Source organism: Patiria miniata, unplaced genomic scaffold, assembly GCF_015706575.1.
Source record: "Patiria miniata isolate m_02_andy unplaced genomic scaffold, ASM1570657v1 HiC_scaffold_24, whole genome shotgun sequence".
Classification (NCBI taxonomy): Eukaryota; Metazoa; Echinodermata; class Asteroidea; order Valvatida; family Asterinidae; genus Patiria; species Patiria miniata.
This window is the reverse complement of record NW_024037063.1, coordinates 1,032,060-1,147,753: the sequence shown is the minus strand read 5'-3', so window position 1 is coordinate 1,147,753 and position 115,694 is coordinate 1,032,060. Positions and strand designations below refer to the sequence as shown.

The window sequence follows — 115,694 nt, the reverse complement described above, 5'->3', positions numbered from 1 at the left end:
TTATTTCAATCATAATTTCGAAGAAAAGTCGATGGAAATGGCACGTTAAAATCATCGCGAACGTAGTGTTAATCTCTTTCACCAGTCGTTATTGGAGTGTTTCAACGGTAGAAACACAGGGCATAACACTTTTTTTCATTGTAAAATTTTGTTTGAATCGAAAATAAAGCAGGTGTTGGTGTCCGGAAATTGGGCATGAAGTGTATTGTACATGCATGTAAATGTGTGTAATGGCAGCGCGGCCCAGATATTTTGGACACATATTTTTCGGCCTATTTACCGATTTTTTTGCCATATACCAGTTTCATCTCTGAAAACTTTCAAACGGTGGTTGTGTTTAAAATTCCATAACTTGAAAAGTACATGAGTGTTTTAATGATTCCTGTACTAAAAGAAAGCTTACGAATTGGGCTTTAATATCCTAGATTTTGAAAGTGCTACATGCAGAACTTCACTCAAACAATAGTCCCGACATTTGGGTGTCGGGTTTTTTTGTACTCGCCCTGTATAGGCCACCAGTACAAATGCCAACTCACAGAAATCTTGGGTAATCGGGCAAAGTCAATTAAGTAAGGTGTCCAAAGCCTCAAGCAGTTGTTGAGAAAAGTGTACAGTTTGTATTTCTTGTTTTTATTCCTTATTCTGTTTCTTTTAACATTTGTATTTGTGTTTTTTAGGAGGCATAAGTCTGCCTGTGTTCAACATTGACATTCTTGTTCTTTTTTTAAGCCAAAAAGTGTTTTTGAAGTAGTCTATTTGCCTAAGAAACTTTCTTTTTGAAGTTGATGGACATTGGTCAAGTCTGAGTTACCATGGCAACCTTAATTTGGCCAGGGATTTTTTTAACGGGAGACAGTACAACCCGTTGTGTACGCAGTGCCAAATCAGACAAGATATTGTGGGCATTTTGACGGCACAGTGACGTAGGCTCACTGTATCAGTAACTTCAACCCTAAACCCACCGAAATCCAACAAAACCCAGCATTGACCCGTGTCTGTTGGATTTTGCAGGGAGACTAGAGAGAATTTGCTGGTGTGTTCAAACACTTTGTTACAGAGTCGTTACAATTGCCTACCAGGGTATTTCTGAGAAAATTTAAGAATACAATTTGTCCAAAATAGATCAGCAGCATTTTGTTGCAAAATTTCTTGCAAATTTGTCAAAAAAAATAATTCTGTAAGTTATATTGGATAGCCATCTGCAAAAATACTGAATCTAACTGATTTTTATTTATTTTAACTTACTGCAGTTGGTCACATAGGCAAGATATTCCCATACGGTAGATGTTCCATGACACTTCAGAAATCCATGGATTTTTCATTCCGTTTTTTTTATTTGGATTCAGTCAAGTTTCTGATCCACTTCTGTTATTTTACAAAAAAAGGACCAATTATAAGTCTGCAGGGGAGAAATATAAACCTGTATTTTATTTTCAATTGACTATGCAAGAAAGCATTCGAAATAAAATTGGTTTTCATGGTTCGTAAAAGGCTGGTTTTGACTGGAACCCTTCCCCTATCTTGGACACCAACTCATGTAATTAACAGAAAATGTCAAAGACGATTATTTAGTATTTTTGACATGATTGTTTAAACTCCACCTCAATAGTTGTATTCCCAAGTGAAGATAACTAGGAGAGTGACTTGTCACGTGCGAGGGTTCAACCAGTAAAAGGGATCAGATTCCATAAGAGTCAATATTTCATGCAACACCAGAAAGAACTATTTAAAATCAGTCATTGTTTTATCAACCGTTGAAAACCACACACATGATGGGCTCTCGACCAATAGGAATGGGTAAACTGTCTTAGGTATTTATGAGTGTGCGATAAACATTAGGCGATCCATTATGGCAACAATTGAAGTGTGTTGGAGGGTCAGTTAAAGCGGGGGGAAAATGCTGCCAAATTTGTCTACTTTCAGAGAAGGGGAAGGGAAAATTGGTAAACAAAATTGAAAAACATTGTTTCTTTTAAGCATCTAGCCCCTAAAACTTGCATGTGTATTCATAATGAATGTTACTTTTTTTCTATGTATTATTTGTATACAATGTATAAAAGTTCTTTATCAGTATTTTTCACATTTTGTGCGTTATAATTAAAATAAAAAGAAGAAAGAATAAGTTTATAAAAATGAGCCCAAACGCCTCGTGTGTTTGTTTAGTTTTTAGTGTCTTCGACCCTCATTCCTTTTTCTGAATCATTCCCATCGTAAACCGATGTAAAGTTGGTTACTTATTCCTCGTTGGACATTCAACGTTGAATAAGTAACAGTTACTTATTTGACAATCGCGTTGTATACATATGGGCACGGCCTACAGTGAAAAGTGACCATTCAAAGTGACCTTTGAGTGACGAACTCCCGGAAATTACCCATAATAACCTTCATGGAAATCTATCATCATTCCCCACAATTAAACTTAAGCCCTGCCCTGCTTGTACGAACTCACAACTTAAGGGGGGAAAATCTCACAGTTTGTGTTTTTATTTATTTATAGTAACAGGTTAATTATTTTCAAATCTTTATTAAATACGAAGCACTTCAAAACCTCAAAACTATTTTGTTTCATTCGGATGACATGATGATGCCTTCAAACTTTAGAACCAGGTTTCTATCCCGATGGAAATGTTCCCCGTCTTCCATATGTGTTGTTAACACAGCAAAAAATAAAATATGGAAGCACCAGGCTATCTCGGACATAATATTCCTTTGAAAATCGGCTAAGTCAGTAAGTGTCTGGATTTTAACCGATGTTGTTCCAACTTTGAAACTGAAACGTTTCAAGTTTTTAGAAGTGGTTCCTATTCTTTTACAGTCGCTATAAAGTTTAAAGATTGATTCTAGTGAAATGAGGGGAGGACAATTGTTCACTGCTGTGATGTGTGATAGATATGACGTTTTTAACACCCGAGCCGAAGGGCGCACTAGCGCTATGCGCCCCGAGGGCGTTCAAAAACGTCATCCCACATAAAATGCAGAGCAGACGAGCAGTCAACAATTGTTTCTTTTTAATACCGTGCCAATAACTCAAAAAATAAAGGGTTGTAACTTACTCTGTGAGAAATCAATTAAATCACTGCGATAGTAACTTTTCACAACTGGGTTTTGAAACAGCAAGGTTTTCCTGCCGGACATGAGAGTGAGACTGCATGAGCGTTTGATGTTGCAGTTTTGCGCAAAGTTACCCGGTAGTTAGCGCTGCGGCAATGAACGTACGCGCACAATGAACGTACGCGCACAATCAAAGGAGTGAGCATGCTGAGCATGCTGAGCATGCTGAGTGTGTGACATGCGCGCCTTTTTTTTATATAAACCAGACACGTGGCCGTTCTAGACCAATGAAATGACATTTATCCAAGCACACGATATAACAAACTGTGTTGACTTGTCCAAGGATGGAATTAGCACATAGGGACTCAAAATTGGAAAGGCAAACATTTTATTTACAATTTACAACTTCAAAAATTGCGTGAAGGAGATCAACTTGAATCTCAGGGTAGCTAGATATGGGAAAGGAAACAGTTGTTTGCTTCTAAAACCTCTGGTCACTGCTTGGGCAGGAACCAGCCTTACTAGCAAAATGAAGTGTTTATACACCTACTAATATGTGTTTAAGACTCCTGATTTGTTGTCCAGAATATGATTTCTACAATACCCAAGCTGACTCTGGCAATTTCAAACTATTAACACATAGTTATTTAAATACGTAGGCAATATAATATCAATACCAGAAAGCTTTTAAGGCAAATATAATTTAGTAACTTGAAAAAGTGAATGAACACACAGGATTACAAGACGATCAATTTTGTTTAAAATGTCTCCAGATTGTTTGGAACCACACTGCTCTTTGCAGATGAAAATTCAAGAAGTATAAAATCGGAACAATAAACAGCTATGTAGTACCAGCTTGAAAGTGAAACACTTTATGGATTATCTATAAAAAATTATTGATTTACCGTAACAAACTGATTGAGCATATATGGCAAAACAGTTACTGTAAAAGAAAAGGTAAGGGCTACAAGATATAATGGACCGATCCAGTAAGCACCGCCCCATGATATTCTGACCAATCACAGCTGTGATTTATGTCCGACATGCGTGCACAAAAGTCCGACATGCGTGCACGCGCGTATGATGCGCGCGGCAGAAAAATGCAGTGTGGCATTGGAGAGGAGCACGTGTTACTTTGCCAAGTGCGCAGTGGGAGGAGCTAACTGGATCGGTCCATTGTTTCATCATGAAATATGTCAACAACATGCAGCATTTTTACAGCTCTAATGCCTGTATATTTCCATTATTCATTTGTTTTTATCACATTAGTACTCAACACATTAAACCCTATTTTACAAAACTGTACAGTTTAAACTTATAAAAAAAAACCAATAATTAAACGTTACACTAATTTTGTGCCTCTTCACAATATTTCTAAATAGTTTCTTTAAAAATTGTCATGCTCTTTATGTTGTGCTTGTTTACTGATTGCAACAAACAATAATTTTCTGTAGTTTTAATGTGAACACATCAATGAACATATCAAAAACCATTCCCTCTTCTTTCTAAAAACTCAATTGGTTCAAAGCGGGATGGTGAGGCTTGGTGAAAAAATGAGGAAACTCCAAACCACACAAGACTTTGTACAGTGTTTTTCAATTTGTAATGGCATTCCTGTGAAATAAAAAACGAAGAAATCAGCGGATCCGAGGAAAAGTTGCATACCCGTTATTTATACTCTCATTAAAGCATCACAAATAAGAGGAAATTAACATCTACAAACCCCTTTCCAAATGAACCCCCCCCCCCAATCCTGCCCCACAACATCCCCGCCCTATCCTACCCCAGAACATCCTCACCCTTCCCAGCCCATGCATGCCTCACCGGACATCTCAGTTTACCGATATTGTCAGAATCTATAGCATTTAAACCAAAACACACTCGTCCAAAAACTTTTTTGTTTTGGGAGGAACACACAAAGACACAAATAGTACCACAACAACAGACCAACAGACTGACGAAACAAAATGTATACATCCACATTTTTGTATAAATTATCCACAGTTTTATTTGAAAAAAAAAGAGATTAAATCACTCCTGATAATAAAGTTTTCATAGTTTTGATTCATAATACGATATTACAGTCTACACTTCCTCATTCTCGGATAAATTTTCCCATAACTTTTGTATACAAACAAGTTATTGCAATGACCCATTACCAAATTATTTCTGAGATTTTTACCCATGCAACAAAAGAATTTGACAGAGCAATACATATATTAGAATATACAGGGTGTATAAAAAAAAAAGGAAATCCAAATGAAAATATAAATTAAAAGAAATCTAATCAATATTTTCAAATAAAATGAAGATCATGTGAAACGCCAATGTGTCCTCTTTCCAATGATACCTTGATTGTGTGTCTGAGGCCACGGATGACTGAGCATTCATTGTTATTTTGTGAAGGGTCAAAACCTGCACTGGGCCAAGTTTGTGCAAAAGGGTAACTGCTATTCTGGGCATGTTGAACAGCTTAATTCAAAAAAAGAAGACGTCAGTTTCTTTAGAACAATTTCTTCAATTTTGACACAGTGATTTAACCACTCTCATTGTTGAAGTTAACCCCTCATCATGGCCCAATGCTTTCAACGTGGCTACCACCTTTTTCCACATAAATCTAGCTCTGCACGAAGTCTAGTCCATTTCAACCTTTGCATAACAAACCAGTCAGCAATCTTCGCCAGGTAATAACTTGGCCCAGGACAGGTTTTTGACCCTGACAGAAAAACAATGAATGCTCAGTCATCCGTGGCCACAGACACACAATCAAAGTATGATTGGAAAGGGGACACATTGGCATTTCTCATGATATGTTAACTTGTTTAAAACTGTTTATTAGAATTTTTATAATTAACATTTACATCTGGGTTTCCATTTTTCTATACACCCTGTAGACTGGATAAATTAGAAAAACTTACAAATTAACAAATTAATTTCTTGGGGGAACACATCACTACAATCCATTTGATGGCTTTAGATTCATGCAGATTCGAAAGAAAAATGCAAGGCAGGGTTGGTACAAGATCTAACAAAATTCACACAAAAAGACACATCCTAAAGTTAGTTTAAATATTTAAACAAAAAAAGTGCCAAGTCATACATGCTGCATACTAGGATGAAAGAATTCATTGTATAAATAATCATAACCTATTAATAGTTAAGAATTTGTGCATTGTCTTTTACTAAATTTCAAGAAAAAAACTCTGAGAACTTTAATTTTACTCAAGATGCACCAAGATGTTTAATATTGTTAACTATTTACATATTTTTCTGTCAATCAATTTTGTGCAAGTTTTCTATTGCAATCAGTTCTATTTTTAAATCCTTTTTAAGATAGTAACAACACCCTGGAACCTAAACATCAAAATCTTACAATTCGATAGATTCTTTACTAAAACAAAATGTCCAGTTTCGTCACCAGAACATTTCTTTGGCGGTTGACTGGCATTAATTTAGTAACTTGTTACCAACTGCCATAACTTGCATGTATGCACTCAAGTAGAAAATCCTCCATGCTAAATTATTATTCTTTTTTCTCTCTCTAATGTACTGTTTTCTACCAAATGGGAAGGAATTTCCCTATTATATGTTCGGCTTTATAATGTCACCAAATTCTGACACTGCACAGCCACGGCAGCATCCATGCACATGGGTATTGATGTCGCCATTTTTAAGACGTACATTTTGTACATGTTCACACAGTCGTGAATTTCTATACACCCGAGGACAATGCTTTGTGTTTCCCTTTGTCCCTAAAATGTAACACTCTCCCATAGACTAAGCACATGACCATACGACTGAGGACCGTTTTCAACAAAAGACCCAACGTTCGAGGACTGAAAGGATCTTTTGTTCTCCCTTTTTTAGTGTCTGTCCTCTATCGTAAAGTTTTAATCCAAAGCGTGGATTTTTAATAGTATCAGAAAATACAAAAGGATTAAGGGATGTTATACATAAGTATACAATTCTATAATTTTAAAACAGAGAGCAAAATGTAGTACATGTATGTATATACAAGAAAATTTCTTAGGATGCATTTTATTTGGTATTTTTTGCGTAATGTAAAAGGATTAAGGGATGTTATACATAAGTATACAATTCTATAATTTTGAAACAGAGAGCAAAATGTAGTTAATTTCTTAGGATGCATTTTAAAGGATGCATTTTATTTGGTATTTTTTTTTCGTAATGTTGATTAATGGGGAAGGGGTAAGGATTGAAACTGTTTAGAAAATAAAGTGAATACTGCTAGCAGGTAGGCCTATGTAAGCCCCAACAATCACTAAACCTGATGTGAACCCCAAAATATGTCAAATATACACAGGCCGCAATTATTAAGTACAGCGCCAGCCATATTCATGTCTTGAGCTTGTCCTATTTTTTGCAGCATTTTTATTATTTGGCGTGGCTTGCAATTACACACCACCTCTGGAAGTGGCTGATGCCATTTCCCATAGAAGTGAGTATAATTTCCAGCCGTCGCCAAGTTAATAGTCCGAGTATCATCCATTGTTCAACGGACCCGCACGCTCCGCAACAATGTCTAACATATGTGTGCATGCAAATTTTATGGGACCCCTACGCCAGCCAATCCGAGTCGACTTTAGAAATCGTGACGTGATTGCGAGCAGAAATTCGGCCTCAGCCGTTGAGTGGTCAAAATTGACCAATCAACAGCTTGAGGTCAAGTGGCAGTGTTGTTTTGAATAATCTGCACGCATGTCATAGACGCTTGCTGAACTGGTAACCACATGCACATGCTTATATATGCATTAATCATACAGCATACCAACATGCCATGCAAACTGCTATTGGAGTAGATGTCATTGGCTTCGTGCATTGACTGCATGCCAACCAGTTCTCCCGTGCAACAATTAACGTAGCATTCCCTGCAGTATTTTCAAATTTCATCTTGGAAAAAGATTCCTCTTATAATTGCTATTTTTCTAGCAATGCAAAAGTTATTCACTTTGAGACATCGACCGAATTTTTTTTTTTGAATTATTGGCTGCCAGACAATAAATCTGTCCTCGTGGGATAGGCTGGTACCCGCCCCACAATTAGGTAATAATAATAATATAATAATAATTTGGGCGGCTAATCATCCTTACTTGCAGCTGGTATGCTGAATTGCGAAGGACGCGGCTACAACATGGTCGGGCCGCCGGCACGTAAAGGCGCCTATGGCTGCCGGCCACATCGACCCATAAATGACCACGGAGCACAGCCTGAGATCGAAAGTGTTTTTCCGGAGGGAGGAAAACCGGAGGGCCCGGAGAAAAACCCTCGTGGCACAGGAGAGAACCAACGCACAACTCTACTCACATGCGATCCGTGGCCAGGATTCGAACCGTGGTCACCTTGGTGAGAGGTGAACGCTTTACCACAAGCCACCCATGCCACCCATGGTAATGTACGGACAGGGAGCGAGTCTGCTGCAAAACAGATCTGTTTGTGCCCCAAACACAATTAAAAACAAGAGGGTTGCAGACACCCCCCCCCAAAAAAAATAAGGAGGGCTTTTGGTTAGAACAAAACACACAAGATGGAACTTTGTTACTAGAAAAAAATGCAACTTGTTGAAGAGCACGGTAGGGGGAACGTAACTTTAAGGACTGCATTTTGAACAGCATGCATGTACCATGCACACAATCCTTTGTCGTTTACTGTTATCATATTCAACACAACCGGTTGTGGTCACAAAATACTGGCAGATATGTGCTCCTAAAACTGTTGGCTGGCACATGGCCAAATGCCGGTGGGTCATTCTATGAATTTAGGGTCCAAAAAGTGACATTTTTCCTGTCCCTGTTACCTTGGACCTTTGTACTTTGCCATTCAAGTATCATTAAGAATGACTTTAAACAATTGTTTGTTAGTTGGGTGCTCAGTTAGCTATTCATAATCACTCTAGAATGACTGCATTAAGGAGTGCATCAGAATTACAAAAACATAGATAACAGATGTAACAGCGACAGGAAAAAATTGGACCCCAATTTTATAGAACCACCCCTATACAGCATATTTTATAATGTACCCGCATAGGTAGAATCTAACGTCCCCATTTCTTACTTAAGCTGCTGCAGTGAGCTTTCTTTCTCTTGGGCCAAAGACAATGTGAAGGGACAGATGAGCTATTCTTCTTCTTCTTTGGAAGCCTGAGCAGGGGGCGGGGTGATGGGGAGGTGAAGGGTCAAGGGGTCACGTAGCCGTCGTAGATCCTGCTCCAGCTGAAAGAGAGATAAAATCAGTAAAGAAAATGAAAGCAATTTGTTAAAGAAACTGTGAAGTGAAATGTATAGTCTGAGATTGATATGAAATGTATAGTCTGAAGTTGATTTGACGTCAGTTCATAAAATCCAGGACTAGGACTGAAAAAGTTTAACACATATGGAACAAGGCAAGGACTGTGTGGCAAGGCCAGCGGGGATTATAACTTTCTCATTCATCACATGGAAAAATCATCATGGTTACTAACGACAACCTAAGGCTACCTAAGGCTAAAAAAGGCTATTGAGGTGCATTATTAACCTCAAGTCCGTAATTTTACATCAACCGTAACCTTTCAGGGTATTTTCAACGAAAACATTGCTCAGAGCAACAACACGCAACAACAGGCAACGCAACAGTTGTTAGAGTTAGAAGCCTGCCCAATGCAACAAGATCCAACTGGTATTAATTTTCAGGACGAAACTGCCTTAGAGACCTTGGTTGTCAAATGCATTGAAACACCGATTACGTTGTTTACTGAGAGTAGCTTGCATTGTCTCAGAATCTGCCGTTCATGCATGAGTGTTGATGGCCCAATGCAGTAAGGGTTAGAGGTAAGCACTGCCTTGAAAATTGGTCATACAATGGGCTTGTCATACAATGGCGGAAGGAGGAGGTTGGAGTAGGGTTGCGAGGGGGTTGACAACTAAACAAACTGGAGGTGAGCGCAGTGTTTGAGCACGCTCCTTTGGTACGTCACGTTAGGATGAACGGCTCACCTGCGCAATTTGATCGCGGAGGTCGTTGTACTTCTCGATGTCCATTTTCTTCTTCTTGGCGTTCTTGTGGAAATTGACGAGGTACTGCCTGTCCCTGGCATCAAGATTGGTGTAATCCTGTTCACAGCCAGACAGAAATGACAGAAAATGGGGAGAAAATTAATAAGAGTTTATTCAGTTTCACCGCATTCACTGTGACTGACATGTAAGCTGGTTTTATTGTACAGCAGCAGGTTTCTAAAATGTCTAGACATGAAATAAAAAAGGGGAATATCTGTGAACACCAAACACTGTGATTTGATCAATGCATACATTGCAAGCAGCTGTTGGTTATTGTCATATCATTATTTATCTATTCATACTGCGACATTCAACATCTCTATTCATTATACCTATTGATTGGAATGAATGGTCTATCAGACACAGCTGTTAATGTTACGTTAAGAATTGTTCGGTGCTTCAAAGGGGCGGATTGCCATAAATACAACAGGGGCAGAGAACTTTGAACTGATTTGGGGAGTTGGGAAATTACATGATTCCACTTATCTATTAAAGATTGTGTATAGGTTTCAAACTTAAATTTCACCTCTTTATGAGACACTCTGTCTACATGCCCAGCTGTGGAGATTGTTGTAGGACGTTCTTGTTGTTAGAAAAATTGCAACCTAGCTATGGGCAATTTTCAATGTCCAAATATTTGCTTTGCATAAACCTGATGTGCGGTCCCAACAACTCTCAGGGAAAACTAATGTGTGCACATGTAAAATGTTCTGTTTGCAAATACATAAATTCTACTGCATCTCGTCTATGTAAAAGTGCTTACCTGTCTTGTCAGTACAAAGTAGCCGTACAGTACGATCAGCCCGCCGTACGTCACAAAGTACGTGATGGGTTCCACGATATCCCACGAGTACTCCCACCAGGTCAGCCGCGCCAGCAGCCCGAACTGCAGTCCCATGTAGCCCAGACCACCCCACACCCACCAGTTAGCATTGCGGGCGGCTTTCTGATCCAGATCCAGTCTTAACTGTATGGACACAATGGTGAAGAATGGGTCAGGAAACAGTCCAGTGGGGCCAATTTCACGGCGCTGTTAAGCACAAAAATTTGCTTAGCACAAAAACATTCTGGCTTATGAAAACAGGTTACCAGCCAAAACTCCACGTGATGTATATTGCTCGTGATTAGTATCCAGCTGTTGCTTGCTTAGCATTAAAATCACATGGAGTTTTGGCTGGTAATCTGCTTTTATAAGCCAGACTTTTTTTGTGCTAAGCAAATTATTGTGCTTAGCAGCGCCGTGAAATTGGCCCCAGATCAGATTAACAGATCTACATACACCGACAATGGCATACAGTCTTTATGCACGAGTCGGCCATATTATATTGAAAGCGAGGTAAAATCGTCATTTTTGGAACTTACGATTATAGAAATGAAAGCAATGAAATAAGGTTAATTATAAATTAATACCAGTTTGCTCTGATGAATAAATTTAAATTTGTGATTAAACATACCGTAATGTTTTCAGCTACATAACAAAAAAATTGAAAGTGAGGCTTGGAACGCATACGGTAAATAGTCTGGCACCATCCCATTTAACAGTTTACAATTTATCAAATGTATTCAGGGAAAACGACCAAAATGGATTCCTAATGAATAAGGTCTATTAATCCAAACTTTAGGCCTGAATTTGCCTTGCCTATTAATTACTCCCTGTACCATCCCAAACTATCCAGAGATGGCCGGGCGGTTAAAAACACTGGACTCATGCTCTGGTGTTTCAGAGGCAACAGTGACGTGGGATCAAGCCCAGGCCCGGACACTTGTGCCCTTGAGCAAGGCACTTAACCATTATTGCTTCGTCCTTCGGATGGGACGTAAAGCTGTACATGTAGGTCCCGTGTGTTGTATAAATGCACGTAACAGAACCCAGCAAACACTTATCGCTGAGAGAAGGGGTTCGCCCTGGTGTTTCTGGCAGTTATCCTCATACATACACCATGAGGCTGTACGCGATAGCCACACCAGGCATTTATAAAGAAGCTAACAGATAACAAAATTTCAGTACTCTGTAGTTTCATGGATTTATCAAGGAATACAATATGTAGTGCAGACACTAATGGACTGAACTGGACTGAAACCACTGGACTGAAACCACTGGACTGAATAGGACCCAAGTGCATAATTATGCTTTTCGTTCTCTCCCTTCATTCACATAATTCACATTTTTACACAAAGGTCTTTTGTGGACGAGATACATGTTATTAAACCCTAACCCCCTAGGGTGTGTGAAAAAATTATATGAAATTGGACGGTGGAGGACTGTTAGGGTTAAATGGTGCTGAAGGCAACTTGTTCCATAGTGGGCAAATGACATTTAGAATGGCAAGTACGTGACTGGTTTAGGAATCGGTGTGTATTGTTTGTTCTACGGGTTGTACAGGCCAGGGTCACAATTATCTACTAAAATTTCTCTTTCAGGATTTGTGAACAGCAACTAACATGCACGTCACCTAAATGACTGCCTCACCTAAATGACTGCCATTATTTGTGATGTGATCAAGCTAAATGAGTCATTTGTCGACCCTGGTCAATTTGGCGTTTTTTTTTTTTACAGTTTTGAAAAGAGCACAATCTCAGCATTACTGATGTGAAAACCGCATGCTGATACCATCTTTAGTTCAAAAATTATGGAAGTCGGAACACCAAGAGATGTGATGAAGTGATGTGATGAAGTGGCCCTATTTTGGCCTGAATCTCCAAATGAAAGTTCCCGACAAACGACTCATTTAGCTTGATCGCATCACATTTGTTGTGCAAATTGTGAACTTAATGAACCTACATGTACATGTACTGACATGAAACTGATTTTTAAAATGGTGCAAACATCCGGCAATGTACGCATATTACTGAAAATGTTGAGCAGCTGCGTTAAGTTTTGTAACTGCGTAATTGCTTAAAGTTTTGGTAAAGTTAGCTGCAGGTTGTACTGACCTTTTCCAGTGGCTCAATCTCCACTTTGAGGTTCTCCAGTTGTCCCCTGAGATCTTTCTCCTTCTCCAGCTGGTGTTGCTCCACGTGTAGTGTTGAGTACAGCTGGTAGATCATGGACTTCACGTCCGCCATGGTTCTCGCATCCTCGCTGACAAGTTTCTCTGATTCAGAAAAAAAAGGAAGAAAACAGCTTACTATCTCGGCCCAAAATTTGTAACTCTGCTTAAAACAAGCAAACAATCGTTGTTTACTTTAATTGAATAATTTTGCACTAATGGAGATCGTGGTTGCTATTTATTTTGTTAAACATTAAAGAAAAATTGTAAAATTGTAAAATTATGAAACATCTTAAAACCTTCTGGTTCATGTTGCACAATTTAGGTTGATCAGGGGAAATTGTCTGGAGCGAGGTTAGATTTCTAATTCATTAAATCTTGATTTTATTCATGGTGCATTTCCTCACATATTTCATCTAATCAACTCAAAAATTGGGACAGTCTTGACATGGACAAGCAAGCCTGCAAGAATATTTCCTCATAACAGGATGATCCCAATCCACATTAGCTATGTTGGTAATCACTATTTTCCAAGCCCACTGGGGTGCGAGGAGCAAGAGACTGCAAATCGCAGCCCAGACGTACTGAGCCGTTTATAAATGTCGCGTGTCCCATATAACTTATAAGCCTTCCGGATATTTTCTATTTTCTTTCTCATATAGTCCCTGAGCTGCGCCCGTCACCTCCACAGACATCCCATTTGTCACGGTTGCTCTACTCCCAAATCCAATATTCGGCTCGATTGAATTCATTACTGTTTAGGCTTGGGAAATATATGCAATAAACCTTCTAAAGTGTACAAATTTATGAAACAGTACTGTGCGGCCAAATATTTAGACATACATGGGCAATTCCAGCGTTATGTAATGTCCGTGACACAGCTTTTAAGAGCTCAGTGATTAAAGGGAAAATACAACATTTGCAAACATCAAAAAATAAAACTACCAAATCATTTTGAAATACCTTGCTGGACTGTTAGTGAATGACAGTGTAAAGCATCCTGTAAAATCATGGCACCTGGTATACTATAGGCCCCTACTGTCATTTTCAAGAAAAGTGGTATTTTTGTATCAATTTCCAACGCTGATCAGCCGATCAGCGTTGGAAAAAACTGGCTTTTTAGTCTGGCCCCAGTTGACCATCGCACTTGTTTGCAATCGATTACACACCTATGAACGGGTACAAGCCAGCTAGACTGGTTCCCTGACCTTACAACTCCCCAAAGTATGTAAACTGCTTTGTTTCTTCTTATATGGAGTCAGGGAACCAGACTACAGGAAAATGATTGTTTTTCTTGGTTTTTATAGCATTTTCGAACCCAAAACCTAATAAAAGTCAGTGTAACTATATTTGCTGTATATTTCCAACCCCCCAATTCCATCCATTTCTGAAAATTTCAGCAAAAGCAAATGATGTACAGTATATTCCCTTTAAAGTAAACCTGAAAATGTTTAAAAAAACATTATTTTCCTCCCATATCACGCTTGAGTACCTCATTACCGTGGAAATGCCCATTTCTCAAATCTTATACATCCATCATCTGGTAATGGTCCAGGAGATTACACACTAGGAGATCTGGATCATTTTTCTGAGTCACTAATTTGAATGATATCATGGTTAATTGGCTCTATCATGGACATTACACTACCTTTCATAATGCTGGACTTGCCCACATCCAAAACGTACTAATGTAATAAAACTGTTATTATCATTCTGATATTGTTGCAGATTTTTTGTTTTCTCTTTCTAATGCTTTACCTATGGAAACAATTACTTTACATGTAATTAGCCAGACTTAGGCCAAAAAAAAAAAGTCTGTCTCTGGTCAGCGCGCGCGTCGATTTCAATCATGCGTGTCGATTTTTTTTTTCCAAAATGTTCTGCGGTAGCTCCAACAGCGCCCTCTATTTCCGCACCTCTTCAATTTTTTTTACCAAAGAGCACCAAGGAATGGGAAATTGCACCAAGGCAAATGATCGAAAGCACCAAGGCAAATTATGGAGGACACCAATGTACATGAGGACACTCAAAAAGCAAAATAGTACCCCACCTTGTCTGTACAATCCAAGCTTGAAGAAAAAGAAAAAAAAGCAAAAAAAAAAAAAAAAAACGCGTGGCGGCGTCAATTCCGGAACTTTGGTCTGACCAGAGACCGAACATTTTTTTTTTTGGCCTTACATGTGTAAAACAATTTGTATAAAACATTAAAACAACATAAGTGTAGGGAACCATTTTCAGCCAAATGTACCGGGTACCGGTATGGATCGGTTCATGGTTACAAACAAGTTAATCATATATGGACATGTAGGACAATGTCTCAGACTGCAAAGCCATGAGCCTTGAAATGTGCTTGAATTTTGAATATTTTATAAGTTCCCATTTATAATCTACATATTTGTTGTCACAGTCAGTATGTGAGACAGCTAAATTATGCACGATGTAGGCTATACAAGACAGCACGAGGCAAAAAGCAAATGATATTAATGTATGTCTACATCCATACATGATACATTTAGATACATCACACACATGTACCGGTATGCAATGCACGTAGTACCGGAGTTCGAATAAAAATGCTCTCTCATCAGAACTTCATTTGTAGTGACAGCCTTGGCCTCATTAAATGCTGCACTATGTACCAGTACATGTACACAGTCAAGAAAATCTCCCTGAGGCAAAAGAGCTTATCTGAGTTTGGCTATTGGGCTAGTGGGCTTGTTTATGGATAATACAGCAAGTTTCACAATGTAGTTTTTGGATTTGAGTGACGTGAGTGATCACTGATAAAAAAAAAGGCTGAAAACAGCTGAAAATGGTGTAAAAATGCTAAATTTTGGAGATCTCCTATACTTTTGTACACAGCAAGTGAGGGAAAAAGCTGAAAAAAAGCTGAAATCCAAAACCAAAAAAGCTGAAATCAGCTTTAAAGCTAGAGTCCATCATTTGCAGCCATCCAAAAAGTAACTGGCGTAATTATTGCTGAAAAAACAACCTTGGTTGAAAGATAGTAAGGGAACTAAACTCCCTGTGAAATTATTCTTTCTGGGAAGCTGTCATTTTGAATTTAAATTAGTAGTTCGTTTTGTTATTCGGCGAAGCGCGCAAGCATTGGCACGACGCACACCCGGTTGCTATAACTCGTCGGATCAGTGCGCGACATCGCGTAGCTGCATTCGGCTCAGCGAGAATGTGTCTCGGACGCTGAATTCAGGTGCAATTCAAAACATGATTCAGCAACTTTTGATTTGAAATTGAGATCCTAGAATGCTGTTTTTCTCAGAATATACAGCTGTAGCTGAGCTGAAACTTTATCAGGTTAGTTGTTCAGTACCCTTCTTTAGATTTTGAGCACTTTTGTTGCTTCAAACGAACAAAATGCACAAATTACAAATGATGCACTATAACTTTAAAGCAAAGTTTGCCACTTGTACACATCCAGCATGGTACTGTACATGTACCATAGCAATGCTGCTGGAGGGGAGACTACACTGTAAACATACCTGGCTAGACACAAGCAATAAGGATAATTACTTAGTGTTGTTAAGGCTTGGTGTTCTTGTACCTAAGGATATTTGAAATCCGATATTGAATTGACTGACAATGATATTGAGTTCGTCTTTGGGGAAAGAAATTCAAGACAAGACGAGTTTGAACTGGAAAGAAAAACATTAATTTGATTAAATTTGGTACAAATATAGAGTCAGTGCCCATATCAACTTCTGCAAAATTAAAATGAATTATAAACAACCCCATAAAAAAATGTATCTGATTAAGAATGTACACGTAGCATGATTTTTTTTGTAATATGAAAGAACCGTACAAGGGAAAACACATTATAGGGTAATGTACCGGTAGTTTACTGTACATACATTTACTTTATAGTAATATCGTAGTTATAGTTTTAAAGATTATTTAGATATATTGTGTCACTGCCAATCTTTAAACCTGCCATTTCATTAATTAGTCATTAATTTATTAGTAATTCATTAAGAAAATAATTTGAATACTTGATTTGTCTACTAACGTTACGCTGGTACACATACATGTACATCATGTGGAGTTGTGTTCTTACATGTACCACTACCAGTACATGCATGTAATTTTTTTACTTACAATGTACATTGAACATGCACATATGCAATTAATAACAAAATGTAAATTGCAGTTAAAAAACCCACTAGTTTCTAAAGGCACAGCATACATGAATTTTGGTTTACATTTTTTTTTACTTTGTGCATACATGTATACTGGTACAATAGACTAGCTGCATCCATAAGCAACTTGCAATCCGTTCAGTTGAATCATGGCTATGTATCATAAACAATTGATGAGTGGATCATTTATGCATGACTTGGATTCTTTTTTTTTTTTTTATCCATCGTGTATTGCCATGGTTACATCAAGAAGACATGCAATAATTTATGATTAAAACTGGAGCATGCACTTAGAAATGCCCCCTCAATATAAGTAGTATATTACGATATTGCCACGGGTGACTAAGCAACTGACCCAGAAATTTTCTAGTTGATGCTTTTAACGGCACAGTTCCTTAAGTGATGGCACAATTTTCTCACCTTAAAAGGCAAGAGTCTATGCAACTTCTCTGGTAACCATATGTAACATCACGGAGTCCACATTGACAACGCACTCATGTGTCTTTTCCGCAAGTAACACTAAACCCCAATCACGGTACAGGTGAATTTCAAATTAGCATTGATACTGTACCAAGGCCTCAGTGCCGTCTTATGAGGTGACAATTAAAGGAAGATGTCCCTGATGACCTTTAAAGAGGTATGCATTTTGCAATACGCGTACGGCAAAGCGTACTGGAAGCTTGGCGTTCCCTTTCATGTACACGCAAGGGAATTTAAGTAGGTTTTTCGTAGAATTGATGTACGCGAATATTTTTTTAAATGTTGAGAACAAAAGTCTGTTTAAATTCAGATAATCTTCTCACCAGTCTACTGATTATAAATGATAAATGTGACTTCTTTTTTAATCTTTACCATTTTTGCATGCATGAGAAGTCAAAGGGTTTTTACACATTACATGTACATGTACCTCCCTTTTTTCATGTTATGAGGAATGCCAAAATCACAAGTTGCCATACAAGTTGGACTCTGTTGGATCCAGCAGCAAACAGAAAAATAAGCACGGTTGGATTCTGTTGGATTGAGCACGCCAGTCATCTTATATGTTCAGGTACCCAACAACTTGACAAGTTGGGTTGTGTTGGACATGTTGGATTGAGCAGGAAACTCATATGAATAACCGTCAGACTCTGTTGGAGTTAGCAGGGTAGTCCAGGGGAACTACCGGTACCAGTACTAGGTGGTTAGGGTTTTAATCTTGCTGTTGAGAACTTCAGCTTGTTTGCTCAATTTAAAGTTGTCTACAAATTGTGAAAATTTAAAACCTATATGGCCTATATGGCCCATCAGGCCGGCGTTTATCTCCGGTTTCCTTGGCATGAAACGACTGAGAATATTTCTATTCCCCTTGGACAGGATGCCAGTCCATCGTAGGTTACTCCCCAGCTAATGCTGGTACCCATTTATACTCCTGGGTGGAGAGAGGCAAGTGGGGATTAAGTGCCTTGCCCAAGGACACAACGTATGGCCGGCAGCTGGATTCGAACCCCTGACCCTCTGATCATGAGTCACGAACCCTTACCGCTAGGCCACACTTCCCACTGAAAGTTTAAGCAGCTATATTTCTTTCCTGAATATATTGTTTTGGTGTACTCAAGAAACAACCAAAAGGTAGCAATATTATTTCCTATAATTGTTAAGTACACATGCATTGGACACCATAAATAAACTGGTTTGTCCTATCTTCTGCCATGAAACAAAAAAAATAATCATCGAGTGATGAAAACATTGCTGACAAAAAAATCAATTTCACTTCGAGGTGATTTCCTCATGCGAGGAGACAGACAGCCGCATTATTGACATTATGGCACCTGAAATAAGGAAATTGATTGCAGGAAAAGCACCGCGGCTATAATGAACGTGTTTGCACTGAAAGGAAGGCAGTCCCCGGCCCACTTTATGATGTGCCTCTTCGTAGCTGACAGCAATGCAAACAGTGTTGAATGTCAGCATTCTCAATGAGATGAGTGTAAATTATTCAAATTAAAGTGAATTTGTTGTAGAGGGTGGTGCGAAAAGAAGGAAAGCCACTCTTGACAGCAATTTTCACCTACTTGTTGAGCATGCATTATTTTAAAAAATCAATTTAATGGTATTACAATATAAGTGACAAGAAAATAATTGTAAAATACATGTATGCATATTTGTCTCTGAGATATGGTAGTTTAGAGATATGTCTGGCCTTTAATTTGTGCCAGAAAGAGTCCATTTTCAGGCCGCAGATTTGTGAAGAAAAAAATGCAATGACGGCCTCGCAGGCTTGAAGAGAAGAGAGAAAAAAAATAACTTGAAAACTATCCGACCGTCAGCCCGAGGCAAGCTCATGTGCGGGGGAAAAAGACTGGGAACAATGAACTGCGCGCAGTCATTGAGATATGGTGCAAAAAGAAGGAACCCCACTTTTGACAGCAATTTTCACCTACTTGTTGAGCATGCATTATTTCAAAAAAATCAATTTAATGGTATTACAATATAAGTGACGAAAAAATGATTGCAAAATACATGTTTGCATATTTGTCTCTGAGATATGGTAGTTTAAAAATTTCATGAGCCAAACCTGTTTGTCCACGGATGGCTTTATTCCATCCGCTTAACTGAGCTCAGGAGCTTGATTTGAAGACAAAATAAACACTACACTAGACTTACACGTGGACAACAGTGATTTTGGTGACTTGTATTCAAATAGCATACTAAAACTATTCTTGCGATTTTTTTAATATTTGTTTATTACATAACTTCTTTTTGCACCACCCTGTACAAAAAAAAGTGTACATGCACAATGCATACAACTGACTGCTTGGTATGTACAATGTTCATTGTACATACACCGGTGTACATATCAAATGCAAATTTTGCAAATGCAAATGCAAAATCACAAATCAAGAATTTCCATGTTTATTGACAAAAGCAGGGCATCAAATGTCAACGTGAAGCCTGCCACATTGAATTTAACACAAGCAATACTTTTGTTTAATAATTTTCATAATTTTTGAACAATTCTTACCTAGTTCGGGTGGGTCGACCCTGAATGCATCGTCGTTGATTTTTAACGTGAAGGGATTCCTCATGAGAACGTCGATGCTCGTCGACTTGGCGATTTTCACACCATCTGCGCAGGAAAAAAATTAAAATCGGTCAAATTCTTAATAAACTTGGACAGTTGGGTTTTTTTTTTTTTTTTTATATATTTTATTTAATTTTACTCATATGACTATTTAAAAAATTATCATTCACATTAAAAAAAATTAAGCCATTGTAAATGTTACTTGAGAACAAAAACAAAAGAGTATCGTGCCTTTAATTATTTAATAATGACATTTTTATTCTGATTTCAATCTTAATCCTTTTTAATCTTGTAATCTGATGAAAAACATGTAAACCCAACCCAAACCCAACTGTGCGTTTTTCCACTCTGTGCAAAATACACATATTTGATTATGGAATGTATTTGAGTTGCTACAGCCATCTTGTTTCACACTTTGTCAATCATGCGCAAACACGCATGTCAGCATTAATTGCAGGGAGATGCAATTTCAAGGGGATCACGTCCCGTCACGTTACAAGCGTATGCTGGTGCAGTGTACATGAAGTGTTAACAAGTGTTGCAAATGCACTTTTTTAAATGCCACCACTGGGACAAAAAAAAAAATTAAAAACCTGTCTGATGGGCACGATTGACCACAAATTTGCTGTCTTGCTGTTCATCAAAAACAAAACAAAATTTTTACATGTACATGTACAGCGGCATTTTTCTCTTAAGATGTGGGTATCACGACATTTTACTCGCAGTTTTTACCCAACCTATTTTTCAAAAATGCATACATGTACATTTGTACATACGTGTACATGTACATGTGTAAACCGTAAGTGTACATTTTTACCTACATGTATTTGTGTGAATAGCGAAAATGAAGAAATTTTACAATTTCAAAAATGTTGGTTAATAGTCAATTTTACATAGATTTCTTCAGTGCGTAAGTCAGAAAATTTAGTTGTCCTAAAAAAAACAGAGATATTTCATTAGTATTAAATCCCAATGCTCTGATACCATTGTGACATTTTCCAAATTAAGACATGAAAAATTTTGCCATGTTCTTTTTAAATTGCTGCTTAGACTAATATATTTGTACATGAGCTCTGCACAAAGTCATCTACACTGCATGTCATTGTATTTAACCAGAATATATGGATTTCAGGTTTAAACAATGCACGTTGTATTAAAGAGGTTGTGGAATGCTTGAAGACATTTCCGTCATTTTTCGGGTTTATGTAGCCTAAGGTGTGATGAAATAAAAACGACTATTTTGTCTGTCATGAAATGAGTACAAAAGGTACTTTTGAGAGCTGTTTTTCAGGTCCTGTTTCGATCCGAACGTGCAATATGTGTAAAAGTCGTCGTTGGGGGCAGCAAACAAAACATAGTAAATCGTGACGTAATAAACAGGACTCCCGATGCAGCGTAGTATAAACGAGTCCTGTTTATTACGCCATGATTTTTCTCATTTTACGAAGAACCCGACGACTGTTGATTTCAATTATGCGCTCGCCGACCAACAAATTACTCGATGAATTTCAGTTTTATAAACATATAAACGCACATTACAAACGAATGGGACTTTGTCAATATATGGGTCTACTCTACAATAAAAAAATATAAAAAACAAAACGACTTTCAGCATTCCACAACCTCTTTAAGTTTAACATGCACATGTTCTGTAAGTAATGCTGCAGTGGATTTCTTCCATTTTTTTCCCTTCAGGTTATCCATGCAAACAGTACTTGGCCTTCCCAAGCTCGTAAACTTTATGACCTTAACATGTATGTATTTTCCGCTTTGACAGAAGGCTGCACTGCAGTATGTGTCGTGATCAACCAGCACAATGAATTGTACACATATGGTTTTGATCTAGGCAGTTTTATATACATGTACAGGTAGTTGGATTGATTGCCAAGTCAATAAATGGGAAGAAAAAAAAGTAATTATAAAATGAAGATATAACTCAAATAAAATTCAACATTTCACTTTTTGTACTGCAAGTATACAGGTACATGCACATGTATAGTGTAACGGTAACTGCAATATTTGGTCCTGTTTGGGTCACACACATTTCTCAGCATGCAATCTGACATCAAGAATACCGATATTTGTTTGACCAAATGCACTGTAAGTGTAAGCCTATGGCTACATTTCATGAACACATTAATACAACACTTAGCAAAAGCATTTGGCATAAAAATGTGTTAACCCTAACTCCCTAGGGGGTATGCAAAATCATATTGAAATTGGAGGATTGAGGACTGTTAGGGATGTACATGTACATTACACATGTAAAAGACTTGTTACATTTTTATCAATATTTATAAAATACAGTAAACATAATGGGTGCTGCGGCTCCCATAAGAAAGTGCACATATCAAAAACAAAGTGTGACGTCATTATGTCTCAATGCCTAGTGGATCTTTTCCTGAATATTTTGTTGTAAAAAACAATTTCAACAGCCACCTCGGTTGTAGATTCCGGCCCTCTCTACCCCTCCGTCTTCTCGCTTGAGATGGTTGAGGAAGTCTCCCACCGTTTCCGTGACCGGCTTCAAGGTGAACTGACAGTGTTCTCTCATGGACGGTAGAGGAACCAGCAGGACCGGCAGGCCATTGCGATACTCACAAATGACCTCTGTAAAACAATGGGGAAAATAAACGACAACCGTCAGTGATTTTTGGTTTATGTTGAAGTTGAATAAAGAAATTGACCGGAGTTGGGCTTGAACCTGCGACTTCTGAGCTATCCAGCCCTATGTTGGCGGTTCCCTAATTTGTCAACTTCTTTGACAAAAAAAATTCTTCTTTGACAAAAAACTTTGCCCAAAGTCATGATGCTGGCAAAGTTGTAGACCTAGCTAGGAAATTCCACAAGGCGAAGCCGAGTGGAATGGAACATTCCATCTGTCACCAAATGAAATGATTCTTCTATTCCAGGAATGTAAAACATTTATTGTTTGTTTTACACAACACTGGAATAAATCCTCATCTAGCTGGTTGGTCAGAGCCACCGATAGTGTGATCCTGCAATGGAAATTCACCATGGAAAATAACTTCTATTTTTGCGGTGCGGCCAGACTGTGCACTGGGACAAATTATTCAATGACACATGATCAACGACAAATCAATCACACGACAGGGATTTGTTCAGACGTTTAAAAATAATATGTATAAACCAAAAAGGGAAACGAACTTCAATTTATATGTACAACGTACATGTATGGATGAATAAATACATTGAGTGGTGCTGGAATCGAACCTGTGACATCTTGACCATTGTAACGATGCTGTAGTGCTGTACCAACACAGTGGCACTGCACTTCAATAGTGTTTCAGATGTTGCATTTTCAAATCCTGTTCAAGTCCATTTCTGTGTTCAACCTAAAAACATTTATTAAAATTGATCGCTTATGTAATAATAATAATACCGGAGTCTTATATAGCGCACATATCTACCAACAATTACACAAATGTAGGTACTCAAGGCGCTGGAAATTATGTCTATTATTAAAGACAGGTACATGAAGTTTATGAGAAATATGAGACCCATTATGTAGCACCTTATAAGATTTACAAGGTGCTGCGGCACATATTGCAGCCACTGCCAGAAATACGGGGGTAAACCCCTTCTCTTAGCGGCAAATGTTAACATGCATTACACAACACACGGGACCTACGGCTTTACAAATGTATGTCCCATTCGAAGGAAGAATCAATAATGGTAAAGTGCCTTGCTCAAGAGCACAAGCACCATATTCCCACGGTCAGGATTTGAACCCATGTACCACGGCACATGAGTCGAACACCGTAACCATTGGACCACAACACCCCACATAATGACTTTGTCGACATCTGTCATGTTATAAAGCAATTAAATGGGATAATTTTCATGAATGAGCTACTGGGTTTCCAGATGATCCAATACTCATCAATTTAAATGTACATGTAACGTGTATTTTCCAAAGTAGTTGATAACAAGTGGAAAATAAACTGATATGAAACCTGAAACCTAAACCTATTCAATTTCCCTTTGTGCGATATTTGATAATTCTGATATATGAATTCTCTTTGATGAGTGATCTGGGATTGCAGTTTTTTCCAGGTGTGAAACTGCCAGCGTTGTGACAATTGGCATGACCCCTTTCATTGAAAAAAAAAAACCAATCTCGGTAAATAATAGCCAGGAATATTACAAATTTGTTTCAATTTTTTCTTTGAATTACAGACAGTGCATGCACTGAGGCATGGGGACAAACATTGCATGTGAACAATTCATGCGTATATTTATTATTATGAATTCTCTGTATATTTCATTACTTTTCTTATTTCTGCCAAATTACAAGTTTGCATTTCATTTTCATTCTGTTTAATGTAGTTCTCTAGCCCTTGCCCGTGGAAAAAAAATTCAACAAACACAAGTTGCATGAGTTTGTGCAGTGCCCTTAAAGTCTCCGGCAACACGTTTCACTTAAGCGTCAATATAAATTGTGTCTTCGGGCAAACCCTTGATGGTCTCCATGGCAACAAAGTGCAACACAATAGATGCTTTGCTTGAAGGGGACAGTAACTGACACAGGGCATTGATTGCCTGTCTTCAATGTGGCACGTTCTGTTACCACATATTGGTGGAAGCAATTACACGTTAATGATATTGCCAGTCAATTAACCAATTGTACACACGTGCACAGCAGGATCACCGGCTGTTGAGCGTCGGTGATACTCCTTTGTAATGAATTTGTTATTCTCCATCAAAACTAAAGACTGAACAATGGCTGCAATGAGGTATGAATGACTTATGAAACAGCATGGGTTTTCACAGTTTTTTAAAGGGAATTTACATGTATGTGTGCTTAGCCGGTTTTAAATGCTGCGTTTAAAGCTATAGTCCATCATTTGTAATTAGTGCATTTTGTTCATTTGAAGCAACAAAAGTGTTGAAAATCTAATGAAGGATACTGAACAACTTACTTAATGAAGTTTCAGCTCAGCTTCAGCTTCATATTCCGAAAAAAACAGCATTCTAGGATCTCAATTTTAAATCAAAAGTTGCTAAATCATGTTTTGAATTGTTTTGAATTGCAGCTTTACGCGATGTTGCACACTGATCCAACGAATTATAGCAACCGCGCGTGCATGTGCGTCATTCCAATGCTTGTGCGCGCTGCTCCGAATAACAAAACAAACAACTAATTTAAATTTTCCTACGGTGCTTCTTAAGAAGCACCGTTGGAAATGCCTTCTTTCGTTGATTTCTTCAAAATGAGAGCTTGCCAGAAAGGATAATTTCACAGGGAGTTTAGTCCCCTTACTATCTTTCAACCAGTATGTTTTTCAACAATATTGGGCAAAACCAATATAATTTTCCATCGCCCTGACGCCAGAAGAAACAAATTATAATTCTGTCTTATAAAAAATATGTTGTAAATGTACGTGTCCTAGTTTGTTCAAAGACAAGTTACAAAATACATTTATGCACACAATGAATGGCAAGGGAATTATCTTAGATGTGACAAAATAGGAAAACACCTAAATTGAGATAGAAAGCTCAGTCAGTGTGTAGTCACTTCTAAGGATGGGGAACAGTGCCCCACAACAATTCGTCCGGTGCACCACAAATTGACGTACATGTATCATCTATTCTTGAGGTCGGACATTTGGAAACCTTCATTACACTTCCACGTAGCAACAGTGCGAAGGGGAAAAAACACAAAAGGGGAAGTGAACGTACGTTGCAGTGAAGAACGCTTAGAACGGCGACATTTTAGATTGAATGTGTTTTTAGGCCAATATTGTCGAAAGCTGAAACATCAAAGATGGTTAAAAATTGCTGTGTATTCCACTGATAACTCATTTCAGATGAAACAGGTGTCAAAAATACTTCAAAAATATGATGACAGAAGCCTGAAAATCAATTAAATGAGTTTGAGAATTTATATGAATAAGGCGATCAACACATGATACGTTACATACATGTGGCTTTGTTTTTCTTCATTTGTTCTTGATGTCATGCCAAACTCGAGAATAAACTTTGTGCACACGATACATTTCTTTGTTGTGCGACAGGTAAATTTTACATGTATATCCTCTGATTAACAACTGCTCAAAGAATCATCGTTCTTACCAGATTCACCAGGGGTGGTACAATAAGCAGCTGCACAGTGCTTCAGGCTACCCGGAAGGAAATACTGCAGATCCTGAAAATCAAAATACAGAAATAAAATTCTTGTCATCCAATCTTCACCTGAGGCCTGAGGGTCTGTTAAATTATTAAAGGTACAGTCCATCATGCATTTTGTTCACTTGAAGCAACAAACGTACTCAAAATCTACAGAAGGGTGCTGGACAACTAACCTGATGAACTTTCAGCTCAGCTTCAGCTGTGTATTCCAAGAAAAAAAATATTTCTAGGATCTCAATTACAAATCAAAGTTGCTGAACCATGTTTTGAATTGGGCCTGAGTTCAGCGTCCGAGACACCTTCTCACTCAGCTGATTGCAGCTACACAAAGTCGCAAACTGATCCGATGAATTATAGCAACCGCGCCCGCGTGTGCGTCGTGTCAATGCTTGAGCGCTTTGCCGAATAAAAAAAAGAACTACTAACGGAAATTCCAATGATGCGTCTTCTTTTGTTGATTTCTTCAAAATGACAGCATGCCAGAAAGAATAATTTCACAGGGAGTTTAGTCCCCTTACTATCTTTCAACCAAGTATGTTTTTCAACAATACTTACGCCAGTTGCTTTTTGGATAGCTGCAAATGATGGACTGTGGCTTTAATACAGTGTATAGTTTTTAAAGTAATTTAAATGAGGATTTTTCCTTCCCGATGAAGTGCTACAAATATGTACTCGCAATGGAAGTGTGTGCCCAGTGGTTTTTGAGAGCCCAAGGAGAGACATCACAGGCTTGCTTTGGGTGGGACTCAAACCCTTGTCACCAGAATTTTTACCTGAGTAAGCGTGATTTCTTTCTTGCGAGCCATCGATAGGGCTGTCCGGAATATACCGAATACTCGAATATTTGATCATCATCTGAATATTCGATTAGCTTTTTGGCAATTTGAATATTCGAAAACAAAAAACTACACACATAGTACATGTATGTGATGCTATTTTACCGTAAAGTTGTGGCGATTTATTGTCTGGTGCCATTTTTTTTGTAGATGGTTACTTTTTCTAACAGTGGTTCATTGTTAGTGTTACATCCTTTTTGAAAGTTAAAGCAAATTTACTCAAAATTAAAAAAAAAACACTCATGCCCCCCTTATCGATGGCCACATGCAATTGTAACTTTCGCGCTCTTTGTACAACTTTCTACCAACATAGCATGCTTTTGCAGCTGGCAGTTTTAAATATCCGAATATTCGGTCAAACGCAGTTTCCAAATCAAATACTAAATTATTCAAAAATGGACATCCTAGTGTATCCTCGGTGCATAACAGTGTTTATAAATAAATCTGCGAATTGCCAGAAAAGCCATCTCAGCGACGCCAATTCCATTTTGTTAAACTAAAAAAGGCTTACTTTTAAGGTAGTGTATATTTTGCCGGAGGTAATGACGGCAAACTAACGATTACTAAAGGTTTGCCGGCGGCAATCCATATCAACAGAGGGCGCTGTACTCTTTAAAATAGGGCTGAATTATAAGGTGTATTAAATTCCCACCAAAAGTTATGTAGCACGTTTGGTGTAGTGGTTAAGCAAAGGCTCTAGTAAGTGGGATGACTCGCGTTCGATTCCGACCGCACCACATTTTTAAGATTTTTTTTCTCATGCCCAAATAAATAAGAATATTCTTTTAAAAGGGAAATAAAGTCCGAAATTATAAAATGGTCTGAATCCCATCTTGTGAATACGAGGTAACAACGATAATTTTGGCATGGAGCCAGACTAAAACTTGTCACCGGAAAATGTTTAAGTTGACAAAAAAAACAGTAACTGCGCATGTTCAGTGCATATCCGGCAAACTAACGTTTACTAAAGGTTTGCCGTCTCCGTCAAAATATACACTGCCTACTTTTAATTGTTTTAAATCAAATCCTACTTTTGAACTTGAAGTAGGCCTCGATTTAATTTTTCTTTCCGATCAGCTGATTCATGGCGGTGGAGTTTTTGTTTTTAAGGGAACTATAGTAACTATTATATTTTAGTATTAATATTTTAAGCCAAAAGGTTCAAAATGTCCAAATCTTTGGATTGATAATTTCATGTAGGCCCTAGGCATATTTGTTCACATTTATCAAGAATTATTACATTATAATGTATTTTATATGTATTTCAGATAATACAAATTCACTGTTCAGCAACTAACCTAGTGCCAGCAGGGTTTTGCACACGCCCCCTTCTGGCCCATTCACCGCCCCGCCCACCCCAAAGGCCAACCCATCCCTATGTGTTTTGTGCACTATGCACGAAATACATCACCCACACAAACATGTATTTTATTTAGATCATAGACAAGATCAGTTTTTCATGAAACCGCTAAACTAATCTTTATGAAAGAAAGATACTGCTCACCCTCTTTTCGGACTTTCTGACTGCAGACAAAGCAAACAAAACATTCTGTTTGCAGCGCTCCAAACGGAACAGACTTCGGAACGCCATTTTCACACTTGGTTTTTTGGAGTTAGTTTTAGTCGAGTCGGGTACTTCTCCGGTAGTACACGTAGATGAACGTGAAACGACTCCAATAACCAGACAGCAAAACCCTGCCCATTTTTAGACTGGCGCCATTCCTGTGTACGGGCCATTTTTCAAGGTGTTAATTGGTGACTTTTGTGATAAACTTCCAGGTACCCGTCACTACTTCTCGGAGCAGAAAAGAACCAGTCATGAAAACTGCGTAAAGTTGAGGTAAAATTTCACTATTTATCAACGTTAATCGCTGGAGGTGAAATACAGAAAAAGATTCTGAATCTTTGGTTATTGATTTTTTGATGAGTAGCATATTGTTGGGCACTTGCGATGCTTGCAGTTCCATTTTTTTTAATGCTTGCTTCCTGATTTACAACAATGCTGCCTGCTGGTCCGGCACAGCCACAGTGTCTGTCATAGTGTCATTTCATCAAGGTCGCTGTAGGCCCTACTGTCTGTTCTAGCTCTACAACAATGCTCAATAGGGTCTACTATTATGATACATGTCACAGTACTTCTATTGTACAGTATATTTTTTATAATGTAGAATTTGTTGAACGTAAACATACTCGCGATGTGCTTGATCGACCAAGTATTTTTTATTATGACGTAGGTCCCTATATTTTGTACTTTTGTGTGTTCAGATCATGATGTGAATTTGTGATAAAATTGAAAAAAAAAAATAAAAATTATATTGGCCTACATCCTGAAAATTCTACCACAAATTTCGCGTTCTCAAAACTCAAGGATTTTTTAAACGGTACATTAAATAAGCGCCGAGATCTGTCATGATCGATGTTTCCTAATTTAAGGATTTTTTTAAACACCCTTTTGGAATCGGGAATTCCTTAGGCCTTACCATATAAACTAAACGTGTTTTTTTTTTACCCCTTAATCCTCACCCCTGTTAAATGGAATGTCATTTTTTCCTCGAAGATCTATGTAGGTCAGACAACTACATTTTGATGAGAAATGTTCCACTCTGTGGCAAGGCGGGCACTTTACGTCATCGTTCAGCAGCAGTGGAGAAGTTTCACTAGCATTCAGCAGCATGTCACCCAGAATCCATCTCATGTCAGACGAATCCTGACCCTACTTGGGGGCGGAGCTGGCCTACTCACAGCTGCGATTACATGGGAAAGGTCAGCTCGACATATGCAAGACATACCTATTGCATTTGCTGACTTTTCTTGACTCCATTATGATTTAAAGACATTAATCAACAGTGGCTAACAAAATGGACCCCCCCCCCCAAAAAAAAAAACCCAGAAATTACAGATTTTATCCAAATCTAGTAACAGTAACACTCTTCCAATATTTTGCCGAAATTTGGGAAACAGTGTCCAAATTTTTGTCTTGTTGTAAATAATGACATTGTTAAAGTGGTTGGCAAATTGTTGTTAGTAGGTGAATTCTGACCCAATCAGTAAACAAAGTAAACGCAAAACCCCAGGGATACAACTAAGCAAACCATAAAATATTGTTTCATCCATACCTCTTTCAAAGTTTTTGTCATTGAAATTCTCGTTTCTTCAGTAAAAGTGGATAATCAATTTAGATTGCGTTTATCTGTTATCTGAAGGTCTCGCCAGTCACTCGCAAAAGAAGTCCAGCAAACAGAGGCGACCGATGCTGCCAAGGAGACGGAAGAACACGGTGCAGAAGATGGAGACGGAGAAGAGAAGAAGAGGAAAGGGCCTGGCTTCAGAGACAGAAAGGTGACAAGAAAAGTCTCTTTGTACTTCTAAAGCTCAAAAATCTAAAAAAATTAGCCTATAGCTCTGTGTATGCCCACCTGTGCACATTCCCAGCAGTAAATTCCTACCAGGATAGAGACAAGATGCTTAGCAGCATTGCGAGATAATCCCTTGTGATTTGCAGTAGGTTGCTGTAGTTGATTTGAGACCTACGCTTAGTGAATCCCAAATGTCTACCAGTAACAGGCATGAGATTTTTCAGACTTTTGTCTGAAATCAGACCCTACAAACCTGAGAGGAAGACATTATCAGGCATGAGAATCTTCCTGTTTAAACAGGAATTCCTGGTTTTTTTTGTTGCCAAAATTTCTGCTTTTTTATTGTTTTGAGCCTGTTTAGGGGCTTGTTGCCAGATTTCGCATCTTTTTTTCCTTTTTTTTGCACAAATTCCTGTTTTTTCATTGAAATTTATTCTCATGCCTTCATTATCAATATGGACAGAAACGCATCTTTCAGACCTATCTCCCGATATTCAGAGTGTTTTTTTTTAAATGACAATCTCACAGTAATGAGTTCAATTGGGTTGCAATTCTTGGTTTTTCCAATGTTCTGTTAGGATACGTAACCTTGTGGTGGTATTCAGTATGCACTTTGCTGATAAGATGAGGTAAATCAACAACGATTGCAGAGTATTAATCAATTATAAATTGTGTATTGTTTATCATTAAATAAGTTTATGGTGTCTGTTCTGTTGTTTGAAAACAGATCATCGAGTACGAGAATCGCATCCGCGCCTACTCCACACCCGACAAGATATTCCGTTACTTTGCAACCATGAAGGTTTTCACGGAAGATGGGATGTCGGATATATTCATGACAGCTGAGGACTTCATTCGCACCATCACGCCAGACCAGAAACAACCAGAGGGTAGGTCATCAATTCTAACCCTTCAAGGTCCTTTAAAATCCTGCCGGAGGTTTTTAGAGAATTTTTAAAGGATTTAGGAGGGTATATGAAAAGGATTCTACTATTACTGTTCATAATAATAAATAAATAATAATATTAATATGGGGGGCTAATCATCCTTACCTTTTTTTTTTTTTTTTTTTTTAATTCTTTCCGGTAATGAAACCAAGGATTCCTCAAAAGTACCCTAAGCACTGTAGCTTGAAAGCCTGAAGAAACCTGTAGATAAGACAATGAGAAGAAACAGTTTTAGAGGTGGGAGGAAAATCCCAGAGGAATATTCTGAGGAAAACCCACGGAATCAGGTAGGGACTGAAAACCCAATCCACATATTGGCCCAGGCGGGATTCGAACCCGGGTCACAGCGGTGGAAGGCGAGGAAAGAACCGCTATGCCAACCTGACTCCCCTTTCAGCTGAGAAGCTGAATTGCGAAGGATGCAGCTGCAACATGGTCGAGCCGAAAGCATGTCAAGGCGCCTTTGACAGCCACCATACAACTCATGTATGACCAGAGAGCGCAGCCAGAGATCAAAAGTGTTTGATTTTTGCAGAGGGAGGAAAACCAGAGAGCCTGCAGAAAAACCCTCGTGGCACAGGGGAAACCAACGCAAAACTCTACACACGCATGGTCCGAGCCGGGAATCGAACCCGGGCCACAGTGGAGAGAGGCAAGTGCTTTACGCACTAGTCATGGGACTTGAGAACAAAATATGTCCTATTGGGTTTACTGCACGGTGGAGGATTTTTGAGGATTTTGGAAGACTCTGATCAAAAACACCTAGGGAGTTAGAGTTGATGAAATCTGAGTCCTCTGGCACAGTTAGTAGTCACTCACCTTCCAGGGGCAAAAAAAAATAAGCAAACGGTTTACTTTTTCTCATATTAATTTTTGATGTTTAATTCTTATTCTCCTACAGGTCTGGGTTTGGATCAGTTCAAAAAGGTAGAAGCCAAGGTATGTAAAGTATAGCAAATAATTTTCATTTCTACTTTCATCAAGGTGTTTGCATCAAAGAGCAAGATTCATAAAATCTTAATAAAATATCTCAAAAAGTTATGTGGTGCTTTTGTTATAAGGCAAAGCTTTGGACTTCACTGCATTTAATTGATTATTTTAAAATTAATTTTGACTTTTTTTCTCACAATGTACGCTTTTTCAAACAATTAATTGATATTCAATTTGAATTTTCTTCCTCTAGAAATTGAACTTGAAGATGAAGAGTCTACATGATGGGGATCATGACAGCATCTTTGGCATGTTGGGAGACAATGGCCTCATCTCCTTTGCTGACTACATGTTCCTTATCACAGTCTTGTCAAGTGAGTCCGTCAGTAATGATTAAAAAAAACAATGAAAAATAAGAAGCATTGTTCAAGCTAATAAGAACACAAATGGATTAAAATGATATTCCGAGGGAATTCAGAACTGGCTTAACCACCAGTACTTTTCATGAGGCTTGTCTCAATTTTAAGTAAACAAAAAAGAAGACCATTTTGTTACCTTTTCGGCTCGCAGGTTAATGCAGAGTATCGTACACACTCAGATAAACGGGATGTCCCTAATTTGTATTCATAGCAAGCTGGTTGATATTCATTGATGGTTTATACCTATTCATCATCAGATTATGAATATTCATATTTTCTATACTTCCTTAGCTCCTGAGAGACATTTTGAGATAGCTTTCCGCCTGTTTGACATCAATGGAGACGGGGAGGTGTCCTATGATGAATTCCAACAGGTATATAGAGCCATTTTGTTAAAAGAATAAATGGATTTTCTTGCCCAAAATGCAAATACGAAGAACCTTTTCCTATTTTTGCCATCGATCATCATCAGTTTTCAAGCCTATCTTGAAGATAATCAAAGTATGGGCTCCGTGCGCCAACAAAGAGGGCGCTCTTTTACCTAGCAACGACGTCCCATGGGCGGGACACATACATTTCGCTGGTTGATGGCGCGCACCGTTCCTTGTGTGTGACGCACGTACACCAGGGGATTTGTACTATGTACACGCAGTGGCCGCGCTTCGCGGCAAAATATTACAGTCAGGAAAGATGGCGTCGTTCGGTCACCCCCAACTGTACTTTCTTTGCCGATGAGGGGGTACTTGTGAACGGAGCAGATACTCATTGAAACCTTGAGTCATGTACCCACTGGTTCTTAAGGAACTGTTTTTCTACTGAAGGGAGATGTCATAAACCTTTTGTAATTAACCAAACCAACTTCCCAGCCCAAGTTGTTCAGTGTATGATAGTGGTTTACCTAAGTTGGTTTTTGCCGGACCTGAAGGGCCTGCCTATTGCTCTCTGTCTGACTGACTGACTCCCCGACTCCCCGAGACACTTACTGACTTACAGTAAAACTAACTTTGTCTTAAACTGAGACTTTTAGGCCAGTCTGGTCTTGTGGAAACATTTTATTTGAATTAAGGCAATGAATGGTGATCACTTAACATCATCATAATTGTTTACAGTTCTAGAGCATTACTGATTCCAAACTATTCTTGTAAATTTCAAATTAAGATGGCTCAAATGTTAGTGCCAAGTATTTTTGCCAACACAGGTTACAGATGTAATCAGAGCTCAGACAGCGACTGGCAAGAGACACCGAGATCGCAAGACGACCGGCAACACACTGGACAAGCCCTTCAATAGCTCCCTGGACACCGTCTTCTTCGGCCCAAACCTAGACAAGAAGCTGACCTTTGAAACGTTTCGTAAATTCCACAAACAGCTCAATCAGGAGATCTTGAAAATGGAAGTGAGTCTTTGTAAGCTTCTCAAATATCTTAACTTAAGGAATTTTGATATCATTAAGGCATTAAATCCGGTTCAAAGCCCTTATCAAGCCATCATTTGTTTCATCCATAATTTCCCAGTTTGAGAGGTATAAGCCAGTGGACGGCCGTATCTCAGAAGTCAACCTGGCCAACTTTCTGTTGGTCTACGCTAACCAGATCCCCAAGCCAAGAAGGTCTCGCATGAGAAAGAGAGTCAAGAAGAAATTCGCTGACGACGACTCAGAAGTCAAGGTAAATTTTCATCTTCTTGCCTTGAGAAGGCCCTGTAGTCAAAAACCTGAACCCTATTACTTTGGGGCATTTTTTTCCGCGATTGTTCTTGAATCCTCCAACATTATCTACTGCGCCTGAAAACTTGGGGATGTCTTAGTCTGTGTTCTTTTAACTGTGTTCATTAAAGCAAAGTTCTACTGTCACAGAATTGATTACTATCAGATAATGTGAAGTTGATAAACAATGACATCGGACTGTATTTACTCCACAGGGCATCACATTCAAAGAGTTCATGGACCTCCAGTTATTTCTAAATCACATTAGGGATGTGGACACAGCGCTCTCTTTCTACCACGTAGCTGGTGCCGCTATCGATCCAGGTAAATCACATCTTGCGCCATGCGTATGATAAAATTATTAACTGCGATTTTGTCTTTCGATTTAAAAAGATAACAAGAAAAAATCACAAATGTCAAATCTACATTTGGCTTGTCGGCTCATGTAACAAATTCTAAGTTGAATTGAAAATTATAACTTTCATTTCAAAAAGTCTGAGTGAAATTCAAATAGCTCAATAAATTTATTTACAAAATTCAGTTGTCATTGACACAAAGCACCAACGAATCTGCGTGATATAACCATCTGAATTGCAAATGGGAGAGAAAACAAAATGCATAGAAGTAGATCACCTGAAGCACGACTTCTGATTTATTAATTTTTTTTGCAGAAACTTTGAGACATGTCGGTAACATGGTGGCCAAGGTGAAACTTAGTGACAGGGTTTTGGACGTTGTGTTCACCCTCTTTGATGAAAACGGTACGTAAAGGCCAGTTCATACTTCATGCGAATGCGATGCAAATTTGACGTCACGAAGCATTCGCTGCAAAATTTGGCGGAGTTGAAATGTGTTAAACTTTTGCAAATTTGCAGCGCGAAAACTTGCCCTGACATCAGAAATTCGCATTCACGTTCGCATTTGCTCTGAGTGTGATTCGGCTTAGTTGCTGTGAAAATGTTTGTTTTTTGCAAGAAGCAAGAGGCCAGAGGCTAACTTAAGAAGGAGCTCAACACACAAATTGACTAAGCTAAAAGCAAGGAAAAAAGTTTGCTGAGAAAAGGCAGTTTTCAGCAAAAAGTTATGTTGTTGAACACTGTTGTGATGGTCAGATTTCTGCTTAATTTGCATTTCCATTATTTTCCCGCTAAGCATCTCTAGGGAGTTTTTCCCAGGCCCAATTTTGAGGTGCTGCTTAACAGTAAGCAGAAAAGTTGTGCTAACTATTGCAGAAAATTGTGCTAACCTTAAGCACTATTTCATGGCATGGATGTGCTAACAATTGCGCTCGAGATTTCTATTGTTACGTCACTAATTTAAGCAACTTTTCCCCCTGAGATAAGCATGCCTTTTGTGTGCTTACAGCTCATGGTCTCCATGAAATAGACAGAGGCTCTGTCAGCAGAAAATCTTGAGCTTAGCAGCGCTGTGAAATTGGGCTCAGACGGTTTCATATGCATTCTGTGCGTAAATGAACCACACATTGAGAACACCTTTTATAATGAGGTTTTTTTTTTTTTCAATTTTCTTTTTTGTGTTTTTCTTCTGCACCTGCGGTACATTCTATAACATTTGTGGTTTTAAATTTTTTTTTTGGCTTGTCCAGATGATGGCAAACTGAGCAACAAAGAGTTCGTAGGCGTGGTCAAGAATCGCGTCCAGAGAGGACTGGACAAACCCAAGGAGCTGGGCTTGTCTCACATCCTGGAAGCGATGTGGAAGTGTGCCAAGAAGACGCAGGTCTTTCCTGATACCAAGAGCTAGTCTAGATCAAGTCTACAATGTCAAGCTAATTAGCATTGTACAAAATGTAAAAACAGTTTATCACCATACATTGGTTGTGCTTAATAAGCTATGCACGTTTGGGTTATGGGAATTTCATGACTCTTTGTCACCGTACTTTTTGGTTGTAAATCCCCCAATAGGGTACATGTGGAAGTGTGCCAAGAAGACGCAGGTCTTTCCCGATACCAAGAGCTAGTCTAGATCAAGTCTACAGTATCAAACTAATTAGCATTGTACAAAATGTAAAAACAGGTTACTGCGATACGTTGTTTGTGCTTAGTAAGCTATGCACATTTGGGTCATGGGAATTTCATGACTCTTTGTCACCGTACTTTTTGGTTGTAAATCCCCAATAGGGTACACAGGTTTTTTAGGTAATTACACTTATCATCAAACAAACTTGAATCCTCATTCTCTGTATCGCACTCCGCATATCGCGCTATTCAAAGATGCAAGGGCCATTCCAGCTGCATGCGTGGATAAGGCCACAAAAAAATAGTTGGTCTCTGGTCAGACCAAAGTTCCGGAATTGATGCGGCGATGCGTGTTTTTTTTTTTTTCAAGCTTGAATCTTACAGACGAGGTTGGTACTGTTCGGCTTTTTTGTATCCTCATATACCTTGGTGTCCTCCATCATGCATTTGCCTTGGTGCCCTCCATCAAATTTTGGAGTTGAGCTGCCCACGAAAATTTGAGGCGGTGCGGCAATAGAGGGCGCTGTTGTAGCTTCCGCAGACAATTAAAAAAAATAAATAATGAGCACATGATCCAAAAAGACACGCGCGCGACCCAGAGACCGGCTATATTGGGGGGGGGGGGCCTAACCGCTAAAAGTATCGTGTAAAGCGTACTTATTGCAACTTCTTTGTGCGTCAAGTTGCTTGAAGATAAATTCATTATCCCACTTGCACTCGTGGAACACGGAAAATGTGCGTTTTTTTGTTAAATTTCTCAATGAATAGTTACTTTTGTCCGATTTGGAAGGTTTTTTGATAGTTGTGGCTTTTGTTATGAAATAAATATTTGTACGATCAGTTTAATTTATTCATTTCTTGGAGATAGTGTATATCTTTAACTGTGACGTCTTGTTATTCACTATGCTGGACATTGCTAACGTTTAATGATGGAAAAATTAACTCTATATACATATTCAAATAACTCGGCCTCCCCTCCCCTTTTCATCTTTCAGAAGGATTGTTTTTGTTGCTTATTTTGCACTAAGAAAAGAATAATTAAAATGTATATAAGCCGCTTCATAACTTCATTCTGAGCTTGAATATGAAGCTAAACCCTCCTGCTATTTAGCAGTCATGGACAGTCAAAATTCACTTCCACTTTCCCTGCTATACTTTTAATAAAGGCCAGTCACCAGCAGTCAGATCATAATGTCAAGCAAGCACTGTGACTAGTCAAACTGGGTCAACAGACAAAGCAGGCAAGTTGTGGTCACAGCTGTTTTATCACTCTCCTGGAGTCAAAGCACGGCTGTATCAAGTTACTTAATCAGTCCCAGAAAGTCAATCCTGCTTTTATGTGGGCTGGGAATTCTTAAGGGTTGAACAGTCACTTGATTAATTTTGACTGCAAGGAGAATTTGGCACAGAATGTATGTTTGCATAGGAGGGTTAATTTACTCTAACAAAAGGTTATAGGCTTCCTATTAGAAGTATGCCAAATAGCATACTAGCATGCCCAGCTCCTTGGGCTTGTTGAATCAAGTTGAAACAATTTTGAACTAGTTGTTCCTGCTTATACATTATAGAACTAATTAATCCTAAAAACTATGTTTTAAGGACCATCTCTAGGCACATTAATTTATAATACAATCAATGTGTATGTAGAACTACGTTATGAGAATTAATCAATTACTGAAAAGGTTTGTGATGTTTATGTATGATGTAATATATTATGTATCCCTTTATTTAAATTTCAATGAATATAAAGCTTATTAATTTTCTTTGGATATAGAAAAACAAATTAAGAGAATATTGTAAATAATAACATTGATATCTGTTTGTTTTTCGTAAATTTGTTTGTGTTTTGAGGGTGTTATATTTTTATTTATATGAATGGCTTCCGTCTAGCTTGAACCATCTTTTTCCATTCAAGGGCCTAGTGGTTAGATTCGTCGTCCACGCATCGCGCGGGGCACGGGTTCGAATCCCGTCGGTGTCATTTTGGTTTTGATCACACTCGTTCAGTCATTATATAAGATGTTTAATTTCCCGTCGTAAATTACCAACAGTACCTTAGCTTAACGGGTAAGCACTGCTGCTGGTACTGTCCGCGAGTTCCAGGTTGGCGCCTTCGTACAGGTTCAGGGCATTTGGTCCACTCGGAGGATCAAGGTTTAGGGGCCGCCCTGTTCCTCCCTTAGCTCTTTGCTTTTACATGGTGCCTGGCCCTCCGGGGTTATATGGATGGATAGGGAAGGAAGTGTGTATTGGTCGGGGACGCCGAGACCCCGGAAGAGAACTAAGGGATCGGCTGGGGCATTGTTATGGCTCAGACCGATCCCTGAAAGCTTGGCTAGCACATAACTTTTTGATTTTTTTTTTTATTCTCTATCTTTTATACTTTGGTTTAGTTTGATATTTACATCTGCTCGGCAGATGTACGGTAGTTTTGAATACGAAGCAGAGGTCTATGTCATGAACGAATGAATCATAATTGACTATAATTAAAGCGAAGTTTCGTTCGATTCATATGACTACCATTATTAATGGCGCAATTTCCAATTGGACGTAAAAACGCCAAATTATACCGGGGAAAAATAAAGATGTACATTGTAATATAAACATTATTTACATCTTTCAAATAACGTTTCTTTAATTGTGAACATTCCCAACAAATATAGTAATTCGCAAAATAGGGGAAAACGCAAGATATCAAAGTCCATCACTCTTAAAATTGGAAATTCAAAATGAAAAACAAAGTCAAGTGGAATACAAAAATGTACATTAAGGGTTGAATTGGAAAAAAAATCCATTGCATGGGGCTTTTGCTGACTTGCTTTTTTACAGTCAGTAACATGCAGGAGCAGATCCTGAGCAAGTTTTTTTTTTTTTTTTTTTTTTTGGGGGGGGGGGAGGGTTGAATCCCTCCCTGCTCTGACACAAAAAAGTAAACCTATTCTACAGCGGTTATTAACACTAGGCCTATATCACAGAATATGCATATACCCACTAACAAAGCTGCCGATGCCTGTGTTTTTGTGCAAAGTGGATATTATTACCAGTAAATAGTTTAAGCGTGTCAGAAGGGGGGGGGTGTTTCGCATTTTTTTTCACGGAATTCTGTGAATTTGTTTATGGACAAAACTGGGCATGGGCATCGCGAGGGGGGCAAGGAGGGGGCGCTTGCCCACCCCCCCCCCCCCCGAAAAAGAAAAAGAAATGAGAAAAAGGGGAAAAGAGGCGCAAAGTCATAGTTGTCACGTAAATTTAATGAGTTTTTTTTTGGGGGGGGGGGGTTGCAAAATGTCCCTGTCACCCTCTTTAACTGATAAATCGAGAATTTGTTGAGAAATACAAAACTTTTTGGAGAAAATGTTTGCCCCCTCTAGAAAAAGTCCTAGCGACGCCCATGGAGGGCCCTCCCCCAGAACCGCGCCTGCACCTCTTCGACCGTTTTGCGCAACACATGATCGAGTAGTGTGCAATGACATTGGGGATGACCCTGCATTTCTTCAGAAGCTTTCGGCAGCAGCACGTGCCTTCCCCTGCCGTCTCCTGCAAGGCTAACCCCTTGCAATTTTTGTCAATTTTCGTCAAAAAATGAAATTGCTCCAAACTTCCTGGAAAGACTCCTAAGGTCCCCTGGAACACATTCCATTGCGATTTAGGGACATATATATCATTAAAAAGAAATTCAAATTTTAGCCAATTTTTATATAAAAATGTGAGGCTTACCCCTTGCAATGTTTGTCAATTTTGGTGAAAAAATGAAAATGATCCAAACTTCCTGGAAAGACTCCTAAGGGACCCTCGAACACATTCCCAATCGATTTAGGGACAGATATTATCATTAAAAAGAATTTAATTTTTTAGCCCAATTATATGAAAAATGTAAGGCTGACGCCTTGCAATTTTTGTCAATTTTTGTCAAAAAATTGAAATTGCTCCAAACTTCATGGAAGGACTCCTAAGGGACCCTGGAACGCATTCCGACTCTGTTTAGGGACATATATATTATTAAAAAGAAATTCATATTTTGGCTAATTTTTATGAAACTTTTTCAGCAAAATATCCAGATACATGTACATACATCACGCTTAAACCTGCAATTTTTTTTTTTTTATTTTTTTTTTACCAATAAAACTTCAAACAGGAACAGAAAACAAGTATTACCCATAATTAATTCCAAAAATAGGTAATCTCAAGCAAAATCAAAATTCCAACCCCCTATAACAACAAAAACCTTAATTTGGAAGAGGATCGTTTAGAGCGCCCTCTTACGGTAGTGGAGGGTTGCCACTTGAGGGCGCCTTGTGTGTGCGTCGTCTGCAATAACAATGAAATCTGAGAAGAGCACAGGATGTTTCCTTTACAACTTGTGCAGATGTCACCTCGCTTGATGATGTGTCTTATTTTCCCGTGTAATCTAGCAACATCAAAAATAATTTGTGATTGCTATTTACATGGTAAGAAAGGTTAGGCCTACTTTTGTATTTAAACACTTTTTTTAACTAAGGCCACACTTGGAACATGTACCAGAGAATGTAGACTTTTGTTAAGTTTTTATTTTCAAATTCAGACTTTGTTTGTAGTTTATTTATGCTTTAGAAACACACTCACCCTCTCTTTAAAGCGATAAAAAATAAATCCCCCTTTTTCAGACGTCTATTTTTCGTGTAAATTCGTGTTGGAAGTTAGGTATGCTACACGTGCAAAATGAACCTGCAAATTACACGAAATATAGACGTAGGGCCTACATAAATAACCTTCTCTTGACATTACTTCACAGATCGTGCTGTAGTCTCCACTTAGGCCGAATTAAAAAAAAAACATGTTTCTCGTCCAGGCTTTTGAAAAAAAAGGAGGAAGCGGGGCTTTTCATTTTTTATTTGTTTCAAGATGACCGCCATTTAAAAATTTCCTGCAACCGTTGGTGTTTCCACTGTTCAAAGACACTTTTAAAATGAAAGATAAGTTGGACAAGAGAACTGAACATATTTACAGTGTCATTTAGACTTGTTTTGGTCTACAATTTAGTTTCTGATGAATTGGTGGACTTTTTCGGTGTTTTTTTAATGCATTTTCAATTTCAAAAATAAAAAATAATAAAAAAATCCTGGCGGCCTCCAAAAAGGAAGCGGGCGGAGACGAGAAACATGTTTTTTTTTACTTCGCCTTATTGGGATAATACAGCTTCACTGGTGTAATTTGTATGTACCTCTGGTCGGTGAACTTTCACACACTACATTGATCAGAAGAAAGGCAGTTACTCCAGGAACTACCATGAACTTGACTGCTCTTCAGTCCTCTGAAGGACGCCCTCGCTCGCACTGTCCTTCACGTACCTCCAAGGAGATGCTACTGAGTCATCGCATGATGAATGCATTGGGTAGGAATATGAGACTTACCATAGAGCATTTGTAGAGTGTATGGCCACTGTACATGTTGCCTCACATCCTCTACAAATTAAGGCTGAGGAATTTGACATGTAATGATAGGATCATCCTATCTACTGTGTAGTTAAATTGATGAACTTGTAAAGTGGCTTTGTGTTATTACTATTAGATGTAATTTCCTTTCTCGTCCTACCAAGGGACCCAACTGGAAAACAAGTCGAAAGACTTTCATGGGCTATCCCGGCCACTGCCAAATAATAAATCAACAAATAAATATATTGTGATTAAACTGGAAGACAAATGATGACATAATTTTAAAAGAGTGATAGCTTTGAAACCAAATTGGAAAAAAATGTTGCAACCTGACGTGATGGCTTTGAAGCCAAATTGGAAAAAAATGTTGCAACCTGACGCCACTTCAGCGGTTGTGTACAAAGTCTATGGAGAGTCAAGACAATTTTCAAAGTATTTTCAAACAAAATTGGAAATGTTTCTCAGTCCCAGATTCATGTCTTGTCATCATTTTTGCAATGACTGACCTTCATTGAGATGATATATGAAGAATAAAGTGGCGTCAGATTGCAACATTATTTCCTCAAATTAACATAGCTGTCAGCATATAATTAACAAACCTAAAGATTATAAAAAGCTAATTGCTTTATGTTCTTTCAAGCCATGACCAGTTTTAGCTCCATGCATGATGCAACTCATTCCTGCATAGCTCCTCATATATATCAAAAATACGTTGGACGAGATTGACCTGCGCTATCACTCGATCACGCAGACATCAACTTGCGCGATTGGTCAATCCTGTAGGAAGTCTCAGACTTTACTTCCCTGACTTCGACCGATGGCGGCATGATTGACTGATACTAGTGCAGCGCGATCAACTGATCAAGTAGATTCCCCGATCGCGTTGCTCTGTTGGTTGGTTCTGTTTGAATCAAGGAGGTGATAAGAGAACGTCCAAGATTGGCAGTTGCATGTAGCTTGGAAGGCGCATAATTGGATCATTGGATGGCACCATCAGATCAAGAACCAAATTTTGGGGGAGGGGCAAAAAGCAGGGAATGTTTCAAAAAGGGGACACAATTTTCCCTACTAAAGTTGACTTTTGACACTAATGAAATGGGAATGAAAACGACATCAACTTAAAAAAATAATAAATGGTCTTGATTACTTATAGAATAAGGAATTGAATTTTGAAGGGGCATGACCCTTGCTAACCCCCACCTCACCCTAACTCCCCTTCCATGATCTGCCAGTCATGGTACGTGTCCCTTTAATCAGTCTGCATAAAATACTAACCATGGTCTACATATCTCTAACGCCAACATGCCTGTAGCTCATTAATAAACTGAGGTATTGGTCATAACGTGTCATATCCTCCCACTAGATGGTACTGATAGGCCGACCGACTATGTAGTCCCTGATCAGTCACTCGCAGTGCACGCACACGCATGCATGCGGTTACGCTGTCAACTGTAACCTCCCCCCCCCCCCCTGCTTAAACCCACAATCGTATCGATCGCAAACCACAAGCAGCTGAAACCTTTAAAAGTTTACAGGACCAATCAGAACGGATCATTGTTGAATCGCTTTCGTCTGAGGTTTTTTAACTTCAAAAGGATTACGTTGACTTAGTTGCTGGTGACTTTTTGTACAAATCTATGGCCTTTGAAAGATTGCACCAACTTTAAATCATCCGTGTCTACGTGTGTCTTCGTTTTTTTTCTCTAGAGTTTTGCGGAAGAGCTGTTCTTTGGTCAAATCTTGCATCGATTCGCCGTCATGCAGACTGCCCTTTTGAGGACACTACCCATTCCAGAGTCCCGCTGGATCCATCCGGTTATGGCATCATCGTTGGAAGACTTTTTGCCAGTGAGAAACTAAAGCCATGCGCGCCCAACTGGTGAGTATACCTGCGGCAGACCGTTTTGCCTTTGGGAAGTTGTTTTTGGAAACTTTGCACTGTGTGGTTGTTGAAGTGCTTGCTAACTATGGTACTGACCACGGACCACATAAGTGTGATCATTACCTGAGGGTCTGTGGTTTTTGTAGAGACCCACTAGCAGTTACACGCAAACCGTCACTAGAGTGATGCATTCTAACCCATTTTTTTTTTTATAAAAAGGAGTTTTTTCATTCATATTTTGGCAATTAACAAACACTCAACAGAGTCAGAATAAGAAGTTGTTGAATTTAAAGAATGGGAGGTTTGCGGTAACACCATGTGATGAATGGTATCTCTTAATGAGTTGTGTGGTTCTGAGAAGAACCAGTTGGTTTAACTCGACGTTTCGAACAGTATGCTCTGCTCGTCATCAGACTGTTTTATTAACCTTTGATCAAGGGGGAAATATTGAGGATTTTTAGTAAAGTTAAATCTGATCATGGTGCTCGAGTTTCTCCTTGCGTTAATAGATGACATAAGATCTGGATTCTCAAGAAAGATTGTTGAAAATTCTCTCCCATATTTCCACTTGAAAGTTCATCTAGCTTTTAATATATGGCTGTGTCACAAAAATGAAGCATGAAAATTGAAATCAGATGCAGCCAAGCCGTCATATTTCTTCAAAATATATTTATATAGTGATGTTCCCTTGTTTGTTTTTCAAGCAAAACTTCCAGCAAATTCAAGAATAAAATGAAAATGGTATTTAGAATGATAGGCCCTACATGCTGTAAATTTCCTGTTTATACTTCTTCAAGCAAAGTAGAGTTTACATGGCACTTTCAGTTCACTTTTATTCAGAACGACCTGGTCACGCCGCTTGCACAATATTTCACAGGTGATATTGCTCAACCATAACACATTTTCGTGCAATGAAATGTTGCGAAAGACAAGTTTCACAATCATGGTTGCACAAAATTGTGTAAAGTCTGACGTTTGCTAGCCCACATACTGGAATTTGTATCCTTGTGGAGACATTCCTTTGTTCTTGTGTACTAAAGTTTTCGAGTTTGAAAGTGTAGTTTAAAAATGCTCTTATTTTAACCAAGAATTAATTTCCTAGGCTGAAATTTGGACTTAATATCCCTTTTCTAAAACTCTTCCATTTGCGACGGATCAACTCACCTTGGAAATTCCTAGTTTTTGAGTAAAATCCATATATCTATTTCGTGAAAACCTTGTGGAGACGTATTCATCTATAGAAATTGCCCTGTGGAGACGTATACAATCTTTTGTTCCCTATTGTACACACGTCTCCAGAGGGTACGATGTATCAGATCCCTTATACGCAAACTAAAAAGTGTACATGTATGCAGGTACACACTCATGTACCTGCAACATACGATGTAAATTTAGCGTGTTTGCCAAATTGAATTCCTCACTTAAATCTCATGTCTGCATCTCAAGCGCCCGGCCGCCACCGTGCATTTCCAGGATAAATTGTGAGTGGTCCTCAACAGGTGGGAAAAAAAGCGATGATTCATCGTTTGGGATTTTGGGCCCTCATCACACGGCAATCTTCAGCCCAGGAACTGCTATAGCAATAGGATCTTCTTTGTAGTACTGGCCCCATCATTGCAAACATTTCGTGGATATTTTTAAGAAAGAAATTATCAGTTGCAAGTTACACTAAAGTTCTTTGTAATAGTCCTTGTGTTAAAATACATGAAGTCCTGTTAGCCAGAACCTTATCAGGCAGTGTTCGAATCTCTTGGTTTCTTCTGACCAATGTCTTAGTATCTTTCTCAGCTGTGGAGTCAGAGACTGGGCAGTTTGTAATTGTCTTATGATCTCTCATGCAGGGCCAGCATTTTTAAATTCAATTCATAAATACCTAAGATAGTTTATCCAATCCCGTTGGTCAAGAGCCTGACGGGCTCTTGACACAGGATTTGAAATGTGTTCAACTTTTGTGAATTTATAGCGCGAAAACTTGCCCTGACAAATATGCATTAGCTTTCGCGACAGTCTTAAACATTTGATAAAACACCGGCTGGCCAGTCTTAAAGATATAGTCCATCATTTGTAATTTGTGCATTTTTTTCGTTTGAAGCAACAAAAGTGCTCAAAATCTAATGAAGGATACTGAACAACTAACCTGATGAAGTTTCAGCTCAGCTTCAGCTGTATATTCCAAGAAAACAGCATTCTAGGATCTCTATTTCAAATCAAAAGTTGCTGAATCATGTTTTGAATTGGGCCTGAATTCAGCGTCCGAGACACGTTCTCACTGAGCCGATTGCAGCTATACGCGATGTCGCGCACTGATCCGACGAATTATAGCAACCGCGCACACGTGTGCGTCGTGCCAATGCTTGCGCGCGCTTCGCCGAATAACAAAATGAACTACTAATTTAAATTTTCCTACGGTGCGTCGTAAGACGCACCGTTGGAAAGGCCTTCTTTCGTTGATTACTTCAAAATGACAGCTTGCCAGAAAGAATAATTTCACAGGGAGTTTAGTCCCCTTACTATCTTTCAACCAAGTATGTTTTTCAACAATAATTAGGCCAGTTACTTTTTGGATGGCTGCAAATGATGGACTATAGCTGTAAACACTTTTCCAGTGTCACATGAAATTTGGACTCCTATGAAATTTGGTCCCTTTTACCATTTTATTGGTTGAACGTTCACAATCCTCACTGAGGCATGCGCAGTACTACCAATGAGGGGTAGGGTGCTATCAACAAGATAAATCATATCCAGTCTTGGGAACTTTGGCACTAGCACCCAAGGAATTTTGAGCATACCTCACCCACACACATTAGCTTGAATATTCAATAGAATGGTAAAGTTCCCAAGATGGGATTTGATTCATCTTGTTGATAGTACCCTGCCTCTACCACTGTGGCAGCTTGACCACTCTTGTCAGGGATCACATAAAAACGGGGAACAAAATCAAAATCAGTCTGAGACCAAGCCTACAGGGAAGGTTGTCCTAGCAACTGGAAATGAAATCTCATAAGACATGAAGTTCCTCTCTAGTCTATGAGGTCAGGCCTCCAGTTTAAAGGCATATTAAGGATCATTTGCATTTATTCCCAAAGTAACTTACGAAATTATTATCAAAAAGCTTACTTGGATTAAAGATTGTACTGGTACTATAAACGCCATGAAATTGTTCCGTCTGGCTGTCATTTAGAAGAGATCAAGAAATGTGGGTGATTTAGGATCAGTCAATTGACTGAGTTTTTGGATATACAGAACTAAGGCAGGTTACTGCGCGAAAGCAAACGCTTACGCAACTTTGTGACGTCAGGGCAAGTTTTCGTGCTACGAGTTTGCAAAAGTTGAACACATTTCAACTCTGGCGAATTTCGCAGCGAATGCTTCGTGACTTCAAATTTGCATCGCATTCGCACGGTATGAACCGGCTTATAGACAAAATCGTGTTTCATGATCAAAAGGTTGTGCATGGTTTTTCACTGTTTGCTCGAAAAGTGTTACATCCACTGAGCTGTAACTTCAACAGGTTAGGTTTTGAACATTCTTCTTTTAATTTCGTGTCGCATTATTATTGGAAATGAAAAAAAAATGCACGAAAATGAAATGATTAAGCTGATATGTGGGCGTATCATCACCCTGTCAGTACACGCTATGTCCTTCGGATAGCCTGTGCCACACTACTGTCAGTCCCTGTTTGGATTCCCCGGTGACGAGGCTGATAACTTCCAGATCCTTCCCCTACGTCCCCCTTCACTTCGCACCTGTTGCTCCTGTCCACTCTTCATCAAACATTTCCAGGATATCTGTCCCTGTCCCTTGACTATAGAGGAGAGTTTGTGATAGTGACCAAACTTGACTTGGTCTACTTGTACCTTTTTCCATCAGAAATAACAAAGTTTCTTCTTGAAGAAAAAAACAGGGTTACTCACTAGCACTTTTAGATGTTTTGTTTAATCCACAAATCTGACAAAACAGATTGAGATATAATGCTGCAGAAAGTGTTCAGTTTCGGAGGTGGTTACACTGTAAGTGTACATGTACATGTATTGTGGTTACAATGTACAACATTTAAAACAAATCTTTGTGCTCAAATCATTTTACAAGAGCTATCGGTAAGCTTTCAGTATAACTATTTTTTATCAGGGCAGTTTTGACTATGCACCATTGTCAGAACTGACCTGATGAGGGCATAGTTTAAAAAAAACACATATGCACATGTATTTACCAGCAAGTCATATCATCATTTAATGACTTGTAGTGCTACACAGAATCTATTCTTTTTAGTTTTTAGTAATTCATGTAGTTACAGATATATATACATGTGGTTATAGTAATAGTTTTATACCAGATTCTATATAAACCAGTGGAATAGGTAACGGTAGGAACTGAAACTCAAGCCACATGTTAAATTTGGTGGGATTCGAATCCTAGTCACAGAGAGGGAAATCGGGAGTCAGGTCGGTGTAGTGGGTGTATTTTCCTCGCTTTCCACCTCTTAGTGACCCCGGTTGGAATGCCACCTAGGTTGACAAGTGGGTTGAGTTCAGTCCCTACCTGTTTTGTGGATTCTCAGGGAATATCATTCCAGGGTTTCCTCCCAAATTTGAAATCGAACCGTTCTTCTTTGTCATCTCCGTTCATCAGGTTTCTCCTGGCTTCTCAGCTGGTGCACTAGCTCCTAAAAAAAAATCCTTTGATTTCATCAATACCAGAAAGAACCATAATGCGCAATGCACAAGTATCATACATTGCAACTGCTCAACATTTGTTACACAACTTCTGTTCACATGTTGACTAGGTCTGTTGAGTACATGCATCCAGATGTAAGATTTTTGAAATTCTGGGCCGAGGAGGTGAACTCTTCCAAAGGTCAGCAAACAAAGAAATAAAAGAAAAAAACCTGCCATTATTTTTTTCAAAGGTACAGGTACATATTGGCTTCACGTGCAAAATCGCACGTTCTTCCAAAGCTGATTTTTCAGGGTTCACAGGAAACCCACGCGTGTGACATTTGGGCCGAGCGTACAGCGAGGGGCAGATAACCTTTAAGGGCCAACCCTGCTTGACTGGCCTTAGTCATAGAGGGCTCGCTCTCTCTAGAGATGTGAGACTCATTGCCGGTTGCTTTGGTGTAATCATGCCGTGGCTGCATGCTGGGCTTAAAATAGCTGCTGCGCAAGACTTCGATCTTTCCTTTCTTTCTTTTTTCTTTTTTTTTTCTTTTTTTTTAAACAATGTATGCTGCACAGTGATTGATGAAAAGATACAACATGTTATTTGATGGCTGGCGAGCAGTTGGTGGTATGACTCCATTTTTTTGTTTTTTGTTTTGTTTCTTTTTTAAATATTTGCAGACACATACTGACAGGGGAAAAAAGGCAGACTTTTTTAGTACTTCCGACATGTTTTCCTATCCACGCCACTTTGCATGACCAGGCCAGGTACCTCAAAACACGTAAGGCAGGGTAACTTTTTTTCTCAATTTGGGTTTTTAAGTTCCTAAACTCGTGGCATTATAGACTTGATGACAAGTCGTTACATAGTCGTATTTGGTCCGTGAACTTCAGCCGAACTCCATCGGCGCAGCTGGTATAAGACTGGTACGTAGTCAGCATCATTTGGTCTGGGAGCCAGACTACACGCATTGCAGCAATATTTTGCGTGCGTGGAGCCCGCAGTAACCGGTACCGTATACGCAAAACAATTACCGACTTGGCCCCAAGACTAATGGCATTACTGTGTAACAACTTGATTATGGTTCATGACACATTGGCTCAAAACAAAATTCCTTAGTGGATAGAAACTCCGGTCACTTTTTTTTTTAGTTTAATATATTCTCAATAGATTCAAGTATAAATTCCATGAGGGCCTGACTTTTAAGCACCATCTGCAGATCATCTACCAAATGTCTAGCCTTATTAAGGTTTCTTATTCCCCCTCTCCCCTCCCCCTTTGCAAGTTTACCTTCAGGGGTCATTGTATATTTGAAAATAGGATATTCTCCCCCCCCCCCCCCAAAAAAAAAAATAACAGAAAAAAAAAACAACACAAGTACAAAATCAAAAATAAACAAATCCACCCCACCAAAATAAAACCAAAGAATGCTTCTTTTCACAAGTATTTTTCTTTTCATAAGTATTTTTCTATTTAATTATTTGTTTCCTTTTTTTCCACAACATCTTTAATGCAAAACTTTTGTAGATGTATGTATACATGTACATTCTTAACATATAATGTGGCAGTCGTGTTTAGAAGTACGCAAAAAATCTACTACAACTTTGTTGAAATGTCCGTACTGTACATTGCAACTTGTACACATAAGTCTGTGAATGGTTTTGCGTTCATTGAACTCCCATTGTTGTTATACGAACAAAGGAAATTATAAATGGCATATCTCAGGATGTCGTCATAAAACTGTTATGGCCAAGCCCACCCGTAGTTCTAAACCACCCACATAGTACACGGCATGACAATGGGAAAACGTAATAAACCCTCACGTGTGTGCATGCGTGTACATGTATTTGCAAGGTGTGAGTTGATTAGATACATATGTATGACATTAATTAATTTTAAAAAGAAAAGTTGGTGTGTAAGAAAGACTATAGTCCTTTTCCACTAGCAACATGTCTAGGAAATAGGATCAAAGTTTTCAAGAGGAGACGAGAAAGGTACTGTACATTAGGCCTGGGCGAGTAGTGTCGATTTTTCTACTCCGGTCGAGTACTCGCAAAGAAATTACTAGCGAGTAGTCGAGTACTTGCGAGTAGTTCACCAAATTCCCATAAAAGCAGAAAAATGACATATCTACATTTTAAGTACGAAGTGAAGTGAGATTTAAAAAAAAATAATGTGACGTTATTTCAGAGAAGGAAAATTAGTATTTATTTTCAGTCATAATTATGTAAACACTGTACCGTGTGTGACAATGACATATTGTGGTGGGGTGGGGTGTTCAGCCATCTTGAAATCCTTCCCCAAAATTGACCCTTTACCCGGATTAGCCTGTTCCCTCCCCCCCCCCCCCACCTCCCCTCCAAAAAAACATCTGTATCTAAGAACTTCACAATGTTGTGGTCAGGCATGCTAGCTGCCTTAGTTCCCCATGCATTCTCTGAAATCCAAATAGTATATAATCGGTCAGAGGCCAATATGATCGATGAGTACATGTAAGTCATTAACCATACACTGATGCATCATGGGTCCCAGACGAGAAAAGTGGTCAACGCGACCCAACCTTCACTGCGCCCAGGATGACCGCAGACCGCGACCCTCAGTCCCCGAGCCACGCCAAACACGACGCATCGCGTAATTTCTCCAGAGAGGCCGATTCATATCTCGGGTGTCGGTGATTGTCCGTCTTCACTTTACTGCGGTTTCGCGGCATGCCGACCTGCAAAGATCACCTTAAAGGTTTTTCGTGGTTCGTGGAACGGGAACTTGACGTCAGCGAAAATCAGTTCGGAGAGATAACGCAAAAAAAACCTAGGAACTCGTTTGGGTTGATGACTTCGAGATCTGATTCTAGCTGGCGTGTGACAGGGGCAGAAGTATGTTAGCGCTGACAGATAAATGTTTTTGATAATGTTTTCCTTTTGGGGGGGGGGGGGCAGTTCAGTTGTCGTAAGGTTGGGATATGAATCATACTGAGCCCCTGGGTCTGGTTGTGCTGCATCAAAAACCTAGACAAGTCATAGAATGGACATTGCGTGTACCATTGTTGTCACTGGTTTTGCATTTATGTTGTAACTTGTTGTTGGTATCGTTTCGGTTTGCGGTAACACCATGTGGTAATAACTACTGCTTAGAAGATATTTAGTTCTGAAAAGAACTTGTCCTGCTTATTATCAACTTCGCTAAGTAGTTTTTTGTTCTGATAAGAACAGTCTCCTGACGATGACTAGAGCAGGCTAGTCGAAACGTTGAGACCAAAGACAAGTTCGTTTAGAACTTACACAGGACTGTTCTTATCAGAACAAAAAACTACTTAGCGAAGTTGATAATAAGCAGGACAAGTTCTTTTCAGAACTAAATATCTTCTAAGCAGTAGTTATTACCACATGGTGTTACCGCAAACCGAAACGATACCGATACTCCACCATGCAAAGCCTCAAATCTTATAACTTGTTGTTGGATTGTGCTATCAAGGGTTCGATAAGAAACTGACACTGTAAGATTTGACAGTCGCCGGTGGATCCAGAACATTTTTTTTTAGGGTGGAGGAGGAGGTGGGTGTTGACCACGTTTGAGTCTCGGGGTGCTCTTTTCCCCTTTTGTTTCTTTCTTGCTTTCAGTAATAGTTCAGGAAGCTGAAAAAGGGAATAAGTAGACTGCTTTATCAACTTACATTGTAAAAACAATTGTTGTCTCTCCTACTCTCCTGTTGTTATTAAATTTTAAGAAAAGAAAAAAATTGGGGAGCACCCTACGCCCCCCCCTACCCCCCCCCCCCCCCCCCCCACCCACCACCCACCAGTAATTTCAATAATACTGCACTATCTCCACCCAACACACATACAGGAAGTTCCCGCTGCTCACTATTTTGTGGTTTAATTGTATTCATTAGCAATTTTTTTGGTAGCCTTAGTAAATTTACTAGGACTCGGCAACCCCAACCACACCCTAACCACAGTCCTTAAACTACCGGTGCCATCCCTAATCAAGTTCTCAGAAGCAACTGGTAAAGAGATCATCTCTACTTGTGATATTAACCTTATATCCTGTCATATTTGGAACTGACTCAAAAATGACTTCCATATTTTGAAAGGGAAAATAAACCCAAACAGGAATTGATAACAAAACATGCCTTGTCAAACGTTTTTGCAGATGAAAATCTTGTCATCCCTAAATGGGTATATAAAGTGCATGTGTGTTTGAACCCAGGGAGCTCGATTCGTAAAGTTATGACTCTTACTAGTTACCACACCTCTTTGTCATTCTGTGGTTTTCATCAGTTGAGTCTTGTGGTTTCGAAGACGTCCCTTCAGTTTTTGGTATTCGCCTGTATCATGATAGGTAGTTTCTCGGGAGAAAAAAATAGTGGGATGGCACAGTCAGCTTGTTGTGGTCAGTGATAAGGTGGTTTGAATTTGGACACGGCTATTTAAGAGTTGGAGTGAGTTGGACTAGTCATTTTTACCGGGACAATTCCAAAAGATTGCTGGATTATCTGCTTATACCTGGATTATTAGTATGCATGTAAGTTACGTACGCTTAAATTAGCGCTGCCTCTTTTTTTTTTTACAAAATGGGAGTTGCTCTAGAAGCAGCTAACAAGTAAGGTGCTCTAGATTGCTCTCGTTGTGACGTTTTGGTACCATCAAATTTGTCATTGAAGTTGTCTTTGACAATGCCAATCCTCAGGAATTTCATCAGAACTAAGCTGTCTCCTTGCATGAACATGGGCTTTGTGATCACTTAATTGTGAGAGCTCTCGTGGGGGTGACGAGATGTAAGCATGCATGCTGGTTTGCGTGCATGCAGCGCAAAGTATGCGCCGCTCATTTTATCAGAGTGTGCACAAACTTTTAGCGTCTTTGCGTGAGCGTCAGTTGCCATTGGCAATGCATGCACCTGTCTTTCCCAGTGGCCTCCCCCAACTTTCTGTTTCAAACCACTAAAGAGGTACCTGAAAGTTTGATGATTTTTTTTTGTCCATTTACAGTGATGCAATAACCTGAGCAAGTCTCACAGTGATCAACGTCAACAGTACCACTACCCCCGACTCCTTTATCGTCAAGTATGACGGAATTGAAACGCTTCACGCGTCACGACACCACCTTCAACGGTTGGCTTCTAAACCGCGCCTCGCACCACGGACTGACGCACTTCTTCTCCCGCCACTGGCAGCGTAGCTGGTGCATCCTGGCGGACGGTCAGCTCCACCACTTCAAGCACCAGGGCAGCACGTCTCTGCAGGGCTGCCGGCTGGTGTCTAGGGCCAGCAACCAGAGCGACAATGAGCCCATCGGATATGTCCTGGAGATTCATCAAGGTAAAAGTGAGTTCAGGAATTTTTGTTTCAAGACACGTAGGATCATTTGCAATTACCCGGAAACATACCTACCAATTTAACGAGAAAATCCATGCTCAAAGTGAAGATAGAACTGGTACCCGGTACCAAATACCATTATGAAATTATTCTGTCTAAAATGCAGGCATGACGTTTTTTTTTACTTCTCATGAGTGCCATAACGTGTCATGCAGGCATGATGTGTCATGCAGGCATGACGTTTCATGCAGGCATGACGTTTTTTACTTCTCATGAGTGCCATTACAAATTGAAAAACACTGTACAAAGTGTTGTTTGGAAGTTCCTTGTTTTAAAGTTGAGCAATTGACTGGAGTAGGGTTTGAACCTACGTCCTCTGGATTGCCGTTCTGGTGCTCTTCAAACTGAGCTATCCAGCCCTATGTTGGCAGTTCCCTATTTTCTCAATGTGTTTGTTCAGGGGGTGCTAGTCAGAAACCATGACAGGTACGGTAGCCAGGGATCATGCCCAAAGTCACGCTAGCAACATTAGCAATGCTGCAAACCTAGGAGATAGCAAACAGGGATCACTCAGAGAGAAACCTAGTCAGTTTCCCTTTGTGGTTTATTTGAAAATTTGTAATTAAAAGCTGTAATATCAACTGAAGCTTTGTTAAATAATGATTCATGAAGACCCCATCTGGCCAAATTTCAACCCCTTTGAAAAGCTTGTTTCATTGCATAAAGTTGGTTAAAGTGAAAGGTTTTTGGCAACTTGACGTCTCAAGTATCCTAAATGCTACAGTTTGACATTCTAATTGACAGGTGTTTAGACTCTCTTAATATCTCACTGCCGACAATCTTCAGTCTTAAGTCAACAACCTGCCATTTAAGCTTTGCGTATTTTTCTTTGGGACCGCACTGTCAAGCTTAGTAATCAGAGCGAATTAACCAGTGTATCAACTTTTGCGGCTTTGCGGTTGTGCTCGGTATTTCCAGGCAGTTTCCTCGACTTGACACCGCGCCGCTCAGTCAGGACTACAAACCTCACCTGGAAATTTCCTTGAAAAAGTTCCGGTTAACTCTATTTTTTTTTTGGTAACTTGCTGTAGGCCGACACAGCACGTACAGTGGTTTCCCCATGGGGATAAGGGGCCAGTAAGATCTTGATTGCTGTGTGTGGCTGGGTATACTGTTGTGACCATATTGCTATAGGGTACAACATGGCCTGATGTTACCCTACAGCCATATGGGAGTTGTAAAATCTGTAATCGCTGCTGTTTATGGATGTTCAAACATTCGGACTTCCTGCAGTATAAGTAATGTAGTTTACTCTTGGGATCAGGACCAGTACATTGCAGAGATGACGGCGTTTTAGCAAGTCATTTTCGAAGTGGGTTTTCTTCTTGAGGCCAAGTTACGAGCCAATTTTTGTCAAAGTCTACGATAATAAAAAGTGCATAAAACACAGGATATTGGGCACAAATTGACAAGTGCGTCTTGGATTAAAAGAAATTCATGTTTCGGAATTCCTGGCAAATTACTAATGATTTTTCGGCACTTATATCTTGGAACGCTTCACTTTTTGTTTACCCCTGTTCATCAGGGCATGTGGCCAGTTTTCTACAGCAGCTTGAGGTCAAGGCAATCTGGTTTGTGCCCTTACTGGTGTCATTATACCCAGTAATAGGCAACTACAGTAAAGTGTCTTGCCCAAGAACACAAGCACCATGTGTCCATTCAAACCCACTTACATGTACTACCGTAGATTCAATCCAACATCATAACCATTTTAATACCATGGTGCGTATGTATCACAATTCAGGTCAGAATTCTTCCACAGTGGAGGAGAAACATTAACATTACACAAGACACCACACCTAGTCAACAACAATAAACTCTTGTGCAATCCTGAAAAAATATTCTTGACTCATCCAGAACTTCCAAGCATGAGCCAAGGTGTTGCCCAACCCAGATACCATGTTGACAAATAAGACGACCAGAAATCCCCTCCTTAGCCTCCGGGAGGAAGTTCTCAGTAATTGCAGGAAATATCTCGGTATCATCGGCTTGTTGCCAGTGTATGAGAGCCATCGCCCTATGAAGAAGTAAACACCCGGTCACATGACCCACATATGTCTAGATTGTTATCTTGGTTGTCGGCCAAAAGTTTCTTGGTAAAAGCAATTCGTGCGCATCTCCGGGTAGATGTGAGACATGTTGCAACAATCACCAAAGAACCGGTAGTCTGTGTAATGTCTGGAATTTATTGTTACAAATCGTACCCCTTTCTAAGCCAAGATTTTACCCCTCTGAAGATCAGTGATGTACGTGTACATGTACATGTATGCTCTCGTCATTTGAACAAGCTGATCATGCAGGACTCTCGTCTGGGTACATAGTTCATGTGCTTGGGTTTTTTTTTATCTTGCTGTTTAGAATGTTTCTTCTTTTTTTATACTTCTCAGACATGGTTTCTCATGTTGGAACTGAATTTGCTGATGTGAGCCATCTTAGCTGTTGTAGTTCATGCAGTTTTTGTCATGTCATCAAATTTGGACCAAGGTTATTACCTATTTCATAGTTTTTCCTCAAAGTTTGTTTTGGTTTTTTGGTTTTTCGCTCTGTCCTTCAGTGAACTTTTGATAGAGAATGCTGGAGCCCTGATTGTTGTCAACTTTGTCATTTGGAAAGCCCCAAGGAATGTTTTATAGGAATGCTCTTGAATTCAACAAAATCCAGGACTGTGCTGAAACCCACTCTGTAATAATTTTTGAGCTGTGGCCTCACCTCAAACTTGCAAAAACCCTGCAAAACCACTCTGTGGATTTCAAAAGATCTGGGGGTAAGAGTTAACATTGTAAACATTTTCATTAACAATTGAAGGGTTTCATAACTTTTTTTTTGGGGGGGGGGGACTGGGGTCAAGGTAACTCACTAATTGAACTCTGCTGTAAAACAAGAATTTCAGACACTTTTTCAAGGGGGTAGGGCAGAAGAAAGCCGACTCATTTTTCCTGCCCCTCACACAGGATACGTTGGTTTTTATTCCCAGTTTCTCAAAGGGGATTAACTGGAGGTGTGAGTCAGGATGAGTGTGCGTTGCCGATAACATCTCTTCTCAAACAGATCACACCTGTCCCTAAGCAGGGCATGCTGTCGCATGTGTGGACTAGTTGGCTGGATCCAGGCTGCTTGCATGCCAGCTAGGCAGAGTTCAGGGCCAAGTCAGGGTTCTTAAGTAACGATTTTTTTCCCACAATCGTCTCGCCTACCAGTGTTGAAATCAACATCGGTTTGCCTTGAACTAAACCAGTTCTGATCAAATAGGGGTCAACAAGGCATACAGTTCATACTTAGTTTGTGTATGCGTCAGCTTTAGATTTTGGGTGTTTTTATGCTGCTGTTTTGGACATCTTTTGGTTTGTTTGTTGTCCTGATTTTACAGAGTAAGTGCCTGACAACACCATATGCCCTATACAACTGACACAATGCCATAGCTGTCAATGTTTGTTTTGACTGACCTCATAAGCAAATCAATCCTCGGCAGGGGTTTAGTTCCTATTTGTCCACGTCATAGTGATACTTCCCCACCTTAAAGTGGAGCTACAATTTCCTTCCACCTAGCCCTTGGCAGCAAGCCCATTGGCCGTCATTCGGGATGACTTCCCCACACCCTTTCCTGTCCCACGTACCGGTACTTCACCAAAATGAAAAACGAAAAAAGAAATCACGCAATGCTCAAGTAGGATCTTGCTCGGTGTAGGGCTGACATACCGTCACTGATTGTGGAACAAAGGCTTGGCCAGTGTGTGATTCATGTATCACATGAGGTTTGATGATTGTACACTCATCCTCACCAATAGCTGGGAGAGACACGTTGTACATGCTGATCGAGGGAAGTCTAATTGGGGTCATGACTGTTGCCCATATTTCCTCTAGATATGGGTTTATTATTTTCAATATTTCCTTCCACTCAGTTTACAGAAATTCGAGTGCTTGAATGCTATTTAGATTGTTGAATCATTTAATTTAATTAATTAATTTAACTAATTAATTTAATTAAAGCATCCAGTACTGTAGCTTATTTGAGTACAAGTGCTTGTACTTTTTAGTAAACAGTCTCAGCTAGTGCTCTTTAAGTAAGAGATATTTAGGGGAGTCAGGTTGGCGTAGCGGTACTATTTCCTCGCCTTCCACCGCTGTGACCCGGGTTCGATTCCTGCCTGGGTCAATATGTGGATTGGGTTTTCAGTCCCTACCTGATTCCGTGGGTTTTCCTCAGAACATTCTCCTGGGCTTTCCTCCCACCTCTAAAACTGTCATTTCTTCACTTTGTCTTCTCTTTACTGGGACCCATGGAAGATCAGTGGATTCCACTGAATGGGCTACCCAGTTCAAATAAGAAAATAAATAATACAAAGTACTAAATAGTATTTCATAGTATCTAGGGTTCTCCACCCTAAATTACTTCATAATAAAGCAGTTAGGGTTTTAATTTTACTACAGAAATGTAAACAGTGTCATTCCAAGAGTTAGATCATTTGAACAATCTGATAAGGACTCCTGTATTTTTTGGTTAAAAAATTGTTTGCTCCCTCAGGGGTAAACTTGATCAACAGATCTGCTTCAATAGAGAGAACTCTTGATCTGATTATTATTTATTCTTGAAGATGGCACTTGATTGCTTTTAAATGACAATATTTTTGTATCTCTTGAGAGCATTGCCACCGATTCCAATGTCCAACCATTGGACTGAATCTACGATTTGGTAAAGTTATATTGTCGCGAATAACAACCAGCTGCCATCTGATGTTTCTCCTTTCTTTTATTTATTGGATGAAGTTTTAATGAGAACGCATTTGAGTTAATTGTTTTGGTAAACATTCATGGTACATAGTTTTACAGTATACAGGTTGATATTTGCCTCTGACTTAATATGCATCCCATGAAGAAATATGTGCACATAGACAAATTTGGCAGTTTGCCAACATTGGGCTGGACAGGTCAGTTTGTTAGAAGCCAATAATGCGTTCTAGAATTAATTGCAGGTTTATCGTTATTAGTCAGATTCCTCTCTTCAACCTCATACACATGTGTTGATATGTGAAGTTGTTAATCCCTGCCACAATTAAGCACCCAATGATATCCACCTATAGCTCTAAAGGGATCAAAGGACTTTATCCTATCTCTTGGCCACTAGTGTGACCGCTGATTGGCATCCGTTTAATCCGTGGAGGAGGCAGAGACCTAGCTAATCCCCACCTGTTGTGTATTGACCACAGCATTGACTCAGACCAGGAACAGGTTTTCTTCAAGTTTGGGTTCGACTTTTGTAGCAATTCATGCGGTCGGCTTTGACTCATGTGTGACAGTCTTGCCCTTGTGTAGTTAATCACACCCAATAATGTCCCGTGTGGTAGCATTTTACTGCTTTGGTCTGACGTCTGTCGGAGTGCCTGCAGTGCAAAATACATGTGACTCGAAATGTGCGTTCACATGAGTCAATTCACGTGTGTTTTCAATAGCATTGTTCGCCGTTATCCGAGAGAGCCGAAGATAGATTTCAGGAAGGACAACTGTCAGTGGCAGACCATGCTATCGTTACTTTTAACGGAAGATCATTTGTTATATTAAAATGGATACCTTATCTAGGCAACAACAACAAAAACAGTTGATACCAGACATATTTTCTGTCAATATGACATTGGTGTTATTGGGCTAAATGTCACTTATTGCGTAGGTTCAGCACCGTCGTCAGCTCCGGACATTAGTGGGGGCCACAGTGCCAGCTAGGGGGGCAAACCACAAGAAGAAGACACATTTGTAGTTAATTTGTACCTTTATGGTTTCTGCCAATGGGGGGGAGGGCTGGATCCCCCCTTAGCAACGGGCCTGTGTAGGAATACCCCTCGGTGAAAATGCAAAACACTGCTATCAGTGATGGGCCATTTGTCAAATTCTGGTACCTGTTCCAGCTATGGCTTTCCCTCTTGTGCCTAAACCATTTGTAAGCAATTAGTATTCAGACTAAATGCAAAAAACTTCCAAATGTACAAAGTGTACAGACCTGTGCTGTGTTTGTTATTTGCTCAACCTGTGTTTGGCAAAAATTATCTGGCAGAACTGGTTCCATTCAAGGAATACAATTCTTTAAAAAGGCCTGTTATAATGATCTGGCACCTGTAACTGAGAAAGCTTGTGGCAGACAGATAATTCAAGGCTGATTAATAAGTGTGACAGTCTCTCACTTTGCGGCGATGACAGATTGGACGCAGTCGCCGATAACCGCAGAAATCGTAAATTACTTTCCAGACACCTTTAACTTGTTAATCGCGCTTTTACCGTCTCTAGACATCTGGACCGTACTGGGACGTTCTTTTTTTCCTTTTTAAAACACATACACCGGTCAAACAATGCCAACCACAAGTTTGACTCACCCTTTATGATGGCGAAGCGACTGAGTGAAATTTTCAAGTCATATTCCTTGAATACGCATGCCATCACGTCTTGGACAGCTAGTCGGCACTTGACAGAATTATTCCTGGTTTTTGTCAGTGAGTCCGTCTCACAATGCCCGGGGGTAGATTGCGGTTTTCGCAGGAACACGCTTTGCCCCACCCTTTTTTGTACTAACCTGGGCTTGTTTACCTTTTCGCAATTTTTGACTTAGTCACTTGTCTGCATTCTTGCTGTATAGAAGCACCTGATGATGAATTCACGTTACTTTATTCTTTTTAATCTTTTACTTTAACCAGTTCGCGCCGGGAATATTTTGACATCGACCAGAACCAGGCGCGGGATTGTTTTTTTCACGAACTTCGTTGCCTGGACGGTTCAGCTAGGCTGTCATCTGTGGGTAGCACACACTGATATTTCCGGTCTCGCTTGCTGGGAGCGAGTCGCTGACAGATATTTCCGGCCTCGCTCATTGCGTGTTTACCCGTCATCCATTCCAAATACCGCAAAACCTTTGCATGCATACACGTCATCCAACAGGAACTGGTTAAACTATCTTTAAAGACACACAAAGACTTCTAAGACAAACATTAACATTGAAAAGGCTTGAACTTTATACTTCCTTCAAAGTAAAGCACTTGACCTGAGTCAACCGATCTCTTCTTTTGTTTTTGTTGATTTTGTAAACAGAAAACAGAACTTCATCAAAGAGGGGATCGCCTCATGATCGGCAGAATTCAGAATGTAAGTTTGCGATAGAAAAAAAAAAAATGTGGGAAAGGAGGTCCAAGCAGAGTATGCAAGGAAAGCCCACTCAAAGCACTAGTTATGAAAGTGCAGTGTGTGACATCTATTGGTCGGGTTTATATATCTACCAAGTTTGAAGTCACACTGTGAACATTTTGAACTGAGGAATGCTGCGAGCTAGTGTCAGTACAAAAAAGAGTGAAAAAAATATCAAAGTTCTGCTGAATCTGTATGTCATGGTTCGTATCTTAATGTGTGGCATTAGGGACATCCTTTCCACTTATATAAACAGGCCAAATGGGACGGGGGAGAGTGGGTAGTGAATGGTACCGTGTATGACACAGATGACAACTGATTGTATATGACAGTGACTTCCGTGCCTTGGTCTTTAACATACACTATGAATTTCAACACCGTGAAAATATAGATTGCAATGAAGTCGCCGTGAAGCTTTTTTTCACTGCCAAGTAAGCTCATTTTCACGACGCCAAACTGGGCCCCTCAGCAGGGGATAAACTCACTGCAGTTTCATGGTGTTTTTACATGGGTCTTCTAGAGGTCCAAGGGTCTATTGTTAACTGTACACCAGGTCCAGCTTCACTCCACTGAAGGTGTGAAAACCACAGATTAATGGTCTGAGTGATTACAGGATAAGTGTGATTGACAGCTATACTTACTACCCAATGCCCACTACCCACACAAAAGCTACTTAGTGTCCTCCTACAAGTATCCAACACCCTGTTTATTATGAGGGGGGATTAGGCCCCAATGTTGATAAACTGCTCAATGGATTAACGCAGCCACAAAGTTAATGAGCTGGGCTCCACAGAAGGCATCACTGCATTTTCACGGTGTTTTTACTTGACCTTAACATGTCCTTGTTACGTGATGATTTTCAGGGCAATTTCACCAGATACTTCGCAATGACATCGCCGTGAAAAAAAATTCACGGTGAATTCATGTCAAACTATATATTCACTCCAAATTCACGGTGTTGAAATTCATAGTGATACCGATACAAGGCATAATACCAAACTCATAATGACAAGTTCTGTCCATTCCTACTCCTTGTTTGAACACACTTCATACAAATCCCTTTAAGGCTGCTTTAATTTATACTTCATGTGAATGTTTTTAAGCAAATCTCAGACATCATGAAACAGTCGATGCAAAATTCACCGGAGTTAAAATGTGTTCAACTCTTTCAAAATGGCAGTGCAAAAATTTCCTGTGACCTAACAAGTTTGTGTTAACTTTTTCACTGAGGAGCACCATGCCCGCTGCATCCCAGACTAGGGGGGGGGGGGGGTTCAAATCCCACAGTGGGACATTTTATGTGCGAGTGCGGAGCGCGAAGCCCTTATGGCATGGGGTCCGGGGCCCACTGAAAGGGCCCCGAAAACTTTCGGATTCTAAATGTTCTGTGGTGCAATCTAAGGCATTTCCTGGCCACTTGTCCCTGACTCTGTGAATCAAATTTGAACGTGTTTACAACTTGAAGGCGATATTTTTTAGAGGGAGTGGGGGGTGGGTAAGGTCATCAAAACTTGATTTTTTGGGGGCAAATTTTGTTTATTTTTTATTTCTGAGCGGAAGCCGTCACTGAGCGGGGGGTTTCGTTCGAACCCCCCGAATCCCCCCCCCTCCCCCAGCGTATCATGGAGCTAAGCACTTGCCTTTATACTCGTTGAAGGAAGAAAGGTTCTAAACAGGATATTAATGGCTCTCCCCAAACACTGATAACTACCCCAGAATCCTTCAGGCCATATCCCATAATCCCTAGGGTGACTCCTTGTTCCAAAACTATGAAAGTCTTCTTAGAACTGCAGCGCCCGTTTTTAAGCTGTTTTGGAATATACATCCTGAACATGAAGTACCAAGTGTTTGGATCCAATGTGCTTTACAACATATCTTTGCTTTGACATCAAATGCCCACTTTATATAATCCACCATTTTGTGAATCACACAAGATTCGGTGTCCTGGTAAATTAGCATGTATACTAGTATGCATATTTATCATCATGATCATCAGTGCAGCAGCTGTTCATGGGCGGCTACCAATTACAAATGTCCACTGGAAACGGCAAGCCACTATATCAACTGTATAAGGGCACCAATCGCTTCTCAAAAGTTGGGGGGGGGGGGACATACCATGATCAGAAGTAATGCGAGCGCAAAGCGTGAAGCCCTAACGGCGTCGGGTTCAGGGCCCGCTTAAGGGCCCGAGAAATTTTAGATTCCAGACACTCTGGGGTGCGATCTGAGGCAATTTCTGACCACTTTTTTTTAGCAAAAGATCATCATTTAAACATCATTTTCGAGTTTGGAGTCATGGAATCAGCTATCCTGAGCTATAGAATGAAATGTAGGCTACAATTTTTATTCCTGGACGTAAAAAGTGGGGGGGGGGGGGACAAACGAATTGATATCCCTCCCACTTAAAAAATGAGTAAGGGGACATGTCCCTCCCCCCCTTCCCCCCTCCCCTCCCCCATCCCCCACCAATTGATGTCCATGCAATTGTATGCATAGTTTTCATTCTGTTTGATTAAGGCAAATAATTCTGTACTCAAAAGAGTAAAATAATGTGCATTGACTTCAAGATTCACCTCTTGCAATCACGGGCAATGTACTCCATGCTCCTCCTCTTGAGAATTGATACATATCTGTGACTAATTTCACTTTGGAAATTGGCAATGGGACAATAATGTGCCAACTGCAGCCTGGCTGGTCCTCTATGGGCCCCCATATCCAATTTTACTCTTCCTGGTAAACTTGGCAAGGAGAAGGCTTCTTGTCCCCGTGCTACAGTTTGTGGTTTGCGTTTCTAGTGCATTTTCATGAACTCTTATATGTCATATTTCTTCAGTTTTGGATGCCATGCACTTTAGAATCACAACAACCTTTCTTACTTTACTTTTTATTTATTAAATTAATAATATTTACTAAAAAGTTACTCAAGGGTTTAGTGTATATATAGCAATATGGAAAAAAACTGAAAAAGAAATTTGTAAATTGATTTTTGTTTAGGGGTACAGCCCAGTAAATAGGCCAAAAATCTGTCCGCCGAGCTCATGAATAAAAGTTATACACTCAATTTATTCTATATTACAGAGTTCTGAGGGCCATGGAATTGGGGAATTGAGGACATGTGGCACTGAACTTCTGGCCTGGACTTAGGGCTTCCAATTCTGAGCATTTTGGATGCCATTGGGTCCTAAAGTGGCACTATTTAGCCATGTTGTGGAGGGATCCTTTTTCAAAATGGTCGCTTTTCCAGTTCGAAAACTGTTGTTTGTTTTATTGGTTTATGGGTGGTCTTCTTTGGGTGAGAATTTCTCCAAAACGTCATGAACGTCAGCGGTCAACCCACCAAAAATTGAAAAGAAAATGAAAGATGACATGTTGATCATCATTTTTCTGTGAAGCCTGAACACCTGTGAGAGTTCTGAGTATTTTAAAAAGATTTTTGAAGTAGGGGGATTTAACACTGGTGTCATACTGGGTTGCACCGTTAGTGCATTTTGAGTGTATCTCAATAGACCTCTATGCGTTAAGGCTTAGTTAGAGGGTTTTGTATTGCTTGGATAGGCATACATGTATTAAGCCATTTGTGTACATTCATTGTTGCTAAATTAAAATAACAAGGATAGTCGCAATGCATAAGGTTTGTTACAATGGCATCACTAACAAACTACATTTGTCTGGTTCCCTATCTCATGCAGCAAAGAGGAACAGTCATCACGGCTCAGCATCCAAACCATTCCTAGTCTGCACCTCCACGCTACTAGAGCTGGAAAACTGGGAGAGAGAAATACGCCGCGTCAGGGGAGGTAATGAATATTTGGTTATGTAATTACACCATCTCGATCGATGAAGGTCATGCATATTCATCTTGACCCTTCACAATGTATCAGGGGAGGCCATGAATATTCATCTCAGTTATTTACCGCATAATTATAAGGGGAGGCTATGAACTAATAGTGTTTATTCAAATTTTGTCAGAGAAGGTAAGAAGTATGTGACATCAATATTCATTATCTTTAGTTGACTTCACTGTCATAAGTTGCAAACATGAATATTCATCATCTTTCATGACACCATTATAAAGAACACATAAATATTCATAACCTACATACATATATTAGCATAAGGAATATTCATCATGTTTATTCTCTCTGTGTCAAGGCAGACAAGATTATTCCTTATGGTCCGTAAAACATATGAATGAAGACCCTGAGCCATAGCGACCGACCCCCTTCTACTACTTTTGCTACCCCGGCCACAACCAGAAATCAGGTCCCTGGATTTCAGTCGCGTGTCTGTCATTGTAGTCCCATCACTCATAGAGCCGAGGGAAATAATGATGTCATAAACTAAACAAGTCTGAACTAAAAAATTTGATAAAAATCTTCAGGGCATGAAGAGGGTGGTAGAGGGAGTGCATTTTATTGTCTGCGCAGCACAGGGAAATTGGCCTGTAATTTCACTGTCCCACAACATTCGCTGATTCACGGTACATCTTGAACACGTCCGCGCCTCCCGGGGAAAGAAAGAAGGGGAAAAAATTGATAAACATCTTCAGGGCAGAAAGTGGATGGTAGAGGGAGTGCGTTTTATTTTATGCGTAGCACAGGGAAATTTTATTATTTATTTCTTATCTATATCCTGGGTGATCCATTCAGTGAGAAAAGTTCACTGATCGCCCATGGATCCCAGCTCACACAAAACTACTATTAAAATACAATTGAAATATTAAGAGTACAATGTAAGAATGTTGAGAAAAAAATTCATTTAAAGAAACTAAAAACAAAAAAGACATTACACAGAAGATAAAAAACGGTACAATATAATACAAAGCATCACTGGCAAATGACATTAACTGAGCTGTTTGAGTTGTTGGACGAAGTGATTAAGACTTGTTGGATGCGGAGATTGGAAACGTTGCAGTAAGTTGCTCCAAGCCTAGGCACCCCAGGAGTCAAAAGTTCTTCCACTTTCTGTTCTCGGTGTGGAAGAACCACATTGCCAACAGTGCTATTCCTAGTCCGATGATGAAATTGGTCTGTAGTGTCACTGTCACACAACATTCGCTGATTCATGGCAAACCTTGAACACGTCCGCGCCTCCCGGGAAAAGAAAGAAGAAACAAATTTTACGGAGAGCAGAGTCAGAGGGAGTCCACAGGGAGAGCCTGTGGAAGTATGTTCAAACTGCTGACCTAATTGATAAATCATAGAAGAAAAGAAACAAGGAAAAAAAACAATCATGAAGGAAATGTCAAACTTTGTCTGTGGAATAATACGAAAGGACCTGGTGACTCAGATTTGTTTTTTTCGCAGGGGGATAGCCGAGGGGAAATTGACGTTATGACTTTGGAGCAATTGTGATGAAGGGCGGGGGAAGGGGGTGTTACAGGATTTCTGAATCTCTGCCTAAAGAAGGTCACGTAGTAGCTTTGGATCATGGGAAAATGGGATTGTCTTTTGATTTGTTTCTTGGTTCTTGGTTGGTTCATCTCCTAAATATTCCACGTAGGAGTTTATACAGGAGACCAGAAACACCGGGGCAAACCCCTTCTCTTAGCGATAAGTGTCACTGGGTTCTTTTACGTGCATTGGATTACACAACACACGGGACCTACGGCTTTACATCCCATCCGAAGGACGAAGCAATAATGGTTAAGTGCCTTGCTCAAGAGCACAAGTATCCACCCGGCGGGCTTGAACCCACGCCACTGTTGCCTCTGGAACACCAGAGCATGAGTCCGGTGTTCTTAACCGCTAGGCCATGACACTCCAGTTAACGAGCCTTTGTTTTGAAAAAGGGGTTTGAAAAAGGGTTTAAAAGCATTGCTCATGAATTGTAAGGAGCAGTGCACGTGACTAATTTTTTGGTATTGTTTAATAGAAAAAGTGAACAGTTTTCATTGGTGTTTTTGAGAGGGATGTAGCCAAGCATCGGGTCTTGCTTCTTAATACTTTAATCTGTTTGGGTTTAGGCTGTTTTGTGGATTCTTTAACAGATGGAATTTAAAAAAATATCTCTCTACAACTTTGTCAAAAATTGTTGTTATCCACCTAGTCGGTTTCCCTTTGTGGTTCATATGAAAAGATGGCATTTTTTGTTAACAGTGCCTTTGTTAATTGATTGTCATGTCCTTGAGAGGAACAAGAACTCCATATCATCCAACCCCATACCAACCACAACACATGACACCAGAAAAGAGCTTTTCTTTTATTTTAGAAGAGTTTTAAAAAAAACACTTTAATTTTCTTCTTGTAGGAGTATTTGGCCAAAGCCTTGAAGACACTATCATCAATGAGAGTGATACCTGTACCAAAGTAATCCCGTCTGTGGTAGAGATGTGCGTCATTTACATCAGAAACAACGGCATCAGGGAAGAAGGTATATTTAGGTGAGTGGTTTTGTAAAAATGGGTTTGTCCGTTCAGGAACTTATACGGTAATGCTGTTATAATTAACACAGCTATGCCAAACATTTGGGCTATATACCCATCAGCACCTGTATTATGTACATTGTAATGCATTGTATTTAGTCCCCGATGTATCCATACAAACCATAAAGTGATGGGGGGGTAGGGGCAGTACAGAAAATTAACAGGCAGGCCAGTTTGGGTGGTGCAGGGATTAAAAGGTTGAAATTTTTTTGAACCTGTCAGGGAGCACATTGTAGAAGCAAAATCCTCATAGAAACCTTACATTCAACCATTTTCACTGATTATCCATGTGAGTGGAGTACATCTAAGATGGTTAAGGCATCATAAGATGGTTAAGGCATCAGTATTCAGTTGTCATCGTTAAGTCTTTTCTTGTTTCTTCTTTCCAGATTGAACGGGCGTAGCAGCATGATACAGGAGCTACAGGACGCCTTTAATCACGGCGAGAGACCCTGCTTCGAGGATCTGAGCCCTGGCGTACACACCATCGCCTCGCTGCTCAAACGCTACCTCCAGCTCCTGCCGGAACCGATCATTCCCTGGCGACACTGCAAATACTTCATCCCCGTCATGCAGCAGCTACAAGAAAACGAGAACGAAGGGCGCCACAAGCTGATCATCCAGCTGGCCCTTCTGCCTCGCATCAATTATAACTTACTGAAGTACCTGTGCCAGTTTTTACATGAGGTCCAACGCCAAGAGATGTACAACAAGATGGGACTTGGAAACCTGGCCAACATCTTTGCTCCCCATATTCTGCGACCCAAGCATGCCCAGGGTGCTTTCCTGCTTGGCAGCACGGCCCTCAGCCTCCGACTCGTGCATTACCTGATCCAACATCACGATAAACTCTTCCCACCCACCAGCGACATACAGATGGACTATGAGGTCATCGAAGCGCCCTCACCCGTGTCTAGTTTCGACTCCACCGGTAGCCTCTATGAGAGGGCCAGCTCGTGCGAATATGAAGTTGAAATCATCCCGCAGTTACTGGAAGGCAAGGATTCCTTCGCGGAAAGCATGGACAAAAGGGTGACCAGGATACAGAAATCCGAGAGTTGCAACTACGAGCTGGAATTGTTCGGGGAGGATTACAGCAGGCCGTCGGACGTGAATAGTATTTATGAGAATTTGGATTTGTCGAATGGACCGTCGTTAATTGAGTCACTGAAAAACCGTATCTCGGAGATGCCGAATAAGCCACTCACACAGAGTGAACAGAAGGCTAAGCGTTACGGTGTGTCGTATCGTGATCCGGCGTCAATAGCCACGGTGACAAACGGTCACCGACGTCACTCGAGTGGCAGTCCAAACAACAAAATGAGCGGTGTCTCCTCAGATGGTACAGGACCCATATTGCGCGGCAAGAAGCACAAGTTTCAGAATGGAGATGTGCACAGTCAGATCCAGTCCACATATCAGAACGTCAAGACTCTGGCGATCTCCTTCAAGGAGCAACAGGCTGAGGCAAGCAACGGCACGACTGGCGTTTACCAGAACCCGAACCCTCTCCACAATGCCTTGATCCGGGACTTGAAAGCGGCCACCACCAATGAGGACGACTATCTTCAGCCAACATTTCTAAAGCAGCCTGTGCCCCGTACTACGAACGGAGAGGCTCTGAAACCACCCAAGCCAGCCACCAGAACTGCCCAAAACGGTCTCCAAAAATCACCCCGTCATACAAAGGACGACAAAGAACCGTTGTTGTTGTCGTCAGACAGCAACGACATGAACGGAAACGCGCCCAGCACTAGCTATGCCAACGGACAGAAAGCCATACCAAGCGGAGAAACAATGGCGCCCTCACAGGGATTAAGAGCCCGGCTACGACAGAAAGAAGAGGAGATTGACAGGCAGCAGAAAGCTTACGACAAGATCAGGAAGGAGCGTGAATCACTCAGAGTCAAGCTGGTTGCTGAGGTCAGTTCATAATTGTGTTATTGTCTTTTTCTCTTTGAACTATCTTTTAATGTTTTCACTGGAAACAGAAGTTGTATGTTTCATTTGAAGAAAAAAAAACAGAAGAAAACCAAACCAAGATGTTCTTTCTAGAACCAAATATCTAGGTGTTTTCCCTTTTGTACTCCCATTTATTCACTGTACACTTTTCAGTATCCTCATATATATCATGATTTCACCATGCATCATTGTTGCTCAGTAGAGTCTGTCACAAGTCCATCACAAATCTGGCCACAAGTCAACTCACAAGTCCAGTCAGAGTAATGGCTATATCAATATACCTCCCTTTCTGACTGGCAATTTCAACAAGGCCAGTCCGGCAGTCAAAATACATCAGGTGACTGTTTTAACAGTTGTGTGCTCCCTGCCTTCATAAAGCAGGATTGACTGGCTGTGATTGCTATGAAACCTGATATAGCTATGCTTTGAATGTAGGAGATTTATAAGCCAGCTGTGGCTACCAGTCACCTGCTTGTGTCTGTTGATGGAATTTGACTAGTCACAGTGCTTACAAGAATTATGATCTGACTGTTGGTGACTAGCCTGTGTAAAAGGCATGGCAGGGAACTCTGGAAGAGGAATCAGGATTGAATTTTTGACTGTCTGTTACTGATCAAACAAAAGGAGGGTTAACAGGGGAATGTCACAGTTCAGTTAAACAGTGGATGGCTTGTGATTTACTGGTGATTGACTTGTGACGATTCTTGTAACATTGCTACTGTGAGATTTTCTTCTAATTTTATTCATTGCACCACTTTTCTTGTTGTCAACCCTACACAGTCGTAATGGATTTGTTATTCTTTTCTCTCACATTTCAAATGCAGGAGGCAGCTCGTCTTGCGGCTGAGGAGCGAAATCGGAAGCTGCAGCTCGATGTGGACACACTGAAGAGACGTCTGGGTCTCATCAGATAAATGTACCTATAATGGAGCCTAGCCAACCCAAAGACAGATGTGCAGTCCAGTTGTCCAGTTGTGTGCTTTACGGCAACAGACTGATGATGCAAACCTCACCCAGCGATTAGTATTTATCTGATTGTTTCTTGAGTTTAATTTTCTTCAATTTATTGCAGAAAAATATAATGTCTTTAAGCCTGCCCTCTAAAAAGATCAAAACTGGGCTCAATGTTTGTTGCAATCAATCAAATTGTTGCAACAAATATTTTAGTTTTACTTCGAAAATCTCTTTACATGCCATCTCCAGAAAAAAAGCATTTACATGATCTCAAAAGGCATGTTCCTATATTGTTTTAATTTTTTTTTTTAAATATTATGGTACACAGTAAACTACTTGGAAGACATTGAATTGAAAAGGATTATTAATAGCAGCCATATGTTCCACACTTGCATTGGCTTGTGGATGGTATACAAATAATGAATGTTTATGAGTGCAGTGGTAAGAATAATTTCATGAGGTGACAGATGGAATGTTCCATTCCACAAGGCGAAGCTGAGTGAAATGGAACATTCCATCTGTCACCAAATGCATTTATTCTTTCAATTGCACGAATAGTGAAGCATTCATTATTTGTTTTATACAACACCTGAATAAATCCTCGTCATCTGATCGGTCAGAGCCACTAATAGTGTGACGTGCAATGGAAGTTCTACTTACCGTGAAAAAGAGCATCTATATCAGTGTGGCCCGGCCATGGGTTGGGTTGAATAATTCAGTGACATGTGATCAATGAGCTACCAATCAGATGACAGGGATGTATTCAGGCGTTGTATAATTTACAGTGGCTATGATAGAATTCTGCAAAATCCTTGAGCTGCTTCAGGTATATACCTGTATGTAATTCCTACCATCTGGAGCGTACAACTTTAGTCACCGAAATATGAATGCCATTTTGAAAGTCAATGATTTTTGTGTTTCCAAATGTCCATAATTGCTGTTGAGATAATCTTTAAGTCCATAATTTCAACCACTACAATATAGTTCATAACATAAATCTTGTAGTGGATGTCCACTGAATTGACGGAACAACTTTTTTTCAGTCAGGCCAATGTTACCACTGAATTCAAATAAGAAAATCTATCACAGTATGTACATGTATGCAATGCATTTCAACAACCACTTGTGTGCAGCATTTTGGTATAATTTCAAATGTTTGAGAATGTGTAACAGGAAGAATTACTTCGCTTAACTTCAAAAGCTGAATTCACAGTTAAACTCTGAATGCTGTTCTCTTAATCTGAGGCAGAGAATTCATTGGCGTGGTTGATAGAGATAAGGGTTAGATTTTGATATTTTGCCAATGCAGATTGCCGGAAGGAGACGGATCAGTCACATGGCTGCAACCTGCGCACTGTTAGAATATCATTGTGTGGTTTGCAGCCTGTTGAAAGGTCAAGCTTTATCTCGGAGATATTTCAGACAAGAAGCAAAAGTCTTGTATGATAGAATTTTGTATCTACATGTAGGAAATTAAGTCAAGTTGTTTTGTCATTCACTGTTGTACTTTTAAGAATTATATCAAATACGTCGAAACCCTAATATGAAAAAAGTTGTGGGGGAGGGGGAAGTGTCTCACACCACATCCCATCTCATCAATTAACACATAGCCAATCAGGTTCGGTATTCATTACAACTATCTGTGCATAAAAGGTTATCTACAGAAGATGGCGCGTACCACTAATTGTTCTGTATCATATAGCTGGAGGGTAAGATTAACCTTTGGCTGTGGTCAGGCGCCCCACCTCATTTTGTTTAACGAGGGACAATTGCTATCAGCTGCTTTTGTTGTTGACGTCACGCACCATTTGCAGGTGCAGTGACATTACGGGTCAGTTACTCCCGGAACCAGACCCGAGATGCGTTATCCCCAATTAGGTCACTGTGTGTTGATGAAACTGGGTTGGGGTCCGGAACGAGTCCCATCTTATTCATATCTTGTAGCTTGTGGGGGATGCAGTTGTTATTGTAGGGGGTAGGGTACTGTGGTTGATACTTGTACAGTATGAGGATGGGGTGAGATCAATGACAAAGGTAGTAAGCCTGTATGACAACAGCTTGGATAGTTGTCCTACATGTATATTCTCCTTTTTTTTTTATTAAGCCCATTTTGTAAACACAGTGCGCAATGACATTGGATTAACTTGTTGAAAATGTGAGTTGGCAGTTCTGTTATTCACATTACCCAATTTTCTCACGTCTTAATGTGAGACTTAAATTTTACTTCAAAGTCATGACTGCTTAATCTATTAATCGTCGGTCAACTTATTCAAGACTTGAGTCACACAAAAAATATGTGACACCAGGTGTGTGTTCCACTTTCATAAACCGGGCAAATTATTCTTGTCCAATGGGAAATCGTTTTAAAGAGCGTTGGGAACAGTTTCGTCATTCGCCTCAGTTGAACGCATCCAGGACTCAAGCTTGAATCATAAACAGCAGCACATCCCCCCAAAAACTCATCTCCACCCCTTTCCCGGCCCCTCCTTCCCGGCCCCTCCTTCCCTTAATTTATACGAATTGTAAATTGTTGCGCTTGACTGTTGTCATCGCAGTCACTTTGTTTTCATTTTAATCAATATTTAACAAAATATCCTCGGGCACAATGTCCAGGTACTGCATTGTTAAAAAAACCCTACTTTTGTTGCCATGGTAATTCTCAAACAGGATAGCAGTCACAGTTACTCATGTCTTTTACGACATAACATTTTTTTCCCGGCCCTCGACCTCTTTTCACTTGTCGTAAATGTCAGCAAGGGTGGTCTATTAGTCATTTGGGGGGGGGGGGGGGAACATTTCAACACAGGAGACACAAAAGCGAGCGACAGAAACTGGATGTAACCCGTATCGGATGAACAGTATAGGGAAACCCCAGAGTGACGCAGTGAGTCACCCCCAAATCCTGCGAGACATTGTTACACCTGACGCAGACATTCTGTTGGCACATCACTCCCGGAAGAGGTCGTGGAGGTTTCTGAAAAATCTCAGTTGGGACAGAGACAAAAATGAGGAAAGGGGCTGACATGGGAGTGCAATGATATCGACCTTGCAACTTTTTAATGTCATGATATGTTTATGAATGCAACAAGAGCATTATGACTCAATCAATGGTTGACAGTCTGCAAAAACAAGAAAATGAAAAATCCAGCTTTTCAGCAGTTATCTTAAATTACATAAAGCAGTATTACTGGTAGTGTAATTTGCTGTGCCTTTAACTAAACTAAGACATTAAGTGATACTGGCAGAGCTTTTCTGAAGCAGAGCTTTTCTTGTACCATTCTTGTATGAAGTCACTCAATGGTGAAGTAACGAGAGTACAGAATACTTAAGGACGCAAACTGAAAGCTCTGTTGCCTTGTGCACATTGGTGATACAAACGTGAAATGAACAGTAAAAAGTGAAAGTGATATGAACCATTCTCTTGTTTCATCATCATCATCTTCATCATCATAATCTCCATCTTCATCATTAGCCCATGTCATCCCACTGCTGGGCGAAGGCCTCTCCCAAACTGTGCCAAGTATTTCTGTTTGATGTATGTCTTTGCCAGGTTGTTGATCCCACGTTGCTGACTATCTTGTCTCTCCAACTTGTTCGAGGTCTGCCACATTTTCTTTTTTCCGGAGAGAGGTTGCCATTCTGTTGTGGTGTTGCTTCATCTTTTGTTCTGCCTCGGTGTCCAGCCCATCTCCATTTCTGTCTCTTGTTTGACTCTAAGTCAAATGATGCCATATGAATGGGCTAGGATTTCCCCACCCTTAAATCCTCTCACCTCCCCACCTGTCCACCCGTCCAAATTCACCCCAATGAACCCGGCTAATGACCGCGGACATTGTTTCTTCCACACCGCAACTCCCAGGCATCAGGCCAACCATAACAATCACATTACAGACCAGGATATACCGTAATCATCTCCGCTTCCCCCTACCCCGGGGGGTCATTTCTCACCCTGTCTGAGGCATAAGGTGTTGGGGGTGTGGATGGACATATCCTCGTCTGTCCCTCTTGTAGTGTGTCTGTTAGTGTAATGTGCCTGAGAACCGCCCTAGTTTTCCTCTTTTTTTTTTCTTTGGGCGTCCAGTGCAGTTCTGGCTCATGCTTGAAAGAAGCCTTCAAATTGAAAAAAAAAATTAAAAGAACCAAAACTGAAATTATGCCCCATTTTATCATTCTATTCCACACTCCAAAAATAATACAGTGGAGAAATGGTTCAGTGACATATTTTTTCATGAACAATAATTGTAAAATTGCCAAACTAAATTAAGATACTAGGCTTGGAATGGAATACAGTTCCAGGCTGGTAAAAGTCTAAGAAGTAAATAGACTAAAATAATTGTTAAATTGAATGTTCCAGTAAATATTTACTTTATGTATATTGCGCTTTATATATGTATGTTCATTTAAAGAAAAGGAAATTTATGTGTATAGAATTTCTGTGAATATTTTAAACTTGATCATGAAATATATTATGGAATATTGTGGAATTTCACTCCAGAAAGCATTGCATTGTGAACAAATTAAAGTTAAAAAAGAAACAAATAAAATGAAATATAACTTTCAAGTGAATATTGTGTTCAATTTCGAGTCCTTCATTGGAGCATGTTGATTTGACTTGCCCTTCTCCCAACTCCCCCCATTGAAACCATTGATCAAATTTTCCTCTCGCAAATTAAATGTCCCTTTTTAGTATAGACCAATCTGGCAAACACAATTTCTGTACAGGGTGAGTAGAAACAAAACGAAACCCAAATCGCAGGACCAATTTTTGAATGAAGTTTTGCCTGTATCACTTCCAGAATCTAGGATATGAAAGCCCAGTCATTAAGCTTTCTTTTGGTACAAGAAACATTCAAATCACTCATGTACTTTTCAAGTTACAGAATTTTGAACACACACCGTTTTGAAGTTCTGTCCACGGATCACAAACAAAACTTCTTTCAGCAAAACGAAAACAAATCTCAGAGGGATGCATGTGAATTGTTTTCATTTTGCCGGAAGAACTTTTATGGGCACCTTTTGTTGTGGTCCGTGGACAGAACTTTAAAGCGGTGTTTGTGTGCACAATTCCGTAACATGAAAGGTACAAGAGTGATTAGAATGATTCTTGTACTAAAAAAAAGCTCAATGATTGGGCTTTCATATCCTCGATTGTCAAAGTGCTACATGCAGAACTTCATTCAAAAATTTGTCCCGCCATTTGCTTGGGTTTTTTTTACTCACCATGTATGTGTAGGGTCCAAAGTTAAACATTTCCCTGTCCCTTTTACCTACCAACTTTCTATATGTAATTTTGCCATTCAAGTGTCATTAAAAATGACTTCAAGCTAATTTTTATTTGTTGAGTATGTCGTTTGCTTCACATAATCATTCTTGGAGGACGAATGCATCGAGGAGTACATTCAGAATTACATCATCATAGGTTTTCGATGTGACAGGGACAGGGAAAAAAGTGGACCCCAAATTTATAGAATGACCCAATTAGAAAACATACTTGAGATGGTAAAATGCTCACGCACATATTTTTGAAGTTAAGATGTCTGCACATTTACAAGCAACCCTATTCCCCATTAGACCCAGAAATTAGACCAGAGGGGTGCTAGAAAGTTAGCCATCATCGAGAATTTCGAGCATGAAAGTTCGTGTCCAGTCCCATCGAGAATTTGTTTACCAGTATTATGGAGGGCGTGAGATTTTGAAAGGGGGGTGCAGACGAGATTGGGCACCATCTGACACTAGATTTCGATTTTTTTTGTGTATACATTGAACCTCGTTATCCCTCATATGGGAAATTAAAGTGGCCTTGACAAAGAAATTGTTACAAAAAGATACCATAAGTTATTAAAAAGACGTCAAAATTCGATAGTAAAAATTCAAAATAAAGTCCCTCCCCCGGCCGCATGCACAATTCCTATTGGTCAAAAGAGCGGCGCATTCAAAGCACATGTAGGACTTTAATTGCGCGCCAGCAAGATACCAAATGTCAGTGAATACGTCATAGTAGATTGATGACGGATTACTTGTAAGCATACTGCGGTTCCAAGTGTATTTTGCTCGCCAAATGTTGACCGTTTACCCTTTTTCTTAGTTGCATAACAACTCTGAAGTGTGTCAAGCATGTCTACGGAGGAAGCTAGTTGAGAGCTGTGGTCTGTGGTGGACTTTCTGACATCACGCCGTGCTGTCATTGCCTCTTGTGTTTATACATGGCAAAGCATGAAAACCACAGTCTGCAACCTTTGGGACACAGTGACGACAAGCATACACCAAGGTTAAGTTCGTCAGTTTAAAGGTAAGAAGAATCATTTGCTGTCTTTGCATTTTATTTTCGTTTGAAGTACAAAATTGCTCAAAATCTTAAGGAGGATGCATAGCAACTAACTTGTTGAAGTTTCAGCTCAGTGGGTAATATACAATTTGAGAAATTAGAGAAAATGTATGCACCGTGGTCTCGTAACTGGATTCCGTTGCTAACGCACATAAAAAATTGTACCCACAGGCACAGTTTCTTAAACCACCTTAAACGATTTGTTTTCTTGAATGATACCATTTCAGGCAGAATAAATTAACAGGGTATCCCTATCTCCACTTTGAGCAAAGATTTATTTGTTAAATTGGATGATACATTTCGGGGTAAATGTGCAAATGTGCCCATACTATGGGTTTTTATATTTGACTGTATGCATTTCGAATTTCTAAAGCAGAACTTACAACAGTTCATGACCCATCTCCAGACCAGTTACAAATATGAAATACAAAATGTAGTACCAATTATGGTGGCTTCAAACAGCATAGTAAACACAGGTGAATACTACAATGGACATGTTTTGCTAGGGGGAAATAATTATGCTGCCATCTTGAAACCAGACTTTAGCAATGGACAAGTAAGTCGATGAGACAAGTCTTGAGACTGCAGCTCATAGGTCAACCAGTCGCAAGCCAAGAGACAAGCTTTTCAAATAAACTACAATAAAGGCCTTACTTTGTAAGTCTTCATCCCCTGTTTCTTGTGACCTGACTTGTGATTGATTATGGTCACGACCCAACTAGACCATGGTCCCAACTTATAGCTGGGACCATCCCAATTGGAACACCTCAGTTGGGACCGTCCCAGCTTAAGTTGGGATAATCCAATCTAAGGTTGGGACCGATGGTCTACTTGGGGCATAAGAACTACAACTCTTTTCAGCCATCTTGGCAAAGCCATCTTGGCAAAGCCATCTTGGCAAAGCCATCTTGGCAAATCCACCTGGTTCCTGGCACCAAATAAAACATTAGAAATGTATATCTCCTCCTGTCTTTAAAAATGCAGAAGAAATGACATGTTTTTATTGTCTCCGAGCTTCATTAAACATCTAGTATTACTAGGATCTCATCTTCCTGTACACACATAGTGATGACATCCAATCTCCAACCGCAGGTTGAGAGAGCTTTTTGAAAGTGCCGCTGCTGTCTCTCTCTTCTTCCGTTTCCACTTCACCCTTCTTCTTGTTGCTTCCCCTTCACCCGAGGCAAGTGGCAAGTCCAACAAACCACAGCATTTCGCTTCCTTCTTGACAAGTGCAAGACTAAAGTTCTCTTTAAGTTCAAGGGTTCAGTGCACCCGACCAACCCAATTCTTATAAATCTAACTATTACAGCAGATCAATTTAAGGTTTGAATGAATTTAGACTGTCTGCTTGCAAACAGCAACCTCACTGCAGGGAACAAGTTTTGTTTAAATACACTCAACTGTATTATAAACCTGTTCAGGTTGCTCTGTTTACGGGTCTATTGGTTGGGTCTAGTGGGGAGAGTATTACATGCATTGGTGGGGTTGATAAATTGTTGTTGTATACCCTTAGGTTGGCGTAGCAATACTTTCCTCGCCTTCCACCGCTATGACCCGGGTTTGGATCCCACCTGGGCAAACATGTGGATTGGGTTTTCAGTCTCTGCCTAATTCCATGGCTTTTTCCCTGGAATATTCTTCTGGAGTTTTCCTCCGACCTCTTCTTTCTTCTCATTGTCTCCTCTCTACAGGTTTCTTCAGGCTTGTGAGCTACAGTGCCTAGGGCGCTTTTGAGGAAGCAATTGTAGTCAGGGGCGTAAATCCCAGAAAGGGATGGGGGTATATATCCCCCCCCCCCTCACTTTTTGACCAGGGGGATGGGCCATTGAATCATCCCCCCTCCACACTGTTTGTGATGAGAAACAAACAAATTAGGATTTTGAGGTATTTTTTATATAATAGCTCTGAAAATTGAGAAAAAGTGTACAAAAGCTTCAAATGTGCAGTTTTTATGTAACCGCGAGTATACATAATGATGTACATGTATATCATGAACAGTGCCCCTTGTGTAATGTGGTGTCAAATTGGATTTTGGTCATCCATGGTCATCATCCATCCCCCATCCCCCCACTCGCCGGCACAGATTTACGCCACCGATTGTAATCATATTTAGGTTGTTGGTATTTTTGTATTGGGGGTGGAGAGGGGGAGGTAGTGGAAGGGAGGGGACCACCTTTCGCAACGTTAGTTCAATGACATGGAGCATCTATTCAAAAAAAATTTGATCATCAATAGATGCAGGCTGGATTACGTCTGCGGCTGAAAACATCTATTCATTTGCACATCTGTTTTCACCGGTTGCGCGATGCGATGACAGTATTCAACACTCCGGACTCAAGAACCATTGAGTTTTAAGTACATAGGTTTGGGAACTAGACAAGGCAGCGTAACAAGTTCCCCACGATGTCCATGCCCACCTATACAGAAACCACAAAGCGAAATTGAAGAGGTTCAGTCTTAAACATTTTTGGGTTGGACCGGACTGGAGTGGGGGTTGAACCTGCATTGGAGATGGTGTTCCGGAGGTCGGAGGTTCAACTCCTGCTCCAGTCAATTTCCGAGTTCAGTGTTGTCAGAAAGCAAAACCCTTGCATACGGCACCTTCACTGATGACAGGTCTTTGATCCTCTGTGAGATGCGTATTACATATACTGTGTACTTTCATTGCATGTCACTAAATTTAAATAACAAAACCTGCAAGTAAAGTCTGTCACAAGCCAATGTGGCCCATCAAGCCGGTGTTTATCTCCCGTTTCGGGAGCATGAAACATTTGAGAATATTTCTACTCCCCCTGGTTGGGATGCTAGTCCATCGCAGGTTACTCCCCATCTAATTCTGGTACCCATTTATACTCCTGGGTGGAGAGAGGCAAGTGGGGTGAGGTGGCTTGCCCGAGGACACAACATATGGCCAGCAGCTGGATTCGAACCCCTGACCCTCTGATCATGAGTCACAAACTCTACCAACTAGACCACACTCCCCACAACAAAACCTGTACCTTGGTGCTTTGTCCAAGGGGTTCTATTTGTCATAAACTGACTGTGATGAGCAAAAATAAGATAAAAACAAGTTACAAGTGTTATCCTTCAAATTTTGATTTTGCCTTGTCAAAGCCGAAAGTTTCCTAGAAATCCACCCACAACATTAAGACTTTTCAACAGCAAGATGTTAACTGAGGCAGGATGCGCAGTCATGTTTTGTGATCATTTAGTGTCTTCCCTCTAATTCTACAGAGCTCAATGCAGTCATACAAAACATGAGTTGACAAGTACCAACAAGCATCAGACCACAGGCGCTAAAAGTATCCCGTCAAAACCTCAGCAATCCCAGCAGTGTACTTTGGGGTTTTCGAGGTCCCTCCAAACTTTCCTTTCCTGCGTGAGACACACTGCGCTGCGCTTTGGGATGAACACGCGACCACAGAGTTATGACGAGGGCGGTATAAATAGCAACCGCTGGCACGACCACAGACTGAGTCGCAAACGTACCCACGAATGGTATGCCGCCCAGCCCGGAGATCCGCCGCAGTTAATAAGACCCAGGGACCGGTGCGGAAGAGAGCGATGCGTAATTTTGGCTCCTTTTCAAGCTGTGCATGGTACGGGTTGTCAGACATACCAAGGGGCCGCGTAAAGAGACGAGGAGAGACAGTTTTCGAATAACATTTGGGATTATTTCAGCGCCTCCGGGAGTTTTTTACTTGGCAAGACTTGGCGAAACGTGCCAAGCTGTCAAAGTTTGTGATTGAGAGTAGCTGCCTCAAAGTTACCCTGGATGCGGGCAGGGGCGTTTCGAAGAAATTAAGAAGTACATCTACATGTATCGACCCTTCTATTCAGCTTACAGAAGACTGATTCCAAATAGACTGATGCTTCATATGCAGTGACCCACTTCAAAGGACTCTTAACTGTGGCTTCAGGGAACCGGACAAATATGGCTGCAGAGTGAATGACACTTATCACATCATACACCAGATGATAAAAAAAACCACGTTTATGGGCCATGCAAAATTTACCACAAGGGTTTACATATACTTACATAGGGATTTCTTGAGTGCAAGTACATGTGTACTTATAAACACCACATCAAACTGAAGTAGCATCATGGAACTGGACCTTGGAGCAGTGACTTTCATCTGAAAACATCCAAAAGCCGAACGCCCGTCAAGGGATCCAGGTGCCATGCCATCCATGTGACCCACTCAATATGATGCGCGCTGATGACTGGTTCCAAATTTCAAGTCTGGTAACCTAAGTAGAAATGTAACTCCAGCAAGATCTTGTGAGATCAGCAAAAAAATAGGACATGAAATAGGACACTGGTCGCTCATTGACCACTGGATTTTTTCCCGGGGTTTCAAACTTGACTGGGAACTATGCTTAGTGATTGTGTAACAAGCTCCATGGGAAAGAATGTAGTATGCAGACGCCACTTCACTTGGTTCCTGTCCTCAATTCATCGATGATGTTGCACGTGTGTGTGTCCTCGATTTACACCATAAACTCGCACCAGTATGCGTTGTATCCCACTTAACGTGGCTCTCGAAAGTGGCCAAGAAGTGCCTTTTTTATGCACAGCCCATGAACAATGACAAAAGGATGCCTTTGTTACAGTTCGTTTAAGATGGCTTGTGACTTGACTTGAGACTGGAAGACATGTGATTAACTTGTGATGACTTCACTACAAATTTGGCCCCTGCAGAGTGGTACAAAGTCTGATGACAAATTGTGGATTTCTTCAAGTACTGAACCACCGTGGTACAAACATCACTAAATATTCAGGGTTAAATTTTTTTTCGCTTTTTGATTTCGATTTTCGCAAAAAGGCAAAATTTCCCACCAAATTCTTAAAGATTTTCGCTTTTTGATTTCGATTTTCGCAAAAAGGCAAAATTTCCCACCAAATTCTTATATACAGCCAAACGTCACAAATTATACTGATTCGCACTTGAGCGTAAACAGGCAGTGCACAACAGCCAATTCAAGATCAACACACGGTCCGCCTCCAGAGACTTCATGGACTTTGTGTGTGTGAAAAAGACATGAGGGAATAGCGTGTTCAGACGTCATCCGGAGGCGAGTCGAGGCAATCTTGACGTCTTAACCCATCGGCTGTGCCTGTGTTATAAAAACAGCCAGTGCGTGGTATCACGTCCTCCGACGCAAACTGGTTAATACCAACTCCACAAACAAACAATGAAAAAAAGCCAAAAACACAGACTTTGTTTTTTTCACTGTTCACAGTATAGATTTATTTAACAACCTACTTTGTGGTCAGTAAGATGTTTCAAAATCTGGCTCCTATCCTCAGAGAAAAAGTACCATACTAGTACCAATACTAGTACCAATTGAAGTACCCATACCGGTACCAATACTAGCGCCACTTCTAGTAGCAGTACTAGTACCAATACTAGTATCAATGCTGGCACCAATTTTAGTACCATATTAGTACCAATACTGGTACCATACTAGTACCAATACCAGTACCATATTAGTACCAATACTAGTCCCAATACCGCACAGAGTTTCCACAGGGTGCAGTTCTTTAGCAGTACATGACTACGGTGTGGTATATCAACAAGTACTACTTACAAAAGAACTACATCGGTGTAGTTTTTTTTTTCCTTTTACTTAACAGTGTTACATCAATGTAGTATTAAGTTAATGTAGTATTAAAGTACTACTATAGTACTTTTTACAAAGGAGTTTTCTGTTTAATTTTTAAACCAGCTTATACAAGAAGTTTGTTGATTCTTACACAGAAATCGTCTGGTTTTTCCTATAATCAACATACACAATGACAAGTACTGTAGTACATACATACAACACTTCTGGTCACAGCTTTTTCCCTTTTTTTTTCTCCCAAAGACATTTAGCCTGGTAAGATCCACTTCCATACTCTTTGTGCGTAACAGATTGTTTTCAAACACTGGGTGAGATGAGCCAGGCTGGATATGACAGACACTTGAGTGATACTTGTAGTACATCTACATGCAAGAAGCAACTTAAGGTGTTTTTGTTTTATACAATGTTGAGCGATAGACGGCAAAATGCTTGACAATGTTTAACCAACCTCAACTGTGGATCTGACCAGGCTAGTGACAATACCTCCAATGGTTCACATCTCAACAGGGACATCTCTATCTACAGGCCACACAAGCCGATATGGCCTCCCCCAAAAAAATGGCCTCCCCCCAAAAAATGGCCTGCGTTATAATCATACTAGCCCTCTGTGGCCATGATAAAACTTGCCAAAAAAGGCCACCGTCATCGTATGCCTTGAATATTCAAGAGGATCAAGTCGGAAGATCAAGTCAGATCACTTGCACATGGTGGCCCACTTCAAAAGAGCAGCCAAAAAGTGGGCCACCAACAAAAACTGGCCACCATTGTGGCCAGCATTTACTGAAGTAATGGCCTTCAAGAAAGGGCAGCCAGAGCAACACTGCAGCCACTTTCACAAATTGCCCACAATTTGGTAGAGCATGTAGAGATCCTTTTAAGGTATCCCCTAAATTTTTTAACATGATGGCCTACAGTCAGAAATTGATTAAAGTCTTCTTGAATTTGGCCAGTGTGTAAGGCACAAACGTTCTAGTTTGCTGGGGAAAAAAATATTGCAGACAATCAAAAGTGGTACATTCACTGGCAAACGCAAGTTCATCCCCTGACAATTTCAGTGGAATATAGTGTAGCTTTCGGCTGCCATATTCTTAAAATGCTCACTAGCGGCCATCTTGAATGGACGTTTATGTATCCTTGGTAAACATACCCAGTCAACGGAGGATCTAAAGTACACTCAAGAGACGGTAACCATGTGAGGAATGTCATGACCTTTCACTTTTTTTTTTTTTTAAGCTGTTTACCACAAAGACACATATTTAAAGGGCAACTCTGCACTGGTTTCACTATAAGCTAATTTATATACAATTTACACAGGAAAAAAAATAACAACTATCCATACTCAGTTTCAGCCAATCCCAGGCAGAAATAAATGAAGATACAAAATAATTTCATAAACCACAAAAACCTTGAAATGTGTCCTCTCAAAGTGCATGTACAATCTGTAAACCAAACTCATTGTTAAAAAAACAAACATTCTTTTTGAATATCGGCAAGAAGGCGAATCCACACAAATAAACGCTTGGGCACTGCCAAGAAACATTCCCATCCCCTTCCCAGAAAAAAAGTTCTTCATTAATTCTGTGCAAACTAATCTATGTAAGAAAAAAGAACAAAAAAATGCTACTGCAGAAATACATTTTAGGATGTTACTTTGAAAGTAAATGTATGGCTGTGTCCCAATGGATTGGCTATGGCAATTGTTGAGAGCAGACAGTGATTTTCGTGTGTGCAAGTTGTGATGTTTGTTTCAAAATAAAAGTACCATACCGCCATCATATCTATTAACCAATGGTATTCAAACCGCTGGTATGTTTTAACCACACAACTCGACCATCACAATGCTATAGGCCAATCCAAACACGCTTATCACTTCAATCATGAAGGCCCCCTTCAATGGCGACAGCATTGTGCTAGCTATTGTTCAGATAATCCATCAAGAGGCAGTTGCTTTGTACAATAGCGTGCACAATGGTTTCTCCATTGAAGGGGGCCTCATGCGTTGACAGTGATTATGTCATGGATTCGTCTAAACAATTTGCAGAAAATCATATTGCTTGGAGTATTTCTTTTCATATTCCATTCACCAAGTAACATGTGACCAGAACGCTGTTCCCTCATTGGACAATCAATGCTTGAAGGCAGCTGTACACACATTTACAAACACAGCTGGGTACATTAAGCACAGCCTGTACATTTCAACTTTCAGACAATTTCGAAGCGAAAATTCCCACTTTTATCCTTCCATTTTGCATTCCACCACCAACCCTATGTTTACGCAATGGAATAAGTCACCATTTTGTTTAAGTACATGTTTACGAGGGTGACAGTGAAGTGTGTGGCCAATGTAGTCTGGCACCCAGCCAGGCGGGCCACTTCTACAACGTGTCCTGACTTCAGGTAACCAGACAAAGATGGCAACAGTGTTACTAAGATACACACACAAGATGCCCCTCAAGTTTTTTTCTGCATTGCTCACATTTGGCACGAAATAACAGTGATGCAATATCACATGACAATCAGAATTTATTGGGTTTAAATGAGAGGACTTTCAGGCCAGTAACCAAGACAACCAAGTTTATTTCAAAGAGTTGCCAAACACTCACTTTTCCGCCAACAAATTCAAATGGAAGACAATCAAAATGCAAAAAAAGTGCCAAAAAAAAAAAAAAAAAAAAAAAACAGACAAAAACCTCCTCTTGTATCAGTAACGTTCACCTTTCAATTCCTATAGTGTTCCCAACCCTGTTTTTAACTTAAATATGTCATTTTAAAAGTCATTTTGTGTTTTTTGTTTTTAGCATCTTCTGAAAGCTGCGAAGTTTACCTTCTAGATTTCTTACATTTAACCAATTTGGCAGCTGCAACCAAACTTGCATGCACCTCTCCTCGGCATATCATTTTCTCGGCTCAAACAGAACAGAACTTTCATTAATGTACTTCTACTCGGACCATTTTTTTGGATTGACAATGTTGGCAGCTCTCACTACAGTTGTGCAAAAAAGAACAGAAAGTGGTTGCAACATCCCAAAAGGGTTCAAGAACATTGCAGAATATTTTTTAAATCACAAGGTGCATAATGAAGCAAAGAGAAAAAAACCAAGTTTGTGAAAAGTTCACAAAGTTAAGAAAAACATCATCACCAAAATGAACTAATCGTCGATCTGAACATTTCTCCCTTTCTTGCGATCTGATTCAGTTATTGGCCAACAATTTCAAAATCAATGTATGTGTAACAATTGTACTCGTGAAAAAAAGTGCCTTCTTGTTAAAATTGTATAATGGTGTTTTGTGCGGTCATGATACAAGGTATGGTTCCCTGACACTCACATTGCAAAACACTAGGCTGAATTAAGAATATATGTTGCACCCAGCCATTCCTTGGGTTCTTATAGATGTATCAATAGGGTCTTTAGTAAAAAAAAAAAAAGTACATGCATACACAAAGGTATGAACTGACACATTCTAAAAAAAAATGTATCAAACATCTGCATAATTAAAGGTTATGACTACAAAACTTATGTTGTGCTTTGCAATACAAAAAAAAGAAGGAAATCTACAATGTAGGTATGGCCTCATGACATAAATTTTACAAAGTATTTTTTGTATTGTCCTAAAAAGGGTCCTAAAATACCCAAAACATATCGGGATCATTTTAGAGTTGTTTTCTCTTCCGATTTCATAACAAGAAATCTAAACCAGTCACATTTATGTGAATGGCAAATTCACATTTTATGAGTAATTATTATCGAGCAAAAGCCACAAAATTGCAGCTGTTAAGAGAAGAAAAAAAATGAGTTACACGCATTGAATTCACACCGTAGTTTGCAAACACAGAATGTAAAAATCTGTGGGAAAAATTGATATTTTTTTTTTTTAAATACAATTACCATCATATATATATATGTATATATAAAAACAAAGGACGCCCAAGGGTGCGCAGATGCACTGTGTACTCCGCGATGACCCTTTTTTGAAACACACGAGGGCGGTATTGTCATACTTTAACAATGCAACCACACGGGGAAGGGAGGAAATCCAGCCAATGCCAGAGTAATACCAATATTGGACAGTAGAGGGCAGCAAACAACATTCTCTTGAAGTCACAGGCTGCTTGCTTTGGTATGTATCATGTTGCTTACAATTCTTGCCTTTTTGTTACAGTTTTTTTTAGGATGGTTTGTCTCACAAACATGTCAAAGTCTGGGAGAAATTCAATGTTGGCAAATAACACATTGCATGAAATATAGAGTTTGAGAGTTGCACCGGGTTCACATTTGGCTGAAACGTTTATGCTAATCTTTAGTGCTATCTTGAAAATGTGGACAAACGTAATTATGCCAAGGTTAAAAACCCATGGACTCTGGGCTTACTGTTGAATGCTGGAGATGAAATAAATTGATTTTTCCTGATTCTTACGAAGACGTAGACAATGTGAACATTTATTTGCCGACATTAAAAATGAATTTCCTGGCAATATTGGCTTTGACAAAAATGTTGACATATGTCTTTTTTGTCTTCAACATGTTCTCCTGCAAATTGAAAACACCTTTAGGATATTACGTATATCTTACAAGTCAAAGAAACTTGCCAAAAAACCTGAACAACTTTGCCAGCGTATGTTGGAGGAATAATCAACATTTAAAGCACAATGAGTTTTTTTTGTTTTGTTTTACAGCACACACACACACTGCCATTCACATATATACCTCCTTTGTTCAAGCCAAATGAGTTCAAGTTGCGTACTTCAAAACTTTTGCGTTCACTTTAACTCAAATTGACTTCCCTTATACTTCACATCAAGTTTTTGTTTTTACACAAGCACCGTCCATTTTTCTTTCCGGGTCAACACTCAGCAGATATGTCCTCAGGGTCAAAGGTCATATGCAAATGATGTACAATCTTTTGTGATGTTTATACGTTTTACAGTTTGCTTTACGGAGGATTTTTTCTGAGTTCCGCAACCTATGGACGTTGTTAGTTTGTAGTTGCGTACATACGTGGCTAGTGTGCGCCGTGAGCATTGTACATACTATTGGAGGCGCAGTTGGAGGCTGACTGTGTCGCACCGTGCGACACGTTGTGTGACGCAGCCGTTATCACACCCCCTGCCGCTGCGTGGGCGATATCTAGCTCGGATCCGCAGTGCTCCATGGCTGTTGAAAAAGAATGGAGGAAATGTGTTGCTCAAATGTAATGCCTCTTTTACTTTCTTAAACACAATTTCAACTTTTTGCATAGACCATGTTCTTTGGTGATACAAATATGGCGGTCGCTGCTACACAAATTTTAACCGTCCTTTGCAAACATACATTATGTGCCAAGTAGTCCTTTCAGTCAAAATCAAACACGTGACTGTTTTCAGCAGTTAAGAATTCCAAGTCCAAATAAAGCAGGATTGACTGGATTGTTTAAGTAACTTGATACAGCTATGCTTTGACTCCAGGTGAGTGATAAAACAGCTGTTGCCTGCTTTGTCTATTGACCCAGTTTGACTAGTCACAGTGCTTGCTTGACATATGATCTGACTGCTGGTGACTAGCCTTTGTTAAAAGTATAGCAGGGGAAGTGGAAGTGAATTTTGACCATCTGTGACTGTTTAAATAGCAGTAGGATTAAGCTAGAATGTGAATTGATAACTTCAACACAAAATATCAACTCATTTTCGACTTCTCACAGGGTAGGTTCATAAATTATCTTTAAGTAAAAATTTAGACAAATACTTGAGCAAATATTTTAAATGGTTTTAAACAGTTTTGGAGTACTTACAATCAGAATCTCTGCAGTTTTCTATACCAACATAGACCCCGCTATTACACATAAAGGACATGACCTCCTGATATATAAGAGCTGTTGGAGAAAACAGAAAAGGCGGTCATTATAAACAATGAATTAGCAGGCTACCGAAAGGTCATTTTTAACATGGCAGATTTTCGCCCCAAGTCAATTTAGCTCATACATTATAACTCAAATGACGAAAAGCTTTTGCAATACCATGCAGTGTGAGTGGCAGGCTGCACTTCATGTCCATCTGCAGTGCAGGTACCAACAAATCGAATCTTTCTGGCCTACAGAACCTGCCAGTTAGGGGAGACCCCTGGGAGAGACATTCAAACGCATGGCGATAACATAACAATGCCTGGCGACAACGCCTGGCAATCACCCGAAAACGCTATGGCTCATTCCACATTGAGAACAGAATTAGTATACAAATATAACATTCTTTGAGGTTGGACAGTCGATATTAGCTCCCCGAGGTATTGAAAGTTGACAAACTAGTTCCCGAGGCGAAGCCGCTATCTTTTCATGCGTAGCTAGCTAAGGCGATGCTTGTGCATGCGTACTACACCCATGCGACAGTTCCACAATTGCTTCGTAAAGCGCATGTGTAGTCGACTGTCGCACAAGTAACCCATCCAACAGTCTACTGTGCATGCGTATTTACCCTGTGCATGAATAGTTGCGCGCTGGCTTGGTAAACAGCAAAAATAGCATCCGGCACATGATGGTGAATGGACCAGTGAGATTTTGGCTCTCGATCATGAATATGTATGAGGTATAGTAATCATGCTGCTTCGCACCATACGCGAGCGAACCCGTACACGCACGCGATGTTTCCTGTACACTGGGCTCTACATGCACAGAGTCCATCCAGTTCAACTGTATAAACGGACAAAATCTGACATTTGCTGGTAAGTGCTCGCTCTTGTGAGTAGGGCAAACAGTCCACTTAGGATATCCTGACAGGACCCGATATAAAACGAAATCTTATCTTATTTACCTTTCCATTGCTCCACTGTGTGTTCTCTCTCATCTATCGTGTGGTCATAAGTGATCGGCACCGGCTAAAAACCAAACAAAAACAATTCATAAATTTATTTCAACACTTATCTTCTTCCAGCTGATTGAAAAGACAATTGAAAGCCACACCTTCTTTGTGGGGCATCACTTACAAGAGGTGTCACTACCATACGTTGTCTACGGACCACATGGGTAAGTACGGCACTACAGGCAGAGGGATTTTCTTTTCTTTTTGGAAATTCAAAAAATAACGGGACTAATACAGTGTTTCCAGGTGGGAAGGCCACCGGTACTTGATTTCAAATTTTTCCAGATGGTGGTGTCTAGGTCCTGATGACTTCCTTGGAAGCGGGCAGACAATAAAGTCTACGACAACGATACATCAAAGCCAACGCCCTTGATTCCAAATCCAAACCCAGATTTTGTTGGCAGCCGTTTCAACCCATCAAGTCTTTCCTACTGACGTCACACATGGAATTCGCATTATCACGGATGCAAGACTTGAATTGAAACAGCTTTCAAAAATCGGAAATTGCGCAAATCGTCTGCCAAAACGTGCCAAAGATTTAGGTGACTTTGATACAGCGGAAGACAGATAGCATCAAAGCAGACAGCTGGAGTAGGGCATTGCCCCAACCCTGGCCTTGTTCTTCCCATCTCCACTCCAGTGTTGTTTCTATGAAGAGGGGGGAGCTAGGATTTTTACACAAGATCATTCTGTCTAGTCCTGTTTGGCCTCGCACTTTTCAACAGTTTTACAAGAATTTCCGAAATCCTTTAAACCTCCGAACACACTGCTAGAAATTCCTCAAACTTCCTGAATTTCAAATTTCCATGGGGACTAAAGTCTTGCATTTGAACAATTGGTCTAGAGCCGTAACTGGGAGCATAATTGTGAAACACTCTGCTTCAAAATAGATTTGAAACTTTTGAAATTTGCACTTTTTTAGGAAAGCATTTAAACACAGTAAATTCTTGGTTTGACAAGCCCCTCAAAAGAACCAAGTGCAGTGTCTCGACACCCCTACTGAAAAGGCCAAAGTAAATTTACAATTTCGAGGTCATGCACTTTAACATACCCCTTCTACTTCTGCCGGGTCGTACCATACATTGATATAGGGGTGCTCCAACGCCTCGTCAACCGATATCCTCTCGGCCGGGTCTATTACTAACATCTTGGACAGCAATCTCCTCGCCATGGTAGCTTCAAAATGAAAACGGAAATTCAAATGATTACATTTTTACTGGAAATTCCAAAATTTACTAATTTAAAAATGATATTTCATGAAAGAAATTCATGTTTTTACCTCTGTCCATTCACTGTAAGAAGCAAAAGTGCTTCTGGTTTTGCATTTTTTTCCCATGATTTTATTTTATTTTCTCTTTTCTGGGGGGGGGGGGGGATGGGGCGGGGGTACATGTATCTATACTAAAAGTTGAGTGTAACTTTAGTCTACTTGTACATTGATCTCGAAAGCATGAAAAGCCACTGTTTTCTGGCCGACATTTATAGTATCTTAAAGGAAGCTAGATTACAGTTCTTTAAATCTTGTTCCTTGGAAGACATTCTTGAAAACGAGGCAAGAACAATCTATTGTTAAGATTTTATTACCGAGGGCAATCCTTTTTTCTCTTCCGCAATTTTGGGTCGGAGAAAGTCGTAAGATGTGGGAAAAGAAAAATTGCCTTACCATTTAACTTCTGAGGCTCCGTCACGCTCTGCTCCCGTTGGAACAGCTCGTTGGGGAAGAGCGATTCGAAGGCATGACCCTGGTACTTGGGCCTGTTCTCCACGTAAGTACGGACGGTGGGCTGCAGGCGTTGCATGAATTTCTGCGAGGGGCTACCCAGGAGCTGAATGATCTTATTCCACTGGTCGATGTCTGGGAGGTCGAGCGGTCAAGGAAGCATGATTACAGATTGAGATCCAGCTCTGTGGAGCAAGTCTCATGGACTCCAGGCAGAAGTATATATTATGTGGCAACTCATGGAGGAATTTGCAGGATTGAGGCTATATGGCAGAAATGTGCGGCTGATTTTGCAGGATGCACTGTGTCAAGGTCTTGGGCCGGACCTTGTGTTGTTTGTGCTCAGCCGAGAATAAATGTAGGCCTTTATTATATAGTTGAAATTCCTCTGCACTGTCCAGGATGTCACTGGCTCTGCCTCAACATATTGATAGTGATTGCTGGAGGATTTTGCAGAATTGAGGCAGTGGTCACCCCTCCAAGGACCACATTCAAGAAGGGAGGATTTTGCAGGATTGAGGATGTACGCAATTTTTACAGGGAGGCAGTTGGAGTATTTTGCAGGATTGAGGTTGCATCCTAGCAAAATGCGTGGGGAGTTAGAGTTAATGACTTGCTTTCGTTTTCAGGTTGGTAATTTTACAATGAAATGTTCGTCACAAAAAGGGAGTATTTGATTCAATTTTTTTGTTTAAAAATTGGGCATCGAAGTACAAAGCAAGAGTGTAAAGGATACGATCCATTCCCGGAAACATCACCTGACCCCGAATCATCTCACCAAATATACAACCAATGGACCAGATGTCAACTGTAGAAAAGAACAAGAAACAAAAATGAGCAATATTATCAAACCATTTTATCCCATCTCAAAAGCACTGTCTGTTGGCACCATTTCAAAATCCAATCTCCATTCACCATCTTTTTAGTCCTTGTACATGTATGTCGTTGCCTGTGTAAAGCTTTTTGTTATCATGAAAAACATTCTATAAATATTGCTTTATTATGATTTTAAATTACTATACTAATTTCGTACAGGACTTCCTTTTAATTTATAAAGAAGCAGCGTCAGATGGACAAATAATAAATCTTCTAGTCCCAACCCCCTCAATGTTGCTAAAACAGTGTTCTCAAAATGAAATGTAAAAAATATACAAACTTTTCATACAATACAGTTCTGGGAACTCTTTCTCCACATCCCCCCCCCCCCCCTCCTCCTCCGAAAAATAAATGTGAAACACCCCTTCAATTAACAGACAAATAGATTTAGAAAATCAATAAGATTGGAATTGAAGCCTGTTTCGATGTTATCAGTACAGCGAACTTTGAAAAGCTAAGTACAAACTTTTCATAGAATAAGCTTCTTGAAGTTTTGTTTCCTGACCCAATTGCGGCACCCCCCCAACACAAACAAATATCGCCCTACCAGCAATAAAATTAAAACTTCAAAATATGATTGCTGGTCAATGTTGCCATTATAATGAAACAAATTTTTTATAGGATAAAGTTCTTAAAACTTTGTTTCCTGATGCCATTGAGCCACCTTGAGGGGGGGGGAACAGAAGTAGCCCCCTTCAATGTTAAAAAAGGAAAAAAATTGAGAATATGATTGCTCAGTTGAAGCCAGATCACTTTTGCCAGTACAGTGACCTCAACTGGCCTGGATACCCGGAGCCCAGTCAAGCAGGAGACTGCAAATTAAGGGCTAGTAGTGGACGATTTCCGCTTCAAATTACGGAGTCAACTCATGACCCTGCTGTCCTTATTAAAGCCCTCCCCCTTACCCTCACCGAGGGAATGACGCGGAGTGGGGACTAGGGGAGGGGGGGAAGAAGGGGAATGTCTGTGGCTGGGCCAACCGGAGCTAACAACTTTCTAGACAAGCTGATAGCGATCTAGGCTGAATTTTTTTCCCCTTGTCGCGGATGTAGTTCAGAATGTGTGCCAGAATTTCACAGCGACCTGTTGAGCCACAGTTTACCTGGTTTGTGCATCCTTCATTCAAAGAAACCTTTTGCAGGCTAAAATAGTGTGCAATGATTTGACATTTGAAAATATTACACCAATTTATGCAAATAATGTGATGCTTAGAATATCTGGTAGTTATGTGCGGCACGGTTTTTTCTTTTTGTCTGGACTGCAGTTGGAGGGAATATAAGCCACTACAGAATGTACCACATTTTTTTTAACTAAAATTTACTTTCAACTGTATGATGTACAGGTACAACTTCCGGTAAAATAAAACATGTCAAAATGAAAGAGAAGTTTCAAATGAGAAGTATTTATATTTTAGGGTGAGAATTGGAGGAAATGAGAAATCCATGAAATAATCGGCAGAGGGTTACGGGGCCACTGAGGCCCTAGAGCACAGAGACCATAATGGTAAAAAATCTCACAAATCCCAGATTTCAAAGGCGTCTCTTAAAAAAATCCTGAAACCAGGACAAATCCTGACAAATCTCACCCCTGAATTTCTTTTAATTCCCAACCAGAAATGACTGACTAGAGGTTGTTTCTATGCGGTCGCCACCTTGTAGCGAAGTCGCTAGGAGGAAAAATGGGTGAGTCTGCTCTTTGAGTGTCAAACTTTTAGAAAAACTTTGCCCCTTAAGTCTTCAAAGTTTAATAGCAGCAATTAGCAATATCCCATCAAGACAGATTTCTTCCACTCACCGTTTTCTTTGTAGCCCATGCCTAGGATGACTTCTGGCGCTCGGTAATATCTAGTGACTACGTAGGGTGTCATCATGAACGTTGTGCCCGCCGTGCGCGCCAGGCCAAAATCCAGAATCTTCAGCGAACAGTCCGACTTGACCACTATGTTGCTCGGTTTCAAATCCTGACAGAATTGCAAAAGATCACATGGAGGATACAGGAAATAAGTAAAGATATATAACGACTATGGCTAGGTCCAATGGCTATGGCCAACAGGAAATGTCTGTGGATTCAGCCACTTCAATAGACGCATGTGGAATTGTAAGCCAAGTATTTCGGTCATTATGGCTTATCTCTACATCGTTTTTCACATATCTGAATGTAGTGACAGCCATATACGGTATTTAAAGCAATTTCATGCCACAAATATATCACCTGAACAAGGAACCTGTCTCCCAAAGCTGTTACGGCAAAAAAAATACTTAAGTTTGCAAATTTACTAAAAATTACCCATCTACCACTCACAAGCCAAGTTTTCATCACACGTTTTGGTTTGCGAGTTGTTTATTCCACTGAGCAATTTTTTTGTTTACTATGTTCATCAAATTTAAATGATAAACAGCTCACTCAGGTTTCTGACCTGTGACCTTGTCACCCTGTGACCTCATGACCCCATGACCTGACCCAGACCTTGTGACCCCTTCCGACCTCTCAAGCCCACTCACCCTGTGGATGATTCCTGCCGAGTGTAAGTGCTTGATACCGCATAGCATCTGGTAGAGAAGATAGGACAGTCGTTCGTGGTCCAGGTCCATCTGTATGACCTGGCTCAGGCTGGCGTCCATCAGCTCCATCACCAGGTACACGTCGCTGAACTCGTCAAACGTGTTTTGCGGTGAGAAAACGTTTAGGAGGCCGATAATCTTAAAACAACAAACAAACAACAAGAGTTGATGACATTTAACCAAATTTCTGTGCTACTTGTAAGTGCAACTGCAATAAACAAAGGGGACAATTTCATAAAACTGAAAGGTTCGAGAATTTGTTAGGCAGCAAGAATCATGCTTTGTAAAAGAGGAACTAAGCTTAGCACAAAAAGGAAGTAACTGGATTCTAGCTAACATGTCATGCAATTTTCACAGTATTAGCAAGCACAAGTTACTTAGACAAAATAAGTTATGCTCAACAATACAGGAGATTTCCAATCCAGTGCGCCATCAACAGACTGTCCTGGAGAGTCCATTTTTCAAGTTTACAGTCGACAAAAACATGGCCAACTTGCCGTGATTTGAACTAATGTCAGCAGAAAACTTGAGGACATTTTTGATAGATCAGGGCATGATCTGACTTGCTTTCAGTCACAACTGAATTCAGCAAAACTGAATGACACTGTTACATGTACTACATGTATGTGTCACAAAATTTGGACCAGTTGCATGGCTACGGCTAGAAATTACACACGGGTCTATGGGAAGTGGCTGTAGCCTCTTCCATTGGCGTGTGTGTAAATTCCAGCCGTAGGCAAGTAATTTGGACAAGGTCTTAGTTCTAGCTCAGGAATAGTCAGGTACAGTCAGGTGTCCTTATAAACCATTCTTGGGCATCTCCTACCTAACTACACAACACCTTGTCCAAGTCATATGGTACAGAAACACTGTCTTTTAAAAATGTGGTACACATATGATCAAGTCGATATAACTTTAACCTGTGGGGGACGTGTGGGGGACGTGGGTCACCCACAAAGGTACTCCTTGACTTACATTTTTATGATTGCACGTCTTCATGAGTAAGAGTTCTCGGTACGCCCTCTTGGCGTGGGTGACATTCTGAAACGGTCTGCTAAGCTTCTTTATTGCAACGTTCTGCTTTGTTACTGTGTCATAGGCAGCTCTGCGGAATGACAGAGAAAAAGAAAATAGCATTACTTTAAAATTCCATGTTAATAGTAAGAAGTTGTTCAGCTCTGCTCCTGTGTAATAAGCAGCTCTATCTGCCAATTGAGGGGAAAAATCAGTAACCCTAATCTTCCCACGTCCTCCAAACCCTCTTTGCAAAATAGAGGATTTTGCAGGGTTGAGGCTATATGGCAAAAAGGTGTGACTGATTTTGCAGGATGCACTGTGTCAAGGTCTTGGGCCGGACCTTGTGTTGTTTGTGCTCAGCCGTGAATAAATTTAGGCCAAGATTAATACTTGAAATATTCTGCAATGCTCCAGCATGTCACTGGCTCTGCCTAAACATACTGAGGAGTGCTGGAGGATTTTGCAGGATTAAGGCAGTGGTCACCCCTCCAAGGATCACATTCACGAAATCATTCTATCTATCTAGATCTATCAATAGATGCCAAAAATCTGGGGGGAAAATGATATTTTTTCAAGAATTGTTTTTTTTTTTTTTTAAAGAGAGATGGGCATGCATCTACATGTACCGGTACATGTACGCTTTGGAATTCAATAAGTCATTTTTGGCAACACGCTAAGACAGTTGTACAAATATGCAATAAACTCATCATTTGCACCAGCCAATGATGATCACTTGATGATGAACATGTAATCACTTTTAAGTTGTACCCAATGTTTCAAAGATTTATTTTTTCAGTGTATATGATTTTTTTTAAAAATAGTTCTATGATCTTTGTATTTTTTTCCCTTCTCTTTTCCAAAACATCCTGGTTTCATTTCCTCCCAAAATTGTCGCGTTAGTTTGTATTTCTGGTAACCACAACAGATTTGACATACATAAAAATACAAACGGATGTTCCCAGGAATATTTTACCCCGTCATGCGGTCGCTGGCTGGCGTACGATTGCATGACAGCTACACACAGTACCTGGGCACTTTGCACTTTGATATCAAATGTGTGACTGTATTAATCATTGGGGAAAACCTGCATGTGACATAATACTGTCAATGGGTTTGAACTATGACTATGTGAATGGTTCAACTGAAATATATATCTGTACTTGCGTATTTCCTTTCAATAATTGTGCACCGACATGTATGACACCGACATGTATGATTAAAGCTATAGTCCATCATTTGCAGCCATCCGAAAAAGTAACTGGCGTATTATTGTTGAAAACATACTTGGTCGAAAGATAGTAAGTGGACTAAATCCCCTGTGAAATTAATCTATTAATTAATTAATTAATTAAGTAATCAACAAAAGAAGGCCTTTCCAACGTTAAGACGCTCCGTAGGAAAATTTAAATTAGTAGTTCGTTTTGTTATTCGACGCAGCGGGTGCAAGCATTGGCATGACGCACAGGCGCGCGCGGTTGCTATAATTCGTCGGACACGTCCGACACCATGACGTTTCGAACCGATTTCTATTACCAAAAAAGCCGGAAGAACGATTTCTTTAAATCAATGTAGTAACAAACTGATACATTTTATCACAATTCAAATCCACTTTGTGATTATACATTTTATTATGCACATTGTTGAATTGTCCAAAATGTACGTCTGACACCATAGAAGTTCCCAACAAATAAATTTAAAAAGTAAAACATTGTCACAGCATGAAGTAACAAATCATGCATTTTAAGTGAAAATTGAAAAACTGACTTGTACAGAGTTATGGATAAGTTTGGAGTTCATTCGAAAACAGACATATGGAAAAGCAATACAGTCATTTTCCCTTTATAAAACGTAAATGTACCTAATAGGTTTCTGTGTGCTGTCTTATAACAGCATTAACTCTTGAAATAATTTACAGGGTGCCAACAGAGAAAAACCGGCAGGACTTACAGGCAGATCAGAATGATCAGGCAGTGATTTTGAAACAAATCACAGCATTCCTAACCCTATTTGCATAGTACCACTGGCAGGAATCTAACCACGGCCACTGGCAAGGGTGGAACCGTGCTCTCCCCTAAGAAGGGAATCGAACCTTGGACCACCCATGTCACGTAAGCATCTCGACACCAACCCGAAATCGACATGAATACTTACACAACTAGTCCCTGCGCTCCTGAGCCTACCGATCGGAGACTCTGGTACCGATTGAGAATGAGGAATTGCGTGTCGCCGACTTCCACGCTGCTGAACTGGCTTAGGAACTTGGCGTTGCAACTGTTGTTGCTGCTGCTACTGCTGCCAGGCTTCATAACCGATGGTGCAGTGGGCATCTTCTGTTGAGAATGGGCCATTCTCTGGGAGAAGAAGAAAATCGGCAGAGACACAAATATAATTAGGGATATATGAGGTGGTGTTTTGAAGTAGGGGGCTAAAGGCCCCTTTCAATTAATTTTTTTTTGAAAGTATCTCATGGCTGTCTGGGCCATGAGACCACGTGACAGCCGATATCAGTGCACAGATGGTCCTCTACCCTTACAGGTACCCATTCCTACTCCTGGGTGGAGAGAGGCAATTGTAGTCAAGTGTCTTGCCCAAGACACAAACACTATGTTCCTGGCATAGTTCAAACCCACGCACCATCGTACGTGAGTCAAACATCGTAACCAAGACAAACAAAAAAGGTTTATAAGTAATAACCTTTTGATAGACAAGTACATGTACGTAATCTTCCTACACTACTCCCCCTCCTCTCCCCCTCCTACATGTGTGTCACTAATTTATCTGGGACTTGTAACTCACATATTGCCTGTCGTTCATGCTACAGACAGGGACGTCTGAGCAAGTGAATCAGTCTCCGCTGTAGAAGACTAACTGTACAGTCCAGGACAGATCCTGCGAGCAAACAAAGACGGAGAAACAAACATTATTTAAACAAATGATTAAATAATTCCAGTAAAAAAAAACTATGGGGGAGTGTGGCGTAATGGTTAGGGTTCGTGTCCGTGTCATGTCTCACGATCAGAGGGTCAGGGGTTCGAATCTAGCTGCTGGTCATATTTGGTGTCCTACGGCAAGCCACTTCACCCCACTTGCCTCTCTCCACCCAGGAGTATAAATGGTACCGGCATTAGCTGGGAAGTAACCTGTGATGGGCTGGCCTTCCCACAAAGGGGTAATCGAAATATTCTAAGTCATTTCATGCCATGGAAATCGGGAGACAAACGCCGGCCTGATGGGCCATATTGGCTCATGACAGACTTCGCTTTAATATTTTGTGGGTACAATATATACAATGTCATACATGTTTACATACATGTACATGTACAAGTACATGTACCAGTAGGTGTCAATTTTCTAACGATCTGACACCAAGGACCCATATTTGGTGAGTTGTTTGCACAAATTATTACCCATCACTGAAAATTGACCTTCAAAACCCAACTTCCTCGAATCAATCAAAATTTGTTTGCAGTAATCTGACAGACTTTATTCATAATATGACAATTGTAATGGATGTACACATGCAGTACCGGTACCTTTGCTCCATGGTAAAAGGTCTGAAATTTCTGGGAAAACATTTTACAGCAAGATATTAGGGACCTTCAAAACCAAAGTTCCTCGAATCAATCAAAATTTGTTTGCAGTAATCTGACCGACTTTATTCATAATGTGACAATTGTAATGGATGTACACATGCAGTACCGGTACCTTTGCTCCATGGTAAAAGGTCTGAAATTTCTGAGAAAACATTTTACAGCAAGATGTTGCTATACACTAAAATTGAATCTAAAAGTAAACATTATATTTTCAAAATGTTTTTTTATGTTGTCATTTTCCTGCATACAGTAAACTCAGTTTGGTAAATTAGGGTCTTTTTGCCAAAATGACATTAACAGAAATTGATCTACATGTACATGTACTTGTAATAATGTACATGTTCAACTGTACATCTGGCCTTACACGTACATGTCCTTCCAACACTTTTAACTGTGCTACAGGTGTACCCCCGGCACGTAATATTTGTTAATTTTCAAGTAATCTTAAGTACAATTACACTGTAAATGTATACATACATACATGTACATGTATAAAGTCGGGTAAAAAAATAAACCACTGAGTTTTTCATCCAGCCCGTTCCCAGCTGCCCTCATTTATATTATAGTGTTTTTTTGTTATTCATTTATTCGCAATATATTTTGCAGATACCGTTACCTGTATTATTTTCCATATATTGTCTTTTTATTTGTTTCCAACAAAACTGTAACTACCCCAATGTAGAAAGGGTAATGGCTCCTTTTAACACAATTTTTCAGCAAAACAGTTGAGAAAATTAAAGAATCCATCCGCCATCTTGGAAAATCTGCCATCTTTGGGGAAAAAAGCAAGCCAAAAAAAGCGCCAGCCTCCTTCATTTTTTCAAAAAGGTTGGACGACAAACTCCTTATTTTTTACTCGGCCTTAATGAAGAAGGTGTACACATGTGTGTATGTTAATGTACAAAGTACACAAATTTTGAAATGAACTGTACACACACAGCACACTGTACAGCATGCATACAAATGTACGTTGTACATGTACATGTACCGGTACATTGTTCCTATACCCATACATGTACCGGATACATGTAAATACATTAACACAACCACATACACTTGTAAATTTATACATACATGTACAATGTACATTGCAGGTACATAAACCACAGAATAAGGCCAATAGCTAGCCCTTCGCTAATCACTGATGCAGCCTGATCCAATGCGAACCAAACAAGCATGATTCAGAGCTGTGCACCATTACTCAGTGTGTGTCATGCATTCACTATGAACCCACTAATGTCAGGCTGCACTCAGTGCACTGACCAAACATACACAGAACCGTATACACACTGCCACTGACGTGTGTAGGCCCAACTGATCTGCGCACGCACACGCACACAGATATGACCGTCAATACAAATCAATACCAAAGATACAAATATGCGTAATGGCACACTACGGGCCTATGACTAGTCGTGCTGATAAAGTGTCGCCCACGCGCGCTGCCTTTTCTTGTTAAAAGCAAATTTTACAAATTAGTGATAAACAAAGCTCTTGACTTGGCATTTTTTAGCTTATAGTCACTGATATAAAGTAGTCATCATACATGTGATGATTTAATTCACAACAACAAAAATAAGTTCAACGGAAAGTTCAACATATCAAGTGTGCATTATAGAAAAGATACAAATAAAAGTTCCATGTTTATTTCAGAGGGCCCATCCTCAGAAATACACCTTTGTGTCCCATTGAACCCGACCGGTATTTTCAATTTTTGTTTTGCCATTTTCAAGGGTGTAGGCCTATTGGTGCCTTTTTTTTATGCTAATGCCAATTTCCATATTCATGAGCAAATGCGTGATGAAATTTCAGGCAGAAATCTCAATGCTACGGCTATAAAATGAATCAAAAAAGGGATGTCAAATATTTTTCATACATTTTACAAGGAGTAGAAAGTTGCACAAAGTATGTTCCTGAGAAAAATTTACTTCATGAACGCTTTTAAAGAAAGCCTAATTCATAAATGTTGAACACATTGTACTTGTGAAAGTGGTCAAAGTTCCACTTCCAAAACAAAGATAAGATGAAATAGCCAAGATAAAATACTACAGTGGCAATTAAAGATGCGTTCCCCTTACTATAAGTTTCAACTTGAAAATTTGGGGTGTTTTTCAATTGTTAATTCCCTATCAAGATAAAAGTTGTTCACTTTTGAACGAGACATCATACGGAAAAAAAGATCCACCGACATTTAGTTATTGAATTATTTCTTTCCAAAATTTAAATTATTGGCTGCCTGACAATAATTAGCCTCTCGCAGGGCGGGTTAATTTGTGCGCAAAATGGAAGCCCTTTTTCATAGGGTTGCAGACGCCCAAAATTGGAATAAAGTAGTTTTTTTGGTTATTTAAACAAAACATGGAAATTGTTGTTGGAAGAAAAAAAATCTTGTTTTTGAAGAGCACAGGGTATATAATGTATCAACTTTAACGGGGAAAATATTGTCAATTCTTTTTTTAAGTCTGAACATTGGATGAGAGGTCTTTTTCTACACTGATAATGATTTTCTCTCAGATTCAAAAAGTCGGATTTCAAACTCAAGTCTGAAAAATCTCATGCTTGATTAAATTGGCAGTCAATGCCAATTTCTCAGTTAAAAGTTCTCATACATGTAGTTGACCATGTGCACCGGACAGGTGAAGATGTACTGAACACACATGTACATGTACATGTACATGTACATGTAGGATGATAGAAATGCTCATCATCAACTACGCGTGTTAAATTTTAAAGTGCTACCTTACTTTTAACCTTGTACATAATATGCATTGTACTTGTACCTGTTTGCCATGTCCACTGCCTGGTCATGTTGAATTAAAAAGCAACAAACAACCCTCTTGGCTTATCTACAGGAAGTTTATACCCAGCTCAAGGTTTGCGCCATTTCCACCTGTAAACTATTTCTTGTTAAACCTGGACAGTCGGTCAATGTTTCAAAAGGAAATGCACTTCTCAAAGTACACACATATTAATGCATGGAAGTCAATGTATATTTGTTGTACAAATTGATTAAGTACATTGTAGCACACTGTAGTCCATGGACAATGCTGCTGTTAGTAATTTCTGCATAAATTCTCCTTAGCAACAAATGAAATAATGTACCTGTATGTATGTACCCGTACTTTACATGATGTACAGCCTACATGTGTCCAATTCAGGGCATTGTTACATAGTACAATGTACATACACATGTACATGTATGCTTTCAGGCAATACCATTTTGAGGGTACACCACATGTGGGGTAGACAACAATAGCCAACTTTGCTAAATACAAAAAAAAAGCAGTTTTTATAGTGAGAAATTGATGTTTGCATTTGTACATATGTATACATACCGACTACCGTACATAAATATGAAGATGGAAAATATGACCTTGTTTACACAATTGTCACCGGTACATGTATGCTCTCCTAATGTCAACATCTCTCAAGAAATATCAAAGAAAGAAAAAATACTCCATCCAACACTTATAAAATACGGATGCACTGTACATAAAATCTTTACAATGTAAAACATGGAAAAAAGTGCATACCGGTACATGTATGTGGGTGGATGTTTTGTCACGCAGTTCATACATGTCATAACACACACACATCGAGTTGTGTGCCAATATACACTGATTATATACTGGCACACAACTTGATTGAACAGTTGTGTCTTACACAATATTGCCACTCTGGGAATATTTAAACAAATACAGTTTCCCTTGGCCAAGAACCTAGATTCCCACTCCGACCAACTGGACAGATAATCAAATGCCAGAATTCTCTCTGGCCATGAGGCCTTGAGGAAGGCATCACTGATCACACACACTATGCACAGAGATCCTGACTCACTATTGTTGTGAATCACTCATATTTTTTCCCCTTCTATTTTCTGCTTTACAGTGACCCATCCAACCGATGGATCGATATAATCTCATCTGACATGAATGGCTGAAAGATTGGAAGCCTATTCTGTGAACCTCAATGCATTGTACCGACCGATGTAAGAACCCTTTACAATTTGTTTTGTTAAAAGAAATCTGCTATGAAACACACGTGTTGTGTATAACGTGTTTCGAAAAATGATGCCTTGTGGAGACCCGGGCATAATACGGAACAAAAGATTGTAAAGGTCTCCACAAGGCAATTTCTAAAGGTGAATACCGGTAGGCCTCCACATGGTTTTCACAAAATAGATGAATTTTACTCAAAAAGTAAGTCTGAAATCCGTGGCCTCTTAAATTCACAAATGATGCACGCATGCAGTTCCTGACCAGCACTTGAGTGATCTGCAACTATCTCACAGAGTTTAGGCTGGTGCATGTGAAACTTGATAGCCGGGTTTCAAATACTCGAATATTTGATCGAATTCAAGTTTAAAATCCCGAATACTTAATTATTCAAGCATACATTATCTTAACTGTGTGCACAGATTGATACAGCACAGCACCCCTTTAAATTGCTCACTAGAAGGCAGAAAATTACGGGTTCGTGTCTTGACAATCAACCAAGTCCCAACAAGACTCGGTTCGTCTTGAGTCTGGGTGTGTGTTTGGCATACTGCAAATTGCTGGAAGTGTTTTTATTTCTCTCGAAAGGTCATTCAGTCAGAACAGTAGAAAGATTTTTTTCCCCCCTTGCTGCCGGTGTGATGTTAAACTGCGACACGATTTAATAACGGAGGGAATTCTATTATGGAAATATCGGTCGGGGCAAATCGGCTCCCGCTGAAGGGGGTGGATTGGATTAGGTCCGGCTTACACCAGACAAAAACACCAGGCGTTAATTGGATACTTTGTAGGGTTTTACACGGACAGAGGCTAATGTACGTTGGACAGGATATGAATTGCTTGATCATCATGATCATTAGTAAATGACTTCGTCCCTGCAAAACGAAAAAAGTACTCATGCATATTCTTTATTTATTTATTTATTTCACACCCAACAGCTCAACAGAAGATTTAAAACTAAAAAAGGACTGGCTAAAAATATCGATGCTACATGTAGGATTGGTGTTAGAAATGGCATGTACCGGTACATGTTGATGTGTACATGTACGGCTGCAGAAACACAAATTTGTACCTTTTGCTCAATTCCTTTTTCATGTCGTTTATAAAATATGAGATGATTTTCTTGTGTCACTGACTGCAGGCCAAGGTCTACTTCTGTTTCTCAGAATAAGTACACATATGCCGTAAAGTGCCATTAATTTTTCGTGTTATGGATATTAGCCCATTAGCACAAGGTTGTATTAATTGTAATTCACTACATTGTAATCCTTGATGAACCCATAAAACAATAGAGTGCAGTATGGGGTAATAAGAAGTAAGGCCGAGTGAAAAAAAACCTGAAGTTTCTCATTCTGCCTTTTTGAAGAAAAAAAATGAAGGACGCGGGATTCTATATTTTTTTCCCTAGATGGCGGATATTCCAAGATGGGGGATGGAATCTTCAATTTTCTCAACTATTTTGCTGATATAAACTTGTGTCCAATGGAGCCACAACCCTTTCTTTCTGTATGTATGTTGCTACAAATTTGTTGGAAACAAATAAAAAGACAATATATACATGTTCAAAATATATTGCAAATATGTATGAATTTATAAAATAAAATAAAAAAAGACGAGAAACTGATTTTTTTTTTTAAATGGCCTAACAGGCAGGGCACTTTGGGGTGGTACAGGGTCTAAAGGGTTAAACTATTTCCCATGCATTTTTCACCAGCAACCTGAAAAATCTGATAATATCCTGCAGTAACTGAAAAAATATTGAATCCAAAAGTATCCAACACTAACACTTTTTTTTCACTGTACTGAGAGTAACAGAATCAAACAAAACATGTGCCCACTGTTGAATAATTTTGGATCTTGTTGGGTTCAGCAATACTGCCAAGACATAGTGTTTCAACACTACAAACTGACAAAACATGTTCAGATGTTATCATGTACACGTGTAGATCTACATTGTAAAAAAAGGTTGTGTTGCTGGTTTATAGCTCCATGCACGTGTACTATGCCAAAGTCCATTGTAGTATGTAAATTTACGAGGAAACTAGAAGGAAATGGGTGAAAAAAAGGAAGGGATTGGCGCCACTCAGACAGAACAAGTATCGTACATAAATGCATACACGTGTACATGTATAGGATTTAATCAATAAATTTAGCACAAGTCATGCATTAATTGTATTTGTGAAAAAAAATGTACAAGCATGAACAGTGTCGTGACACAGGCATGCAACTGGGAATTTAGAAAAAAAACGAGGAAATTCTAAAACACACAAGGAAATCGGCGGATCCGGGGAAAAGTTGCATGCCTGATTACACTGAAAAACAGGTGAATAAATTGTTGACACATGTACATATGTAAACATGTATAGTTGTTGCTGTCAATTGTGTAATTTATGTCTACAAAAATACCACAACAGTTCTAATCTGTAATCAGTTGGAATGATCATAAAAATTGTGGTCCCGTTTGCATTATTTATGTAGCTAGCCAATTGGCCCTACATACAATGTACATGTATGTACATGTTCATTATGCACATGTACAATGTACTGTACATTTGTATGCAGTATGGGCAACGCGTGCATATTTGTGGTTGGCAATGAGCCTGGCCTTTTGATCAGTTTCCTCCAATATATCACTGCAATGAGATGGGTCCACATTGCGAGACAGTCCCTGCCTTGTGCAGTGCACTGTCTGCAAATTACAATGCACATATGCGCACCATGTATTCATAAACATGTATTCATGTACATATGTAAATCACAGCTGCATTCGTCAAGAAAAAGATGTCAGGCCTTTCAAGCTTAAAAGCTGCATGACTATTCAGTATCTTGCCAAATTACAAGTACATGTACATGTACATGGTGTACATGTACAAGCGTACATGTACATCATGTACATGTACATTGTACATGTAGTCATGGAGCTAGGTAGTTTACTGTGAAGGCTTTGTCCAAATTGGGAATTTTGTGCCTACACTTTGATTTCAGCACTTCACACGTAGTGCTAAATAGCCATAGACGACATGCTTTTTGTACACGTACATGTACGCATTTGTAATACTACGTAGGAAATGACATCACGCTTTGTTTACATGTGCGCTTTCCTATGGGCTCCAGGTGGGGACGCCGGCCAATCATCTCCACCTGGCTCCCATAGGAAAGCGCACATGTGTAAACAGAGCGTGACGTCATTACGTCTTAGGTCTATTGTAAGCCACTGCGAAATCAGAAATGTCTGGGATCTCCTTTTACGGGACAAAATGTCTAAAATCTCAACATAATTTATTGGTACACTGCACAAGTACATGTACCGGTACACATGTATCTCTGAAATTCAACAAACCATTTTTGGAATTTTAGACATTTTATCCCAACAAAGAAAGATGTACTTTTGGGGTTCCAGTGCGCATTTATTTAAGGCCCAGTAGCAAGACCACAGTGCCCAGCATGATGCCATATGGCCCTATTTCTAAGAATTTCAATTTGTGTCCGTACACTATATAAGTACAATGCAGAGTGTATTGTTGTCTGCTATGATGTGGTTCACCTGTTCTGTAAACACATGGGGACAAATGGTACTCCAGGCAATGTGAAGATTTCCAGGGTACAAGAATGTGTCTGTGGGCATGTACATGTACATGTACCATACATGTACAATGTAAGCATGTAGTGCATACTAATGCACGTACATGTACATGTACATGTAGGTATACATGTACATGTACATGGAGAGACAGACATGAATAGTTAATTGGTTATCTGAAAATTTATTTGAAAGCTGGTAACAGCTTGGAATGACAGGATCAGAATGTCAATTGTATGCATTGTTTAATTAGCTGAATTGCTTTAAATACAATGTTTACTATGTAAGCTAAGAATTATTACCCATAAATTGGCAAATAAAAAAATCCTTCCAAAACATGCTGTCAATACAAAGCTTCAAAGATTGGGGGGGGGGGGAATTAGAAGTTCCAGTAATTTTCTTTGTGTACAAAAAAAACCTGTACTGTATGTACATGTTATCATTAAATTGAAAAAATGAATCTAAATGACATTCATATTTTGAAAACCAGAACATTCCTTTAAAGAATTCTTACATCAATTTTAAGAATGAATGGATTATAAAAAAAAGGGGCTAAAATATTAGACAAATTCCTCCAATCCCAACAATCCTGAATTCTTTAATTTTAATAAAGATATTTTACACATTGTAGAGAGTCTAAAATACATGTAGGCCCATACAATACATGTGCATCATTGCACAAATGGTGGCTTAGCGTGCATGGGTCATCTTCATAATGTCAAGTGGTAAAAAGCCCATCTAAAGCAAGGGGCTCCAATGCTGCATCAAGACACATGACAGCAGTAATGCCTGCATACTAAGCATGGACAGTTGTCACACACGTGTATAAAAAAAAAAAAACCAATGGATGTTTTATGCATGATTATTAAGTTACTGTGGACGATTGCCCTGCGTATAATGGTGTGGGCCAGAGGGGGTTTTGTACACCATGCACGGTATAGATTCGGCCCGCGTACATGGGCTGTGATCATGGTAATGAGCACAACTGAAGCGGTTGATTTGGAGCACGCATGCCCTTTCAGACCTGTGAAAACTTCCTCTTATAACAAACCATGCCGTAGCACTAGAACGTGTAATGTGTACATTTGTGTACACTTAAAATATTTTCAATGCATACATGTACATGATGTATACGGTTATACGGTAACCACACAATGTACCAATAATATACAAATGCTTTGTACATGTTCCTTTTTCTATGGGTCTGAAATCTGTCAACACATATAAATATGTACATTGTACATGTACATGTACCATGCACACATGTACCGTAGGTTTCCACTTTGAACCTACATGTACATATATATATATGTTTGCACTATCAAGTACAAATTGTCAATCTCATTATCTAGTACCTGTGTGAACATTATTTATTTTAAATGTCACCAAATACTTGCAACGGTGCAACCTTCAAATTATTTGTGGGTAAAACAGTACATACCGGTACATTAGGCCAAAACAAATTATAGTTCTGCTTCCGGTTTCCCTACCTACATGTACCTTATTATGACAGCCCCTACCCTAATTTTTTTATGGGAAAAATGAGGAAAAAACACCAAAAACCATCAATTTCTACCTTTTACCATTGACTACACGCAGACGCCTCCATATGATTGTACACAAAAAAAATTGGCAAAATAAAAAAAATTCCCTACCTACCTACCCTATTTTCGAATGCCATGTAATCGAAAGCTGAACTATTTTTTTTTTTTGGCCTTACGGTATGAACATGTATTTAAATAGCAGTATAAATTACAACTCTTTGTATAATTTATGATATCTTCAAAAAGATAATAATTAGGCCTACATCATCACTGGTGTACAGTGTACACATGTATGTTCATTGAAAATACTTTAAAAGAACAATTCACTGTATCATTGACATACGGGGTTTTTTTTGACAAAAATCAAAACAAGTGATGTAATATTTGTTGCATACATGTGCAATTACTCATTTTCTGTTTTGATGAATCATTGCGATTGTTACAATTACAAAGCTTGGGTTGGCCCATTACAATGCAAACATGTATACATACATGTACTGTACATGTACATAATGTTAATTTAACACACTGTACTACAAATGTACACATTGTACTACAAATGTACACACTGTACTACCAATGAGTAGATGCATTATTTATGGCATGCATGTCTTTTTTTTTTTCATTCAGAGCATCCTGGCCAAGTGATGATTGCTTGCCTTGGCCCATCGTCAGCCAACCATCAATTACAATGATTACAAAACTCCCCAGTCAGTACTAAACACGCTCGGCCAGCTACACAATGTAGGATGCTAGTCTAGCATTCAGGATGCAACGCGATCTAGGCAATTCATTCCCACACGTGAAGCACATCGGACAGGTCTGTCGCACGGAAACCTTGGGCCTTACATTGGCGCCGTTAGCTAGCGACACAAATTTAACGTGGCCACAAGAAGTCTGTTTCTGATGAATTGAGAGACAAAGTGGAAATATAGGCGTTATGAATGCAATTTCCTTCAGTTTTTTGCCTTGAAAATCAAGTGAAATCTCTTCGAATCTAGTATTGTATAAAACGCAATAAGTGTCTTTAACCCTATCCCCCTAGGCTCTTTTGGCTGGGAACCATTCTCAATCCTGCAAAATCCTCCAATTGCCACGATTTTAAAAATTGGATTCTGCCTCAATCCCCTAAAATCATCCCTTATTTCTTGAATGTGTTCAGTGTAGGGGTGACCATTGCCTCAATCCTTTAGAATCCTCCAACAATCGCTGTTAAATGGGTTGAGACAGTGCCAATGACATTCACAAGCAGTGCGGATGATATCCAGTACAAGGCATGGTTTTTAATGCATGACTGAACATGAACAATGCTGGGTACATGTACAGCCTACAAACTTAACACAACGCATCCTCTAAAATCAACACTTTTTTGCCATTCAGTCTCAATCCTCCAAAATCCTCCAAAACCAATCCTCCAAAAGAGGATTTTTTTAGGATTGAGGAATGTTAGGGTTCATGCAATACAACAAATGCATAACATGTCTTTCTTCCTGTGACACAGCATACAAAAATGGTTTTGACAGAAGTACACGCGTGGGAATCCTAAATAAATTGTGAACACAATTACTCTGGACCCTTCCTGCAATTGCACACAAGCATGCCAAAATTTGTAATAAATTACATGTATATATGGTATAAACACAAAAATAAGTTCAAGTGTACACGTATGTACCATACATGTAGGTACTTAGAATCTACTGTAATTAGCAATGTGCGTACATATGTAGCCTAGCAACGAGCAATAAACCTCCATGCAATATATAAAAAAAATCATAACATCATTAATTGACCGTACATAACAGCGTTGTGGTTATTGCACCACCAACACAAAGAATTTTGACTGCCACTATCACATTGAGACTGCATAGACGGATCCAGGCACGTGATCATGGTACACTCATGAGGCCCCCTTCAATGGAGAAACCAGTGTGTATGCTATTGCATAGAAACACCCCTCCCCCCCCCCCCCCCCCCCACCCCTCCGTCCATGACAGATTGTCTGAACAATAGAAAGCACGATGCAAATTTGACCTGATACTGAAACCAACCCGACCTGAAACCGACTTCGGTTAACTTTGGATCGGGTCGGTTTCGGTTTTGCATTTGCGATTTTCGGGTCAGGTTGGGTCGGTTAAGCCATCTTGTGAAAATCTGAAAGAAACCGAACAAAAATGAAACAGTTTGGAAATTCATGTGGGACAATATTTTTGCAGTCCCTGTGCCCAATACGACGACCGTCAACTCACCGCGCGATTGTGCGTGTGCTTTGCAGTCTATCATGCACATTCTATAACGTTTAGACCCACCAGTATGTCACGTTAGGAGTGTTCACCATACCTTTTCTGTATGTTTCTTTACTGAGACAACAGTTTTCAAAACAAAATCAGGCCACGTGGTTAAGTTCAGGCACAAAAAGCGGACACAGTGTTCATGAAATATACAAATGTAGGACGATTTGCCCAAGCCAGATATTCGGTTTTCTTCGGTCGTTTCGTTTCAGGTTGGTTTGGATTGGTTTTTCCCTTAATTTTCGTTGGGGAATTCAGATCGGTTTCGGTTCAGATTCAGTTTATAAATTATATACACACAACATTAATTGATAGTGTGCCCGGGATTGGTTAAAACCGTAAAATGTTGGCCATCTGCAGCTTTGATAAGCATTTAAAATTCTGTCTAATATGCTAACTCAGGTTTTACATACCAATCTCTTGACGACATGAAGTCATGAACATGTTAATTTAGATATAAGAACCCACGCACCTTATTCACATTCAATATTCACGAATCCAGCTTGATTTATCGTCCAAAAAGCCAGCCGATCCCAAAACCAGAATTTGGATCTTGAAGCTCAAATTGTAGCAGATGACAGTCCACACCACTAGTCAATGGTTCTTCAGCGGTTTAACTATTTGTCCAGTTTCCCCAGGATAGAGAAACTTGCGCTGGATATGTTGTGTCACGTACATTAACCGCAAGACATGTTAAAGAACTACCGGTAAGAAGTACCTTGGAGGAAGGTAGTACAGTACAGTCCGAAGACGTCAGTACAGTCGGAAGACGTCAGGAGTTACAATTACAAATGTAACTTTTGATAATACTTTCGTGCACTGGCCCGTTCTGAAATGCACGATACTCCTAAAACCCCAGGTCCTTTTAAACCAAAGTTTTGGCCCCCTGTGAAATTGGGGGACAGGACATGTGACCGAGTATGGGACTCTCGGTGTCCCCTCCGAGGGGCGCGGGCACACACCCCTTTGGTCTACAGCTGTTTTGAGGCCACGGCCTCGCTTAACAAGTTCCACCCAAACGGCTTTGGCTGAGGCCTTCCGAGTGCTATTCCATCCTAATTAGATTAGCCGAGAGGAAATTATTGTAAGCTGGGGAAGGGGGGTGGGGGAAAACGTGGGGGGAGAGGGAGCTCACGGATGTGGTTTATGACAAGGGCAAATCTGTGCATGTTCGAGGAAGACATTCTCGCAATGCAGTGGTTTGCAAATGGAATTTGACACTTGGCGATTGTCTCGTTGGAACTACAGGTAGTTCTTCGACTCATAAGTCAAGAGAAGAATTTCACGGCAACTTTATAGAAATTTATATTTCAAATCCTGAGGTCCTCTCTTCTTATTTTTAGAACCACCTGACATGTTATTTGTAAATCTGCTCAAATTGAACCTGATGAAGTACTACATGTACATCATACATTTAGTATGAAAGCTTACACATTCTTAACATAAAAACGGATAAAACTGTTGCATCCTCCTTACTGACTGCCTTGACTTGAAATATTTTATGTACAAATACAGAACTTATAGGGCCTAACGTTTCGATCCTTAGAAGGACCTTTCTCAAAGTCTTGAAGTACTCACTCTGATTTGTTTTTTTATTGCTTTTCTTTGTACAGAGTGTGTTAAATGCATGAATCCTCATAGGCGGCAGAGGTCTATTACTGAACCAACTTTTACAAGTACATGTGCATACATGTGCATGTAACTATACCGGTACATGTTTTTCACACAACTGTCATTTTGCAAAGCCTTCAACAAGTAAATCCCTTACACAACGCTCATCACCCCCCCCCCCTCCCCCTCCCCCTCCCCCTCCCCAAATCAAGCTGACCCGTTTTCACCAGAGCTGGGGCATTAGTGGGGAGTTAGGTTTTTGAAGCAGCTCCAATAAATCCCAAATCCCTAACCGAGACAATTTAATTTATACCTGGAGTCTGGGACCACTGAGCTAGGAAGCGACATCAAGCCAAACCGGACGGGCGGCGGCCCAACACATTGTAATCTGGCTTAACCCGCCCGTTTGACCTTTTTCTTGTGTTTACGTCAGTGCCATGTGACCCACAAAAACACAACAGTTCAAGTTAACTCTCTCTGCACTGTAACCTAATGGCAAGCAACAGATTCATACATTTGCATTATGTTTTGCACTTTTTGTCAATACCAGGTACATTGTCTTTTAATTTTTTTCCAACAAAATTGTATTTATAAATCAGAGATGCCACAGGGTCTGCTTGAAAAACGGAATTGGGTCTGCTTGAAAAAAAACGGAACGGCTGCTTCAAAAACCGAACTTTTTTGTGTGTGAAAAAGCCACTCCGTGTCCGACACAAAGTCCCCGTTGTCATTTTATCTTGTAGCCAAGCCAAGTTCTGCTTAGCACACAACATGCCCGCACGCGGTGAAGCACGCGCGAGGCGCCCTTGTATACTGCGTGCAAGTACATGTACGTTGGCCGCTTGTACATGTATCGCATGCAGGCTCGGCAACAACATACACAAAGACTGTTTTTAAGACTACTTCAACGAACAACGTTGTGCCATGCGTGCGCCTAAATGTACTAAATCGAGGTAAAAATCAACGCATTTCCACAGTTTTTCTTCTCTTTTTCTGGTTAATTTGACGGCCGGAAAAACCGGAATTTTGTGACATTTTTTTTAAAAACCGGAATTCCGGTTAAAACCGGAAAAGTGGCATCTCTGATAAATGTACTAGAAAGTGTAATGGCTCCATTGGACACAATTTTCTATCAGCAAAATTGTCAAGAAAATTGACAAATCCATCTGCCATTTTGGAAAATCCACCATCTTTGAAAATCCACCATGTAGCAAAATCCAGTCCTACTAAACTGCGTCAACAAGCGCCAACGGTCGTCAACAAGCATCAACAAATATTGTATAAGTTTTGGAACATCACAAGACGTTTTTTATGGTAGAAATAGTGACAAAGGACACATTCAGCATATAAAATAAAGTTAAAATTATTTAAAAACTTGGTTTTTTTTAACGCGAAATGTAAGACGAGTTTGTAGAGTTTGGGGTGGCCGCCGTTTTGTTTACGTGAAGCTAGCCGTACTACGCATGCGTGAAGTGTACAGAGCCATACTACGCATGCGTGCAGTGAACAGCGCCGTCCAAACAAGATGGCGGCCAACACTAATCGACAAACTCGTCGTACATTTCGCGTTCATAAAACAAGTTTTTGAATAATTTTACATTTAATTGATATGCAGTAGATGTTCCTTATTGCTTTTTCTACCATTTAAAGCTACTTTTAATGTTCAAAAGTATATACAAAATATGTTGATGCTTGTTGACGACCGTTGATGTTTGTTGACGGTTGTTGACGGTTGTTGACGCAGTTTAGTCGGACCCGCAAAATCCACCATCTTGGGTTAGGGACTGTACATGAACCGGCATGCATCGATCCCTGCGTCAGTCACGCAACAGTGATCAACAACATCGCTCTTCGGGTTTATGCTGATCAGAATATTAATAGGGGACGATTTTCACATGTTATTGATCGTCATCATAAGTTTCATACATCTGTCAATCACGTAAAAAAAAAAGTGGGGAAGAAAATCGCTTATTTTTAAGCCGAAACAGTCCATCTCGAAATGGGACTCGACTTCCGACTGATTTTTCACATATTACCAGAAGGCTCTAGCTTTTTAGGGTCATTCTAAAAAAATGGACAGAACGATAATTATATTACATTTGTTTGTAATTAGCAAATAACGTCAAATTTCAATACAAAAGTTGCACGCGATTGGTACTTTAAAGCGATAGTTTCGGCATGGCGGGACAGGTAGACTTGAAATGAAGTCAATAATTTAATTATCGAAGTTGATTTAGTTAAATAAATCTTAAACCTTGTCCTTAGCAACAATCAGTCTTAAACTTAAACAGTGTTGAAACCACACCTCTCCCCCTTCAAAAACAGATAGCTCCATGATTAGACATAGGCCCTAATTATTGCATTGTTAATCATGCAATATTTACGTACACTGTACATACACCATCTGACATCTGATGACAATCTGAAAGTACATGTAGGCCTATGTGTTATTGTTAAACATTTATAATTAACATTACAATTACACTTTACAGCAATATTCTTGTGTCGTTCTCTTTCATCGTGTTCATATGAATCGTTAATGATTTTAAAATTATTGTAAACTGAACCATAAAATTCTAAAAATCAAATGATGTGGGTGATTGATCATCATGCATGCCAGCCTTGCCTTTGTCATGTTTTTCAATGTCAACTCACCATGCTATGGGTTTTGTACATCATTATTGAGCAATGAACATGAATGAAAACACAATTTTGATCCGCCACAGAATTAAAATATTTTCAGAATAAACAAACGATCAACTCACCTTTTGTCTATGTCTCAAAAGTGTGATAACGGCTACCTGAACTGAGACATACTTCTGATTTTTCTATCTGAACAAAATACCCCAAAAAATGCTAATCCTGACGTCACCGGCTAAAAAAAGACGATGGACCAGAACTGCACCGATGACGAACGGACGAGGTTTGGCAACTGTGCGTTCTGCTCGCGATTGGGATCAAATCTATCTCCAAATCTAAACGGAATTTTCGGCTTGTGGTGGTGTCAACATTTAGATATTATCCATGAATTTGAAAATTTAGAACATCTTCTCCAATCGCGGTAATTTCCCGACTGTGATCGCGTGACATTTGTAGTGATCGCCCGTATTGAAAAATCCCAGCAAATGCTAATGAATGGAAATCGTCCGGCGTAGTGACGTCAGCGATTTGTGCGCACCAAATTAATAAACTTTTTCAGTCATTCCTTCAGTGAAAAAAGCGAATTTGTATAAATTTCAAGAAATCCAAAATTTTTTTTTTACAGTAACTTCATCAGAGCGTGTAACGTAAATAAAATAGTTCGTCCATTTATTTGAATGGGCCATCGTTGTACGAAATCGTTTGGAGAATAGTTGTTTTCAAAATGTACTACTAGAGTGACTGAATGCTACTCTACTGCTAAAGAAATGATGCCCAAAAGAGGGCGCTATTGTTCACCCGCACATCGATGGTTGAACAAAACTTGTGAAAAGGGTGTGGTCGATGTTAATACGGCATGATGATAAAAGAATTTCATCCCGCTCCATATTTCGTATAATTTACAACTTTCCATGGACATAACAATTTAAAAACGTGTACTTGATTTAAGCATTTTATTTTTTTTTCAATTATACAATGAAATACTCGAGCCTGACGACCAAGGAGGCGGACATGAATATTAGTGTCCTTATTT

At 39.8% G+C, this 115,694-nt stretch overlaps 4 protein-coding genes across 7 annotated transcripts; 2 read left to right on the top strand and 2 right to left on the bottom strand.

Moving 5' to 3' along the window:
- Positions 1-8,369: 8,369 nt before the first annotated feature.
- On the bottom strand, positions 8,370-28,906 carry LOC119732164 (calcium uniporter protein, mitochondrial-like). Its single transcript, XM_038205578.1, has 8 exons — positions 28,799-28,906; positions 26,402-26,474; positions 22,745-22,915; positions 20,246-20,350; positions 13,035-13,195; positions 10,864-11,067; positions 10,041-10,157; positions 8,370-9,281 (listed from the first exon to the last, which is right to left on the bottom strand). Exons 1-8 carry the CDS (start codon positions 28,883-28,885, stop codon positions 9,186-9,188), a joined length of 1,014 nt encoding a protein of 337 aa, XP_038061506.1. The 5' UTR covers positions 28,886-28,906; the 3' UTR covers positions 8,370-9,185.
- A 90-nt stretch (positions 28,907-28,996) lies between these two features.
- Positions 28,997-36,824, top strand: LOC119732163 (calcium uptake protein 1, mitochondrial-like). Of its 2 annotated transcripts, XM_038205576.1 has the most exons (13): positions 28,997-29,134; positions 29,852-30,057; positions 30,498-30,633; positions 31,378-31,540; positions 32,499-32,536; positions 32,781-32,901; positions 33,238-33,320; positions 34,145-34,342; positions 34,461-34,613; positions 34,867-34,975; positions 35,323-35,412; positions 36,258-36,364; positions 36,582-36,824. In XM_038205576.1, the coding sequence occupies exons 2-13, from the start codon at positions 29,888-29,890 to the stop codon at positions 36,630-36,632; spliced, it is 1,419 nt and encodes a 472-aa protein (XP_038061504.1). In that variant the 5' UTR covers positions 28,997-29,134; positions 29,852-29,887; the 3' UTR covers positions 36,633-36,824. The 2 variants fall into 2 exon arrangements, with proteins under 2 accessions (XP_038061504.1, XP_038061503.1); XM_038205575.1 differs by lacking the exon at positions 36,582-36,824 and having other exon boundaries at positions 36,258-36,575.
- A 4,982-nt stretch (positions 36,825-41,806) lies between these two features.
- Positions 41,807-70,908, top strand: LOC119732160 (rho GTPase-activating protein 24-like). Of its 3 annotated transcripts, none has more exons than XM_038205572.1 (8): positions 41,807-42,001; positions 43,749-43,920; positions 53,570-53,899; positions 61,025-61,078; positions 64,807-64,914; positions 67,367-67,499; positions 67,931-69,464; positions 70,328-70,908. In XM_038205572.1, exons 3-8 carry the CDS (start codon positions 53,647-53,649, stop codon positions 70,415-70,417), a joined length of 2,172 nt encoding a protein of 723 aa, XP_038061500.1. In that variant the 5' UTR covers positions 41,807-42,001; positions 43,749-43,920; positions 53,570-53,646; the 3' UTR covers positions 70,418-70,908. The 3 variants fall into 3 exon arrangements, with proteins under 3 accessions (XP_038061500.1, XP_038061499.1, XP_038061501.1); XM_038205571.1 differs by having other exon boundaries at positions 53,570-53,905; XM_038205573.1 differs by lacking the exon at positions 61,025-61,078.
- A 13,536-nt stretch (positions 70,909-84,444) lies between these two features.
- Positions 84,445-115,188, bottom strand: LOC119731722 (stress-activated protein kinase JNK-like). Its single transcript, XM_038204945.1, has 12 exons — positions 114,787-115,188; positions 98,207-98,299; positions 97,562-97,761; positions 95,369-95,498; positions 94,334-94,531; positions 93,627-93,792; positions 91,693-91,764; positions 90,900-91,091; positions 90,288-90,412; positions 89,189-89,252; positions 88,177-88,257; positions 84,445-87,563 (listed from the first exon to the last, which is right to left on the bottom strand). Exons 2-12 carry the CDS (start codon positions 98,222-98,224, stop codon positions 87,412-87,414), a joined length of 1,398 nt encoding a protein of 465 aa, XP_038060873.1. The 5' UTR covers positions 98,225-98,299; positions 114,787-115,188; the 3' UTR covers positions 84,445-87,411.
- Between the last annotated feature and the right edge of the window lie 506 nt (positions 115,189-115,694).

What these genes read in the sequence shown, in the direction of transcription:
- LOC119732163 (XM_038205576.1), top strand. Translation starts at nt 29,888, where the DNA reads ATGTTCCACTCTGTGGCAAGGCGGGCACTTTACGTCATCGTTCAGCAG. An exon ending in GCTGCGATTACATGGGAAAG is followed by an intron (nt 30,058 to 30,497) that starts GTCAGCTCGACA and finishes TGTTATCTGAAG; the next exon opens with GTCTCGCCAGTCACTCGCAA. An exon ending in CTGGCTTCAGAGACAGAAAG is followed by an intron (nt 30,634 to 31,377) that starts GTGACAAGAAAA and finishes GTTTGAAAACAG; the next exon opens with ATCATCGAGTACGAGAATCG.
- LOC119732164 (XM_038205578.1), bottom strand. Translation starts at nt 28,885, where the DNA reads ATGGCGTTCCGAAGTCTGTTCCGTTTGGAGCGCTGCAAACAGAATGTT. An exon ending in TCAGAAAGTCCGAAAAGAGG is followed by an intron (nt 26,475 to 28,798) that starts GTGAGCAGTATC and finishes TTTGATTTTCAG; the next exon opens with GATCTGCAGTATTTCCTTCC. An exon ending in GGTCGACCCACCCGAACTAG is followed by an intron (nt 13,196 to 20,245) that starts GTAAGAATTGTT and finishes TTTCTGAATCAG; the next exon opens with AGAAACTTGTCAGCGAGGAT.
- LOC119732160 (XM_038205571.1), top strand. Translation starts at nt 53,647, where the DNA reads ATGACGGAATTGAAACGCTTCACGCGTCACGACACCACCTTCAACGGT. An exon ending in TGATCGGCAGAATTCAGAAT is followed by an intron (nt 61,079 to 64,806) that starts GTAAGTTTGCGA and finishes TATCTCATGCAG; the next exon opens with CAAAGAGGAACAGTCATCAC. An exon ending in AGGGAAGAAGGTATATTTAG is followed by an intron (nt 67,500 to 67,930) that starts GTGAGTGGTTTT and finishes TCTTCTTTCCAG; the next exon opens with ATTGAACGGGCGTAGCAGCA.
- LOC119731722 (XM_038204945.1), bottom strand. An exon ending in GGAGCGCAGGGACTAGTTGT is followed by an intron (nt 95,499 to 97,561) that starts GTAAGTATTCAT and finishes GTCATTCCGCAG; the next exon opens with AGCTGCCTATGACACAGTAA. An exon ending in AGACGTGCAATCATAAAAAT is followed by an intron (nt 94,532 to 95,368) that starts GTAAGTCAAGGA and finishes TGTTGTTTTAAG; the next exon opens with ATTATCGGCCTCCTAAACGT.